The 117,984-nt window shown below is 39.3% G+C and overlaps 2 protein-coding genes and 1 pseudogene across 10 annotated transcripts in view; all 3 read left to right on the plus strand.

Annotated features, from left to right (window-relative positions):
- The window catches only part of LOC109935612 (non-compact myelin associated protein), a 71,535-nt gene extending 51,945 nt beyond the window's left edge, over positions 1–19,590 (plus strand). For both annotated transcript variants that reach the window (XM_048613224.1, XM_048613223.1), the window contains 3 exons: positions 3,510–3,596; positions 13,241–13,325; positions 16,796–19,590. In XM_048613224.1, the coding sequence (XP_048469181.1) occupies positions 3,510–3,596; positions 13,241–13,325; positions 16,796–16,934 (311 nt within the window). In that variant the 3' untranslated portion in view covers positions 16,935–19,590. The remainder of the gene's footprint in view (positions 1–3,509; positions 3,597–13,240; positions 13,326–16,795) is intronic.
- A 10,963-nt stretch (positions 19,591–30,553) lies between these two features.
- Positions 30,554–30,670, plus strand: LOC125486310 (annotated as a pseudogene).
- A 2,129-nt stretch (positions 30,671–32,799) lies between these two features.
- srrm1 (serine/arginine repetitive matrix 1) lies at positions 32,800–86,547 on the plus strand. Of its 8 annotated transcripts, none has more exons than XM_048612929.1 (18): positions 32,800–32,893; positions 48,100–48,189; positions 52,323–52,445; positions 55,235–55,405; positions 56,624–56,736; positions 58,118–58,333; positions 58,983–59,171; positions 59,263–59,394; positions 63,078–63,346; positions 63,691–63,771; positions 66,207–66,293; positions 73,848–73,998; positions 75,456–75,497; positions 78,120–78,218; positions 81,183–81,572; positions 82,151–82,349; positions 83,626–83,823; positions 85,186–86,547. In XM_048612929.1, exons 1-18 carry the CDS (start codon positions 32,873–32,875, stop codon positions 85,285–85,287), a joined length of 2,673 nt encoding a protein of 890 aa, XP_048468886.1. In that variant the 5' UTR covers positions 32,800–32,872; the 3' UTR covers positions 85,288–86,547. The 8 variants fall into 8 exon arrangements, with proteins under 8 accessions (XP_048468886.1, XP_048468887.1, XP_048468890.1 ...); XM_048612930.1 differs by having other exon boundaries at positions 66,210–66,293; XM_048612933.1 differs by having other exon boundaries at positions 63,132–63,346.
- The last annotated feature ends 31,437 nt before the right edge of the window (positions 86,548–117,984 follow it).

Consider the following 117,984-nt stretch of genomic DNA (forward strand, 5'->3'; position numbering starts at 1 on the left):
CTGATGAAGGATCTAGGCCCGAAACGTCAGCCTCTCTGCTCCTATGATGCTGCTTGGCCTGCTGTGTTCATCCAGCCCTGCACCTTGTAGCCTGTATTTTAACTTGTTCTGCTGGTTCTTATACAAAAATTGAGCTATTCCAGTTCCCCAACAATTATTGCCCTGGAGATTTAGTTCCCTAATTTTGTGAATAGCAATTCATGGAACCATTTGATGCATGGTTGCATATTGGGAATTGTACCTCACCGGCTTGAATATTTGTAGCTATATGGGCCTACAGTTCCATGAGCTTGAAGTTCAAGCTTCTAACACAGGCGTCTGGTTGAAAATAGTGACCAAACATGCTGTTACGTAATTAACTTCACTTGTTGGATGTTCAATTTTATGCATCTTTATAATGTTATGTCTCATTCTTGGTAACAGGTGCATTAAGTGGAAAAACAAAGATGAACTAAAGGCCTTGTAAACAATAAAAAAATGATTTAACATTGTCATTATTTTTGGTATCTGCCTCTTGATGTCCATTTTGACTACTGTTATTTGAAACACCCATGTTTGGCAGTTTTTGTTCTGCTTTCAGTTGGCTGATGTGTATGTTACTTATTGGTCCAGTTATCATTTATTGCTGTTTATGTCTGAAATTTTCTATTCCATCAACTTCAACAATTTGCATGTACAAATATCTGGCTCCTCCATAAAGATCCCAAAACCTATTTTGCTATGACAACTTCACTAGAAGTGAACGATATTTCCACCACAGAACTATTTTTTAAAAAAAGAGGGAAGGAGGAAACAGGGAATTATAGATCGCTTAGCCTAATATCTGTTGCAGGAAAAATGCTACAATATGTTTAAGGATATGAGAATAGCAACTTAGAAAAGACCAATGGGATTGGACAAAGTCAGCATGGATTTATGAAAGGAAAATTATGTTTGACAAGCCCACTGAAATTTTTTGAGGATATAACGAATAGAATACATAAGGGAGAATCAGTGAGTGTGGTATATTTGGGCTTTTGAAAAGCTTTTGATGTAGTCTCACGAGGTTATATTGCAAAATGAAAGCACATTGGATTTGGGCTTATACACTGGTATGGAATGAGAATTTGGCTAGCAGATAGGAAACGGAGAGGGAAAATTAATTGGTCTTTTTTTGGAGTGGAATGTTGTGACAAATTGAGTATCATAGGGATCAGTGCTTGGGCCCCAGGTATTCACAATACTTATCAATAATTTAGATTAGGCAATCAAATGTAATATTTCCAAGTTTGCTGATAACAAAGCTAGGTGAGCTTGAGTAGTGAGTTCAAAGTACAGAGCCATCAAAATAATTTTGATAAGTTGAGTGGTTGGGCAAATGCATGGTAGATAGAATATTACATGGATAATTTTAAAGTTATCCACTTTGGTAGAAAAAAATTGCAGAGTATTAATTAAATGATGATAAATTGGGAAATGTTGATGTAGAAAGGAACCTGAGTGCCCTTATACTGCTGTAACTAAAAGAAAACATGCAGGATGGCAAATGATATGTTGGCCAATAATGTGAGAGTGTTTGAGTACTGGAGCAAGAATATATTACTGGAGTTATAGAGGGTCCTGTTGAGCCAACATCTGAAGTGTTATGTACAGTTTCAGCCATCTTACCTAAGATACACTTGCCTTAGAGGGAATTCAGCAAAGTTTCACCAGACTGATCCTTGGAATGGCAGGTTTGTTATATGATGAGATTTACCGTACTAGGCCTGCACTTGTGAAGGATGAGAGGAATGTATAAAATTCTGACAGGGGTGAATAGACTGGATGCAGGGATCGTGTTTTCTCTGGCTAGCAGTCTGGAACACAGACTCATAACGCAGGGTAGACTATTTTAGACTGAACAGGGAGAGATTTCTTCACTCAGAGCATGGTGTACCTGCAGAATTCTCTACTATTGAATGTTGTGGAGGTATAGTCACTCAATTTGTTTACAAAAAAGATTTTTAGAGACTAAAGGTGTTGTGTGACATGAGAAGAGAGCCCGAGTATGGTATTAAGATGCAAAATCTGCCATGATCATGTTGAAAGGTGGAATGGACTCGATGGGCCTGATCCTATTCTCTATGATTCTAATAAAGTTGGGGAGCAATTTCTGAAGAAATTCCCATACATGCACCAGTTGGGGAAAAACTTCTAATGTCACTTTAGGGATTAATTGTTGATGATAAAAGCGTTTACTTTGGAAAGCACTTTATAACCTATTGAAAGAAACTAAAACAATATAATTGCATACCTTTCCATTTGAATACTACTTTTTAAGGTCCATCAAATGTTCGCAAGACCTCTGGCAAATTGAAGTCTGTATGTCTATGATTGGATTTTGATGCTTGCTGTTCACAGGATTATGTGGGTCAAATTGGCTACATTAGTTGGCCCCAGGAATGAATGGAAAGTACACAATGGTCTAAGTACCATAGACAGACATTTTTATGGGTGTCAATGTTCTGATGGCTGTTGCAGAGTCTTTGCATTATTCTGTTCAACAGTGGCATCAACTCCCAACTGGCCAAGTGTTAATTTCCTATGCAAACTGCTGGGGAGCCAATATTTAGGTGTAAAATGTTACTTTAAGAGCAAGATTTTCCAGTAATTGAGTCAGCTAAGTTTGTTTAAGATCTCTGTTTCAGAAATGTTTTTTTTAATTACAACAGATGATGTATTGTGTTTGGTCAGATTACTAGCAATGTAACAGCATGAAACTTCTATGGATAGAGATGACATATTTCACTTGTAGATCAGCATTTCCAAACCATCATTGTCATTAATCCTGCCCCAAATTTGGAACTTGTGCATTGCCTGGATGTGATTGGAGTGTGGAGTTATTGTTATTGTTATGTATATTGGCCTGGATGCCTGTCCCTTGTAATTGGCAAGCAGTATCATCAATGATGTACCATTACAATCAGACAGGAAAAGTACATGCACTACGTTTGTCAAAGTCCTCTTGGACTATTAGGAATTATTTTTGAAGGTACCTTTTAGGATCCTACTGATGGAATGCAGCCATGTGTTTTTTGTACCACAAGATGACAGTGGTGGATAATTCCAGTGCACGTGTGTCTTTGTGATTTATTGTGTGTCATTTGTTTTGCATACAAAGTGATCCAAACCCCAAATTGTTAAACAATTGACTCCTATTTGCACCTTTTGGTTTGAATTTTACAATGGCACTTATATTGCTGTAAACTGTAAGGCTAGAAAATGGAATGAGGCTCCACATTTCCTTGTTGATTCTTTCTGTCTGGACTAAGGATTGTCAGACACAGACTCCAAATGGACCTTTTCAGAGTTAGGAGAAACTGGCCGGCAGAAAGGGAAAGTGGAGGGCAGAGATCAGAACCTTGGGTGCAAACGATTTTGACAAGCCATTTTAATTCTTAAGCCCAATAATATTTGAATCCTGTGAAAAAATATTTGGCACCTAAAACAGGCTCACCACTAATACCTGGTTTTGTTTTTCTTTTTGCCAGTGACGATCAGCATGACGGTCAACACCACAAAAAAAGAAAACATCACATCGATGGCCACAAAATCCCCTGAAGAAATTCTGTACCAGAGTAAGTATGGAACTTACTGCTTGTAACTTCCTTTTCCTATTGTAAATTGGTTTATGTGGAGAAATAGTGTAGGCTGATAATTAATGAGCTTCCAAGTTTAACTCTGCAGAATAATTGGCGAATAAATTGCTTATTTGTACAACAAAGAGGGGAGGAGAGTTTTCCTAATGATTCAGTCACCAGCCTATTGTGAAGCTGAATCAAGCAAACCAAAAGTCTCCACGTTCTATCCTATACTGCATGGTCTTGTCTTAGGCAAAGGGGGCACTAATGTCAAAGAGACAGGAGGAGGCCAATCAGCACCTCTATCCTGCAGTACTATTTAATTCGCTCGTTGCTGACCTGAATCTTAAGTTATTCATCTGCCCTATTCCGCATACCTTAACATCATTACACACATAATCTATCAGTCTCAAATTAGATATTTTCAGTTGGTACCCTGCCTCCAATCACACTTTGTGACGAATCATCCCTGAAAGGTCCTGCTGGATTTTAAGGTTATGTCCCCTTGTTGTAGACTCATCTGTCAAAAGAAATGGTTTATCAATTTTTATTCTCAAGATCTTAAATCATTTTCATTACTATGTTTTATTCATTCGTGGAAATGTGAGCACTGCTGACAGGGCCAGTATTTAATGCCTGTCCCACTTGGCCTGGAGAAGGTGTTGGTGAGCTACTTCTTGAACTGCTGCAGTCCATTTGCTATAAGAAGACGCACAATGTCAGTTGATGCTAGGTGGTCATCTGGTTTTATTCCTTTTGGCTTTTCCAGCGATTGATACAATTGAGTGAAATGGCCTGGCAGGCCAGAGGGCAGTTAAGAGTCAACTGTATTACAGTGGCTCTGGAGTCCCATGTAGACCAAGTGAGGTAGGGATAGCAGTTTTCCTTCCCTACAGGACGTTAGGGAACCAGATGGGTTTTTAATGATAACCAACAATGGTTTCAAGATCATCAGTAGACATTTAATTCCAGATTTCTATTGAATTTAAATCCTACCATCTGCTGTAGTAGGATTCAAACCCAGCTTATTAGTCCAGCAACAATATCTTTAGGCTATCCTCTCCCATATGTCACCTCTTTATTTTCTAAACTGAAGGAAATAGAAGGTAAGTCAATACAATCTATCTTCAAAATGTAATCCTTTTAGCTCGGGTTTAATTATAATATTTTTGTGCTGCAGCCACTTCAAGGCTAATATTTCCTTGTAATGTGCAAATAACTACAAATAACTCCAATACCAATCGGAAAAGGAGAGAAAGGAATGTTTCTTGTTTTTTATAACCAGAAGTGCTATTGCACACAACTGTACGGCTTTCCCACCACCAAATCACCATGACATTTTTTTTCAGCTTTTAACTATCGACTGCCACCATTAAATCACCCGTGTAGCCAACTCAGAAATGTTTCTGCTCATTGCTATTAATAAATTTTCTGCTGAGGTGCATGTTAATTCAGTCAAATACTCTGCCAGCACTAATTTATCTAGACTAACCTGTGAAACTGCTTGCTTGGCCAAGGTGTTGGAGGGCTAATGGTAACTACAGAGCTACAACCCACATGACTTGGCACCTGTACCCCAATATGAGTCAGTACCTATATCCAACCATCTTGCATAGAGTACAAGAGAAACTTTGAACCAGCATGGGGGAGGGTGAGAGAATGTCTAAATAATATCCATAGGAAACAATAGATGCAGTGGAACATGTTTAAGTGCCAATTTGTTCTAACTGCCTCCTTTATGAATAGGGCTTTTTTTAAACTTGAATACACAATTTACCATTCATCAGTAACTGGCTGAATTCCAGGTAATTAAATCGTAGAAAGGAATAAAGTGCACCTTTTTGATTTGAAAATAAATCTTGTCAGTTGGATGGAAGAGAATTGTAAGACGATACGAAGATCAGAGGCAAAACCAGACCTCAATAATTCAACAAAACAAAATGCTTCCTCCCCTTCACCATAAACTAGTTGAAGAGCGCAATAATCAGATTTATTTCTTCGCTTTTTCCTGTGTTCCCTGTCCTTTTCCATCATATTATTTTGATTTATGGTTCTGCTTCACCAAGTGGTCAATATTAGTGAGTGAATTTACATAATGATGCGCTGACATCTTTCATTAGTGCATTCTACCCACACTGCTGCATATTCATGTGATATTCAATCACCCTGTTTCCAGCAAAGCTTACTGGATCAAGAATGTAAACTCTTGGCTAAAATCAGCTAAGTGTCAATTACAGCAAGTTTCATGAAGGTTTCTCTCCATGAGTTCTAGTAGGATTTCTCACTCTATTCTCAGAAACTCATCTGATTATCTCTGCACCATGCTTATATGGTACCTGGCTTGTCCTATCCTCCCTCTCACCAGAGGTGGAAGTACTCATCACTGCCAGGACTTTCAGGGATTCCTAACACCAGTGCTATTTTAAACACTACTTGTGCACCAGATCAAGTGCTTCATGGGAGGGGAACCAAAAGCAGACTTTTCTCAGGATGCATATGTAGCACTGTTTCATTGCACATACGTATGTACGTTTATAAATGTATATGGGAACCAAGCTACAAGCTTCCCTGTACTTATAGAGTCATAGAATAATACAGCATGGAAGCAGGCCCTTCGGCCTAAACTGGACCATGCTGACCATGGTGCCCACTCAGCTAGTTCCAATTGCCTGCATTTGGCCCATATCCCTCCAAACCCTTCCCATCCATGTACCTATCCAAATGTTTTTTTTTAAATGTTGCTATTGTATCTGCCTCAATCACTTTCTCTGGCAGCCCATTCTATATATGCACCACTGTCTGCATGAAGAAGTTGCCCCTCAGATCCTTCTTAAATCTTTCCCCTCTCACCTTAAGCCTATGTCCTCTAGTTTTCAATTCCCCATCCCTGGGAACAAGACTATATGCATTCATCCTATCTTTGCCCCTCATGATTTTAAACACCTCAGTAAGACCACCCCTCATTCTCCTACATTCCAATGAGTAAAGTCCTATCCTGGACAACCTCTGCCTATAACTCAGGCCTACTAATCCTGGCAACATCCTCGTAAATTTTCTTTGCACACTTTCAGTTTAACTGTGTCTTTCCTCTAACAGGGTGACCAAAACTGTACACAATACTCCAAGTGTGGCCTCACCAATAACTTATACAACTGTAACATAACGTCCCAACGCCTATATTCAATGCCTCAACCAAAGAAGGCCAGCATACTAAGTGCCAGCTTCACTACTCTGTCTACCTGTGACGCCGCTTTCAGCAAACTATGTACTTATACTCCCAGGTCCCTCTGTTCCACACACTCACTAGGACCTTACCATTTACTGTATAAGTCCTGCCGTGGTTTGACTTTCCAAAGTGCAACACCTTGCACTTATCTGTATTGAATTGTATTTGCCAATCCTTAGCCCACTTCCCCATCTGATCAAGATCCCTCTGTAATTTTTGATAACTTTCCTCGCTATCAATGATACCTCCTAATTTTGTTTCATCCATAAATTTACTAATTGTGTCTTGTACATTCACATCCAGACAATTTATGTAAATAACAAATATCAAAGGTCCCAGCACCAACCTGTGGCACACCACTAGTCACAGGCCTCCAGTCTGAGAAACAACCTTCAACCATCACCCTCTGCTTCCTACCATCGAGCCAATTTTGAATCCAATTAGCTAGCTCTCCCTGGATCCCATGCGACCTAACCTTCATGACTAGCCTGCCATGCAGGACCTTGTCAAAAGCCTTACAAAAGTCCACATAGACAACATCTACTGCACTACCCTCATCTATCCTTTTGGTTACCTCTTCGAAAAACTAAAAGATTTGTCAGACATGACTTCCCACTCACAAATCCATGCTGACTATCTCTACTCAGACCTTGACTATCCAAATGTTGGTTGATCCTGTCCCTCAGTATCCTCTCCAATAACTTGCCTACCACCAATGTCAGGCTCACTGGTCTGTAGTTCCCTGGCTTGTCCTTGCCACCTTTCTTAAACAATGGAACAACATTAGCCACCCTCCGTCTACCAGAACTTCACCAGTGGCTAAAGATGAAACCAAAATCTCTCCAAGGGCCTCTGCAATTTCTTCCCTAACCTCCCACAATGACTGAAAATGGACTTGATCAGGCCCAGGGGATTATCCACCTTAATGCGCTCTAAGACTACAAACACCTACTCTCTGGCAATATGTATGCAGTCCAAAACATCCCCACTTGTTTCCCTTATTTCCTTAGCATCCATGATTCTGTCCTCAGTAAACACTGAGGAGAAATATTCCTTAAAAATCTCCCCCATTTCCTGAGGCTCCACACACAGACGGCCATGCTGATCTTTAAGGGGACCTATTCTCTCTCTAGCCACCCTTTTGCTCTTATATAGCTATAGAACCTCTTGGGATTATCTTTAACCTTATCTGCCAGATCCATCTCATACCCTTTTTTTGCTCTTCTGATTTCCCTCTTAAGTGTGCTCCTGCACTTTTTGTAGTCATCTAGGGATTTACTTAAACCCGATAGCTAGCTTAAACCCAATGTATGCCTTTTTCCTGACCAGAGCCTCAATATCCCTCAGCCTGCCAGCTTTTCCCTTTACTCTAACACTCACTTACTGACCTTGTTTACTAAGACAAAGTCTAGTATTGCACCCTCCCGAGTAGGGCCCTCTATATATTGATTTAGGAAACTTTCTTGGATACACTTGACAAATTCCACCCCGAATGGGTCTTTTACACTCTGGGCAGCCCATTCAATACAGGGCAAATTAAAATCTCCAATCAATACTACTCTATTAATCCTACAGGTATCTGCATACTCTCTACACATCTGCTCCTCCAGCACCTGCTGCTATTTGGGGGTCTATAATACAGTCCCAACAGAGTGAACATCCCCTCTTGTTTCTAAGTTCTAACCATATGGCCTCATTTTATGATCCCTTAGGAATATCCTCTCTAAGCACTGTAATGTTCTCCCTTATCAAAAAGGCAATGCCCCCTTCTCGCTTACTTGTACTTCTGTCACACCTGTAACTTCTGCTTCCACTTCTGATTGGACAGCAGGGTAACTTAACTTGCCAAACTTCTTCGTGCTTGAACTGGAAGCTGTCGACTATTAACTCTTTCCAAGCCACAATCCACAGTATGAGCAATTACATCATTACATTCTGACTGGCCTCCATTAGGTGAGGCTTATTGCTAGTTGGTTTAAGGGAGACATGATCAATTTCTAATTGACTCTTAAGGGTGACGGGTTCCTCGGTTCTCAGTTATCCAAAGGCTCGTCAGCCTCTCTGCTCCTATGATGCTGCTTGGCCTGCTGTGTTCATCCAGCCCTGCACCTTGTTGTCTCCTCTTCACTGTGGTCTGTTTGTTGTCTCCTTATGACTTTTTCACTAAAAGGACAGTTTGAAATGTTCTACACCCCTCTGTTAGGGATAAGGGAGGAGATGCAGTCAGGTCCCACTGATTGATATACTCGAGCTCATCACATTTCTTATTTAATTCGTGATTCCCAGTAAGTCAGATGCTTGTAACTTTAAGGCAAATTTGAACAGTCAGTCATTTGTTAGCTGTTGTATTTGAATGCTTGGTAAGTGTTAATACAACCCTTGTTTTCTAAAAGGCAAAACATTTAGTATAAAATATTTCTGAAATCTACCAAATTATATAAAAACTAATACAGAGATCACAAAATGCTAAACAAATAGTTATGTGAATATTATTCAATACATAGCCTTGAGTGATGAAAATCTGAACGATCACACAATTAAAAGATTTACAAAGTTAACTACAACACAAAGGTTACATTTAGTCAGAAGATTAAGTTTGCTGATCTAGAATTGTCTCATGTGTATAGCAAATAAAATCAGCACCAGTACAGCTGCACAGCTGTGACTGTGATTTCTTGATAAGGGTTAACAAACTGGGAGGATACTAACTCTGCCTGATTCACCTTTAGAAGTCTGGATACAAGCTACAGATTAACTAAAGAGGGGCCCCTTGGCCTTGCAGCTGTAATTCTAAACCATTAGTCTATTGTCTTCACTCTGCAGTCCCACGCCGTATTTCCTTGTCAAGTGAAGCTAAGCAGAATCACATGTTACAGTACCAATGTCTGAATTGGCTGCTGTTACGCAGAATAATGTATTAGATTATACTTCGGTGATTTATAACTAAGACTGAGTCAATTGTGAATGTTAGTTTCCCTACTAATCCTGGCCTTGATAACTCTGAGGGTCCCCTTGGCCTGACTGAGGGCTACTCCTTGTAAATCTTGAGACATGGCTATTAGGTCGATGCACTTGCAGTGTGTTGCTGCGCATGCTGCTCGTAACTAGCATTGGTGTGAGATTGCAATATGTCCACCCCTTGTTAACCCTTACAACAAGCTGCCTGGATTCAAGTAAGGACTGTGAGTCATTAAGCTCTGGCTGAGGAAACAAAACACAAAAGGGAAAAGCAAGGCTAAAATGCTATGATCATCCAAATAGATGAAAATAGAGTGAAAGCCCAAAGAGTAATTGAAGATCATCGAGATGTACTCTGGTCCAAACTATGAGGTGTGTGCCTGGCCCTGTGTACAAAATGTCCTGGCAGCAGCATTACAGTGTACAGTAAGATGGTTGGACATGTGCCATGATGGTGCAGATTCCACACATGAATTTACCTCCCCCTGCCACCCCACTATACCTTCCATCAGCACTCCAAATCATGGGTGCTGAGGCTAATTTTAGCCTCTCTACTACAACCCCTGTTTAAGGCCATGTAACTCAATGTTGACAGAAGTCTGAATTTTCATTCTGGGGGCAGGAATCCAGGAAGAGGAACTATTTTGGAATGCAACTGCTCCTATGAAGGTAAAGAAAAACACATAGGAATTTTGACCTTGGCATCCCCTGAATTGGCTTGGAACCAGGTTTTGTTATCCAGTTAAGGGTGATAAATGGGATCTCAAAGCTGGAAAACCAATCAGAGATCTTCCAGCTTCAGAGAAGCAGCCAGCTGCAAAAAGTGGGACAATGCTTCAGCATGAAGGTGCCCCCTCAGCCTGTTTTATCTTTAAAAATTAACAAGTACAGAGAGTGCTGATGAAATAATCCTGAATGCAATGTCATTACAGATTGTTCTTCTCGTGTAGAATTTTTATACTTATTAAAATGTTTCTGGAGTCTGTCTGACTCTGTGAAAATCTCGCCCTATGGCTTTGCCAATTTTATCTTGAAAAATGGTTTTTCACCTTTTTGAGACCTATATGGATCTATGTATGAACTCTAACTGCTTCATAAAGTTTTTTGTCTTATTTACGTCTCATTAGCTCTGATCGAGCAACTTACTGGTTAGTTGGTCGAATTTGTTTCGTATTAACAAGTCTCTATTTTTTATAAAATCAAAACAAAGACTAAATATGGAATGTGCTTAATGTGACAGAATGTGATTCAGAGCTTTGCAATAAGGTTTTTACATCCCAGGAGTAAGCTGGCCAATGCACAAGCTCGCTATCAGGCCTGCTTGAAAACTTCTCTTGGCATGTACAGAGGCAATTTACTGCAAATATCTGAAATGAAAACAGAAAATGCCAGAGCTGCTTGGCAGCATCTTAGGAGAAAGGAGCACAGTTAATATTTATGGTTAATAAATGTTACCTCTGTTTCTCTATCCACAGAGAATGATGTGAAGTATTTCCAGCTTTTTGTTTCATGTCTCACCTTGTAACCTGCTGATGTCACAGATAGATATATATATATTGTATATACAATATATAAACACATTAAATTGAAAAGTGAAAATTAAGTTCAGAACTCATTCAAGTCAGAAATGAATGAGCTATGCCCATATGTACCTTTCAGATTAGCAAATAGTAAATTAGCAAAATCATATCATCATTGCAACCTTATTGAAGGAGATTATGCAACTAACTGTGCTTGTGCCTGTGAAACTGCAAGCAAATTTGCCTTTTATCAAAAGTGTTGCAGATACTTGCTATCTTTTTAAGTATATATCCAATTTTGATTTGAAAGTTTCCATTGAAGCCGCTTCCACCACATGCTCATTTTGGATCAGAACAGCATGCTAGAATCCCTACAGTGTGGAAACAGGCCATTTGGCGCATCAAATCCACACCAACTCTCAGAGCATCCTACCCAGACCCACCCTCCTACCTTATCCCTGTAACCCTGCATTTCCCATGGCTAACTCACCTAGCCTGCACACCCCTGGACACTGTGGGCAATTTAGCATGGCCAATCCATCTAACCTGCACATTTTTGGATTGCAGGAGGAAACCAGAGGAAATCCACACGGAAACAGGGAGAATGTGCAAACTCCACACAGACAGTCAAACCAAGGTGGAATCGAACCTAGTCCCTAATGCTGTGAGTCAGCAGTGCTAACCACAGAGCCACCATGCTGTCCAAAATCATCTCCTGTTGCCTCTGGTTCTTTTATCTTTAAATCAAATTCCTTTGGTTACCAACTTACCTATCAGTGGAATACCAAAAAAAGTACAACATCTGTGCCACACGGTTATTATTTATGTGGACTAAAGTCATGTTTTCCTGGTACTCTCAAAGCTTTTGCCACAGATTTGCTTTGTAAATCTGGCTTATTATAAAATGTTTATGGGCTTCCAGGATTCTGAAAATGAAAGGTGAAAATCCTGACAATGGGCTGGATCTAAAGGGGATTGGCAGATTGCTTACATTCCCCAAGGAATATTGGTTGGAAGCCTACACCCTTCCTCCTTTAAAGCCTATGTCACAGCAGAATGTATTGCAAGTTGCTAAACTGGCGACCTTTCACCTGCCCTGTCTTCACTTGGGAGGATCTCCCACTCTGATCACCAGACAGCTCCATCAGTCCTAGCATCACCGGAACTCAGTTGTCTACATTGTCCAAGAAAGATCACGGCTACCTTGAGAAGTTAAGTGCCGGGGTTTTAGCCAGGGGTGTAAGCTAGAGACCTGTGAAGGGTGAAAGGTGGATGGAGGGACCAGGCTCTGGGCAAGCAGTGCAGAAGGATAGGGTGACAGCTTTGGGAGGGATGCCCCTGCAATGTGCACAGGGTACTGCCCTGAATGAGGTGCACCCCACCCTCTTCCTGCCTTTGATCATGTCGGTCACACAAAATGGCCTGCCCAATCCCACCCAAGTGCCCAGATATTATTTCTTGGACAACATATTGTTGACCTTTCAGTTGTACAGATATGTTGATGGCCAATTTCATCATTCACTCATGTAACATGTTATGAGTTGAGTTTGGGAGTAGGTGGTAAGACAGTGGTCTGGGCACCCGATCTGTTTGACTTCCCTTGCTGTGCTGAACTCAGGCCAAGTGAGGGCACATAAAATCCCGACTAGCGCTGACTTATGGTGTGATGAATCAGTACATATAAGGTTATTATAGATAAATATTAGAATCTTCATATTTTTGGCATGAAATCAAAATTAAGTTAATCTTTGCAATTGCTCACAAAACAAAAACTTCCATTGAAAGCAATGTGATGTCTTACCAATTCAATGTACGTAAGGCAAAAAAAACTTCACTGAAGCGACATTAGCTTCCCCTCCCCCCCCCACTTCTGATAAGGAGCGAAGTCAGTGGGAATATGAGCTCCAGATTAACTGAATTCTCTTTTTGTGTTCCAGGCTCTGGTGCAATTGTAGCTGTCATTGTAATTGGAGTAATAATCATACTCACCCTGGTATTGCTCACTTTAAAGCACTATAACAGGTAATGAAGTAATTATGAAAAATTGTTTATATTACACTTTTTAAAATTAATTCATGAAATGTGGGCGTTACAAGCCAGCATTTATTGTACATTCCTAATTGTCCTGGAAATGGTGGTGGTGAACTGTCACCTTGAAAAGCTGCAGTCCTTTGGATGCAGGAACACCACAACGCTGTTAGAGGTGGAGTTCCTGGGTTTTGATCCAGCAACCAGGAAGAAATAGTGACATGTTTGCAAGCTAGAATGATGCATAGTTTGAAGAGGAATAACAGGACCATCTATCTATGAGTGTAAAAATAGTTAGGTCCATTAAATCAACATATATGCAAGAGAGAATCTTTCTAAAGTTGAGGTGTGTGAAGTAGCTATTCCTTCCCTCATCAGTTTAAATGATCATCGGCTTTTTAATGTAATTATGAGAATTTGCACAAGTAGAAAAAAAATACCAATCACAAATAAGAAACCCATAAAACTAATCATTAAGTACATTTGGCCTGGATTTTCTGCCAACCAGATTAATTGCAGATTCCAAAGTTGTTGCCCGAGAAATTGAATTTTCTACTGGGCAATTCCTCTACATCTGGAACCCTTCAAAAGTGTCCATTTAAATCAAAAGATTCAGAGGGTTCAAATGAATTTAAGTAAATAGTTAACCAGGAAAAGTTAGACTTAAATATGTAGTCTAACTCCTGAGTAAATATTCAGTGGAACCCCCTTTTCCTCCTGCTTTTGGACACATTGCCCCCTTCCCCAGCTCTGCACCTGATCCCCTTCCCCACCACTTACCCCAACACTAGAGAAGCTCCCCACTTCTGCTTCTCCACTTGCGAAGCCTTCCACCACTCTGCACCCAGACACTGCTCTGCTAAACCTGATTTCTCGCACCCTCCCCAACCTCCCACAAACACCGTCAAAGTCTGTTCTTTCAAATGCCAGAATAGGGTAGCTGACTGTTGTGAAAAGGGGCATGGTTTACCTGCTTCTGACAGTTCTGTGCTACAAAAAACATGTCAGAGCGGAAGTACTGCTGCACGTTTCTAATGGAGCCCTGATTGGAATCTCCTCTCAGAAGGACAGAGCTCCCTCCTTTCACATAAAATAAGAGATGGCTAGCCCCAATCCTGTTTGATGCTACTCCTCAGAGAATCCAGCCCACTTTTCTGAGGGCAAATTCTGCAAATTGAGCCAATGAAATCCATAAATCCAATTTTTAAAGAAACTGTATTGACCATTTTCATTCTTCTCTCAAGCCAGTGTATACAACACAAAATAATATACAACCAAAAGTACTTTCATTAATACAATGGGTTAGCCATTGTTCTAGGAAATAAATTGAAATCTATTGAGAATGAAGAGATCCAAGTCTTCTTCTTCCACTTGAATAGAAAGATCATACATGAGATAAGCTTGAAGAGTCTTGATTCAACCTCTACTGAGCAGACATAACTAATTCTCACAAGCTTACCTCGAAGTTAGTGGATGGCTGGCATGGGAGATGTGGCAGTCTGGTGCAGTAGTGTTCCACTGCTTTTCTGAAGTTAAGGCTGAAACTTCCCTAATGCAAACATGTTTGATGTTAACGCTCAGTGTCTTAAATGGGAAGAATTTATTCACTAGCGCTGAACCGTGTTTTCTTTTTCCACATAAAAATTACCCAGTTCTTGAAAAACCACGAAGATTATATATAAAAATAATTGTTACAAATGGTTTCCCTGTTTTGGCCCATTATTATCCTTGGATCTAAACCTAGGTTCTGCTTTGCCCCCATTGTGTAAGTTTGACCCAGACATTGGGTTCAGTTGTGTTACAGATTTTGTGTGTGAAAGAATGATTTATATGATAGGAGTGTTCTCGTAACCTACACTGTACTCACTATGGAATTACAGCTCCAAAAGTGTGCACAATAACCAAGTCTCAAGACAAGAAGGCAGTACATAAAATGAGAAACAATGAGATATAAGTGTCAACAAAACAAAAAATTCAAAATAGAATTTATCTGCTATTGCATACATGACATTGGGGATAACATCACCAGTACGGCACTGTGATAGTTACAACTTCAATGAGAACAGCATGTGCATTTTGACAAGAAAGAGTATAATGCTGCTTTTATAATGTGTACATTTCTAAACTGTAGGTCCAGGCCAGTGTAAAACCATTGGATTTTGGGGAAGAAAAATTAGCAAACCACTCGTCTTAAGTGAATATGCCAATTCGTTGTGGGAAATGGAAAAAATTTCTTGAATATAAATAAAAGACTAAAGTTTTTGGGAAGGAGAAACACAGTTTATTGTATTGTAAGCATTTTTGTTAAGTGATAAATGAATTTTATTACAGGTATTTTTTTTTATATTTTGCTATGGTGAGATGGGTAGAGGGACTAGTGGAGGAAGAAAGCACTGGAGGATAAAAGGAGCCCTATAGTAAAGTTATTGGCAGGACTGGGGAGAGTAGTTTAAGAGAGTGGCATGGGCATTGCAGTGATGGGATGGATGAAAAAAAAACAAAGGCAAGGTAACCCCAACACTAGCACTTTGGCTGGAAGGATTGGTGGGATGTGGGCAGGGGATGCAGTTGTCCCATATGAAAGGGATGGGCAGCAAGAGATGGGAAGGATGGCATAGGGATTGCACAAGGAGAAGGGGTGGAAAGCTTGGAAATAATATGGGAGGTGAGTAAGAAATGAAAAAGGCATGGCATACGGGAAAGGTGGATTGGCATGAGATGAGAATTTAAAGAAGCACTGTTGTACTAAATTTCAGAACAAATGATGTGCAGGTTTCATAGTTTGTAGATTTTGTACAATATTTTTAACTTTCTGTCAGTTATGATACTTTATAGGTTATACCGGGTCTGTGGCACCCATTAGAAAAACATGTACTCCAGTTCCTGCACCGCTTGTGTGCAAAAATGAGGGAGAGTTGTTAGCAATTTATTAAGATTAATTGCAGAATATTGCACACATGATCACTTTCCCTTGAAAACCGAGTGTTTTGCAGGCTACATTAGAGTTGAAGAAAGCCATCAATGTGGAGTTGAGTAAAAAACCATTTCAAGTCAGGAACTGTACACCCAGACCAGAGTAAAGCAAGGTGAAGGCATATTCCCGGGTACGGAATAGCTGGTGGGACGGAAGCTGAAGGGAAGAGGATATGAAATTTGCAGAAAGAAAGACAAATTATTTTAAAATGATGCAAAGTCAGGAAAAAATTGGTGAGCAGCAGGAACAAACAACTTTCTTCAAAGTAATGCAAATTAGGAGGAAAATCAAATGGTTGCTTTGTACATAGTGATTCATATTTTGTGATGCTCCATGGTTAACATTGTTTTTGTGAGAATCTAGAAATGTATAAATTGTCTGTAATCATGCCTTTTTTGGTTTACATTCTGATGGACATAAAATAATATGTAGCTTGAATGTAAATATCACACCAGTGTCACCAACACTAACAATTGATGTTATTCTGTAGACAAAGCCGACTGAAAAGAGATCTGGCGCCAAAATCATCAAAGCAACTTTCAAATCCACTTCCACAGACTGGTCTTGACACAAGCAGGCAAACATCACAGGTTTCTAGTTCATTGAATATTCCATTGGAAAGGAAATAAAAGCTGAAGTACCAATGTAATGGGACAGAGAAGGATGCTATTACAGACTGAATCTGGATAATTTGGGTCGCAGAAGTGCGAAATAAAAATGTGTTACTAAAATTACCATCTTTATCCAGTCTCCAAAGGACCCATTATCTCTCAGTTCACAAACTTTCTGGGCTGCACTTTATTTTTTCAGACTGCAGAATTTCAAAGAGAAAGCAGTTACATCAACAATTGTAGATCCCTGAAAAATAGTTGGGATCACAGTTCCTCACGAAATCTCTACATTCGTCGACTCATCTGGAAATAATTGATTTCTTTCTTTCTCTCGTTTAGAGACCATAAGTAAATCAGGGACGTTAAAAGTCCAACACTTGTGTTTTTAACTCTCACAACATCCAACGCTATTTTGAAAAGTACAATGATTTTGCCTTTATTAACTTGCTTGGTAAATCACCTTAAATATTCATCACTTTGATTAAAAAGTTCGAGGTGAATGGAATTATTAACATAGAGAAACTGCTAAAAGAATCGAAGTGTAATAGTGAACACATCACTTCCAAAGTATTTGATGTTTCTAACTTGATTTTCATTTTTAATGGCTTCATCTCTTTACTTATACACTGCAAGTTTTGTTCTAGTATCTGTGTTAACTGAGAAAAATTTGTATGTAACTGTGATCTATGTAATTTGACTATGTGCAATACTTTACATTTATCAGTGTTAAATATATTTTACTGTTTCTCGATCCAGATATGTAGACGTTTTTGAAATATGCTTTTTTTATTGCTTCCCTTATTTTCCTTAGGCAGCAATTTTTGACAAAATTGTAGTTGATTTTGCTACTTGGATTGTTTCAGTAAAATTCTGAAAGACTGCATTCTCTCACAACATCTTGCATGATCTTGGTGTCCTATTTATAAGACACAGTCCTATCTAGTTCTATGTTCTTCCTGCATTTGTGCAACTTTCCATTTAATTAGCCTGTTTACATGGAGATTTTTCAAAAGCTTTCTTAAAATTCTGATGAACAGTGTCAAGGGTAAGCTGACAGCTATTTTATCCGTAATGTCCTCAAAGTAGTGAAGATGTTGGGCAGGATGTTTTAAATCCATGTTGCTTGTTTCTTGTTAAGTTATTGCTTCATGAATACTCTTTCAACATGTTGCTTGGAATAAATTGTATTGTTTTACTACTTATTAATGTTATGTTAATAGACTTGTAGTTACCTAGATCAAATTCACTGTCTTGTCTTTTGAGAGATTGATTTAAAGTGAGACAATGGAGGTTCTTCAAGACCCCCATTTGTATCCGTGCCATTGAAAAAAAATTCTGTAAAACAAAAATGTAAAATGGGGAAATTTGAGGCAAGACCATTTAACTCTGCTGGTTTGACAAGCCTGATTGTTTAATTTAAAAGGCAATGCTATATCCATAAACCATGGAATCACTGATGTTGTTTTGCTTTCAAGTTTCAATTTTCCAATGTCGAGGTTGTGGGTACATTTTACTCCTGAAATTATATAATCACCAATTACTTTGTAATTTCTTTTGCTCACTCTTGTCACAAGTTGTTTCTCAGAGTATGGCCTTGTATTTTGGCAATATGCAACACTGACAGAAGTCACAGCCAAGTGAAATTAATGCAGTTACTACACAATATTGTAGTTGATACTTGAGTTGACTAATCTGTATTAAGTAGGTTTTATTTATTGCTTTGTGTAAATGCATATATTAAAATTAGAGCAATCTGGTATTAATAGACCAATATAGTTGGTTTATGTAGTTTTTCTGATCCCCAATCGCTATAAGAAGATCATTCAATAAGTGGAGAGCCATCAATGAAGATAAGTCATGCAAAAGCAGCAACAACCCAGGGCTTACTTGAGCTGAATACAATACTAGCAAAACCCCATGAGCAAATTCTTGTTTGAGGAAAGAGAATTTCAAAAATACAAGGTGAATCTGTAAATTTTAAATAAATGCCCAACTTGTCCTAAAGTGTTGCAGTGTTTTATAATATCAAGCCTGACCTTCTTATAAACATGAGAATTGTATGTGAAATTATGAAGAGAACGTTCATTGTTTACATGCAAAGTGACACATTGAAGGATCGAGTCACTTTAAGTGAAACCAATTTTTATTATTGCACAACAGATTTTTGCTGAATTTGAAATGTGGATGCCTTCCTGTCATGCAGTTTCCTGTACGCAATAAATGTAAAATCTGCATTCACAGGTTAGTCTTCATACTCATTCCATGTTATTGGCTGTTTTGAGGCTTGGTAACTAAATTGTAATTTCAAAACAAGTCCACAAAATATTGCCTCCATGCATTTGTCTGCATGGTTAAGTGGTAACTTACATTTAAATCGTTGGGTTATATGTTCAAGTCCTGCTCCATAAATGTGAATTCATAATCCAAGCTGATATGTCAGTGCAGCATGGAGAGGTTTACATTGTTGGAGGTGTCTTCTTTCTAACAAGACATTATATTAAGTTCTTGTCTAGATGGAAGATCTCAAAAGACAATGGATGTTCTTCAGATGTTCTGAGCAACAGTAGCTAAACAGCAACATGAAAATGAGTGATATAAAACAAAAATTGCAGATTCTGTAAATTTGAAAGCAGAAATTGCTAGAGAAACTCAGTGGGTCTGGCAGCATCTTTGAAGAGAGAAACCGTTAATGTTTTGAGTCCAATGACCCTTCTTCAGTACTCAAAGTCCTAATGTTCAGTTCTGAAGAAGGGTCACTGGACTCAAAAAGTTAACTCTGTTTTTCTCTTAAAAGATGCTGCCAGACCTGCTGAGTTTCTCCAGCAATTTCTGATTTTGAACCAAAATAAGTGAACTTGGTGTCTTGTAATTATTTGCTCTTTTTGGGTGCAGTATGTGCAAATTAGTTGCCTCATTGGTCTTATCAAAGGTTATTACAGACAATCCATTCAGAAACCATCGCACGTGAATGATTTCAGTTGAGGCGAAAAGATTCATTTCCAGATGGTGGAGCAGGTTGGCTGAAAGCCTGAAAGCTGTGACTGTGGGCCATCCCTGTCAAAAGTGGATCTAATTAACATTTTTCAGCCAGCTGCATGCCCAATAATACTGCCTTAATACAACTCAGTGGCTCCAGAGTGGTGCAATGTCACTGGAGTCTGATCAAACTTGGAGAAAACCAAGTCCTGGGATAGGGGTGGGGGTTGCAGTGATGAAAATAATATTAATTCTGAACATGTGATTCCTTGGGATCCTGGAAAACTACTCACCCCTCTCTCCTCTTAAAAGTAGTTTTAGCACTTACTTTGAAGGGTCTGTGCTACTCTGCCGCTAGGTTTTACTGAGCAACACATCTATAGTAAACTCCTCATCAAATATATCACGTTAAAATACATTTAGGTTCCTAATACATCAGAGGATCTTACTTTGCATGGATGAATGAGACTGGTTACTATTATCATTGGACCAACCTATTCACCTGAGGCCAATATACTGAGTCTGCAGAGAATTCATCCTCAGGATGAGGCTCCTGGGTTTACGGTGGGACACCTGTGCCTGTTCTTGTTGTTAGAAAGCAATGAAACTATCCAAGTAAATCAATTACATTAGATACAAAAAGGACTCAAACTAATGGAAGAAAAACTGAAAGAACTGCGGATGCTGGAAAGCAGAAATTGCTAAAAAAAATCAGCAGCTTTGGCAGCATCAGTGGAGAGAAATCAGAGTTAACATTTTGAGTTGATTTATCCTTCCTCAGATCCAAAACGTTAATTCTGGTTTCTCTCCACAGATGCTGCCATACCTGCTGAGCTTTTTGAGCAATTTCTGTTTTTGTAACTGAAGAAAAACCTGGTTTCCTATGGGTTCAAAGCCAAACAGAATCAGAACTTAACCACATAAGATTTAGTTTGCCTGTTGATGTGGGATTGTGCACCATTGTTTATTATAATTTTTATTGATAAGGATGTGTTTCAAATTAAGTGAAATATGTTTTGATTATAAACTGTCACACTAAATGTTTACTTGTATGTAAATTAAAACAACTTACTGATTATATCTGGGCCTGTCTCATCAATGTGTTTTTAGTTGGTATGCTGAAAGATTGGAGAAGCATTTATAAGGACAATTTCAGGTTACAAAGAGGGGACTGTTATTTCACTCCTGGTTATGGTTTATTGTGCTGAGACATTGGGTACAGGCTTGAACATAGGACATGGACTGCTTAAGGGAGTGTCCAGCACAACTAAATCCAAGGAAAGATCTAAAGTGAACTGAAAATTTGCATGTGATGCCATTCATTGTATTTTGTGCATGCATTATTTCTCTTTTCTACCCTAGTTAAATTGTTGGCTTGATTCATCTGTTAACACTCCCATGCCACTTCTTCCTCCTCCTTCTAGCAGTTCATCCTATTCTGTGTCACCTCTGTTCATTTGCCCTGTCATGCTATAATCTAAGCTGAATACCTCCTACTACATCTACTTCTGGAAACAAGTGGTTTATGCAAAAAGCCTAAAGTCAGGATGAAGTCCTTCGGCACATGCCTCGCCACTCCCTGCAGATTTTGACAACTTTAAATAGAGAAACACCAAACCTGTAGTGATTATAATGAGGTCAGCCAGATGGACCTCATATAATATAAGTTCCCTAATTGGGACTTTTAATCTAGATCGATGAGGGAGCCCTGGCTCACATATAAACGGGAATGTCAGAGATTCTGTTCACTCTGCGAGCTAGCTCTGAGGAAACTGGATCAGTGTCAAGGGCTCTCCATGTGTATATAAAGGGTGACTTGGTGACAGGATACCAGCCCATAGGAGTTATTTCAAAATCCTGATCGAGCAGTGGCAAATTTAGTTGATTAGGAACAACCCTTAAAGTCGTTGATCCCTTCAAATATCTTTGATGGATTCCTGCTGCTGAATCATCATTCAGCTTTGTGATATTAAGAGCTGGAGCACTGAGCTCTAAAATGGCAGTGCTGGTGATAAGTCAAGGCTACGTACTGGACAACATGATAATCTGCTTATTCTGCATCATTCCAGGGGCATTCTAATTTTTTCATCAACATGGAGATTGGTGTGCCAGTTGTTCACCATTGTACCAGAGGAAAAGAGCAGCAAATGCATATGAGCAACACCGCTTGCACATTCTCTTTCAAGCCACATATTATTTTGAATTGGGACTATATCACCATATATAAATGAGTTAGGTGAGAATATAGTAGGCATGGTTAATAAGTTTGCGGATGACACCAAAATTAGTGGTATAGAGGACAGTGAAGAAGGTTGTCTAAGATTACAGAGGTCTTAATCAATTGGATCAATGTGCAGATGCAGTTTAATTTGGAGATATACGACATATTACATTTTGATAAAGCAAACAAAGGCAGGACTTGAACAGTTCATGTAGGGCACTGGGTAGTGTTGTAGAACAGAGAGACCTAGAGGTTCATGTACATAATTCTTTAAAAATTGCACAACAGGTAGATAGGGTGGTTAAGAAAGGGGTTTAGCACACTTGCCTTCATTGCTCAGATCTTTGAGTATCGGAGTTGAGATGTCATATTGAGGTTGCACAGGACATTGGTGAGACCTGTTCTGGAGAACTGTGTGAGTTCTGGTCACCATGTTATAGGAAGGATATCATTAAATTGGAGAGGGTTCAGAAAAGATTTGCCAGGATGCTGCTAGAAATGGAGGGTTTTAGTTATAAAAATAGGCTGGATTGGCTGGGACTTTTTTCACTGGAGCTAAGGAGGCTGAAGTATGACCTTATAGAGGTTTATAAAATCATAAGGGGCAGAGATTAGGTGAATAGCAAAGGTCTTTTCCCTATGGTGGAGGAGTTCAAAATTAGGGGACACTTTTTAAGGTGAGAGGAGAAAGATTTAAAAAGGATGTGAGGGGCAACTTTTTTACACAGAGAGTGGTTAGTGTGTGGAATAAACTGCCAGAGGAAGTGGTGGATGCAGGTACAGGCACAATGGTTAAAATAATTTTGGATAAGTACGTGAACGGGAAAGGTTTGGAGGGATATGGGCCAAAAGCAGGCAAGTGGGACTAGTTTAGTTTGGGAACATGGTCGGTTTGAACTAGTTGGACCAAAGGGTCTGTTTCCATGCTGTATGACTCAATGTCTCTTTCCCTTCAGTGTCACTGGATCAAAACCCTGGAATTCCCTCCCTAAGGGCATTGTGGGTCTATCTACAGTACATGGACCGCAGCAGTTCAAGAAGGCAGCACAATATCACAATATTTTCAAGGACACAAGGGATGGGCAATAAATACTGGCCAGCCAGAGATGCCCAGGTTCCACAAAAGAATAAAAACGTCACACAACTACTACTTAAGGGCAGTTAAGGATGGGCAATAAATACTGGCCTCGCCAATGACACTTGTATCATGTGAACCAATATTTTTTGTTTAAAAAATAGCAAATGGAATTCATATTACTAAAAATACAGGTGCTAAGGTCTGAATTTCTGCTCAAACTCTGCAGAACTTGTTTATAAAATGTCAGGTCAATTATACCAAATGTAGAACTGAACTTCACACTTGGTGCATGTATACTTGTAAAGTTCACCTCAGTGCATTGACTATTCTGGGTTCCACCTAAATGTGATCCAAATTGCAGGGAGACTAATGTATTGCACTTGTTTTAAGCTTAGAGCTTGTCTGAAGTGAACTCAAGTTGCCACAAACATACAAATGTAAGGAACACTGACATCTTTAAAAGTATAGCTCTTTACCAGCTTATAACATGGAATATAACATCTGGCTCAACTCAAATTCAATTGTGCTTAGTATTTAATCTCTCTAATGAGTTGATGTGTGCTAAATACAACTTCCACTACATAAATGATCTATAGTGATGACATGGGAATGGTGCTGGAGGACTGGAAGGCTTTGAAAATGTAACATTCCTATTCAAGAAAGGGTTGAAACCTGGTAACTACAGACTAATCTAATGAATGAATTCCTAATTGGAGAGGTATGAATTAACAAGAATCACCCAGCATGGATTTTTAAAGACAAACCTCATCTATGTAGCTTTATTGAGTTTGTTGATGAAGTAACTAAAGGGCTGATGATGGTTGATTGTTGTCTGTATGAACTAGCAAAAGATATTTGACAAAGTATCATAAAACAGAATTGAGTACTCTTGAGAAAAGTAGACATGCTGTTGAAAATTTTCGTCTTGAATTCGTCAAGCCAGACACAAGAATACGAAATTTTAAAAGGAATAGTCGTTTAAACTGCTGAACAAGGTGCTGATTGGTTGGCAAATATAATCTGACTAGCATGTGGACTTTGGCTGAGGTGACGTCATGGAGTATATACAAGGGACTGTTACCCCTATGTGGGAGAAAATTACTGCAGGATGCACATCAGCTCTGATGAAAAATCATCTAGACTCGAAACGTCAGCTTGCTTCGTCTGCATGGATGCTGCCTGATCCGCTGTGATCTCCTGCATTTTTTGTTTTCAATTGTTACTCTAAGTTTTTGTTGAAATTTATAAAAGGCAAGACAAGGCTGTTTGGTCAAGCTGTGCTTCACTGGCATTTGCTCAAAGCTACATATATTCGTATGCAGGTTCCCGTCCTCTGCAGGCAAGAGGAATTTATCCAGGCATTGTGCCTTGAAACAAAAGCATCATAAGTGGGGAACACTGTCCTTGATGTGGTACCTGTGGTACTTGAGGGAGATTTTTCTGCAAGATTTTGGAAATAAAATTAGGGAGTGCTTCTAAATTGAGTATCTTTCAAAGGGTTGGCATAGACATAGGTGATTAGAGAATATAGTTTTTCTTTTATGAATTGATGATTTGATAGTTCCAACATTGTCAACAATCATGATTTTTTAAATAATTTACTGATTTGGCATCTGAATTAAGAACACAATAAGTAGGAGTGTGGGTAGATCTCATCTGCTCTACCATTCATGCTGCACCCCACTTCCCTCCCCTTTTCCAATAACCTTTGCTCCCTCAGTACCAAAGTTCCAATGATTGCAATCGGAAATATATTCCACAACTGAGCATCCACAGCTCGCTGCAATAAAAATAGCAGAGATTCACAAATATCTGAGTGAAGGAATTTCTCTTCACTTCAGTCACAAATGGCCAACCAACCCCTCACCCTGAGACTGTCACCTCTCATTCTAGTTAAGGCAGAGGTAGATAGGTTCTTGATTGTTAAGGGGATCAAAGGTTATGGGAGGAAGTGGGAGAATGGGGTTTCAAAATTTATCAGCCATGATTGAATGGTGGAGCAGACTCGACGGGCTGAATGGCCTAATTTCTGCTCCTATGTCTTATTGTCTTATAGTTACTCCCACCAGGGGAAACATCATCCTGGCATCAGCTCTCAAACCTTCTGGGAATTATATGCATTTCAATGAGATTACTTTTTCTAAAATCCCAGAGAAGATAGACTCATTCTATTCAAACTCCCCTCACAGGACCACTCCAGTAGTCAATCTGGTGAATCTTTGTTGGATCCCCTCTCCAGTAAGTACTTCCTTCTTTAGGAAAGGAAACAAAAACTATACAGAAACTCAGAAAATGCTGGAGAACCTCAGCAGGTCTGGCAGAATCGGTAGAGACGGAAACAGAATTAATGTTTCCGGTCCAGGATGACTCCTTCAGAACAAAAACTGTACGTACATTAGGTGTAATTCAGGGAGAAGAGGCAAAGAAAAATGATTGTAGTCTTCTTTCTGCCTCTCTGAAGTGCACAAATTAAAACAGCAGTCTTAATATGTTATTAAAAATCTTGAGGGTCAGGAGAGAGCTAGTTGATATATGGTATATAATATGAATGATCTGCTTGATGATATGATCTGTTTACACATTCCTCTTCAATTGCTCAGGGAAACCTCCCATTTTATTGCACATAGCTGACACAACTCAAAGGTATAACAGCTGGGATGCTAGTCAGAAAATCAAATATCATTTGCTATGTCAGTTCTGTAGATCCCCCTGGTGGATCAATTGGGAATCAGCTTTTGCTAGACTTGTACACAAACTAAGGTAAAGGTTTTTACTTTCATTCTCATAAAATGGAGGGCTAGTAATGCTTTAAAATACATAAGTGGTGGGAAAAAAAAACTGGCTTTCTTTAAGCGGCATGGTGCCTCGGTGGTTAGCACTGCTGCCTCACAGTGCCAGGGACCTGGGTTTGATTCCAGCCTTGGGTCACTGTCTGTGTGGAGTTTGTACGTTCTCCCTGTGTCTGTGTGGGTTTCCTCCGGGTGCTCTGGTTTCCTCCCACAAAGATGTGCAGGTTAAGTGGATTGTCCATGCTAAGTTGCCCATAGTGCCCAGGGATGTTTCGGTTAGGTGGGTTAGACATAGGGGAATGGGTCTGGGTGGGGTGCTCTTCAGAGGGGCGGTGTGGACTTGTTGGGCTGAATGACCTGTTTCCACACTGTAGGGATTCTAAGGTTTAGATTCAGTTATTTTAATAGAGAGAGGCGCAGCCTCCACCTTTCAGAGGTCTGAAGGATTTTCACTGCATTATTCACACCCACATGTTATTTAGTTGTGCAGGAACCAATCAGAGAGTTGTCCTCAGGCTAATGACATTTGGCAAGCATAACTAGTCACAATTCCGCAAACCAATCAGCTACCCGTTGCTGGTCAAATCTCACCTTTTAGACATGTCCCAGTGCTGTGCCATCCGTTTACACTTTTGCCCCAGTGCCTCAAAACCAACAGTGTAAATACAATTTAAAATGAGTTTCAGTCACTTCCTTTCTCCATCCTTTGCTGTAAGACAGCCATTTTCCCAATTCAGATCACAATCAAAAATAAAGTCTAGGGGTTGACAAGTACGAAATTGTAATTGCACAGCCTTACTTTTAAACAGGCTGAAGTCTTCAGTTTAGTATTGGAATGGGGAGTTTAATGAGCACAACGGTAGAGAACAAGTATTCATGTTATTAGTTTTTGGCTGTTTTACAGATTAATTACTGCACTGATTCCTTCAAAATAATAATGGAGATGGTGTGGGGAATTGCTATGATTGCATTGAAAGGCTATTTCCACTCCTAGTACCTTCCATAAGTCAGGATTCATAATTGCTTGCAGGACTCTAGATTGAAACCAGCTAATGTTGTTACATTGAATTAAGGTATAAGGGATATGGACAAGAACTGCATGTTATGTTTATATCTGTTTCAGAAGGTATTTTGAATGAGACATTTTATTCAAAAAACCTTGGTGTTTGTTTCAAATTAAAGCAAGGTCAAAATTGTCAAGCATTGCTTAGAACAGTCAAAAGACTAATACAGCATGTTTCCCCTTCTATAAAACTAACATTCTCATATCCAACAAGATGGCCTATAACTTCATTTAATTTGATAGTTGTATTACAGTCTTTTAGAACATCATAATTAACTGACATAATTAGCAGTCTTTTAGAAATCACATGACCATAACAAGTGAACTAAGGATCCACTTGGCATTGTGGGTCAACCTGCAGCATGTGGACTGCAGCAATGGCTTAAGATGATCCATCTGGTTGTTCATGTTCACTAGTTAAGAATTAAGTGATCTGTTCTGCATAGGTTCCACGTTGCAATGACCAGCTCTGCATTGCTTAGCTCTTGTAAAGACTCAGCAGTTCATCAAGATGAAATTTGACAGTCTGCCATTTCACCGTAATTTTGTCACTTAGGCCTGTCTCAACTTCTGGTTTCAATAGATTTTCACAATTGGAAGAGGAATTTGGGTGCAGCGTGATATTAGTCTTTGTGCTGGACTACTTTCCATGCCTCCTCTAAGCACATTGTCCATTCAAAGATTACCTTGTGCAAGTCTGTGCTGGATTTCTCAATCACTTCAGTATTCCTTTGGCGATTTTCACTGCTACCTGGCCTTTCCATTTGAGTGGAATGGTGTAGTGATGTTGTATGGTGTTAAATTTACCAATCCTTTGTGAAGCGCCTGAAGTCTCCCCTTGGAAATTGAGGGCCATTGCCACGCATCACGATATCTGGAATGCTGTAACAGCTAAAGAATGCTTTCAGGTATTCTATAATCTTAATATTAGTTGTTAATTTCAGTCGGTATAAATCCCAGTATAGTAATCAATGGTGACAAGATAATGAGACAAGCTCCTGTGAGAGTGAAGAAGTCTACTACAAGCTTCATCCATGATCAGGCTGGGATGTGATATGACCAGCTTTTGACCTCCAGTGGTGTTACCATCACTGAATCCCCCATTATCAACTTTGTGGGGGTTACAATTAACCAGAAACTCAACTGTGACTTGCCACCTAAACACAATGGCTACAAGAGCAGGTCAGAAGTTAGGAATACTGTCACTTTCTGACTCCCCAAAGCCTGTCCACCATCAACAAGGCACAAGTCAGGAGTGTGATGGAATACTCACCACTTGCCTGGATGAGTGCAGCTCTAACAACACTCAAGAAGTTTGACAACATCCAGGGCAAAGCAGCTGCTTGATTGACACCACTTCAACAAGCATCCACTCCCTCCACCACCCATGTTTAGTAGCAGCAGTGTGTACTATCTACAAGATACACAGCAGATATTCACCAAAGATTGTTAGTCAGCACCTTCCACACCTACTATCATTTTGATCTAGATGAACAAGGGCAGCAGATACATGGGAACACCACCTAATGCTTGTTCCCCTCCAAGCCACTCACCATCCTGACTTGGAAATATATTGGTGTTCATTTAGTGTTGATGGATCAAAGTCCTGTAATCTCCTCCCTAATGGCATTGTGGGTCAATCTGCAGCATGTGGACTACAGCGGTTCAAGAAGTCAGCTCACCACCACATTCTCGAGGGCAAGTAGGAATGGGCAAGAAACCTGGCCAGCCAGCGATGCCCAATTCATGTGAGTGAATTTAAAAAAAGACCATAAAACCATCAGAAATAGGAACAGGAGTAGGCCATTTGGCTCCTTGAGCCTGGTCTGCCATGCAATTGGATCATGCTGATCCAATATGCCTCACATCCAATTTTTGTCCTTTTTCCATGATTCATGATTCCTTTGGTGATCAAGAATCTATCAACCTCAATCTTAAATATACACAGAACTCTGCCATACAGCCCTCTGTAAAGGAATTCCAAAGAATTTTTGCCCACTTTCTTAACCCATCAATATCTCTCTGTAAACTGTTTGTATCCTTCCCGGAATCTGTCTTTCTACCTATTTTTGTGTTGTCTACAAACTTGGCTACAGAACATTCACTTACTTCCTCCAAGTCATTCATATTTATTATAAACAGTTGCAGTCCCAGTACTCATCCTTGTAGAACCCCTCTGCTCATGGGTCACCAACTGGAGAAAGAACCCTTTATCCTCACTCACTGCTTCCTGCCTATGAGTCAATTCTCTGTTCACTCCAGTATACTACCTCCAACGCTATGGGTCTTATGACTTAACCTTTTTGAGGTACCTTGTCAAACACCTTCTGGAAGTCCAAATGCAACACATCTACTGGTTCCCCTCTATCCACTCTGGTTGAGACTTCCTTGGAAAACCATAAGATTTCATCAGACATGATTCCTTTTCATGAAGCCATGCTGACTCTGGTTGATTAGGTTGAGGTTTTCCAAATGTTCTACTACTACTTCCTTAAAAATTGATACCAATTCTTTTCCAACAGTAAGTGTTAGGCCAGTTGGCCATAGTTACCCACATTTTGCCTCCCTCCCTTTTTGAATAGGGGTGTTTCACATTAGCAATATTTCAATACCTTGATAATTGTCCAGAATCCAAGGATGTTTGGAAAATTGCAACCGATGCATCCACTATTTTTGTAGCTACTTCTTTTAGGGTCCTAGGATTGCAAGTCATCAGGTTCAGGGAACCTGTGTGCCTTCAGCCCCACTGTTTGTCTAATACTGCTTATTTAGTGGTGATGATGGTTCTTAATTCCTCCCCTGTATTCTTTAGTATTAATGGAATGGTCAAAGTATCTTCCGCTGTAAAGACTGAATCCTATTTCTTTGTTCCCAAAACCATCTCACCGGATTCATTTTCTACAGGGCCTATGTTTACTTTGACCTCTCTCTTTTTATATAATTAAACAAGTTCTTATAGTCAGTTTTTATATTCCTTGTTAGTTTGCCCTCAAAGTTTATTATTGCAATGCCGCTGCAAGGAAACTGTGAGCTCAGGAACGCAGTCATGAACTGGGCCAGGCTGTGTCTCTGGACTCATTGCTCCCTGTCATAGCGCTCACTCACTGGATGCTCACAGCATTCCTGTTTTGTGTTGGCTTGCCTTTTTGCATTTTGCCCCTTGAGTCAGAGATACCACACTCATTAAGCTTTTGGAATAGATTTGTAGCTCGGGTTGTGAGTGTTGAAGTTGTTGAGGTTGGTTGGCTTGCCGACTGGTTTCTTGTTTCGCAGACGTTTCGTTACCATGCTTGGTAACATCCTTAGTGCAGCCTCCGATGAAGCGTCAGTGTGTTTTCCCGCCTGGTTTTTAAACTCTGTGGTCTGTTGAGATGGATTGCCTCACTTCCGTTTTCTCCTTTGTAGTCATGGGGTCGAGTTCAATGTGTTTATTAATAGCATGCTTCGTGGAGTGCCATGCTTCTAGGAATTCTCGTGCTTGTCTCTGCCTAGCCTGCCCCAGGATCTATGGCTGACGGCCATACTAGTCTGAAAACGCCCAACCTTGTCTGATCTCGGAAGCCAGGCAGACTCAGGCCTGGTTAGTACTTGGATGGAAGACCGCCTGGGAATACCAGGTGCTGTACCAAGATCCTGGGGCAGGTTAGGCAGAGACAAGCACGAGAATTCCTAAAAGTATGGCACTCCACGAAGCATGCTATTAGTAAACACATTGAACTCGACCCCATATACGTTCCACTACGAAGGAAAAACTGGAAGTGAGGCAATCCATCTCAACGGACCCCAGAGTTTAAAAACCAGGTGGGAAAACACACTGACGCTTCATCGGAGGCTGCACTGAGGATGTTACCTAGCATGGTAGCGAAACGTCTGCGAAACAAGAAACCAGCTCGGCGAGCCAACCAACCTCAACAGCCTCAATACCGCACTCATGTTGCTTCAATTTTGCAGGAAGTTTGTCATGGTTGTCAGCAGCCCTCAGTCAAGTGAAAGGTGACAGTCTTCAGTCAGAGGCTACCAAAACAGTAAGTCAAGGGCAACCTCCAACACCTGTCCAAGGACATGGCACAGTCAGCCACCTGGAGCAGTCAAAGTCAGGATCCTTTCCTCATTGGGGGTGAGCAGCTGACTGTTGGCCAGTCCACCACCAGTCTTGAATGTTTCTTTCCCATTGTGGGCTGTTTTCCTCCTGGAATGAGAGAGAGGCAGGTACTAAGGCAGATGAAACTGGGTGGCACACTTACATTTTGTACTTGTGGGGAGATATCCTGGTCGAGTGAGTAGACAGCACAGAGGGCGTGCAGGCATAGAGATGCTGGGGTTTAGTGGGATGATAGCGAGTGAGGGAAGATGTTGCAGGCCTTTGTGGGAGCTGGGTACAATAGCTGGGACTGAGCGAGTGTGAGATTTGGAAAGAAGATGGTTGCACCGACTCTGGCAGGCTGGAGAAGGACATTGACTATACATTCCTGCAGACAGCCGATACTGCTTTAACCGGGTGGCAATATGGACCAGGCTGCTTGGTCTGGGACCATGGTGTCTGGTTTCCCCTTGTCTGTTATGTCAGGGACGAATATCAGGAACTGTGCACACCAGCTCTAGGTGCCTGTCTGGGTGCACAATGGACTTTTAAAGACGGAGCAGGTGCAAGGGATTTCGGTTAATTTCAGGACATCCCACAAGAGGCAGAAACAGCATGTGGTATGATGGGAGTGAAATTGAACACAATTTTTTCACCATGTTGGGGGCTGGAGGGGATGATGGTGGTCAATGAGTTGAGTTTGGTAAGATACCCACTATCTTTGTGATGAAAAGCTCTCTAAGAACACATAAAACTCATATTTAGCCAAACAAATGTAAAATTCAGCTCTATATTTCAAATGATGCTGATTCAAATAACTGCCACAGATTGTGCGTAAAGACACTTTCAGCAGAAGTAGAGATCACATGACATTGTCAACCCACCCTCTACACCAAAGTTACAAATGTATTTCTGCAAAAGGACTTATTTATGAGGATAGCAATGCACCAGCAACATGTGGCCTGTACCGTGACGTTCAAGTCCACCTTAAAGTTAAGGTTTGGGCCTCATTCATCTTCATGTGACAAGCTGATGGCAGCTGCTGTGTCTCCTCAGAATGGTCACCCATTTTGGAAGAAATCTAATGTTGAGTCATTTGCCTCACCAGTTGCAGACCAAAGCCAAGCCTTGGGTAGGAGTGGGTGGAGCGGTAAAGAAATAGATGTTTGGGGACTGGGGAGTGGTTATCCATAAAGTGGAATTAGTTGGTCAGGGTCGGTTAGAGATGTTGGGGCCCGGTGTACCGTTTTGACTGCACGGACACATCTGAAATACGCTTCACAGCACTGGTCAGCTGTAAAACTTTTTAAGTTTCTTGTAGGACGTGTCATTGCAAAGTTTTGAAAAAATATGCACATGCTCCAGGGTGAAATTTGTTATCAAGACTGCTCAAAGAAGTATAAATGCGTGACTCAAGACTGAAATGGATCATATTTTTAAATGGAAATTGTATGAGATTCACGCCACTCAGGCAGCACGTGTTTGAATGTAAGTTATTGTTATCTTGCTGCAGTATTTGTGAATGAGTGCTCAGAGGGAGTAGCGAATCAGCGTCTCAACCGCCGGCTGTTTCCGTCACCCGGGCTGCGAGGCTTCGGCTGTTTCCGTCACCCGGGCAGCGAGCTCTCGGCTATTTCCGTCAAGCGTGTTGAGCGGCCTCGGCTGTAGCCGTGTACCGGAAGCTCCTTGAAGAACGATCGGGTAAACCGGAAGTAGGTGATCCGGCAGCCCCTCCACAGACAGACAAGATGGACGCGGGGTTTTTCCGCGTAAGTAAAGCAGTAGCTGAGTAGAGCTTGTTTGTCGAGCCCGCTTAGAAAGTTCATCCATTGTAGTGGCAGCCGGAACAATTCAAAGGACCGGCGGACTTGCTCTGGTTGTTTTAAATGCATAAAACTCGGGTCTTTTCCCCGAATACACATAACTGCGGATTCGGCCTTAGCAACCGAGCGGGAATGAAAATGGCGGCGGGTGGCAGGCAGGCGTTTGGGGGGGGACTGTGCTGTAAGATTTGTTTTTGTCTCCCCAGCTCATCTGTTCATCTAATTTAATTCATTGCATCTTGAGCATAGCTAGGGAGCAACATGTCTCATTTTAGTTCTGGACGAAACCCGGGCAATTTTATCTTCCTTGAGGTATTGGTTCTAATGCGGCAGGCAGTGGAGCCGAAGCCTAGCAAAGTGCCCAACCGACTCTTAACACACATCTTAATGGCGTGGTTCGAATCTTAATCCGGTTCCTCCCTGTTGTTTTTTGGAGCTCTTCTGGCTTTTGCACCGAATGTTTCAAACGTTATTTTCGTTTCTGAGGCGCACTTGAATGGCTCCACTAGGGCCTGGTTCTCCAGCAGCATGGTTGCAAATAGAGCGAAGTGGTTCAAGGCTGAAAAATGGACCCAAGCTATCTTGCACGCGAGGGGAAATACAGTCACCCTTAAACAATCAAAGTACTCGTTCGTTTTAGAAATTATAGGTATCCAAGAGAATTCATGACTCGATTAATTTCAAAGCAGATATAATCCGAAGTAACACTTTAAATATTTTATTTGGAATTAGAGATAAAATTGCTTTAATGTAGAACAGATTATCGGGTGAGCAAGTTACAAAGTTACAGTTTGTGCTGGATTCTAGATTTGTGCTTTTTTTAAAATTCAAACTAGATCCAGTAGTAAAACGTCTCCAACTCGCTGCAGTATTGTATTAAGTTTCCCTTTATTATGAACTGAGCATTGCATGATAGGAAAATCCAGATTTGCGTGGTACATATTAGACATTTAAGTGTTAATACAAATTGTAAGTAATGAAAATGGAGCAAGTTGCAATTTATTTTTGGAGCTGCTTGAAACTCAAAAACTTGTTCATCCCTTCACTGTGTTGCTTTTATCATGCTATCTGACATTTTGGTCGACTATTTTTGCTTTTTGGTGACACACATAGTAAAAGCTGGTTTCTTCTATGTTGGCCATTTCAGAAAATCTAGTGCTTAGCTTCTCATTAATTTGTTGCAAAATAATCTTTTTTAAAAAATGAAAAATAATCACAGAAGCAAGTTTGGCAGTAGCAGTGGGAATAAATTTATTTCAGATCTATGATCTTCCATCAGAGATAGGAGCGATGTAATAGGTTTTTTATAAGTAAAGGGGGAAGATTGATGAAAGGCTAGATCTGATAGCCTAATCTCTCCCACTTTCTACCCTATTTAATGGGATGTGGGCATTGCTACGAGGCCAACGTTTATTTCCCATCTCTCATTACTCATGAGCTGAGTGAGTTGCTAGGCTGTTTCAGTAGCTAGGAATCAACCACGTTGACCAGGGTCTGGTATGTTAGCCAGACCAGGTAAGGATGTTGGTTTTTAATGGCAATCAATACTTTTATGATTGCCAGTGCTGACGCTAGTTCTGTATTCCAGATTTGAATGCACTTTTGCTGAATACTAACTGATTTTTGGATTACTTTATCCATTAAAATTAGTGACACCACCGTATCTTTTTAAATGACAAAAATGATCTTGCAACAAAACTAATGGGATTGATAATGGAGTAAATAAAAGAACAAAATGTGTCTCAGGGAGATGTGATTGGTAGGATCATGAAATCCAAAAGAGAGCCAAGATAAATAAAAACAAACCTGCAAGGGGAAAGAACAGGACCAGAGGTTATGATCTAAAGTCCCCAATTAAAGCATTAGATGGTGATCCTTGAGCTTGTATTGGAATGCATCAGATGACTGACAGTGGCAAAAATCAATGAGAATAATTTGTAGACTTAAAATGATAAGTGACTGGAAGCTTTGGGCCATGTTTTTGAACTGACTGTAGAAGTTGTGCAGAGGGGCTACTTGATTTACATTTGGTCTCAATATGAAAAATTGACCACATTGTCAGTGGAGTAATGAATTGAAATTTCAAGTAAATTGATATTTCACCTGGAAGCATTGTTTGGGGCTTTTGAAGAATACAATTGAGTTAGAGAAGGGTAGATATTTTATTTTATTGTGCATGAGAGGGTTGTGGAGATGACTGAGTAGTAGGTCTCTAAGTTGCAGAGGACACAATCCTTTTTTATTTATTTATGAGATGTGAGCATCACTGGCTGGCCAGCATTTATTGACCATCCCTAGTTTCCCTTGAAAAGGAAGTGGTCAGCTGTAGCCTTGAACTGCTGCAGTCCATTTGCTGCGTATTGACCCACACTGCTCTTGGGACAGAATTCCAGGAGTTTGACCCAACCACAGATATATTTCCAACTCAGGATGGTGAGTGGCCTGGGGAACCTGTTGATGGTGTTCCTGTGGGTCTGCTGCCCACGTCCTTCTAAATGGAAGAGGTTGTAAGTTTGGGAAGTACTGCCTGAGGATCTTCGGTGAATTTCTGCACTGCATCTTGAATATAGTACATATGGCTGCTAATGAGTGTCAGTGGTGGAGGGAGTGGATGCTTGTGGATGTGGTGCCAATCAAGTGAGCTTCTTGTGTTTTGTCGGAGCTGCGCCCATCAGTCAAGAGGGAAGCATTCCTGACAGGCTTTGGGGTGTCTGGCAAGTAACTCACCTCCTTAGTATTTCTAGCCTCTGACCTCCTCTTGTAGCAACTGTTTATGTGGTAACTTCAGTTGAGTTTCTGGTCACCGGTAACCCCCCAATATGTTGATAGTGAAGGATTCAGTGATGGTAACACCACTGAATGTCAAGGGGTGGTGGTTACATTGTCTCTTATTGGAGATGATCATTGCCTAGCATTTATGTGGTGCAAATGTTAATTGCCACTTGTCAGTTCAAGCCTGGATATTGTCCAGATCTTGTTGTGTTTGAACATGACTGCTTCAGTATCTGAGAATCTTCAAATGGTGCTGAACATTGTGCAGCCATTGAACGTCCCCACTTGTGATATTGGGAAGGTCGTTGATGAAGCAGCTGAAGATGGTTGGGCCCAGGCCACTACCCTAAGGAACTCACGTAGAGATGTCCTGGAGCTGAGATGACTTGCCTCTATCAATCATGACCATCTTTCAATGTGCCAGGTATGACTCCAGCCAGTGGAGAGTTTGCCCCGATACCCATTGATTGCAATTTTCTAGGGCTCCTTGATGCCACACTGGGTTGAATGTGACCTTGATGTCAAGGGCTGTGGTTCTCACCTCTGGAATTCGCTATTTTGTCAATGAATCAAGGCTTTTGAGGTCGGGCTGAGTGGCCCTGGTGGAACCCAAGCTGGGCATCACTGAGCAGTTATTGCTGAGCAGATGCAGCTCGATAGCACCGTTGGTGACGCCTTCCATCACCTTACTGATGATCTGGAGTAGATTGGGGTGGTGCTTGGCCTGGTTGGATTTGTTCTGCTTCTTGTATACAGGACACACCAGGGCAATTTTACATATTGTTGGGTAGATGCCATTGTTGTAACTGTACTGGAAGAACTTGGCTAAGGAACCAGTAAGTTCTGGAGAATACTATTGTCAAAATGTTGTCAGGGCCCATAAGCTTTGCGGCATCCAATGCCTCCAACAGTTTCTTGATATATTGAGGAGTGAATTGAATTGGCTGAAGACTGGTATCTGTAGTGCTGGGGACCACTGGAGGAGGCTGTGATGGATCATCTGTTCAGCACTCTGAAGGTTGCTACCAGTGCTTCAGCCCTTACCTTTTGCACTGTGTTGAGCTCTTCCATGATTGACGACTTTGGAATACTGAAACAAGTGGATGGGAAGAGACATTTGGAGGTGGGACAAATGGATTAAGATGATCTGTTGGAACACAGTCTGGTGCGACAGCAGAAGCCCTTTTGTAATTCTGGGAGGGTAGCGGTTACTGAAGTGAAATGGGTTACATTGAGCACTTTTTCAGCAATTGTGGACAGGAATCTTTGGATAAAGAAAAGGAAAACACATTTGTTGTACTATTATGGAAGGTTACATCAGGTGAGTGGATGTAACTGAGAAACTAGTTGAATTGAATGGTCCTGACAGGAAGTGGAGTGTGATGAAGTGTAGTTTGAGTAGTGAAAAGAGTCAGCAGGCTTGTAGTGAGCACTGGTCTATAGCCAATCCCTAGAAATGGTTTGGGGAAGTTGAAGGCACATATCGACCACGTGAAAGTGGGAAGAAATTTGATGGAATTTTCCAATTCAGTGCAAGAATGGGGAAAAGCATATAAGTAATTTGTGGAAAAAGTGAGGGAGGAAGGCTGCATAGAACTGGAATGAAGAATACTTCACATTTCCCACACAAGGTACACAGAACTAGTGCCTAGTACATACCTGAAGTAACACTGGGCACATTACAACCTTCTAGACTCAACAATGAGAACAACATTTCTTAGATCATTGTCTGTGCTCCCATTTTCTTTTTATTTTTGCTTATTTTCCCCTTTGCTTTTGTGACAACTATTGATGATCCTATTACAGGTATTCAAGTTGTTCTCGCTTCAACCCCCCACCCCCCACGACATCTTTCATTTCTTTGCTTGTCCCATTATCACTGCCTTTAGACTTGCACTATGAGCAACACGCGTCATTTGATCTCTTCTGAAGTCACGTGATCACAAGCCTATTTGTTCTTTGTCCTGCCTTCCCAACCTTTAGTTAAAAGCTATAACATATCTAATTTGGCAGCTCTGTTGGAGGATTACAGACCTGAAACATCAAATCTGTTTTTCTCTCTACCAGATCCTGTAAGACCTGAATGTTTCTAGTATTTTCTATTTTAAATAATCAATCACCAACGTTTGCTTTTGTTTTGAGCAGGAAGAAATGGTTTTTACCAAAACTTGAAACATACTAGCAGCTAAACTTTTCCTCTGATGTCTATTCAGTAATAAAATTACAAGACTTTCCCACTGACCGTCTGAGTTAGCAGCCAATAGTATAATTGCTTCCATCTTAACCAGTGATTTATTACTAAAGCTCTCCTGATATTTAATGCATTTCAAGTTTACTAGCATGCATCTGTAGAACGTGGCAAAGACTAAGGTATTGGCAGTTTATAGATATAAGGATTAATTGGTAGGTCAAAAAAGGCAATATTAGTAAGGTTAATTTTGGGAAAGAAAACCTCTAGTGCAGAGCTGAGTTTTGAGGAGGATTGTACGGTGGAGATGTTTATAAGTGAGAAGTTGTGATGTAATTGAGGTCTTGAAACGACAGGAATTTCACGTTTGAATTTTTGGGAGTCACTGGGTTGTCAGTGTGGAATGAATGGGTACCTGTTTAGGAATAAACTATGAACGCTTTAATATAAAATACTCTGGATACCAAAAATATGAAATAAAAAACAGATCGGTGGAAATACTCAGAAGGTATCAGTGGAGGAAAAAAAGTTAATGTCTAGAATGTTCCAATCCTAGAATTAAGGCTATATAATTAGATGGATTGGTGGCTTATCAGAATTCCATCACCTCCCCCTCTATTAGAATGAAGTTCTGTGCCAGAAGGCTCAAGCTTGATGCCATGACATCACTTGAAGTCCTTAAGTAGTTTAAGATTGCTTACTACCACTATATGCCTATTCCCATTTGGTGCTGCAGGCACGACACAAAAATCTACCAATATAATTGATAAATCAGCGTGGTGCGCAAGGTGGTGTGTTACAATCTTCACAAACCTCTGGTGGAAAGGAGGAGCTGGCCATTGAGAGTCGTACCCTTCCTTTGCTCCTGTCCCTGATGGCCTTCTACATCTTGCAAACCAACAGCACCAATCTGCTTCCTGGGTTGTTCTCGTGTTGTACAGGCAGCAACCATGACTGCCTGTGGCGCTGCTATATATTGGACCTATCAACCTATTGATTTGGGAGTAGGTTGAAGGCTAATCACTCTGGAAAGCACATTAACAAAGAGCATGTGCCTGTTTGGTATTCTTTCAGAATCTAGCAACATGAGTTTAGCCTGGTCGTCTCTTCTGTTTTTGGACATAGTGCTAAAACAGGAGGATACAGTCCAACATTTCAGAATGGAAGAAAAAGGAGCTGTAGTTTTGGATGAATTGATGTTTGTGAAGGGCAGAAGATAGGCTAACCACAAGCATGAAGGATTAAATCGGTCTGGGTGCGAAAATGGCTTGGATGGAAATGGATTATGTCTGAGTGGACAAAAATTGAGTCCAATGTAGGAAAATGTGTGGTTATCTATACCTGAGAATAAGAAATTGAAGTATTTTCTTAATACAGAAAGACAAATATTGAGCAGGCAAAGGTGAGTATGCATTCACGCCACTTTTTCTTAAAAAACATGCGTAGACGCAAAATTGCTAATTTAGTGTTGATCTTTATCTCAAGGATGTTGCAATTTAAAAGTGATTGATTGTCATGTTTCAGTTTAACACAATTGAAACCAGATTCCAACTAGAATGCTGTAACTTTTTGGCATGTTTCAGGAAGGAAATGTTTTTTCTTGGCATGGGATATAGCTATGGTTCAGATTCATGAGAATGATACTGGGGCTTAACTAGTTAATTTATGAGCGCAGGTTTCATGAATGTTGCTTGTATTGCCCTAGCTTGGATGTTAATCTTGTCTGTCCGAGTGTTAGAAGTTCCGCTGCAAAGATTTCAGGATGCGATCTCAGCTGACATTTCATTGCAGTGCTAAGGAATTGCTTTACTGCTGGACATGTCATCTTTTGGATCAAACATTAAACAACTTATTTGTTCCCTCAAGTGGATGTAAATGATCCTGACCACTGTGTCCCTCAGTTTGCATAGCTATAACAAGTAAGAGTTCTACAGGGTTAATATAGAAAAACTCTCCTCATTCTAATGAGGAAGTAGAATCTTAATGGCAGAGTCAAATATACTTTTTCACAGAAAAAAATTAAAATTTTCTAATCTGCAATTAATTAGTATTTTAGTTTTCATTTATATGGAACTAATATGGATCAAGGGTTGCATGGTGGCACAGTGGTTAGCACTGCTACTTCAGTGCCAGGGACCCAGGTTCAATTTCAGCCTTGGGCAACTGTCTGTGGAGTTTGCGTGTTTTCCCAGTATCTGTGTGGATTTCCTCCAGGTGTTCGGGTTTGCTCCCACAGTCCAAAGATGTGCAGGTTAGGTGGAGAGGCTGTGCTTAATTGCCCCGTAGTGTGCAGGCGAGGTGGGTTAACAATGGTAAATATGCGTTGTGGGGATAGACCCTCTTTGGAGGGTCAGTGCAGACTAATGGGCCGAACGGCATCTATCTACTAATGAAAATGAAATTGGTGTACAGATTGGCCGTGACCTAATTGGTGTGGGCTAATGCAACTATGTTTTGTGAATAACATAGTACAGGATATTCCAGAGATAGTAGGAACTGCAGATGCTGGAGAATCCGAGACAACAAGGTGCAGGGCTGGACGAACACAGCAGGCCAAGCAGCATCACAGGAGCAGAGAGGCTGAAGTTTTGGGCCTAGACCCTTCATCAGAAGTTGTGGTCTGGCCAGTGTATTATAAAGCCTTGATATGCCTGTTAAAGATTTGGTTATTTTTAACTGTAATGCAACAGTGCACATTGATTTCGGTGTGTAACACTATAACCAGAATTTATCCAAATTCTCCTGTGCTGTGATTTAGTTTAATTTTATACTTACTCTTGAAGTACATTTTCCTTAATCCTGCTCTGAAGTTATTGAACCGTACTTTGGTAAAAGTCCATGGATGGATGTTGTCTTAAATAAGTCCAGATTATCTTGATATATCTCTGAAATTTTTAAAACGCCATAAACCAAACTACAATTTATCATCGCAAAATTTACTGTGATGTTTCTTTCAGCAAAGGTTGTGGAGTACAGTTGTGAACAGGATTTTTATATTTCTTCCCTCAGTCTCACTTTCTCACCTCCTCCTTCAAGCCTCCGTGCAAACTACTCTTTCAGCTGAAATTAGCATTGATCTGAGATTGCTTTGAGAACTTGCCTGATCTTTTGATGGTTGGTCCTACACCATGCATTGCACTTAGTCTTTCGTTTGTTCATCATCTTCAATACAGTGTAGTCCTGTGTCTTGAACTTTCAGTCAACTTTGAGATATTTACAGACATTAACAGAAATGTACAACTGACTTGTATTTATAACTATGTAGGTAACATTGCCATAGTGCCAGGAGGCTATAGGGGTGCCCTCTCATTAGAGAGACAACTGGTGGTAGTTTAACCTGAGCATCACAGTGCGTCTGGCAAAGATGAGGAAGTGGGCCTTTGTGGTGACCTCAGCCAATATGGGAATTGAGCCTCTGCTGTTGGAGTCACTGTGTTACTAACCACCCGTACAGCTGACTGACACCTGATGAATATATAACTACTTCAATAAATATGCATAGCACATACTAACTAATTTTACGTACAGTATCTATACTTTCACGTTACCCTTGTGGTGACCTGACAATCAGTTGGTCGTTGATGTTAACCTGGAACTGGTGTTCGTTTGAAAAAAACTGAAAATCCACTTAACGTTGATGCATTTTTAAAGAAACCTTCATAATTGCAGTCCTGTCAATTAAAATTCGGAGGGTAGTTTGAGATTTGTTGTTCTGGCTTCTAACTTGAATTCCTTTCTCTTCCACTGATCAGATTACAAGACAGCATTAACTATAAGGTATCCTGTATGATTTATCAGTTGAATGCATATTTTATTTTTAAAGCCCTTCACGTAAGAACTGTTTAGGTCGTGTAATGTGTGAAAAGGTGATACAGTATCTTATGCATAAAAATGCATGGTATTGAGAGATTTGGAAGTGAATTAGCTTTGAGTGCAGATATAGATTATTCCTTTCATTTTTTGTTTGATGCTACATTGTTTAAAAACCATGTTTGGTGAATTCTTAGAGGTACTTTATCGCTTTCATTTATTTTATGCCACTATTCCCATTAGTTGTTGCACATTTTTCCATTTCAAAACATGAGCTTTTAAGCAAGATATGTTCTTCTAAGCTGAGCTCTCTTCAGGTTTTTATTTGATTCTAGTCCTATAATTTGACCATTATCTGTCAATATTTAAATAATAATGTATCCATTGAATTCTTTTTTTTTATTCTGGCAATTTAGTTTTCCACTTAGACTGTTACTAGTTTATCTAGGTTTTGTTTTCTGTCAAGGTTGAATTGTCTATGGGCAAATCATGTCTCTTGGGACATGTTTGCTTAAATTAGAAACCTGTTTGAGAAACTGATCCTCTTGTCAGTCATTTTTTAGCAGAAAAAATATGATCTTAATTTGCATTTGTGACTTAACAGTTCATTATGAAGAGAGTGAATCATGTTTATTTGAAATATTCTTCAGGTGTATACAATTTCGTGAATCGTGTTCTAGGATTCAGAATTGTTTGGCAAACGTGGAAGTTGATAAATCATTAGATTATCAATGCATTAGAAGTTTTGTTTTGGAAGTAGGAGAAAATAGTTCATATCAAGGTGAGTGGAGCACCCTTTTTACACTTGGCTTGAAGTGTGCTTAAACTTGGGTATGGCTCAGACCAGAAGCAGTAGAGCTGTCTTACCTAATTCTAGAATGTAGCAGTGTCAGTATTTCTATTCCCATGTTAGTTATCATTGAATTTTGCTGATTAAGTTTGCTGATTGGGTTCACAACATAAAATTTGATAACACAGACCTGAATATCTGGTCAAGACTGCCCATTCATTAAAGCACCTTAAGAGGTTTTATCCTGTCACCCTGTTGTCAAATATACATTACCGAGATATAATGGCATTTGAAACTGGTCGGAAATATGTTGTGATGTAGAAGTTTAATTTACATTAAATAGGAGCTCTCTTCATTTTTTCATTGTGTTAATTAGCTGAGTTTTGCAGATCTGTCTCAATTTACATATGATTGACAATTTCCAATAATCATTTTGAGTAAATAGTTTGCTTGTTTCTCACATTTATGGTATCAATGAGGGCAAAATAAGCTGTTGCTTTAACCTTCTGAACTAGAACATGTTTAAAAAGTACGCAAAGCGATTTAATTTAAAAAGCTTCCGTGATGGCTTAACAAATTTAGCCACTGAGTAATTGAAGAGTCGATCTCCTCTGGTTTGAACCTGTTTCCTTGATTCATATTTGTGATGTTCTAATTGACCTCAAACCCCAGTTTTAGGACATGCATGTTTATACACCTAGTTCACGATAATCGTGTTATAGAAAATTAGGTTATAGGGAAATCGCTATACCTATACAGCAGAAAGCTCATGTTATCCAAACAGTGTCCATTAGTCATCAATCACATTACAGCCAATTTGTGTCAATGAAACGCACGTTACATTAGAACTAACTGTAGATGTTGCTTTTCTGTCTGAAGCCCCTGTGGATGAATTACCTGCTGGATATGTTATTGAGGCTTGTTTAAATATTAATAATGTATATAGGATAAGGAGTTGAAGGTTTTCTGTAACTTCAGGCGAGAAGAGAAGGTGAGCTCTTGCATTTACAACTCATTGTATGCTGATACTTTGAGGTGAATTCCACAGTGGCAGTTGATAAAGGCCGCTAGAATTAAACAAGATGGAAGTTTTAATCTGTCTTTGATATCTTGGCTGCTGCCATAGTTATAAAGTATGTTGCATTTGGTCTTGATTAAAAATATTTAATGGTTAAGTGGTGTGAACTCCATTTGTTTCAATTATATTACTACTTTATAATTATTAGCATGCACTATCAAGGATATCTTCAATGTGAAGATCGTGGGTTTGAGTTCCCAATTATTGTTTCTTAAATGATAGATGAAGCCTTTCAAAGTTGACAGTTGACCTTTAGTATTGAAATAAACTACTTTGACAACATTTGGAGCTGTGGTGAACTTGATAGCTAGTAGTACTGTTTTGGTTATGGTGGAGGAAGGCTTCATAGCAAAGAAATTGAATTTGTATATTTTATAGCTTTCTGTAAGTGGAAGAACGTGTCTAAAATTGGATTGATATAGAACTGTATTGATGGAGCTCGGTCATATCCATCCAAAGAAGACCTGATGTGACAAAGCTAAATGCCAGGATGAGTTGCCAGATTTTGATGTGTGGCCTGGCAGAGCAAAAAATGCTATCCTGTTCCCAAATATGGGGCTTAAGAACAAGAATTTAGAAATCTTATTATTTAGAAATGCATTAATCCATTTCTGGACATCAGAGTTGAATGTATGACTAACAGGGAGTTCCAAACTTTAGTATACAGGAAAGGAACCCCCACACTGGCCAAATCCTCAATGTCCACAAAGCTGCATTAGGGCACTATTTAAACAGGCCACTACTCACTGCAACACCAGAACTACGCCAGAAATACTAGGAATCATGGTAGCACACAAGCCCACAGCCACTCTACGACAAACACAACACAAGGAATAAAGAACCCATTCCCACAAGATGCAGAACTGATGCAGTTTACAAAATACCGCGCAACGACTGCCACAAGCATTGCATCGGACAGACAGGAAGGAAACTAGCTACCAGAATACACGAACATCAGCTGTGAGCAAAACAACACGACGAACTTTCCTTTAATATCAGTACACTCGGACAATGAAGGCCATCAGTTTAATTGGGACAACATAACTTTAGCCCAAGCCAAATGTAGACAGGCACGGGAATTTTTAGGGGTGTGGTTCTCAATCCATTATGCAATCAACAAACATACAGAATTGGACCCCATATACAAACCCATACAGAACAAAACCGGAAATGATACTACTTACCACAACAGACCGTACAGTATAAATTCCAGCGGAGTAGAACGACTTCGCTTCATCGGAGGCCTCATTGATGTTACCTAGCATGGTGATGAAATGTCTGAACGAAAATGAGCTAGCTTGGTGAGCAAGTCAACAACCTTGCCCACAACCCAAGCTACAAATCTTTGCTAAAACCTTAATGTATCTTTATGTAAGCTACATATTTGAAACGAACTTAGAAAAGGAAAAACTGCCGCATAAAATCATTACTTTTTATTTTTGAAGTTTGTTCAAATGTGGTTTGATATTAGCAATTGGAAATGTGTTCCCTGATTTCCCACTTCAGCTACACTGGCCAATTTTGTTAAGGGCAACATTCAGGCTATCATAATTAACCCTTGTGCCCATGATTTAGCTGGGGTTGGTTCCCATGCCTTATCAACATACCAATAATGAAAAGTTGGTGTGCGCTCACGTTGAATGGGGAGAGGATTGAACATGGTTTATTTCATTCTGTAGTTCATTGATGTGCTGATATTGTCCAGGCTTGGAACTAATGACTGTACACTTGGCTGAGATATCCAGAGCACTTCAGTAACTTATGGAATTGTACTTGAGCATGAATTAATACTTTTAAAGAAAGCAGAAGAAATGTGCTGTTGTGGATTAACTAAAAGAAGCTGCAATAAGTTTATGTATGATATGGATAAGGAGTTGTGATTTAGGCCCATTTCTGCATTGTTACAACCTATTTGGGAAAGTGCACTGATTCTCAAGTTCCACTACTCCTGGGGTTGACCACAGAAGTTAATGATTTCAACAAAGCATGCAAAGTCTATGATTTATTTGTCTATTGGAGTCAAGTTAACAGAAATCAAACTCCTTTCTAATACCTCTGTGCAGTCATATAGACACACACAAGCAAAAACAGTGTCTTTACAGGTGGAAAGGGAAAGAAAAAAACTGGGAAACACGTTTCAATAGCATAAGTCCAGATGGCTTAAGTGATTTTGCTTACCAGGAATTTCTGTTTTTCATTCTCTGGGCTCTTTCATGACGCAGGAGGCAAAGTGCGATTTGTTACTGCAACTACAAAGTTCTTAGCACCTAGTCAAAGGCAGTAGCTTAACAGTAACTGGCGGGAGAAAATAATTGGCTCTCAGGTATTTTTGTTACAGAGAGAGACAGAACATAACCTGCTCTTTCAGTTGTTCAAAGGCTTCTCCCTGTATTTCTTTCACCTGCAACCTTTTCAGCTACCCAGGAACCTGTCTGTTATTGCCATGCTGCTGACCTTTGGCATTCAAGACTGGTCATATTATAGAAGCTAATCAGGTACTTGTTGCTGGTCGAATCTCATTTTGCACTTCCACCCCGTGCCATGCCACTTACAAAATCCTCCCCCACTGCTTGAACAAAGCAGTATAAATATCGCACAGTTTCAGTAATATGTTTAGAAAAGTACAGTAATTTCTTTCACAGTCCTTGCTTTTTATAACTGACCTTTATCCATTTTAGCCTATAATTAATAAAAATACTGCCATCAGAATGATTGAGTCATTTTGCATAAACAGTGAATTACAAAGATTCATTTAACTCTTTACTAACTGAATAGTGAGCAAAAGCTGAACAGGATACAGTTGGATGCTAACAATTTTTTCAGTATATCATATAGCAATCAAAGAGGGGGTGGGGGCAAGCATGGAATGACTACGTAGCTCTTTCAAACAGCAGAGCTGTGCTGTCAATTTTATGATCTGAACAACTTATTCCACCACTTTGTGTGTGATGATTGTAGTTTCTGCTGTATCTTCAATAACTGCAGTTGTCTTGGTTGCCTTATAACAAATGTGTGCTTAATAAAATGTACACTTCCAATTGACATGGTAACAGCTGGATTTCTTAAATCTGAGTTTGAGAGAATCTAATATACTTTTCTAAAACACACGTTTGTGAGATGTGGCTGGTACTGATAATGCCACCGTTTGTTGCCCATTCTTAACTGTCCTTGAACTGTGTAGCTTGCTCAGTCATTTGAGGGCAATTTGAGTCAAAAACTTAACTGTTGATCCAGAGTCACATCTAGGCCAGATCAGGTAAGGATGACTGATACCTGTCTCTAAAGAACATCAGTAAATCAGATGGATGTTTAAGCAATCATGATAATGGCCACAATTACTAATTAGCTTGCAATTCAGAACTTGATTGAATTTAAAATTCAACTAGCTGACATGGTGGGCTTTCAACCCACGTGCCGGTAAAATACCTATTGATTGCAGAGAGTAGTCGACCCATGGGCTAGATGTTATATATACACACAACAGAAAAAGTTATGATTTTATCTTGATGTTCGGAGAACTGTTACAAACTGCCTAGAATTTGACATTCTTTTGTGATACTATCCAAACTAATTAGTTTCCTTACAAAGGCATAAGAGACACAAGAATTATTGTTATAATCCTATAATTTAGTAAAAAGGCAGCTGGCATGACTGCTGGCTTACTAGACTGATATAAATGTGGATGCTACATTGCTTTGTTTGAAGACTGCCATATGAGATGCACGTGAGTATGCTGGTTTGTACCTTGTTGGCATGAGGCATCTCGTGCATCTTCAGTTTTTCTGCATCCTTCAGCCTAGCTTGTCGAACAAGTGAGTTGATAATTGTTATGGCAGCTGAGGCATCTGGAATGTAATTGAGCACTGGGACAAACAATGTCTCCTTAGCCAATGAGATTTGTTCAAGAACAGTTGGGTATGGGCAATAAATGGTTGCTTAACCAGTAACAACCACGACCCACAGATTTAAGAATCAAGAAACAACTCCGTGAAGGAATGCATTACAGTGGGCAAATTAGAATTAGGTTGAGTACAGTAGGTAAAGGGAGGGAAACAAGCTGGGTTAAGAAGGTAGTGAAAACTGAAAAACTGTACAAAATATTAAATTTTTAATTTTAAAAACTTGGCAACAATTGGTTACTTGCAGGAATGAGATGGAAAAATGAATGTTCACTTTCTCAGCCATAACGTTGACAAGCTGTGCACTAATAATCAACATTAGAAGGGTATTTACACATGGAATTACTGGACTTAAATTTCTAAAGTGTTTTATGGACAATTAACTTGGAAAAAGAGCAATGAATCGCCGAGCAAGTTTTGGTGATTGATAACGGCATAATCTGTTGGTTGATTTTGCATTTTAGTAATGGCTGGTCTGGTTAATTTACTGTTTTCCCAGCATGATCTTACCCACCCTTACCACCAGTCTGATACTGAGATAATACATTAAATGATATCAAATTGCTGTTTTTAAATGGATTGAAGTACTCTACTTAATTTGTATTCCTCTTATAGGGAACAAGTGCAGAACAAGACAACCGCTTCAGCAACAAACAGAAGAAACTCCTAAAGCAATTGAAATTTGCAGAATGTCTTGAGAAAAAGGTAATGTATACCAGTGTTACCTTATGACTTTTGTACTTGTCAGTACAGCCACCTAACTTTGTTCTTTCATTGGATGTGCACATTGCAAGGCTGGTGTTTGTTGCCCATTCTTAATTAGCCCTGAACTGAATAGTTTGCTAGGTCATTTAAAAGGCAGCCACTTTGCTGTGTAATTAAGTCATATGTTGGTCAAACTGGGTAAGGATGGCTAATGGGTTATGGTAGTGCAGCGGTAGTATCCCTACCTAATGAGCCATGAGGCCTGGTTTCACGTCCCACCTGTTCCAGAGGTGTGTCGTGACATCGGGGTTCATGTCCACAGTTCCCTGAAAGCTGCCTCCCAGGTGGAGAGAGTCGTATGGTGTGTTAGCTTTCATTAATAGAGGGATTGAGTTTAAGAGCCGTGAAGTTATGCTCCAGCTATACAAAACTCTGGTTCGGCCACATCTGGAGTATTGTGTCCAGTTCTGGTTGCCTCATTATGGGAAAGATGTGGAAGCGTTGGAAAAGGTGCAGAGGAGATTTAGCACGAAGTTGCCTGGAATGGAGGGAAGGTCTTATGAGGAAAGGTTGAGAGAGCTAGGGCTTTTCTCTTTAGAACGACGAAGGGTGAGAGGTGACTTGATAGAGGTGTACAAAATGATCAGAGGTATAGATAGTGGACAGCCAGAGACTTTTTCCTAGGGTGGACGTAGCTATTACAAGGGAGCATAGTTTTAAAGTGAGTGGAGGTAGATATAGGGGAGACGTAAGAGGTAGGTTCTTTACTCCGAGAGTGGTAGGGGCGTGGAATGCATTGCCAGAGAGGGTAGTGGAGCCGGCCTCATTAGGGGCATTTAAATGGCTATTAGATGATAGTATATTAGATGATTTAAACGGCATATGGATGATAGTATAAGGTAGGGGAGGAGGTTAGATAGACCTTAGGTTTACGGTAAAAGTTCGGCACAACATCGTGGGCCAAAGGGCCTGTACTGTTCTGTGTTCTATCTCTGAACAGGTTGGTTAGAAAATAGTGTATTTTTTTTTTGCTAATTCTCTTCACTGGAAAACCTGAGTAAACCAGATGGGTTTTTATCTGTTGAGCACAGGAGTTGGGATGTCATGTTGAGATTGAACAGGACATTTGCGAGGAGTACTGCGTGCAGTTCTGGTCACCCTGTCATAGGAAGGATATTATTAAACTGGAGAGGGTTTAGTAAAGATGTTGCTGGGAATGGAGGATTTGAGTTATTAAAAATAGGCTGGGATATTTTTCCACTGGAGCATAGGAGGTTGAGGGATAACCTTTAGAAGTTTCTAAAATCATGAGGGACATAGATAAGATGACTAGCAAATGTCCTTTTCCTAAGGTGAGGAAGTCCAAAGCTAGGGGCCATATTTTTAAGGTGAGGAGAAAGAGATTTAAAAAGGACATGGGCAGCCTTTTTGTACACTGTGTGGATAATATGCAGAATGAACCATCAGAGGAAGTGGTTCATGCGGGTACAGTTAGAATGTTTTTTGGATAAGTACACAAATAGGAAAGGTTTGGAGGGATATGGACCAAAAGCAGGCAGGTGGGACTAGTTTATTTCGGGAACGTCGTCGACATGAACTAGTTGGACCGAAGAGTCTGTTTCCATGCTGTATGACTCTCTGACAATTGACAGTTTCATGGTTGTCAGTTTTTTTTTACATCTGCCATGGTGAGATTGAAAGTTGTGTCCCTCGACAATTAGCTTTGTGCTCTGGATTACTTGTCCAGTGTTACCAAAATTTCCACTTTGCCACCATCTTTAACACACAGGTGCCTTGCAGAGAGGCATTACAGACTCTAAGCAACATAAGGGGGTAATAGACAGATAACAAACTTGGATGCAGAGCTATTTTTATGAAATGTCTGTGAGAGAGTCTGAGAGGTGTTGCGGGTGGTACAGTTCCAGAGCTTGCAGCTAAGACACCTGAAGGTACAGGTAGCTGGGTTGAGGAATTAAAATTGGGGATGCACAAGAGGCCAGAATTAGAGGAGTGCAAAGTTCTCAAAGGCTGCAGGTCTGCAAGAGTCTACGGAGACTTGGAGAGGTGATCCCATGGAGGCATTTGGGAAAACAAGGTAAGGACTTTTGAATTGCAGTGTTGCAGGACTAGGATTCTGTTGGTTACCATAGGTGTGATGTGTGAACAGGACCTTGAAGTATGTCTGGATGAACGCAAACATATCAGCACTGGGGCAGTTGGTCTAGGGGTAACATGGGCAAATGTGATGTTTTGCAAGTTGGATGAACTGAGGCCAGGCCAGAATCAAGAAATGCTATGACAGTGAATGTAGATGGTGTTTGGATATGGTCAAAAGCTCATTTCAACGTTGAATGTGACACCAAGGTTGTGAGTAGTTTATTACAAAGTATTACCAAGATGAGGGTTAAGTCATTGACTAAGGAACAGGATTTTGAAGCAAAAATGAAAGACGGATATCCTTAATATTTCTCGTATTTAACGAAAAGAAATTTCTGTCCATCTAATACTGGATATCAGACAAGCAATGTGTGAAATAGTGACAGTAAAAGAGTTGAGGTGATTGTGAGCTAGAACTGTTACTACAGCTTGTATATGGAACCTAATAGGAGATAATGGTACACTATCAAAATATTGAACTTGAGCTACTCACTGTTAAATCTGAAAGTTTAGTAACACGTTCAAGTAAAATCAAGCACATTTGCCATTATAGAGGTTGTGTTTAGTCTTGGTACTGACCCATTCACAACCAGTGAGTGGATTCCATATTGTTTAAATATTTTTGGCTCGGATAGAATCCATTAGACATCATATCGTAGAACCATACAACAAAATTGTTTGGTCATCTGTTTCAGGTGGTTTTTTTAAACCCATGTTGATCATGATCAGTCCTTTTCTACCACTATTTAGCAATAGGTCTGTCTTTGGAAAATGAATAAAGTAAGATGTGACACTTTTTTGGAGGAAAGACAACATAGCATTAAAGTCTACTAACTGCCCAAAGTGGTGTTTGTGCAACTGTGGAATATATGGTACCATCAGTTGTTTGCGCAACAGGTACCTGCCAAGTTATACCTAGATCTTTAAATTGTGTGAAAAATCTGAGGGCATTTCTTGTTTTTATTTCGAGCTCTTTAAAGCTAAACTTCTCAGCAGTGTCATTTGTGGCACTTTGGCAGCTAGTTTTAAGGAATCATATAGGGTTGATGTAGAGAAGCTATTATTTCCACTGATTGGGCAGTGTAGACCTTGGGGTTGTGATGTAACATATTAGAGCCAGACCTTTTGGAACATCTTTTGCAAACAGAGGTTAATGTTTTAATTAGAGTTGATGGTTTTTATCAAAGATATTGAGGGTTGGTTTGTGGCCCAAAGATATATGGAGAGGACAAATCAGCCATGATTTTATTGAATGGCTGAATGTTAAGGGACTAAATGGGTTACTTCTGTTCGCGTATGATTTTTTTTTTTAAAGGAAAGCATCAAATATATAAGAAATTTGAGGGGTAAGGGGTCCCTTGGTGAAATGCAAAATGGGTTTAAGAATTGAAATGTTTAGCATAATAAGAGTTTTTTGTAGGATGCCTACATAGTTTGAACTTATTTTGCAAGTTCATCAATCATTCATAAATGATAGCTTTGTGTAGTTCATCAGCTTCTTTAATTGTTCTGTAACTACTTAATTTCAATTGCCAGGTAGAAATTTTAATGTGATAAATCAATTTAGCAAAACCGCATACATTTTAATGAAAAAATTCCAGTAAGGAACACTGTTTATTGTATCTCTGCTTTTCTTGTAAAACACTTCTTTCAGTTTTTGGCTCTTCTGCAATCACCAAGAGGATGTTTTGAGTGCCTTGCTACTGGGTTTCTGGTGTTTCAAAACGAGCTATCAAATGAGCAGGAGAAGTTGGGGATGGCATAACTCCCTGCTAAATCTCTGCGCCAGTGATCCTGTTTTGTACTCAGTGATACGGGTGGAATCAAAAATTAGATGTAATGTGGTGCACATTGGTGCTCCATTTCAAAACATTTCAATACATTTTCAATAGATTAAGGTAAAACATCCCTCTGGGGACTATTAATCTGTAGTTGCAAGTGGTTGCTAATTGTAATTATTTTCAACTGGGTTTCAGGTGGACATGAATAAAGTGAACCTAGAAGTCATCAAGCCGTGGATTACACAGAGAGTGACAGAAATGCTTGGGTTCGAGGATGATGTTGTTATTGAGTTCATCTTCAACCATCTTGAAGAGAAGGTAATGATTGGAAAAATGCAAGAGTATTTAAAAAGTTATTGTGATGTGGTTTTTCACCTGGACTTTTGGTGAAAGAAAGTTATGTAAAGTGTCAGGTTTGCTTGTTTTCTACACAGTTAATGTTGAAGACAGTATAAAACGTGGTTTAAAAAGCTGCAAGGATAGCTTTAAATATGATAGGTTTCTTTAGGGACCATTTAGCACTTTCAGCTATTTTCACAAGGGTACATTGAGAAAGTTCTCCTGACTTACTTTCTTCTGAAAATACTAATTGCGGCTTGATTTGGACTCCAAAATAAAATCTCTGGATGTACAGGGTTTTTTAAAAAGTGCTTGAGTAGCTTCATTTGAGTTCACCACCTTTGTAGTTTTCCTTACCTCAAGGAAACTAGCATGAATGTCAATTATATTCTTGAACAGTCAGCTGAATCTATTTGCATATGCATGGTTGGGTCCTCTTCCTTAAGAGCGCTTAATATACTCTTGTGAAACAGTTGAAAATATTGAATGACCCCCTCAGTTAGCCCTCAGGTAACAAAAAGAAAATCCATCTTGTATGTGTTCTTATTTGTTTTGTTGTATAATAAGCGCCTTTGACAGCATTTTTCTAATGATCGTGTGATTTATGATTTAAAAGGCCTGAACCAAAATGGATGTTATTCCGTCTGAAGTATAGCACCATCACCTTGTTAGGTCACAGCAAAGTGAATTCCAATGTCGCTCTGACCCTCCTCCCTTGATGATGCAGTGTGTGTTTGGAGGTGAGTTGTGTAAAGTGACCAGACGAAAATCCTCATGCCACTCAATGAAGAGCACTCGGACAAACTTTACACTGCTCAGAAGTAAAAAGTGGAAAGCAAAACAGTAGCCAGTCTAGATGAGGAAAAATGTACTATTGCAGATAAAATTGTTTCTGTAATCTAAAAACTGGATATGGCTTTTTAGTGAAGCTTTAGGCTTATTAATGACCAATATGAAAAAAGTACTGTTGTTTTTGAACTCTTAATTAAAATCAAGATGTTGGAACTTTTCTGGAGGGCTAATTGTTTTCTTAAAAAAAAAATACTCAAAACTTCAACTCGCCACTGCAACCCAAGGGATACTGAGACTCCATCTTTCATTTGGGGAAGAATATTTAGACATATATAGGAGGAAAGTCATGTTGATGTGGAGCTACAAATGGTACATATTGAATTTGTGCCACCGTAAGGTTCTATTTTTCATGCGACTGAAATGTATACTTAACATTCAAATGTGTCTGATCTAATTTGTCCACGTAGAAATGTTCAGGCTTTTCTTATTTTACAAATGAATAACATGACAACAGCTATACTGGTAGATAGAATCCTGTATGGAAGCAAGGTGTACATCTTGAAAGAAAGAAAAATTATCCTGTTTACTTCGCTTGAAATGTACCTCTTAATAACTGATCATGGAATGACATTGGTGGTGAATAAGGAAAGGTTTGCAGCCCAACCATGCTGCCCTCCCAGTTGCAGGAGGATGCAAGCAGCTCACAAGCAAGGCAAAATATAGTAGTGTAGATTTCCATGTTAACTCTGTTGCATTGATAGATTCAGTGTGAGTTGCCAGCATGTCTGAGAGTTCTCAGAACTACCAGAAGATTCAAAGTAGTGGTGACTCTTAATGTACTTGTTTACAAATTAAATGATCTTCTGAACATCTTTTTAAACCATAGAATGTATGCTATATATGTTTAGATATTGAACAAAATATCTTGTAAAGATAAAAATAGCTTGGCATCAGCCGTAGAATATTTCTAAAAAATTTTTGAGCAGGGTTTGTCCAAGTTTGAAGAACTGTCTTTTGCAGCCCTGTATTTACCGAATAGTAACAGACTTAGATATGTTGACTGCTATGAACATAGCCAATTCATTTAGCAGTGTTTCAGTATAGCATAAATGCACTTAGCGTAAATCTCATTTATACTTAAAGTAGCATTAGTAGATACGTAGTAGGTCATGAAAATCAGTGGAAGGATCAGCATGTAAATATCTTAGTTCATTGAATTAATACATTGTAACATAGTTTAGGTGCTTGCATGTTACTAAATATTGTAGTTTAATGTAAAAATCAGATTTGGAGAGGTAGCAACAGCTCTGCTTCACTTGGAGCATGAAGGCAAGTTTATTTAAGCAGAAGTTTAATATAAACTGTTCATTTTTCTTTTATGTGGCTGTTTACTCATTATTGCTTGTTCGTCTCTTACAATTTAGATAAATGATATAACATTATACTCAAGGTGATTGAGTTGCAGTAGGGAGTCGGAAGCAACCCAAGGGAACATCTTTCTCTACAGGGGACTTGGAACTTTGGGTTCAGGAGTCGACCAGAAGAAATTGAAGACCTCAGGACTCTGTACTTGCTTTATGGTGTTCTGACACGTTTGTGTGTTTTTTTTACTGGACCTCGTTGCTCTGGCAACCTATGTGCAGTACCCATTCACTAAAACAACAGAAGGCCTATTGGCTATTGTCAGGAAATAGTGAGAGGCAGTCTGGCCTCGTAAGTGGGATTTAAGTGTATTGTTCATATTGAAAGAAATCTTAAGAAGACAAAGATGACACTCAGCCAATTTATATAGGCTGATAGATTAGGGAAATGGTACACAGTATAGATAGAAAAAAATTAATGTAATTTGCTATTATCTAAAGCTTGAAACTGTCAATTTTGCCTTAAGAATATTGAGGTAGATTGAAAGTAGTGAAGTGGACTGCTTTTAGATTTTTCCAAATAACCTTTTTGCCTTCATCTTGTGTCTGTTGCAGAACCCAGATGCAAAGCTGATGCAGATTAATTTGACGGGGTTTTTGAATGGAAAGAATGCAAGAATGTTCATGGGGGAGCTTTGGCCATTGCTCTTGAGTGCACAAGAAAACATCGCAGGAATTCCCTCTGCCTTTCTAGAACAAAAGAAAGAAGAAATCAAGCAGAGACAGGTAATCTGGAGATCTCTTTAGATGATAGAACTAAAGTATTAGGTTGAGATCAAATATGTTAGAGGCATTTTTCTATGACTTGTAAGTTACAGATCTCACAGAAGTTTTGTAATTTGCATATATGGATAAAGGTAGTATTGTTTCTTGCCTGCCTGCTGTCAACTTCACTACTAGTATTTGCTCTGGGAATAATTTAGAATGAGGGATGGTTAGGAGTGGTGCTGTTGAAGTCCTAGTGGATGGAAATTTAAAAGAATTACTGGAATTGACATGAACTTTCACTTTTAATACTGTTGGGCTCCTGTTAAGACCCTCAATCCTAACATGTAGATGGGGATTTTAACTGTGTACCACGTCACAATCATAGCTGAACAATTCCTTATCCTGATGAACTAATTTTGTATTTGTACAATGTTAAACCTTTTTACATGATTTATAAACTATTCATGGATCCTCAAATAAGGACATTTGTTTTAATATTTCTGTTTCTACATTAATCCCATTTTGTACATCCCAATCTTTTTGGTGGCTCAGCGGTCAACACTGCTGCCTCACACTGCCAGGGACCCGGATTCGATTCCACCCTTGGGCGACTGGCTGTTTTGGAGTTTGCACGTTCTCCCCGTGTCTGCATGGGTTTCCTCCAGGTGCTCTGGTTTCCTCCCATAGTCCAAAGATGTGCAGGCTAGGTGGATTGGCCATGCTAAATTGCCCATTGTGTTCAGGGATCTGTAGATTAGGTGGGTTATGAGGGATGGGTGGGATGCTGTGAAGGGCGGTGTGGACTTGTTGGGCTGAAGGGCCTCTTTCCACACTGTAGGGATTCTATGAAAATTTATTATATTTGCTATACAGTGAGTAACAATTGAAGGATGCTGAGTGCCTTTAGAGAACATTAAGTGAATATCCCACCTTTCCCTTTTGTTTGTGTCTCTTTCTCAATTTATATCTGTAAGTATAGATATTGATGGCTGCTGTTTTAACTTTTAGCAGCAGTATAATGTGTTGATACTTAGCTGTTTGTTTTGTACTTGCATGGAGGTTTAATAGTCAGAAAAATGTTTTCCCCGTTCTAAACATTGCTTAGTTTAAAAGTGACTTGCTTCCTTATGAATCCAGGAGTTAGCTGTGTTCATTATTAACAGTGGAGCATTGAAACACCGTATAATGGAATACATATTTCCTTCTATTCGCAACTTTGTGAATTTCTTGTTGCAGATTGAACAGGAAAAGCTGGCTACCATGAAGAAACAAGATGAAGAGAAGGAAAAAAAAGACAAGGAAGACAAAGAAAATAGAGAAAAGAGGGACCGTTCCAGAAGTCCAAAGAGGTGATTAAGAATGAAGTCTGTGTTATAAGGTTATGGTTGTATTCAGTAGTTAGACAGTGTATATAATCTAGTTTTTTGATTTCAGTGTACCAATTTATATCATATGGTAATATAAGTTGCTAACAATATTGCTACTTGCTGAGTCCGTGTTTTTTCATGCATAATGCACGAGCAGTCTAGCATGATGTATCAATTACTGCCTGCCATTATTGCATGTTGTATTCCATGCTAAATAGGTATACTTGGAAGAATAAAATAACCTCTCTAGTGTCCTTTTTAATTTTACTGTCCAAAAGATTTACTGTATCCTGATGCAGTTCAGCTGTGAAATGTGTTCTAGCTAGCATCTATCATGAATATTGTGCTGAACGTACAATATTTTGGGGGTGGGATGTGGGGATGAGATGGAAATTATAATAGTTTAATTGTTTTTTTAAGTTCACCTCATTTTGTCCTTTTGTCTCAAACTAATGTCCAGTTTAGCCAACTCCCGTTTAAACTGCATTTTTTTCGGTTATATAATTTCTTCACTTACATGTTTCTTTGACCCTCTGGCTCCCCTTCTCTCTCCGTTCCTTTTTCTAAGTGTTCATTCAAAATAGCTTCTAGTTTTAAAGGAGTCTAAACCTGAGCTGTTAACTTGTCTTTTTCCCTCCATAGATGCTGCTTAGCATGTTTTTTATTTCCAGTGTGCTCTGTTCCTTTTTCGCGTTTCTAGCGTCTAATATTTTGTTCATAATGTGACTATTTATTTCAATTCTGGGCATGCTGACTGCTCCCTAGCATTTAAAACCACTCATTATTTCAGAGTGTCGTCTGCCAAATATATTGGGTTAGTGGCGGATCTGCTGAATAATGTAGAGACTGATCTCTGCTTGAAGCTTCAGTTCTAAAGCTAATTTTTTTTTAAAAAAGCATGCAATGCTGAAGTGGATGCTGTATTTCTGTTTTTTCTATTTTCTTAAAAGCACTATAAATAAATGCCCAAGGATTTGATATGGGTCTCATTTGCTTGAGGCATTTTAAAAAGGGTCATAGAAATATTGAATTTTCCTAGCCATTTCATGTATTTTAAGTCAAAATTGAAATCCTTTTGGCTTTTCTGTGCATTTCTGATCAGAAAATCAGAATATGTGAGCTAAAACAGTAAATTCCCAATGAGAGAAGCTAAATACCTTTATAACATCTTTGTATTTGTTCGATGGTCTGACAGATTTCAGTGATTTTGAAAGGTTTTTTGAAAAACAGTAATCACATCTTTTCATGAGGATTTCCTTTGGAAGCGTTTTAACAAAATCTCTTTTCTAATTATATAAAACTTTTTGGGTGTTAAATATTGAATTCACTGTTTGAGTTTTAAACAAAAATGAACTTTTTGTAGGCGTAAGTCAAGATCTCCATCACCGAGGAGGCGGTCCCCAGCAAGGAAGGAACGAAAGCATTCTCTCTCCAAGTCTCCTCGTCGTAGGACCAGAAGCCGGAGCAGAAGTGCTTCTCCAGTGTCTAATATTAAGAAACCTGAACAGCTGTCACCTGAGCCAGATCTTTCACTAAAAGAAAGGAAAGAATCTCCTGCTCCAGAGGCAACTTCAACAAGGTGAACTAGTGATTTTATTTAAGTTTCCCAACTTAGTGAGTTTTTAATATCTTGCCTACGTTGAGATTTGTAACGATCACATTAGTTTACAAAATTAAGAAGTCAATTGGAAATGAATCAGGAGATATTGTAGGCTAAGTCTTGGTACTTTGAAAGCTTTAAATTGTTGTAAACCAAGGTTATGTTTGGAGAGAAAATGGTTTTTAGGATGCCTCTTAAAAAGCTGTCGTGAAAAATGTTGAGACAGCTGAAGTATTTGATAAATTTTAATCTTCATTGATTTTTGCATACACTTCCAATCTAGAACACCAGAATTTAGGGAATGAGAGAAGAAAAAAAAACTACATTTGAAGTACGTTGGAGCTATAAATAGTAATCAGCTCCATTTGTTAGCTGTAACAACAGGTTTGAGTTGCAGTTGTAATTACGTAAGCATTTGAAACTTTTAATTAGAACAGTGCTCGTCAAACCTTTGATCGTTGGACACAGTGTAATTTTGGGAGGGAGTATCGAACGCTCATGAGGCTAAATTTAGGATTGGGCATAAGGAGGGGTTTTGTGAACACTCTAGTGCTTATAATGTGGCTTAACTAGATACGTCTGTACATGTAGTGAAGAATCAACATATTGACTTTCTGCTGTTGAATAGTGATATTCTGAAGGAAATCAAACCTGTGATACCAGAGGTGAAGGAAATTTTATTAGAACAGCCGACAAAAAAGGAGAAGGAAAGAAAAGAAAGGAATCGACATCGATCACGGTCGCGGTCAAAATCGAAGTCCAGGTCCCGTTCACGCTCTCATTCACGGGCAAGGAGGCGTCCTCGGTCTCGATCAAGGTAAATTATTTTCCTTTCTCCCTCTTTGTTAATAGACATCATAGCCACATTTTTACATTTTGGATTACATATTACAATTGCAATATTTCAGGTCGTATTCACCTCGAAGATGGCCCAGTCCAAGACGGAGGTCGCCTCCTCCTCGAAGGAGGAGTCCACCAAGGCGTCTGCCGCCACCGCCCCCTCCATCCAGGCATCGAAGGAGTCGGTCACCTATTAGAAGGTATGTTTTAATTTCAGATTTCCTTAAGAACTGTAATAAAAAAAAATACTACTCATTCACAGTAATAACTTGAAACATAGAGCTGGTCTTAAATGTTCAGTATACACTTTAAATTCAGTCTGTTGAGTTTGAAAAATAGAACAAGTAAAGTGAATATTTTGGAAAGCTCTAAGATCTGTGCTTTGTACTATTTTCATTAAATATATTAGCTATCCTACTGAGCAGTTTTCTATAACATTAAAAATTACCACCAGTGTCTCTCTCTCTTAGTTGTCCAATACTGTGTTGCCTGTGCTAAAGAATTCGAGGAATCCAACAATGTTAAGGCAGAAGCCTAAGACTGAGGTTGTGAATATGCAATCTACTTTTTGGAGTATACAACAGACATCAAGTTCTGCAAATCAATTTTACTTCTGAGCAAAATTGCTGTTCTCCATTTCTTTACTCAAATAATTTTCAAAAGACAAGTGATTGGAACAATTATGAAGCAACCTTCTGAAACGAAAACCTTTCCAATTTATGCTTTGTGTGTAAAATAGGGTATCTCTATGATTTTTGCTATCTGGTAATAACTGACATAGCATCAATATGCCAAATATTTGCAATTCACTCACCCAGAGCCTCGTATTAGAAATGGCCATGAAGTCTTGTATTAGAGCAGGACTCCTGCTTTTCAAGGGCCAGAATCTTGACCACCTCAACGATGGCTAGTAGTGTAGGAGGAGCTGGCTGTGTGGAAACTTTCCTGGCCTGGAGTTCGCCCACCTTTAGTTGGTCAAAAAGGCTTCCTTGGGATGGGCTCAGATCATAGTGAGAGATATACAGAACAGAAACAGACCCTTCGGTCCAACTTGTCGTGCTGACCAGGTATCCTAAATAAATCTACTCCCATTTGCTAGCAGTTCGTAAATCTTTCCTATTCACATACCCATCCAGATGCCTTTAAAATATTGTAATTGTACCAGCCTCCACCACTTCCACTGGCAACACATTCCGTACACGCACCACCCTCTGTGTGGGAAAAAAAGTTGCCCTTAGGTCCCTTTTAAATCTTTCTTTTCTTAATACCTTGTAGTTCTGGACTCCCCCACCTTGGGGAGAAAACCGAGCCTTTTTACACTATCCATGCTGCTCATGATTTTATCAACCTCTACAAGGTCACCGCTCAACGTCTAACACACCAAAGAAAATAGCCCGGATCTATTCAGCCTCACCTTAAAGCTCAAACCCTCCAACCCTGGCAGCATTCTCAAATCTTTTCTGAACCTTCATATTTCACAACATCTTTCCTGTAATAGGGAGACCAGAATTGCGCGCAGTATTCCAATAGTGGCCTAACCAATGTTCTGTAAAGCAGTATCATGACCAATTCCTGTGCTCAATTTACTGACCATTAAAGGCAAACATACCAAATGCCACCTTCGCTATCCTATCTACCTGTGACTCCACTTTCAAGGAACTATGAACCTGCACTCCAAGGTCTCTTTGTTCTGCAACAGTCCCCAGGACCTTATCATTAAGTATATACAGTCCTGCCCGGATCTGCCTTTCTAAAATGCAGCACCTCACGTTTATCTAAATTAAACTCCATCTGCTACTTTTCAACCCATTGGCCCATCTGATCAAGAACCCGTTGTACTCTGAGGTAACCTTCTTTGCTGTCCACTACACCTCCAATTTTGGTGCCATCTGCAAACTTAGTAACCATACCTCTTGTGTTCACATCCAATCATTTGTATAAATGACGAAAAGCAATGGACCCCGCACCGATCCTTGTGGCGCACCGCTGGTCACAGGCCTCCAGTCTGAAAGCAACTCTCCACCACCACTCTGTGTCTTCCACCTTTGAGCCAGTTCTGTATCCAAATGGCCAGTTCTCTCTGTATTCCATGTGATCTAACCTTGTTAACCAGTCTACCATGAAGTACCTGGGCGGCCTCCAAGTTTGAAGTAGTGCCGCTAGGTCTAGACTGACCACAAGGAAACATCCTTTCCATGTCCACCTTGTTGAGACCATTCAGGATCTTGTACACTTCAGTTAAGACCCCCCTCACTTTTAAACGTAAACAGTCCTTGGCTGTCCAACTAGTCATCACATGCCAGTGAACTGTTTCTAGGTATCAATCTAGTAAACCTCCTCTGAGCCACCTCCAATGTATTTGCATCCTACCTTGCATAAGGAACACAAAAGTGCGCGCAATATCTGTGATGTGATCTCACCAATAGGCATAATATCCTTTTATGTTTAAATCCTCTTGCAGTAAAGGATACCCTTTTAGATTGCATGCTGTACCTGCATGCTAATATAAAACAAAAATTGCGGATGCTGGAAATTTGAAACAGCAGAAATTGCTGGAGAAACACCGGTCTGGCAGTATCTGTAGGGAGAAAGCAGAGTTTCTATTTTGAGTGTGGTGACTCTTCATAAGAACACACAGTTCTGAACTCAACAGTTAACTCTGCTTTGTCTCCACAGATGCAGCCAGACCTGCCGTGTTTCTCCAGCAGTATCTGGTTTTATGACTTATGCTCCAGAGCACCTAGGAATTGTGCAGTTGTTCTCCATTTTACTAATGCTCTTCCTGCTAAAGTGAAGAATTTCTCATTTTTTCAAGTTACTTATCATCTGTCAGATTTTTGTCCACTCTGTCAACCTGTCTATATCTGTATGCAATCTCCTCCTTATGTCTTCATGGTGTGCCATCTGCAATTTAGCTATCTTGCTTTCTGTCCCCTCATCGAAGTCATTTGTCAATTGCGATAAGTTTAGGCCCAACATAGACCCTTGTGGGACTTGACCAATCATATCCTGCCAATCAAGGAAGGAGTCATTTATGTACTATTTTCTGCCAGCTAAGCAGCCAGTCTTCTATCCATGTTAAATTATTACCTCTTTCAGCCCTCTTTTTGTTTTTCCCCTCCCCCAAAAAATCCCCTGATGCATTGCTGTGACTGTAGTTTGGCCTCCAATTCAAAACCCTGAACTGAAGCTCTTTGAATTTCAAGAGTTAATGCAGACGTGTTTGCACTGGAATGCAGTGGTTTCTGGGAGCTCCCATATGCTGCAGTCTTGATACATCACCTAAACTGCTAGTCTTAAAGTTTTAATCATTTAATATTGTTATTCACTTGTTTATGTCGCCTATGTGTTTTATTAACTTTACCACCAATTAGTAAACTTGCAATGTAAGGATGGAAAAGACCTTAATCACTTACCATGATTCACAAAACCGCTAGATTCTTTATTTCTAATTGGAATTGGTTCTTGCCATACGAGCTCTCATGAATCTAGCTCTTTCTCTGCCTGCGACAGTGTCCTTTTCTCACCTGTTTCTCTTTATGATGCTGACTACTTGTCTTGGGATCTCACCTGGCCTGTTCCTTTTGATGCTAACTGCGGATTGGGCTGTCTTCTCACCTACTTCTCTAGGTGATGCTGATTCCCTGTCTCTGGTTTCTTCCTCGTCCCTTCCATGTGATGCTGGTCACCTGTCTTTGGTGTTCTCTTCTGTCACGCTGTACCATATTGGATAGCTGCCCTGAAAAATGAGGCATTATGTGTGTAAATTATCCTTGTATTGAACCATTCTCAATTTCAATCAAACCAGCAGTGAAGGCGGAGGTTGGCAGTAGTAAAAATTTGAAAACTAGTTATATGGTGTGTTTCAACTTCATTCCCACAGGCGCCGATCTCCTTCAATTTCTTCCTCTGGCAGTAGTTCCTCTTCCTCTTCCAGATCGAGGTCACCTCCAAAGAAAACAAAACGCGTGTCAATCAGTCCGCCCCGGAAACCTCGCCGTTCTTCTCCATCTCCTGCTACTCCACCCAGGAGGCGACATAGGTCACCAGTGTCTGCAACAAGTCCAAGTCATAAAGGACCACGGTTGTCATCTCCTCCACATATGAATCGTTCAAGGAAAGGTTATACTTCTGTATCTCCTGCTAGGCCAGGTAAGTTTTATCCAGATGATCCTTCACTTTGTACGGGTTGAGGTGATCTTAAGTTAGAACATGTTTTTGCAACCCAGATCTAGCTAGCTGTTTTTTCCTCACTGAAGCAGTAGACTGGTTAGTAAGATTTGAAAGTCAGTTCTTTCACCTTTTCCTAAAGTGTGCAACTTGAAATGCAACCTTAAACCAGTTATTTGATTTTATTTTAGGGAGTACCTTCATTCTATTAGAATTTCATCCATACTGTCCTTTTAAAAAAAATAAGCTGCAGGTAAAAGGGTGTTAGAATTTTCAGACATTCGATCTTTGTACTATTTAGACTATTAAAATTACTTCTGTTACAGCACCTAAACGGAAAGGGAGTGTGAAGCATGAATCTGTTTCGCCCCCTCCTAAACCAAGACGATCAGAACCATCAGACTCAGGTTAGTATTATCACATGTTGATGTTTAAAAGTGGATGAGGAGAAATCAAATTGCTATTGGCTGCCTTGTAGCAAGTAGTAATCAAAGAAATATATTAAGTGCTTTACCAGGTAAAAGCAAGGTAACGTAAAGTCCCTCCCCCCCCCCCCCCATTGTTTTTTTTGTTTGTTTAGTAATTTCTTTTTGTAATTTTTGTTCCAATGTCACCTCTTTAATGTTATCTCTTGGAGAGGTTAACAATGTTTGTTTTTATTTTTGTTCAGAATATTATTTTCATTCTACAATTTTATTTTTTCCCTCTTGAGTTAAATCAGATGGTTTGTAAACTTGGTGCCCTGCTTGATGCTGATCTGGACTCCTGATTCATATATTTCCATTGTGAAGACACAATCTGCTGTTTCTGCCATTTCATCAGATCTGCTGAAACCTTCATTTACATTGTTATCAGCTCCAGATTCTCTAGTCAACTATTCATTGGGCGACACAGTGGCTAGCATTGCTGCCTCAGCGCCGGGGACCTGGTTCGATTCCACCCTCGGGCGACTGCCTGCATGGAGTTTGCACGTTCTCCCTTTGTCTGCATGGTTTCCTCCCATAGTCCAAAGATGTGCAGGCTAGGTGGATTGGCCATGCTAAGTTGCCTGTAGTGTTGAGGGATGTGGGGGTTCGGTGGGTTATAGGTGGATGGGTCTGGGTGGGGTGCTCGGAGGGTCAGTGTGGACTTGTTGGGCCGAAGGGCCTGTTTCCGCACTGTAGGGATTCTCTGATTCTATGATTCTGGTGCTAGACTAACTAATTGCCTAATCTCTGCCCTGTGCAAATGTCAGTTCATTCCAAAAATTTGTTGCCAGCTTTCTCGATTTACCCTTAATTCTATTATCATATAGACATTTTAAATTAAAGGGACTATCTTTTTTGGAATTCCCTTAATTACATGTGCCTCGCAATCTCTAATCTCTAGTCCCACACTTGTCCCCAACCTCCTGTTCTGTGTAGCCTATGTGCCCAAGCATCCAACTTGCTCATCAATGATAACCATACCTTCAGCTGTTTGTATGGTGGAATTTCCCAACATTTCCTTACTCAGCCTTTTTTAAGGCTGTCAATAAAACTACTTTGATCAAGCTATCGGTAACACTTGCAGGTGGCTCTTTCTTTGGCTTGGCAGTCTTTAAATCTTGTACCTTATGGTTATTTCCTTTGATAAGATGTTTAAGAATTCATTTTGATGCAGTGGTGCCAGCAAAATTCCATTTATTGCCTCAAGTAAATATTTTGCTGGGCTGTATTGAACCATTGCTGTCACGATGCTGTTGGGAAAGGTGTTACTAAGATTTTAACATGTGATAATGAAGGCACCGTGACCAGAGGATGCTCATGTTGGAGCTGTCAACATTATAGGGTACCGATCCGGTAGACTGATTGACCTGAGGATAGTATTGCTCTCCTTTAGTGCTATAGAGAGTCACCTGTTCAATCAAGATCCTGCTCTTTCACAGGACAGACTGGGTATGTCCTTAAATGCTGTGGGGTAGAGGTTAGACTGTTGTTGTATATAGTCCTTACCTGACACTTGAGTGACATGATTGTTATGTAACATCAAAGTGTGCTGTATATGTGTATGGACTATTTCCATTTCTGAGGATTTGCAACTGGACTCATGTAGCAGTCATTAGCGAAGAGCCTTATAACAGATATGGTCATTAATGAAGGAGCAGTTGATGCTTTAGCCTAGAATGCTGCCTAGTGGAGCTGCTACACTAATGCCATAGCTTTCCACAGTTTGCCACCATCTTCCTTTGTGTCAGATATGACTCTATACTTTAGAGTCTTTAGCCCATGAAGCCCATTGATAACTGCTTTGCTGGGATGCCTGGGACCACACCCTGGCAAATGTTGCCTTTGATATCCAAGGCAGTCAGTCTCTGATACCTTCATGTTTGGACAAAGACTGTAATGAGGTCTGACAGTGGGCAGCTCTGGAAGAACCTAAACTCTGGGAGCAAGTAATGAGAAAATGTCACTTGATGGCAATGACTCCTTCCATCAAATTGATGTTTAGGAGTACACTGATGAACTAGTAATTGACCGTTGTGAGTTGCCCTGATTCTGTGACCAGGACATGACAAGAACATTACCAGAACATCCATATCATAACATCTTGGATAAGGCCACAGCTAGTCCTGAAGTATATGGCTTCCTGGTCATTCCCACCAGTGCTAGCTCTCTAATTCTAGGTTTGTTTTGTTACTTGTTATTAAAATGCAATGATGTGGTCCTTTGGGCTAAAGAGCATCTAATGTTTTTTTCCCTCATGATCATTTCTGATTTTTCCCAGTTGCAGCACGTACTGCAAAATTGAAAGCACTTGTGATAAATTAAAGTCATAAGAATGCAGGTTATGAAGCAGTTATTAGATTCCTTTATTGTTGCAGAAGATGATAAAGGAGGTAAAACTGCAGGAGTGGAATCAGTGCAACAGAGACGCCAGTACCGCAAACAGAACCAGCAGACCTCTTCAGGTGAGATTCTTGACCAATATTTTATATAATGTTGCATTTATGGTTTTTAAAAATTACACTTGACCTTTTGGCATTGAATGTTTGAAGATTCAAATGAATTTATATGATTAAAGATATAACTTGGTACAGGAATGGTAGTAGCGAAGAGTTAGTATTTGCACTTGCTATTAACATTTTTCACTCCTTTATACAGAATTATTGTGGAATTCAAGTCTACAAGAATATTTGCAGGATTTATTTAAAATTCCTATTGAATGGATATTTGAAGATTACCTGCTAATTTCCATTGTCCACTCATGGTTCCCTTCATTATAAGAAATAATTGAATTTTCAGTGCAAATCTTCTTGAATAATTGATGCATTGGTACTCCAAAGTATTATCCACTGTCATCGTAGAAATCTGGAACTGTGATAACTGGACTACTTAGCTTTGCTCAAGTCTGGAGATTTCACATCAGAAGTTCAAATTAGCCTTGAAAATGAACGAGTAAAGAACTGAAGCAAATTATTATATTTGGAGCAGGGATTTTAGCTACTGAAAAGGACCATGAATAGATAATTGTAGAATTCTTCTCTCTGCTTCTGTAATTGTTACATTGTTTTGTAGTTTCAATCACAACCTTACTTTATGGGAACTTACAAGTTTTTATTTCAAGTGGACAGTTTGCATGAGAGTTGCTAGGATATTTTCGGTGCATCCAGTACTGCCAGTTCAGATACTTTGCCAGCCAAATACTGGTTTATTTTTAAAAAAACAAGGAACTTGGCTCTTAATTGGATATTAAACCAAGTCGTAGCACTGGATCAGGTTCTTAGAATTTTCAACAAAAACTGTACAGAGCAGCAGTTAAGTTAGTTGCAGTGAAATGGCTGGATGCAGTAACTGTGTAATTGGCTTCCTTTTAGTTCTTGTGTTCGTTATGTTGCTCGTTACAGTTTTTATCCTTAATTCGTGACAATGGAAAAAATACCTGGGGGAAGGAAAGGTGGTGTCGATATTTCCCAAGAAAATGTGACACCGTTCATTCTGAACACTGAATTGTGATTGCCAGAAACCATTTACAAATGCTGGCTAATTTTTTTCATTATTGGAAAGTTGAGACAGAGATACGAGATTAGGTTTGGAACTAAAACTGCTTACAATATGATGGATTTAAATTATCAGGACTATTTGGTTCGTGATTGATATGTTTCAGAGTATAATTAGTGATGCTGGGAATCAGTTATATCTATGGAGAACTGGGGGAAAGCTTAATTTAAAACTGCTAAAAATGTGATAGAATACAATTCAAAAAGCCTACGTTAATTGTAATTCAGAGAATAGGTCATGTTTATCAAAAGGCTGAACTATGTTGATTTAAATGGTTAGAGTAGACGGTAAGGCTTTTAAGCAGCAAGTGGAGCAACTTAAACCAAGGAAGACCTTTTTTAATCTATTCATTTAAGGAGTGTGAGCTTCACTGGCTGGACCATCATTTAATTGCCTATTCAAATTGCCCTGGAGAAGGTGGTGGTGGTGAGCTGCCTTCTTGAACTATTGCAGATCTTGGAGGTTAGGAACACCTACGGTGCTGTTAAGTAGGGAGATCCAGGATTGTGATCCAGTAACAATGAAGGAATGATGATTATAGTTCCAAGTGGGGGTGGTGACATCATGAAGGGGAACTTGCAGGTGATGGTGTTCCCATGCATCTGCTGCACTTGTCCTTTTTTTTTATGGTGGTCACAATTTTGAAAGGTGATGTCGACGGAGCCTTGGTGACTTGTTGCAGTGTCTTGTTGATGGAACTCATTGCTGCCATTGTGTCATCGGTGAATATTGAGAATGGTAGATGTGATGTCAATCAAGTGACTGTACTAGATGCTGTCAAGCATTTTGAGTGTTGCAGCTGCACCCATCCAGGCGAGTGGAATATATTCAGTCACATTCCTGACTTGTGCTTGCTAGTTTGTGGGTAGGTATTGGGGTGACGGGGTTAGTTACTGCAGAATTCTTTATTCTTTTTTGGTCATAATTTGTATAAGGGTTATCCACTTTATCTTCTGGTCAATGGTAAGCCCCAGGATCTTGAAAGAAAGGGATTCAGCAATAATGCGTTTGAATGTCCAGGGGCAATAGTTAGATTCTCTTGTTGGCGATGGTCATTGCCAGCAAAATTTGGATATGGCCTGCTTCAGTATCTGAAGATTTGGAGACGATGCTGAATGTCAGACAGTTATCAGTGAATATCCCCACGTCTGACCATCTGATGGAAATAAGGTAATTATAGCTACTGACTGTGTTTGTGCCTAGGATAGAACCCTGAGGAATTCCTGCGGTAGTGATGTGGAACTGAGATGATTGACTTGCACCTACCAGAACCATCTTCCTTTGTGCTTTCGAGCCAGTGGACAGTTTCCACACGATTTTCCATTTCCTCTAGTTTTGTTCGTTCTCCTTGATGTTGTATACTGTGCAGTGCTGCATTGATGTCAAAGGTAGTCACTTTTGCCTCACCTCTGGAATTTTGTTCCTTTTGTCCATGTTTGGACTAAGGCTATAAATGAGATAGGAGACAAGTGGCTCTGGTCTAAACCAGACTGAGCCTCAGTGAGCAGGTTGCAGATGCCCCTCCATAGCACTGTTGATGAATCTTTCCGTTGTATTATTGATAGAGTAGATTGGGTGGTAATTGGCTGGGTTAAGTATGTCCATGGGCAGGAGATACCTGGGTAGTTTTCCACACTGTTGGGTAGTGATAAATACTGAAACAGCTTAGCTAGGAGTGTGACTTGGCTTGGAGCATAGGTCTTGTATATTTTTGCCAGAATATTGTCAAGGGCCTTTTGGTCTTCTAAGTATCCACTTCCGCTATTTGGATTCACTCCATGTGAAATCAAGAATTGATTGATGGCTGGCAACTTTGATGCTGTAGACTTTGTGAGGCCAAGATTGACCTTGCACATGGCACTTCTGGCTGAAGTTGGATGTAAATACTTCAACCTTAGTTTCTGTATTGATGTGCTCGGCTCATCCATCACTAAGCATGTGCATGTTAGTGGAACCACCATCTCCTGTTAGTTCATTTGGCTGCCACTTGTGGCTGGATGCAGCAGAACTGCAGAGCTCAGATCTAATCTGTGAGTAGGGTGATCATTTATCCTGTTTGGCATGCAATGAGATGCAACAAAAATTAATAACTTTCTCATATGCTTTGCTTTATTTTAATTCTTGGGAAGTAAAAAGTAAACCTGTGTACAATATATATGCTTATAAACCTTAGCATTAACTTAAGCATACTTTGTTTAATTTGTTTTATAGATAAGATTTCACACTTTTGTTATTCTCAAATTTATGGCATACTTGTTAATTCTCTTAGTGTTTAGATTTCTCATTAAATATTAACGATCCCTAACAGGATCATAACAAAAAACCATATTCAGCTGTGTAGGTGGCTAAAACACAGAAATAAGTGGTCTAAAATTTGGGTGCATACCAATGTAAGTTTCAAACTTCAGAATTAAAATACATTGTTATATTGCTAGGTAGTTTCTAAAGGGATTGCTGTTTGAATATCAAACATTGTTGCTGTTAAAATGGAGTATTTAAGAGCATCTTGCATTGATAAGGCACGTTTCCCACCCTTGGACATTGAACATGGTTTTACAACCAATGAAACTTTTTCTTAGTTTCTATTGCTAAGGTAGGAAAAGTGGCAGTCAGTTTTCACACAGCAATCTCAGGTGTGATAATGACCAAATAATCTGTCTTGCTGAAATGTTAATTTGAGGGCTGAGTATTGTCCGGAACGCCAGGAATAACTCCTTGACCGTTGAAGAGGTGATATCAAATTTTTAACATTCGCTGGGTGGCTGTTCTTCAGCTTAACATCTCACCTGAGTAATGGCATCTCCAACAGTGTAGAGTGTAGCAGTCTTTCAGTACTGCATTGGAGTGTCAGTTTTTGATTTTTGTATTCCACGTATTTTGTATTCTGAACCAGAACTTGAACATACAACCTTCTGACTCACTATGTTCAGATGTTGTTTTTTGTCTAATAAATATTGTGAATAGGAAAAAAGGCCTTCTGAAGGTATTTTCTAGAACACATGATAACTGTTACTTTATAGTAGATAAGTTAACAAATAATTATGATAACTAGACATTTTAAGCATTGTGGAATTATGAAAGGCAAATCATGTTTGACATCCCTGTCAGTGTTTTTGACTGTGCTCCGAGCAGAATGGATAAAAGGGAATCTGTTGATATGTTGTATTTGGATTTTTAGAAGGCTTTTGATTAACTCCCACATAAATTTCAAACAGAATTTGTTCACCACGGAGAATATGTTGACAAGATTGAGGGTTGATTTAATGGAAAGAAAATAGAAAGCAAGAATAAACACATTCTCAGATTGGCATTCTGTGACTGGCATGATATCTTGGCTATCGGTGTTTGGTCCCCAGCTGTTCACAGTCCTGTATCAGTGATTTTCATGTGGAGACCAGATGTAATAGTTCCAGATTTGTGCATGACATAAAATTAGATGGAAACATGCATTATGAGGATAATGCAAAGAGGCTGCATGGGAATTTGGTTAAGCTGATTTAATTGGGCAAGAATACAGTCGATGGAATATAATGCAGATCAGTGATAGATTAACCACTTTGGGAGGAATGGAGGTGAAGAGTATGGAGAAGTTGGGAAATGTGATGTTCAAACGGGCCTAGGTGTCCTTGTATGTAAGTCATTAAAAGCTAACGTGCACATGCATTAGGAAGCAACACAGAACATTTGTTTTCATTGCAAAAGGATTTTGGGTACTGGGGCAAAAGGATGTTTTGTTTCAATTATTTAGAATCTTAGTCAGACTGCAGCTGAAGCTTTTTATGCAGTTTTACTCCATGCCTAGAGGTTCACTGGATCAAATCTTAGGATGATGGGATGTCGTGTGAGATTAAGTTTAGGAGACTGCGCCTATGTTCAGTCAAGTTTAGAAGAATGAGAGAAGAACTTCCAAGCATACAAAATTCTTAAAGACAGGGTAGATGCAGGAAGGATGTTTCCCCTGGATGGGGTATCCAGAGCCAATGGACACAGTCTGAGAATAAGGGCAAGCCATTTAACCCTGAGATGAAGAGCAATTTCTTTGCTCAGGTTGGTATATCTTGGAATTCTCCACCCCAAGGAGAATGGGAAGAGCTTACCATTGAGGTAGATGATCAGCCATGATGAAATTGAATGGCAGAGCAGGCTTGAAAGGGCTGATTAGCCTTCTCCTATTCTTATGTTTCATTTCGTATGTATTTTAAAGTGGTTTAAATATGTGCTGCACTCAATTTCTGCAGATGAGCTCCACATTGAGCCAGCTTCTAGTGAAGACCTTTATTAAAAAAGGCAGCTTTAAGGATACAGAAATACTTTAAAAGAAATCCTTACTGGTGAAACCTGAATTATATAGTCATAGATATATACAGCATGGAAGTAGACCTTTTGGTCCAACTCGTCCATGCCGACCAGATATCCAAAATAAATCCATTCCCATTTGCCAGCATTTTGCTCGTAACCCAGTAAACCCCTCCTATTCATATACCTATCCAGATGCCTTTTAAATGTTGTAATTGTACCAGCTTTCACCACTTCCTCCGGCAGCTCATTCCATACACACCACCCTGTGTGTGAAAAGGTTGCCCTTTGGGTCCCTTTTAAATCTTTGCCCTCTCACCTTAAACTTGTGTCTTCTAGTTTTGGACTCCCCAACCCCAGGGAAAAGACCTTTGTCTGTTTACACTATCCATGCCCCTCATGATTTTATAAACTTCTATAAGGTCACCCCTCAGCCTCTGATGCTCCAGGGAAAATAACCCCAGCCTATTCAGCATCTCCCTGTAGCTTAACCCCTCCAACCCTGGCAACATCCTTTGTAAACCTTTTCTGAACCCTTTGAAGTTTCACACCATCCTTCCTATAGTAGGGAGACTAGAATTGCGCACATTATTCCATAGTTGCCTAACCAATAGCCTGTACATCCTTTAACATGACCTCCCAACTCCAGTACACAATGCACTGACCAATAAAGGCAAGCATATTAAACACCACCTTCACTATCCTATCTGTCAGTAACTTCATTTTCAAGGAACTATGAACCTGCATTCCAAGGTCTGTGTTCTGCAACACTGCCCAGGACCTTACCATTAAGTGTGTGAGTCCTATCCTGCTTTGCCTTTCCAAAATGCAGCATCTCACATTTATTTAAATTAAACTCCATCTGCCACTCCTCAGCCCATTGGCCCATCTGATCAAGATCCCATTGTACTCTGAGGTAAGAGTGGATTTTTTAATAATAGTTTTATTGAGACCTGTCTCTTGATTAAACTTTAAAAATATTACACATAGATACTAAGTTAGCCTGGATTGGTCTTTATCTTTTAGAGCGGTAAAGCTGTGCTATTTTCTGGGTCTGTAGATTGTTAAGGTGCAAAGATGACCTTTAGTAGAGTGATGTGCTCTTCCTGTCAGATGTGGGAGATTAGGGAGAGTTTCCATGTTACTGATGATTATTGTTGATTTATTTTTACTTGTGTAAGTATCTAAATATGATACATTGCATCAATTTTGTTTGAGCGAATAGGCTGGGCTATTTTTGCTGGAGTGTTGGCGATTGAGGTGGTGACCTTATTGAAGTTTGTAAAATCATGAGGGGCAGGGATAGAGTGAATAGCCAAGGTCTTTTCCCCAGGGCAGGGAAGTCCAAAAGCAGAGGTCCTAGATTTAAGGTGAGAAGGGAAAGATTTAAAAGGGACTTAGAGACATTTTCTCATGCAGAGGACGGTGCATGTATGGAATGAGCTGCCAGAGGAAGTGGTGGTACAATTACAATATTTACAAGGCATCTGGATGTGTACTTGAATCGGAAGGGTTTAGAGGGATGTGGGCCAAATGCTGGCAAATGGGACTAGATTAATTTAGGGTGTCTGGTCGGCATGGAAGGGTCTGTTTCCTCACTGTATATTTCTGTGACTCTACTGTTTGGGCTATCGTGATGAAGGCTAATGATACATTATTGTTTGGATACTTGGGTTCTGAAGTGGGGAAAAACATATCGAGCTTTGAGTTTGATTTGTATTTCTGATGTTGTCAGTTAAGAGTATTTCGTTTTAATTTTCAGTTCTGTTGATGATGTCTGAAATTTTGCTTACATGAATCTAAATGAATCTTTGAAAATTCTTGAGATGATCAGATCAGTGCCTTAGCTACAACAAAAAAGAATCAAGAAATTGGCTGTTGCTTTGCAACAGGATGTCCTTTGACATAGAGAAAGAGGCAGAAACAGGTTTCCCTTTAAAGAAAACCTCCAAAAGGTTGTTTCTGTCAGGGAGTTTGCAGGTTTCTTTCAGAGCAAAAGGCCTCTATTACCAGTAGTGCAGTTTGGCTTTGCTTCTTTTTGTTCCATTTCTTAAGAATGCTAATATGATTTCTATTTACTCTGCAGTTTTGTTTTAACCTGTTGTTATGAATGATATGTGCTTTATTGCAAATTAATTTTGTCATTTAATAAAATATCACTAATACAGAGTCAGGATCTTCATCTTCATCTGAAGATGAAGCCCCAAAACGGTCAAGTGCAAAGAATGGTGAAGTTCGAAGAAGGCGCCAGCGTTCATTGTCGCGGAGTATATCTCCACCTCCTGCAATGCGAAAACGACACAAGGATTTTTCACCGAGGTAAAATGCAAAAGTTTCTGTTATTGGGATGATTTTTTTGTTGTATTACCTTTTGAGTTCAGCAGTATGGAAGACATTTAGTTATGTTTTAGAGTTTGTATTTTGAAGTGTCCTGTATCACCATGCATTTTTTGGATAATATGTTCTTAATATTTGGCTTGGTGTAATCACTTCTCGTTCAAATTTTGCTGTGCCTCCCTTCCAAATTACATGAACATATTCCCATTACTGCAATCTAATGTTTGAATTTTGAATGTGACTTCAGAGTGCATCCTCTGTTGCTGTGAGACTGCATTTTATTTCGAAGTAAAAGCCCAGTGTTGGGGATGTGGTAAGATTTTTTATGCAATGCAGGTTGAAGAATAATTCTGTTTTTGCTCCTTTTGGTCCTAAGTGCATCCAAACTACCACTGTAAATTGTGAAATAAGATTTCTTTTTTCTTGAGATTTGTGTAGGAGAATGCATACAAGGACCATATTAGTAAATGATTAAAATCTCATTGTTAAAATCACTTATTGTTAAAATCTGAATTAAACAATTCTGAGCTGAATTTCTTGCATTATTGTAGGTATTTCTCTTGTTTTAGTGATTTTCTTTTTCACGTTATGAGAACACATTCAAAACCAGGTTACACAAAGGGAATCAATAACCTTGAACAATTCTTTTTTGTTTCCAAACCCAATTAAAAAATTTCTTCCTACTTGCAAAGCAAAATTGCACATTTGAACTTCCAAGTTACCCTGCTGAAGGTGCACAGAGCACTTCATTTATAAGAGCTCTTTTGCTTTATTAAAGAGGTCTTGACTCATCTGGTGCCTCATTGAGTAGTTTGGAATTTGCACTTCCCTTTATGCTGTTTAAATAAAATGTTGAACTTTCTACATTAGGGCAGATGAAATAAATGAGAAGTTTTTGAAAGTAGCACTTTCTTAAAATTCAAAAGTGGTAGTAAATAAAAATTTCATAAGTGAAGATCCTCTTTATTTCATACCCAACTTTTCTAATTTATTCTTGCAGAAGATTCCAGTACTTGTGTAAAATCAAAGTGCACAGTAAATAAGAACAGTATTTTTAAACTGACTGCAACTCTAATGAGTGTTGTAGGGTGGATTGGGAGTTGCTACTTTTAGCTGAACCGGTAGATGCAGCGCCAGTCAGAAGCTGGGTATCTGGCCTGGTGAAGATAAGTCACCCTTGTTCCACATCAGATTACACTTATCATTTCTTGCAGATTGGGCTTTAAAGACCACTGTCAACTGCTCTCCCTGGCCAGTTTTCAGTGTGAGAGACGTAGAAAGAAGTTTGGAAGGTTATATGTTTTTTTAAAAAGTATAGTAATTAATGAACTAAATTAATCAGAGAGGTACTGTCTGTATGAATTATTGGTTTAAGATACTCCGTTAGAGGTTGATCTGTGAAAAAAACACAGCTTGGTTTTGTTTTCTCTTGCTATCAGGATGCCGCTCGGAAAGAGGTGGCACTTCCCAGTGGCGAAAAGGTTGGTTTGAAAATGAGTTGCTGTCTGATCACTGAAACCTTTAGCCTGTTTAAGGTTCCTTTAATTAGCAACCCCAGCCCAACTACTAATTAGTCGAATTATTGCCCAGCATATCAGGCAATGCAGTCCAGTTTCACTGGAATGCTACAGTAATTATGCATCAAATTTTCAAATGAACAGGAAATTTTATAGCACTCAATTCTTGGGATGTATGCTTGAAATTGATTTTTTGAAATTGATGACATTTTGCAAATGGGAACTTTAAACTGAACTGCAAAGAACTAATTCAATGTGGATTATCTGCTTTTGATGAATTAAACCTGCAAATACTTGGGGAAATACAAATACAGTGGAACCCACTTATACCAAATTTGCCAAGATTAATATCGAGGATTACAAAAATAATCAAAAACAAAATTAAAATCCAAGGATAAAGTAAAGAATTCTAGAAATATATTTCAAGTATAAAAACAAGAGAATTTGGAAATCAGGATTACTTGCATGTAGATCTAATTATAGAGCCAATCTTTTTGTATCAAAATATTTTCTAATTTACTGGTCCAGGACCTCAACACTGAAATTTCTAATTCCAGTTTTTTGAGTGAGTTTTATAGATATCAGTATTTATAAGTAGATACCATCCTTATGTCTACCTAAAATACTGTCAACTAGTTTTCAGTAACCCTTTTCTTTAATCAACTTCGGCCACATACATCCCAACCAAGTTTATTGATTCATGATAAATGTACCAACTGATTCCTTCAAATATGTAAACGGAACTAAAGAGTATCTATAACCAGTGGAATTCCTGATTTTTGAATGTAGAGCAGTATATATTTCTAGGAAAGTGTAGATTAGCGTACATAGAGTAAATGCAACCAGAGTGCTTTCATTTTGAATGTAAAGTTGTTTGGGACAAAGGAAAGGCACTCTGCAGAAATGTGGTTTGGTCTTTGAATTGGATACAAGAAGAATAAGTGGTTTTCACTGTATGTTGAATACCATAGTAGCAACAGCCCGTTTTATTTGGTGTAAAAGACCCACAACCAAATGAGTAAAATAGCAGTGTCACCAGTGATATTTTGTGGTGACTGCTGAATTTTATCATAAGTTTTAAAAACCTATGAGCATTTAGATTTAATGGCTGGCTGAAAAATTACATTTTATTTGGAATCTTTAAAGCTAAAATTCTTTTAATTTCTGTGAAATTTGTAGTCTGGTCACTTCTTTGAATATTGAAACACTCTTACTTTAAAATTGCACTGAAATAACCTGAATTTTTGAATGTTGATTTAGAGAAAGTTTTGTTATCATTATTTAACTTTCTCTAAATGATAGAAGTTTCTAATTGTTATATTATTTCTACAATTGCATTCCAAGGGATTTACATAATTTTATTCATTGCATCTAAGCTGTGTATTTTTGAAAGAACATGTTCTGTTCCATATTTCTCTATTCCTGAAGGCTTTGATATTTGGGCTGGTAGCGATTTGTCGACTTCTAGTGCAGGACTCTGACCCTAGATAGTATGGTGGTAGGACATCAGTCTCCAGATAGTCTTGACCTGATTCACAATCGGGTGCCATATTCATTGAATATTTTTAAGGCAGAGGCAGATTCTTGTTAGGCAAGAGAAACAAAGGTTATCTGGGGTGAAACACTTAAGTTTAATGGCTGGCTAAAAAATTATGTTTTAATCTGTTGCTTTAAAATTAAAATTCAATCCAAGGATATTTTTGAAATGTCTGTGAAATTTGTAATGTGTTCACTTCTTCAAATGTTGAAACCATGGTGTACTTAAAAATCGTCCTGAAGTAAATGGGAATGTGGAATTTGTAACATAGATATGATGTAATTGAAAAGCAGAGCAGGCTTGATACACCAGGTGGCTTGCTTCTCTGAATTCATGTGTTCTTAAGTGATTAGGTAGCAATTATCAATAAATGGCTGACTTTAAAATCAACACTCATCTGCCAAACTGGTTGAAATTAGTAAACTTAGATCAGACTAGGGATTGCAGTTGGGTGCAGAGTGTATGAGTAAATCATAAATTTAGCTATTTTTATAGTATTTAGAGGGGCATTGCTAAGGATAGTATTGAAAGAAGTTGAGTGGGAGAATGCTTCTATGTTGCATAAGTTCCATCATTGCCCGACCCGCCTGAATGGCTTGATTGTGTGCAATACATTTCTCCTAAGGGGGCTGCAGATGCATCTAATTCTGAAGATTACGTGTATTGAGAATACCTTTTCGATTCTGTCAAAACGGTTGGTTTTTGTTACTCATGTTAAATGGTGATAGTTTTTAAAATACCTATGTTTCAAAAGAAAATTTCCCCTGTAATCCAACTAGGGTTGTGCAGAAAATAAATTTTGAATACTGTGCAGCAAATAAATTTTGAATACTGTGCAGCAGAAACCTGATTAATTTTCAGAGGCATTCCATACCAGAATGTACTTCAAGAGTAGTTTATATCAGTGCAATGCTTTTTTGCTTTGGCTAAAATTCACTTTTAACTTTTGAAGCTGGGAATTAATGGGATCGGTGGGCGATCTACGGTGAAATGTTTTTGTGCTGACTCTTTAAATGTATGTTCACATGTTAATAATGTGTGGCAAACAGGAGAAGGAGAAGCCCATCACCGCCTCCAAGGCGCCGCCGAACTCCATCTCCTCCCCCTCCTCCTCGAAGGCGCAGGTCACCATCTCCATTGAGGCGCAGGTTAGTAAATGGTTTGCCTTCCAATTATCAAGTGATTTCCTATTCGAGGAAGTTAGTAACGTTGTAACTTCTAGCATGGTGCTTGTGAATTTGAAGTTGATGGTGGAATTTAGCTTTTTAAACACCCAAGTTTATGGGTTCCTTAAAATCATGGGGCTGCTGATTTTCATTCTAACTATAGTTCCAAAATAAATTGGTAAGTTTCAAGTGACATGCAGAATTAGATTTGGGTAATTTAAGTGTGCATGTTAGGTAATATGGCAAAATTATGACATGGAACTGAAACAGGATTATTTTAAGTTTCAACATAAATGCTCCCAAAATTGTTTTAACTTGATGCAAGAACATTTTTATCTATAACTTCGACTGTTTCCCTTCAGGGTAACTGCTTGCAGTTGAGCTATGTTGTAGTTCATTACAGCAAAGTAGAAATCAAAGCATTTTTATAATTTAGCAGTTTTTACAGCATTAAAATAGGCCCATTGGCCTATCATGTACTCGCCAATCAGCGAGCATTTATCTATTCTAATCCCATTAACCAGCACTTGCCTTGTATGTTATGGCATTTCAAGTGTTCATCTAAATACTACTTAAATGTCTCCAGGGTACCTGCCTCTACCATTCTTTTAGGCAGTGACTTTTGGATACCCACCACCACTGGGTGAAAAAAGATTTTCCTCTATATCTCCTGTTCCTTAACTTAAAACTGTACCCTTTGGTAATTGACCCCTCTACTCAGAAGTAAGTTTTCCCCCTATCTACCTGTTATAACTTTGCACACCTCGGTCAGGCCCCTGTCAGCCTTCTCTGCTCCAAGAAAAACAACTCCACTCCACTGTATCTAGATACTTAGCTGAATTACTCAAGATCAGGCAACATTGTGGTGAGTTTCTTGTGCACCTTCTCTTAGTGTAATCACATCCTATAGTGTGGTGACTAGAACTGCACTCAGCTCTAACTGTAGCCTAATTAACGTTATATACAGCTCCAGCATAGAATTTTGAATGTAGCTGCCTTGCCTGTAAAAATTCTATACTAGTTGAGTTTGATTTATTGTCATGCATACCAAAGTGCAATGAAAAGCCTTGTCCACGAACGGTACATAGATTGTAGTAAGCAAGGGTTTACAGATCAAAAAAACTTAGTGGCATACAGGTTACATTGTATGTTATGTCGCATTGTTGGATGAGATCAACGTTAGCAAGGTCAGTGTTATTTGGGGCTAGAGAGTCTATTCATCAGTCTAATAATGGCTGGGAAGAAGCTGTTCCTGAACCTGCTGGTTTGTGTGTTCAGGCTTCTATATCTTCTGCCTGATGGAAGAGGTTGTTGAATATCATTACCAGGGTACGATGGGTCTTGATGTTGGCAGTCTTCCTGTGGCAGTGATCCATGTAAATGGAATCCATGGATGGGCAGTTGGCTTCTTTGATGGTTTGGGCTGTGCACACCACCTTCCGTAGTTTCTTACAGTCCTGGGCAGAGTCGTTGTCATACCAGGCTGTAATGCACCTGGGCAGTACACTTTCAATTGTGCATCTGTAGCCGTTGTTGAGGGGTGCTTATCGACATGCCACATTGCCTGAGGAAGAAGAGACATTCTTGTGCCTTCCCTTCTTGACTGTCGCATCTACGTGGGAGGTCCAGGACAGGTTGTCAGTTATCGTCACTCTGGGGAACTTGACACTCTGCACTGTCTGAACCTCAGTTCCGTTGATGTAGATTGGGGCATGTTCTCCTCCTTTCCTTCTGAGTCAGTGATCACTTCTTTAGTTTTGCTGACATTGAGAGAGAGATTGTTCTCATTGCACCACAACACCAAGCCCTCTATCTCCCTTCTGTAAGTTGACCTATTGTTGTTAGCCATCCATCCTACTACGACGGTGTCGTCAGCGAACTTCTAGATGGCAACACAGTTGTGGGTGTTTTTACTGTAGTTGGTGTTGTAAATTTGGCACTGAGTTTCCAATCTAAAGCCAATGAAGGGCTGGTTTCTTCAGTCTACAGAATGAATATGTATTCATTTAACATCCCATTAGCATAGGCCTTCGTAAAGCCTGGGTTTCCTGTAGAATGGTGACAGTTGGGTTTGTCTATTACATTAACTGAAACAGACTATTCTGCTTAGGTTCTTTTCTCGCCCTCTCCAATCCAGGAGTGCTTTACTGTATTCAGTGCATACTGTTATTAGCTCCTGATGTATGATAGCCTGGGAAGTGAAACTTAATTATCTTAAGATGGTTCTAATGTTTTTAATGTTTTGCATTCAGGCAATTGATAACATTTTTTGATATTTGTGTTTTGATTCCAGGTATAAACTACTGTAAACATTTGGTGCATGTATATAATTTTTTTAGTCATGCCTTATTCCAGCTGAAACGCTTTCACTCCCCATGTCAAGTTTTTGTTTTTGTTTTTGTTTTTCTTTTCTTCCCATTCCAAGGGCAGTGACATGTAGTCACCAGCAGCTCACCACTGCCTAGGCCACATCATAATTCTTTGTGTGTTCTGATTATATCGGGCAATTTTTAGCTTTGAAAGGAATCCCAACTAAGTAACAGCCCATTCACTACAGAAGTATGTATGAGTTATTGGTGTGAAGGTCAGTACTCTGAGAGAAATTCCACTGCTTTATCCAACATAACCGGAGACCACTAATGGCCCTGCTGACTGGGGACAAAAACTGGCAGGTTTCTAGTTCATGTGGAGCTCCTTAATTGTGCTTCCAACTCTGAAATTGTCAATGCAGTCATTACTGATGTATTATTTATAGCCCAACTTGAGATGTTATTTCTTGTCGGCAGTGGAATCTTGTTCTGTGTTTTATTGACAGGAGCAAAAGTTAATTGTTTTACCAGAATAAAAAAAGATTAATTAGAGCAATATTAATTTGGATTTGTTACGACTTGGATAATTTTGCACATAATTACTAATTTGACTTCTGTCATTGCTTTTGTCTTTTAGATCTCCATCTCCACCGCCGCGTAGGCGTTCAGCCTCACCTCGGCGTTATTCCCCTCCAATTCAGAGGAGATATACTCCATCACCACCACCTAGAAGGAGGGGATCCCCATCACCAGCTCCAAAGCGCCGTAGTTCCCCTTCTCCCTCAGCCAGGCGTAGGAGAGGATCACCACCGAGTCGTTCCAACAGAGATGTTCGCTCTCCTCCTCCACACAAACGCCATTCACCATCCCCACGACCAAGGGTGATGCGTGGATCTATTAGTCCACCACCAGCACGAAGAGTGTCAGTATCACCGCCTCCACCGCAACGACGTCATATGTCACCATCCCCTAGTAATAGGCCAATTCGGCGAGTTTCACGGACCCCGGAACCCAAGAAACCTAAAAAGTAAGGGTATTAAATAAAACACTAATGCTCAGTCGCTGATTACTGTTCAAAAGTATTCTCACAACGTTGTGCTACCTGTCTATTACTGGTTGTCGACTCAAGTTTCTAAACCAATGCTTTACCTCAGACTGCATGAGTTTCCTTAATTGATTTTCAAGCTCTTTGCGGTGACCAAAACACACACGTGCAATATTTTCTATCTTGGGTTTTCATTCCAACTTGTAACTAAAATAGTATAGAAGAATTTAGTTTACTTCTTAATTACATGTTTTGTCAGCGTTCATTCAGATTTACCTAGTCGTAATTTCAGCATCTTCTCTTCTAGTAGGTAATTCCTTAAACTGTTTGAATAATTGACTTATTTCTGTGTCTAATCTACTATTATTAATAATTGTTGCAGCTATAACATGCAGGTTCTTATTTCAAGCATGTGATGCTTTGGACTTCAGCTATAAACTTGTCTTCTAAGCTCTTGATAGCTTCAATCCAATTGATGTAGGAAATTACTTTTGTATATCCTAGTATTGATTCCTAAGGATCTTTCATTTTGAATACACTAATTTGTAAACTTTTCTTAGGATCACACCAAGTCCACTAGCTGTAAGAAGAGCTTCTTCTTCCAGATCCATATCAAGATCACCAGAACCTCTTCCCAAGAAGAGGCCAATTGCTTCAGTCTCCAGGTCACAATCTGTCAGCAGGTCACCAACTCCTGCTCCCACTCTACCACAAAACAAAAAGACAAAGAGTGCTTCGATTAGTCCATCTCCTGTGAAGGTAATTGATGATACTACACTGCTAATATCCCTCCATCTGACATTGTTTTCCAATTTAGCTTAATATATTCTCCAAAAATCAAGATCAGCAGAGTGAATAAACCCCCACAACAAAATCTATTCTACCCAGTGTTAAGGGCCCTTTGTAGCTGCTTATGGCAACCCTTGCTGTAACTTATGTTTTTGCACAACTTCCGTCATGAGGGGCAATGGAAAGGGTGAATGACCAGGATCGTTTTTCCAGGATAGGGGAGTCCAGAACTAGAGGGCATAGGTTTAAGGTAAGAGGGGAAAGATATAAAAAGGACCTAAGGGGTAACTTTCTTATGCAGGGGGCGATGTATGTATAGAATGAGCTGCCAGAGGAAGTGTTGGAGGCTAGTATAGTTATAACATTTACAAGGCTCTGGATGGGCACATGAGAGCAGTATTGTTTAGAGGGATATGGAACAAATGCTGGGAAATGGGACTAGATTAATTTGAGTGTTTTGGATGTGGATGATTTTTGGACCAAAGGGTCATTATCTGTGTTGTGCAACTCTGTGACTGTGCAGAAACGTACTGATGTGAAAACTGATTCTCACTAATTTTGATTTTATTATATTAAGTGATGAGGCATTTCTATAGCTAGTGCTTTGTTTAGTATTGTAAAACTGAGTTGTGGAAGGTATGTGGCACTCCCATTAAAATTGGATGGATTAATTCAGGTAATTTAGACTGCAAACAAGTTCACAGATAATTGTAGTTTTGGAAATTGCATTAAACAAAATAAGTGATTCATGCATTGAAATAATTGAAGTTTATTTTTAAACATAGCAGATGCTACATGAGTTAGTGGGGTAACTGCTCGTTTTTGAAGTTATACTATGTGAATTTTTCCACCTGAAGATGATGATCCCTCCCTTGTTGATATTTTTACTAAATCATCTTTAGTTTCTTCTTGGCCGTCTTATCTGTGGCTGTCGAGTCAGCTGCCAGGATTTCACCAGTACTGTCTTTGTGGGGCACTGTTGAATTGCCTTGCCACTCTGATTTTGGATTTTATACACCTTTCCTTCAACCATTGCAGGGTACCAAGATAACAGAAGTGTTAGTATTTGGTAACGTCTCCTTCAGAAACTGCTTGGAGTATTTGTACAATGCTTAATGATAAAGTACATCATTTTGTAACACTTTTGCCAGATATCTAAAATAAGCTTACCAAGTGTAGTGAGTCCACTTTAAAATGATGTCTTGCTTTTAAACATTGTGAAGTAATATTACTTTGTATCCTCAAGATCTCTGATCAGGAAACTGGAGGAAAGAAGAAGAAAAAGAAGAAAGATAAGAAACATAAGAAGGACAAAAAGCACAAGAAACACAAGAAGCATAAGAAAGAAAAGGCTGCAGCGTCAACAGCAGTTGTAGAACAAACAATGGGGTCATTTGAAGCTCCAGCAAAGTCACCCCAGCCAGAACCTTCAGAACCTGTAAAGGTGAGATAGTTAAAATTGGAGACTAGTAGAAATAAAGTTGATGTTTCCAGTAATTAGCTTGGAATGTACGATTTACAAGTTTGAAGCACGCACCTTAGAAATGTATGCAGTTGCTCATTTTTAGCTATATTGCTCAACTGAGCACTATTTCTCAGCGCTATTAGCTAAATGGAGAATAACTTCAGAGTGCTTTGGTGAAGAAGGATCTGGGTGTTCTTGTACATTAATCGAAAACTAGTGTGCAGGTAATAAGGAAAGCAAATGGAATTTTGGCATTTATTGCTACAGGAATAGGGTATAAAAGTGGAGAAGTTTTGCTCCAGCTGGAATATTGTGTACCATTTTGATCCCCTTCCTTCAGAAGTGTCATTGTATTGGAGGCTGTTTAAAGGAGGTTTGCTGTTGAGCAGAAAGGTTCAGACAGCCTATGCTGTCTGAAGTTTAGAAGAATTAGAGAAGAGCTAATTGAGGTATAGAAGATGCCAAAGGAGATTGACAAAGTAGACGAAGAATGAATGTTTCCTTATGGGGCAATCTAGAAAAATAGTTTGCGGTTTTAGGTTAAGGGATAGCAGATTTTAAAACTGAGATGAGAAATTACTGCTTTAAAGAGTTTTGAAACTGTGGAATTCACTACCTCAGCGTTCAGTGGATGCTGAGTGATTGAAGTGATAAATTTTTAATTAGTAACGTGTTGACAGGTTATGGAGACTGGGCAGGAATGTGAAAATGTGATCAGCCATGAATGGCAGAACAGGCTGGAGGGACTGAATTACCTGTTTTTAGTTTTTATGTTCCTGTCATGGCACTAAGGAAAACAGTACAAATTAAGCCTCATCCTCAAAATGCACTTCATCAGGTAGCAAGAGAAGCAGTGATTTGAGGTCTTTGTGGTACAGGTTGGTGCTGGTTATAGTTGTAACTTACCTTTTTGAAAATGCACATGGGAGGGGCCACTTGAGTGATCTGCATTCTACATTGTATATTGTTGCATGTCTGCACGTGCATGCACTTTAAATCATTGCGCGTACTGCTTGTATGTTATGAAGTTCAAATAATTTGGGAGCCCAATGTATTTTGAAGTGCATCTCTTTGAGGCTGTGAGTACTTGCATTAAAAATTGTGCTTTATAGAACTTAGTTTATAACAAAGCATGTTGTATACCTTTCAAATTTTCTAAGAAAAAAAAAATCTGAGCCGTGTAACGTGCTGCTCAAATAAATTTTGGCTTCTCCTGTCCAGAAGTTGGAAGTATTAAATATTAATTTTCTTCAATTAAATCATTGAGCCCTGGTGCAGAAGTTTTTTGTTAAAAATGCCATTCAGCTTAGTTCTGAGTTTCATCTGATCAATTTGTCATAGGAATCGGAAAGTGAAGAAGAAAATTTAGATGACCTGGAAAAGCATCTCCGAGAGAAGGCTCTACGATCAATGCGGAAGGCTCAAGTTTCACCACCATCATGAAGGAGAGTGCAGAATATATCTAACTTACGGAGCTGATTGGATTAGGCACAAGGGCTTTGTACATTTTAAAATTGACTGCTAGAATAATGCCAGTATATTGAAATGGCTGTCATGCCACTCATGAACACTGACACTGCCTCTTACTTATACCGGAAATAATTTTTCATAGTCAAATTGAAATGTTTTATTACAAATTTAGACAAAATTCCTACATGGCTTTCATTTTCACAACTACATCTCATTTTAAATGCAATAATACTTGAAAAGCCGTTGATCTCGATGGTTTGATGGTTGGTTTTAATCCTGGAGCTGTATTTTGCTTATCCTCATCGACCATGATTGGCTGAGATTCATTCTTTCCTATCTGACCTTAAACAGCTCTGTCCCATGGAGCTGTTTCATTTCTTCCATCAGCTCAACCAACTTACATGCATGGTTGCTGCCAGCTGATCATGGAACAGAGTGATGGAAATCTTGGGGAAGCCTCTGACTCAGAATTTCCTGACTCCTTTTGAATGGTCTGCTTGATAGTGAGAAATCCTTTGTGGGGGAACTGGTTTTGATAAAAACAGATCTGTATGGAATAAGTTGTGAATTTGGAGTGAACCAGTTTTCAAATTCAGCCATAAAGTATGCTGGATTTGCACTGAATTGACTGAATTTATGCTGTTTGTGATGAAACATTTAATGTGTTGGTACCTTTTTCTTTCCGTTTGCTGTTTTTGTCTTGGCTGCCATTAATGGTATTATGTGACATCATTTATGTAACTGTACAAATCCTTTGTGTTTAATCCACTGATACAATCTGTAGTGTAGTTTCTGCAGAGTTTGAGTTTTATTTGAGCCGTTTGATTGTCCACAACATTCTTTATAAAGAGCTTCAGGTGAAAATGCGCTGTATCTAGAACACTGGAAGTCTCTTTTTTTTAAAAGAAATGAAAATTGTTATAGGAAGAGGATGGTACTACCAGGATCTGAAGGATTTTAAGATTCCCTGGTTGACAGTAGCTATGGGTTGTATTTTCCTTTGTGTAACAGGCTGGTTTCACCCAAACTGTTAATGTCTTCTACTGTTACGGTTGTTCTGGGAGTAAAAACAAAACATGTTTAGATGCTGTTCTTTTGTGGGAGCTTAACAAAATCTGTAATGAATATTTTGAATTTGTCATCTTTTGACTTAAAAGGGTTTTTTTATAAACGTTGAATTATAAAGCTGTAAAAAGCTGAAGTAATAAATGGAAATTAAATTTCTAAATTGAACTTTCTTCTCTTTGGTGGGCTTTTTTCCCTAACAGGAAGTAGTCCCAGATTTTATTAATGGGGCATCTGCCCTCATCTTTAATAAATTGTACTTGTATTGTTTTGGTCAAAATTGGTTACAGCAAAGAAAATGGAAGCAGATTATAAGCATTGATCTTTATTTAAATGTGAATGTAAATTTTTGTTTAGAAGTTTGGGAAATAAGTTAGTTCGTACCTTTTTCAACTTAAGAACAAAATGGAGCAGAAATTTGAAATGCAATTGATAAGGAACTAAAGTCAATTAATACTAACACTGGCATTGTTTTGCTACTACTTAAAGTGCATTAAAGGATGTTGGATGTAGGTGTCAGATGCAGTACAGAAGCAAGTTAAACCAGAGTACCAGAAGCAGTAGCGTTTTGCTACAGAAGGGAGTATAACCATATTAAATAAATAAAAATACTTAAATATCATTGTATATTCAGGTTGATTTTTCAGAAATTTAAAGTGCCTAACATTCTTATCATATTGCAAATTTCTAAAATAGTTGATTATTGTTTGGGAATGACAAGTGTGTGATGTATGGCACAAGGGCTTAAATCCATGTTCCCCCTTGAGGGGTATTTTGTTGTGTAGATCTAGAGCTTTTATTTCAAATTCATGAGCCCAGAACTCCTGTTTCCTTTGACCAGTAAGGTGATTGGGTTCAGTTGCCAAATTTTGTTGAGGTCACATTAAAGTATATTAAAAGAAATTATTTATTTGCTTGCCTGAAGTAACTGAGGAAGCCCTTTTTGAGATAGATGTTTGGCAACATTAGAAACACTATATAACTTAATGTTATAAACCAAAGGTGCTACTTTTATTAAAGAGGATAGATAATCCAGCAATTTAAATAAATGCCTTTACTTGCACTTCATTTTTCCTCATGCAAATAGCATGGGAATATTGTGGGACTTCTTCCTTTTAGCAGTTTGTTTTTACAGTAATTGTGTGGTCATTCCAAGTTGATGATTCTAAGTTCTAGTTCTTAAGTTACAGTTAATTATTCTTTAGTTAGTGACAGCACTTCCACAGAAGGAAAATATTCAAATTGGCCATGATCAGTTATTTGTAGCTCTTCATGTTCAATTATTTTATACCCTGGTTCCTTTTTTAAATTAGTTTTAAATTTTGATTCTTATTTTGCAGCCTAGGCGTTGTATTCCGACTTCTATAGCCTCCTCGGCAGTGCCTGATGAGCAACTGCCAGATTTCAGTTTATATTTTGCAAAGCTCCTGTCTAGCTAATTCACAAAGCTGACGCATTAAGTGGTTCTTTTCCTCACTGCATAACCTGCAATACATCGCTAATTCCAAAATTTGCAAGACAGGTGGTTATGACTCTTGAAGATTAGCCAGTCAACTTCAGTCTATTTCGTTGTCAAATGGAAATTACAAGTTGTTTTTAGTCATGTAAAATACAGTCTCCAGATAAAAAAAGAAACTTGAGTATTTTACATTTTTCACATTTTCAGGCTGTCAAAATGCTTCACAACTCCAAATACATCTGATATCTCATTGTTTTAAAGTTAGTTCGTAGACTTGGGTCTTGCAGCAGTAAAGTAAATAACAATGCTGAAGCAGGATTGATAAATGGAGAAACATTTGACAGGACCTCTTGCTATTCTTCAGGATTAGGTATATTCATTTGAGCAGGTAGACAGGATTTGCTGGTTTGATGTAGCGATTAGACAACACTTTTGACATGCAGCTATCCTCCAGTACTACAATGAAGCATCCGTCTAGATAACATACTTAGGTTCTTGTAGTGCAACCTGAACCCATCACAGAGTACCGGTGCAAAGAATCATTGTAAGAATTGGATGATAACCAGTTCTCTAGAAGACAACAGGAACCCCAAAACCACTTTCTTATTACTCCGAAGCTTGCATCATACCAGTTCTCAAAGAGATACATTGGCTATATAGTACCGGAAGTTTTTGCATTTGGGAGACCATTTCCAGATGGAGTACTTACTTTGCTGGGCGTATCTGGTGTGACTGAGCTTCTGGTCACTTAAACTTTAATTCTGCATTCCACTTCTATCCTGACCTCTTAAAACTTAACACAGGTTTAAGGAACAGAAACATATCTATCAGAGACTTCACAGTTTTTCCAGTTGTACACTGAAGTTTGACAACTTTAGCTATCACCTGTCACTCCAGTTTCTCTCCAGCATGTGTTGATTATGAAGGATAGTTGCATCAGAACCACTTAAAATTGCAGTAGTGTAGGCTGGTATACCCTACTGATGTATTGCTAGTGGGATAGTCATACCCATAGAGTCGATCTGCCTTCATTAAAAATCTGGGAGTCTGCTTGCCAGCCTTTCAATCCTTCCCTCCCACTGCTACTTTTCTGTAAGTACTTGCACCTCTACACCAGTGTTCTTGCTCAGCTGTTTGGGTGTGTGGTTGCATAGTAGCCTGAGAAATACTAAATGGGATTTGTCTGGGATAAGTAAAACATGAGCAGGGCCATGCATTTAAAAAGAGATTGCACGAAGCAAGTAAATTTTCAAACAAATATTGTTATGGACCCATCATCTGTTGCTCATCCTATTAACATCCTCTTTGCGTTATTGTAGCCTCCTTTGAGCAAGTCTAACATGTAGTGCCCAGTCCTCTGACACCACCTTCAAAAAGATTAGAAGATTGTAGCCAGAAATTGTGTATTTCCACCCCAACTTGCCACAAGATTAGGAAGCATCTCTTCTGGTCTGTTGATATTTTAAGTGCTGCTTGCCTTTTAAAGTATATTCTCTATTTTGTGAGGTACCCACCGTCTCCACCATCTCCTTTTACTGTGACATTGGAATCATCCTTTAGACAGGTGAATACTACTCCATGGTTCTCTCTGATTCTACAAGGTTAACGGTTACTTTTGGCCCTATTAATTTGTTCAAAGGAGACCAGAGGTTGTTTTTTTGTGTTAGCCACTAATGTATTCTCATGCTGTCCCTGTAGCCTTCATTTTATTTTTTAAGCTGCCCGTTGTATGTTGTATACAGCTTGTTTTCTCCACTGTTATGCACATAAGCTTCCTTTTTTATTTTAGTCTCTCCCATGGAGATGCAGCTTTGAAAGACCTTTCTATTCCTATTCAAAATTGTTCAGTTTTTGCTTTCTGCTCAGTTGTTTAATTCCAGTCCACAGAAGTTAACTTAAGTATTTTTGCAACTAACTATAACTAAATTTAACTTTTCTATAACTAAAAACCTAATGATGTAATCGTTGTTCTTCAAGTGCTCCACTGAAACCTGCATCGTTTGAATTCTGAGAACTAGATCCATTGCTGCTTCCTTGTTGGACTGGAAGTACGTTGATTAAGAAAGGGTTCTCGTTTTTATTTCTGAAACTCCACCTCCACTCTTATTATTGCTGTTTAATTTTGGGATGATTTACATCCCCTTTTATCATGAATTACCCTGGTGTTCTCAACTCTCGGTTAAGTAAAAATGGTGGTGGAAGGTTGAGAAGTTCAGTACAATTATTTAGTGAACTTTGGGCTACCACATTTCTCACTTGGCATGTAGAATTAGAATTATTTTCAAAGTTCCCCACAGTACGGTCTGTTCAATTGTTTACTTAAGCCATTGCCGTCTTTGTTGCTTTGCCACTGACCTTGACTAATGCTGACACCAGAGTGAACTTGGTCCAGAAATTTGCTGGAACATAATGGGGGAGCACAACCAGAAAATTCAGCACTGCAATGTAGCCCTTTTCTACTGTATTGCAGGATACCGTTCTTCATGGTCCTACAGCAGTCGCACAAAGATTACGGACAGGTAGCTAAAGAATACTGTGAAAGCAGTCTCTGATAACTAAATCTGCTCCAACTGAATGCTCCCAGTGTTCTCGCATTGTGAGAGGTGTGAAAAGTCATGAGTCACTGTCCTTCCCCATTCACAAAGACTCAAAAGTTCACCTCAGAAACATTTAAGATCATTCCAGCACTTCTAGGAAACAGCAGCAAATACTCAGGCAGCTGGTGTCCATTTACACTATTCATAAATTGTGGGATGCATGCAGCATATAGGACCAGTACCTCGTCCCTGGTTCCAGTCTTGCAAAGATGATAAACATTGCTCAAGCATATCATTGCAGAGGACAGTGCTGTGACTATTTGTTTTGATAAGTGGAAGATGAGTGACAACCCAAAGTAGAATTTGGCCATTCAAGAAATCCAGTTTCTCACTAAGATTTGATATAGGAAGCACCTTCTCCACTTGTGATCTCAGAAGATTATCAGCCAACTTGGGTGTCAGTAGCATTCCCTGTCGTGTAGGAGTAGCAGGTGCTGGAACCTGTATTCAAAATGTCAATGGTTCTTTCCTGTGATTGGTACTCAACTAATGAGTACATGTAGTCTGATACTATTCCATGTTTTACAGGAATGCGCACACTGCTCCAGACTACCCAGCCTGCTCAATTGGAATCTTTAAGACAGACTCGTAGAGGACAGGATATCATTGCACACGTTCAAAACATATATCAGTGAAGCTCCTGTGTCTGCTTTGTGTTGATATGGAGGTGTTGGTGTTGGACTGGCGTGGACCAGGTCAAAAGTCACGCAACACCAGATTATAGTCCAACAGGTTTATTTGAAATCACAAGCTTTTGGAGTGCTGCCCCTTTGCCAGACTTTACCTGATAAAGGGGCAGTGCTGCGAAAGCTTGGTGTCATGTGACTTTTGACCTTGGCTTTACATTGACTGCAGAATCGCAGGTTAAAAAGTGAATGTAGGTGATAAATTTGATTAATTTTGTTTGAAGTGTGCCTTTTTATGTCAGTTGTCACTGAGGAAACTTGAGTGGCCTGAGACTACGGTTCTCAAGCAGTGGAAGAAATGTTATGTGGCTACATATGCAAGCTTTATTTAAATGTCCCTACTGACCCTCTTTTGCTCAATGACAAGCTCATAAGAGGTAGGAGTGAAGTAGACCATTTGGCCTTTCAAGTCTGCCATCATTCAATGAGATCGAGAATGACCTGATAATCCTCAATTCCACTTTCCTGCCTTGTCCCTAGAACTCTTGATCCCCTTACTGATTTAAAAATCTGGCATGTTAGTCTCAAATGTACTAAATGACCCAACCTCGACAGTCCTGTGAGGTAAAGAAGTCAGTAGATTTACTAGTCTGAGAGAAGAAATTCTTGCTCATCTTTGGTTTAAAGAGTGACCTGTGACTGTGAGATTATGTCCTTTGGGTCGTCAGTCTCCCGCAAAGGGAAACAATTGCTACATCTTCTCTAAAGCCCCTAAGAATTTTGTTTTCAGATGCTTTCTCATTATGAACTCCAATGAGTTCAAGCCCAAATGTCTCAACCTCATAATCTCCATACCTGGAATCGACCAGTAAGCTGCCTGTGGAGTCCCTCCATGCCAGTATATTTTATATTAGATTAGAGGCCCAAAACCCTTTGTATTTAAGGTGTGGTCTGACCAGTGCCTCATGTAATTTTGTCAAGACTTCTGTATTTTATAGTTCCGTTCCCTTGGAAATAAAAGCAAACAGTCCATTAGCCTTCTCTATTATCTGCTACAATGGGGGGAAAAAAAACTGCAGATGCCGACGATCTGAAAGAAAAGCAGAAATTGCTGGAAAAACTCAGCAGGTTTGGTAGCATCTATGCAGAGAAAGTCGTTAACATTTGAAGTCCAGTGACCCTTCTTTAGAACTGATAGTAGCTAAGTCAAGGTGGCATTTCTGCTGATGACAGGTTTAGGGAGTTGGTAGTTGGGAGAAGGAATGAGTAGATAGGTGGAGCTGGAGACCAGAGAGAAGGTTGGGCAGATAAAGGGAGGGTTGATTATGGGCCAGGGAAGAAGATAAGCTAATAATAGGGAACATAAGTAGATAAAAATGTGTTGGCTGAAAGTACTACACATTCTGCTGGAGAAACTCAGTAGGTCTGGCAGCATCTGTGGATAGAGAAATTAATGTTTCAAATCCAGTTGACCCTCCTTAAGTTCAGAATTGCACATATTGTTCCGTGTAAAACTGGACAAGTGCTCTGTATAGTTCTTAAATGAAGGAGCATCATTTTGGACTGAGGTGAATACCATTTGAGTGAAAATGGCAATAAATGGTTAGAATGTTTTTACCCCAGATGGCTATGGAAGCTCAGTCATTGAGTATATTTAAGACAGCGATAGATTTTCAGATACTAATGATATTAAGTGATAGAGAGTGTGGGGAAATGGCATTGAGATAAAAGGTTGGCCATGATCTGGAATTGTGGACCAGGCTTGATGGGCTGAATCGCCTCCCCCTGCTCCAATGTTTCTGTGTTTCAGTTTTTCTGATTTGCTAAGTTGTGGATGAAATATCAATGTGTAATTTGCTTCATTCTACAGTAAATTCTGTTTCACGATGATGCGTTGTTGGTAGTGGTGATAGGATTTCTTTTATTGCATGAACATTTGCTGCTATTTAAATCAATTTTATTTCAGTCATCAATTTACTGATCTATCAGAAAATAATTCAGGCAGTTTGTGCTAAAATTTGATTAATGAATCATTGTTTGAAGTTCTGAAATGGTAGTAGATGCCAATAATTTGGTTCCATAATTTGAAATTACTACTTACCTGCTGATCTAGCCAATTTTGTGATTTCAGTGCCCCACTGTGTTGCCTGATCAGGAAATTTGTGTTCAATTGCAAGTTATGCAATGGCATCAAACAAAAGGGCATGTGTTGGTAATCCAAGACTGCCTCTAAAGTTATTGAGTCCTTCCTGCTTCAACAAAAAGGTGGGAGTAGTTTGTGTAAAGAAATCACTTAACCATTCCCCCCCCCCCCTCAATATTTATTAGCTCAATTCAATCATGTTAAACTGGTTTTAGAAATTGCTCCATATATTCCCAACAGACATGCATTCAAAATTATGAACCATTCCTAAATTGAGGCAAGTTACCACAGACCTGTTCACAGCTCAGAAGCTACTACATCTGCTACTATGTTGGTGAGAGGAACACTGCATTAAATGTCCAGACCCTGTAAGGGAAATGGCTAGTCTCTGTTGTGCCTCTCCTAGTAGCCCTAAAATTAGAAGCTCAAGGTTATTCCAATCTTAATATCGCCACTCTATCTTGCAGTCATTGCTGACCACTAACTTACAGATACTTTCTAATCAGTCTGTTCAGTGATGTTAGTACACAGATCTGGAGCAGGCGGGAGCAAGTATGCTTCACTATTGGTGCAATATTGGACGCTGGAGCTCTGCATTACATATTTTAGCTAGCATTATTCCCCTTGTCTGATATGATCCATTTAAGTCTGTCCTTAATGATGACTTTGAGTGAATTTTTGCAATTAACTAAGACATACACACCAAACTTCATATTCATGCTGCAAAAGTTCAAAACCAGTTACATTTATCTACTCCATTAGAGGGCAGTACAGCACTAGATAAGATCATTGTTGTGCCAAGCGCTTACGGATGCAGAGATAGTAGGAACTGCAGATGCTGGAGAATCTGAAATAACAAGGTGTAGAGCTGAATGAACACAGCAGGCCAAGCAACAGGTGAGCCTCGAATCTTTGCTGTTGCCATTTTTTGGTTCTTTTCAAATTAACTTCCCTTGTAATGTCCTCACAACTGATGTAGAGAGCAACAAACTGGATGTTTCATTTGCCCCAACACTCAGGTTGCCATGCAAGGCCAAATACTAGCTCAGTAAAGCTCTGATTATACTTGGAGCTTTTAATGTGCAAGTGTTTGAAAGTTCCTCATCAGAGGAGAACTGGATCTTATGGAGAAGTGGACTGAGGATATGTTTTAAGTGCCTGGTTTTGAAAGAGCTCTTAAGGTAAAAGGATTTTTTTAAAGGGGAAAGTTCGTAACAGTCTGAAAAGCTGGTGATTAATGTGATTGCACAAAATACATTGTCTGTCGTGACATTGAGATGTCATGATGTATGCTCAAAGTCTTCCATCATGGGATAGTATACCTTATGCTGGTAACTGTATTTGTGAAATTAGGTTATACTAACCACTCATATTGGCTGTGTTATTTTTCATAGTGAAAGGTTTTGAGTATAGAAGTAGGGATGTCTTCCTGCAATTGTACAGGGCCTTGGTGAGAACACACCAGGAGTATTGCATACGGTTTTGGTCTCCTTATCTGAGGAAGTATGATCTGTCTATGGACAAAGATTTACCAGTTGATTCCTGGGATGACATGACTGATGTATGAAGAGAGATTGGATTGGTAAGGACTATATTCATTGGAGTTTAGATGAATGATAAGGGACCTCGTAGAAACCTATAAAATTCTCATAGGACAAAACAGGGTAAATGTAGGCAGGATGTTCCCAATGACTGGGGAGTATAGAACCAAGGATTGCAGTCTAAATGACATAGGATAGGCCATTTAGGACTGCGATGAGCAATTTCTTCATCCAGAGAATGGTAAGTTTGTGGAATTGTCTGCCACAGAAAGCAGTTGAGGCTAAAACAGTAAATGTTTTCAAACGGGAGGTAGATATAGTTCTTAAAGCCAAAGGGATTGGGGTGAAAGCATGAACAGGGTACTGAGTTGGATGATCAGCCGTGATCATATTGAATGAGGGTGCATTCTTGAAGGGCTGAATGGCCCACTGTTCCTATTTACGATATTTCAATGACAAGTCACATTATAACAGACAGCAGAGCAGCTTCACCTTTTTTGTGTAGTGTTGGAAACACTTTAAATCTATTCTGCATAGCCATGCACATGCACCTTTAAAGGTGCTAACTTGTGTGTGGCCTGTTTGCGAACTTTCAGATTGAGCAGCCATGAAGTTTAAGCCTACAGCTAATGCAAAAGGGAGACTTGGCCTTTTGACTTTTCGTGCCAGCTTACTAGACCAATCTAGTCAGTCCCGTTCCCCTGGTCTAACTCGTGGCCCTGCAACTTTATTTCTGTCGAGCTATATAATTTTATTTGAAATTGTTAATCTTTCCTGTTTCCACTGCCCCTTTTCAGCAGCAAGTTCTACGTCATTGCCTTTCACTGTATGGAACGTTCGTCCTCACTCTCCCTCTGTATCTCTTACCTAAAAAGTTAAATGTCCTGTTGTCGGTGACCCATCAGTTAATGAGAACAGTTTTTTTTTATAATCTACCTTACCAAAGCCTGTCAGAGGGAATATTGCATCAGGGCATCTCTGTTAATAGGGAGAATAACCTCACCCGTATAGGTGCAGTGGATATTGAATGGACTTCACTCAGGCTAGTCAGATGGTCACATAATTTTCTTAACCTAATTGCATCAACAACTAAAGTATACTTTAGTCATTGCTTTGAAAAGTCACGTTCATAATGAGAGAAAACCATTTTTCCAAATGAATTATTTAAAGCTAAATACGTGTTATGTTGAATGTAGTGAACAGAATGTTAATTCTTCCAACCATTTAGGATAAAAGTTCAAGGGCAAAAGGAGGTCACTTGGCCCACACTGCTGGTGTTGTCTCCGTTGTGAGAGCATGAAAGATAAACTTTCACTGTTTTCTTCTCCCCATTGTTCAATATTTTCCACTGCTTGAGATATTTGCATCTTTTGAAGAAAAAAAAATGTCCTTTACTTGAACTGCTTTGTGTGGTAAAGCATTCCATGCTCCAACAACACTGTGCAAAAAGACTGCTCTCCTCACTCACTCAACAATGGTTTTAAATGAATGACCTCTCGTCATTGATTCCCCAACCAGAGGAAATACGCTTTCCTGACATACCCTTTATAAGTTTAAAAAAACCTCTGATCATCTCTTAAACCTTGATGTAAATGCTTAATTGCAGGAACTGTAAGTACTGTATCCATAATTTATATCCACAATTTTGCTCTCAATGGTATTCATGAAATCATGCATGTTATTTCCAGAGTTTGAGTTCTGAATTTATTGAAAGCTAGTAATCTGCTGTTGCTTGCTAAAAATTAATGGCTAGATATTCTATATGAAAAAAATATATTCAATGATTGATCAAACAAACAGCAACTAGATAAGTGTATGCCAAATAGTTGTTAGAGATTCAGACTAGTTATTTTGCAGCCTAATGGTTAGAAAGAATGCTAGTTAAGCTGGATAAATTGGATCACTTGGAGAAGGACAAAGAGCATATGCTGTATTAAGTTCACAGTAGTGCAAATATTTTGTGATTTTTAAGATACTAGGTGTGTAAGAAGTAAGGACCCATAAATGCTTATGGATTTAGTTGGTATAGCATTGACCGTCCAGCTCTGGAAAAACAGAAAGACAATTCTCAGCAGTCAAGGATGAAGACAAGGTAGAGATCAAGGTTACAATGATTGCACTCCCAGCATTGAGCTCACTGCGTTTCTGGGCTGACAGCAGGGGGTCTCCTAGCACCGGTGTAGCCGCCTTTGTATGCAAGGTATTTTTTTAATTCATTCAAGAGATATGAGCTTTGCTGGTTGGAACAACAACTGTTGCCCATCCCTGATTGCACTTCAGAAGGTGTTAGTGAGCTGCCTTCTTGAATTGCTGCAGTCCATTTGGCACTGTCATTTGGGAGGGAGTTCCAGGATTTTGACCTAGTGACGCTGAAGGACAGTGATTTAGTTCCAAGTCAGGATAGTGAATGGCTTGGAGAGAAACCTGCAAATGGTTGTGTACCCCTTTTTCTTCAAGATAGTGGCTCAGGGTTTGAAAGATGCTGTCTAAGGAGCTTCGGTGAATTTCTGCAATGCATCTCGTAGATGGTACATTAAAGCCAACAGCATGGATTCAATTCCTGTATCATCTAAAGGTCCCACCTTCTCAAACCCAGACTTGCCCCTCACCTGAGGCATTGTGACCCTCGGATTAAACTCACCATAAATTATTTCTAATGAGAGAGCAGCCCTATGGTCCCCTGGAACTATGCTGGCTGTGCTTTTACATTACACACTTCTATTGTACATCAGTGGTGGAGTTTGTGAATATTTGCGTTTGTGGTACCAATAAGTAGTTTGCTTTATTCTGAATGATGGTTAGCTTCTTGAGTGTTGTTAGAGCTGCACTCATCCAGGCAAGTGGAGATTATTTCATCCCAATCCTAATTTGTGCTTTGTACATGGTGGACAAGTTTTTAACAGTCAGGAGGTGAGTTACTCCCTGCAGGATTCATGATCTCTGACCTGCAGTTATAACCACAGTATTTATATAGCTAATCCAGAAGTATTGTAATGCATTTGAAAGTCAAGTGATAGTTAAATTCCATCATTGGAGATGGTCTTAACCCATCAATTGTATGACTGATGTTCGTTGCCACTTGTCAACTCAAGCCTGGATATTGACTAGGTCTTGTTGCATTTCGACATTGACTGCTTCAGTATCAGAGGAGTCAGAATGGTGATTTACATTGTGTAATCATTAGGGAACCAACCCCACTTCTGACCTTATGAAGGAAGGAAGTCATAGTTGAAGCAGCAAAGGATGGTAAGGCCTGGGATACTACCCTAAGAAACTCTTAGAGCTGAGATAACTTAGCTCCAACAACCACGGGTGACCAAGGAAGCAGGACTTGAGTGTGTTGGGATGTTGGCAGAACCCTCATTCACCTTACCCATTTACACAGCCCTGTGTTAGCTTTCATGTTGGATAAATGGTGTTGGGTGCAGCAGTTGCACTTTCTAGCCTCCGAGTGCCAAGATTCTATTGGTGTGCTTGTTGCTCACTAACCATTATCAGCACACTGGCGTATTTGCATGCATGTGTTCTAAACCTGTCATTGTATTCCTTTGTAGTCCTTCTTAGTCTGCTGCTATCTTGCACAGTACTACTACTTTCCCTAGTGCAATCCAACACTTCTTTATGTACCTTATTCCTCTTTTCTGCTTCTATATGCTGCTGCCCTTTACCTGCCAATTTTGCTTGAATCCTCATTTAACCACATTAGTAAGCCTCCTGAGAAAGGACATTGTTTTTAATTGTGTTGAGGTATAACTTGTCCTTTTGAATAGGTGACTTTCTCCCTATATAGTAGGGCCTAGTATCTCAAGAATCTGAAGCTCTCCCTTCTGCATATACATTGTTATGCATTAATCCTCCTATCTTCCTGTTTCTACTTTTCTGTGGCATATGCTGATTTCCCAAGAAATGTTGGGTGCAACATCTGAGAAGAATCAGAGGGGCACAAGTCTCCACACTCCTTTTAATCCAACCCCATTAGCATTTGTTTTTCTCTTGTACGTATATCCAGTTTCCTCTTAAATGCATCTGATATTCACTTCCACTATTCCTTGCAGTGGCAAGCATCACATTTTAATCTCTCTGGGTAAAGAAGTTCAAAATTCTCTATTGGCTTTAGTGATGGCTATCTTATTTATTGCTCCTAGTCCTGGTGTCGCATACAAGACAGAAAAATTTCTACATCTATCCTACTAAACTACTTTATAATCTTGAAGACCTCTATTGGATTGCTCCCCAGCCTTCTCTTTCCTAAAGAACTTGCTCTAACCTGTTCAACCAACTCTCTAATAGGTATAAGCTGTCAGTTTTGATGGGAGTCTAATAAATCTCATTGTACTTTCTACCATGTATCAAAACTCTTTTTATAAAACTGATGCCAGAGCTATTCACAAAACTAAAAATCACTACATCAGGTCATTATTTTTGTAAGAATGATCGATTAACATTCCAATATTTGTACCCTCTTCAGTAATTAGTATCAACTGCTCAGCAATATATCCATTTATTGCCTGCACAAACTATTAAGCTGCTGCAATCACAGATCAATCAAGGGGTCAAAGCAATAAAGTGAGATTCTTAGAAAGGGGTCAGTTCATTCCATTCAATTGCAAGGACCCTTTGGGGCTGTTTGTATTGCACGTTTGTTTGACAGATTTATTTGTGTGAACAAATGGTATTATGAATCCCTTGAATCCTTATCCATTTAAATGCAGTTAGGATATATCTTTTAAAATTCCCTTTGTTCTGACATGAAAAAGGACTAATAAGGGGCACACATATGGTGCAATGGTTGTGTCCATACTCCTGGACTGGGAAGCCTGGGTTCAAGACCAACCTGCTCCAGAGGTCATAGAGTCAGAGATATACAGCAGAGAAACAGGCCGTTTGGTCCAACTCGTCCATGCCGATCAGATATCCTATATAAATCTAGGCCCATTTGCCAGCATTTGGCCCATGTCCCTCTAAACCCTTCCTAATCATATACCCATCCAGCTGCCTTTTAAATGTTCTAATTGTACTAGCCTCCACCACTTCCTCTAGCAGCTCATTCTATACACGCACCACCCTCTGCATGAAAATGTTGCCCCTTAGGTCCTTTTTAAATCTTTCCCCTCTCACCTTAAACTTACGTTCTCTAGTTTTGGACTCCCCTACCCTTGGGAAAAGACTTTGTCTATTTACCCTACCTATGCCCTTCATGATTTTATAAACCTCTATAAGGTTACCCTCAGCCTCCGATGCTCCAAGGAAAATAACCTCAGCCTATTCAGCCTCTCCCTATTGTTCAAACCCTCCAACCCTGGCAACATCCTTTGTAAATCTTTTCTGAACCCTTTCAAGTTTCACAACATCCTTCCTACAGTAGTGAGACCAGAATTGCACGCATTATTCCATAGTGGCCCAACCAATATCCCGTACATCCTTTAACTCCTATACACAATGTACTGACCAAAAAAGGCATGCATACTAAACACCACCTTCACTATCCTATCTACCTGTAACTCCACTTTCAAGGAACTATGAACCTGCACTCCAAGGTCTCTTAGTTCTGCAACACTCCCCAGGACTTATACAATTAATGGTAAAGTCCTGCCCAGGTCTGCCTTTCCAAAATGCAGCACCTCACGTTTATCTAGATTAAACTCTATCTGCCACTCCTCAGCCCACTGGCCCATCTGATCAAGATCCTGTTGTAATCTGAGGTAACCTTAGCTGTCCACTACACCTCCGGTTTTGGTGTCGTCTGCAAAATTGCGAACTATGCCTCCTATATTCACATCCAAATCATTTATATAAATGACGAAAAGTAGTGTACACAGCACTGATCCTTGTAGCACACCACTGGTCACAGGCCTCTAATCTGAAAAGCAGCCCTCCATCACCATTCTGTATCTTATACCTTTGTGCCAGTTCTGCATCAAAATGGCCAGTTCTCCCTGTATTCCGTGTGATTTAACCTTGTTAACCAGTCTACCATGACAAAACCTTGTCAAAAGCCTTACTGAAGTCCATAAAGATCACATCCACTGCTCTGTCTTCAAAAATCCTCTTTGTTACTTGTTTAAAAAACTCAATCAAGTTAATGAGAGAGAATTTCCCAAGCGTGAAGCCACGTTGACTATCCCTAATCAGTCCTTGCATTTCCAAATACATGTAAATCCTGTACCTTGAGGGTAGTGAGCTATCTGTCCCTGGAACAGAGAACTGAACTGAAAGACTTGTTGCAGTGCTATGAGGACTTATGTAGAAGTAGAATGGGGTGTACTAATGCCATTGTACATGAGGTTGATGTAGGGAATGCGAAATCAACACCCCGTCAAGTATAATCTTCTCAAAGCAATGAGGGTTCAGAAGCAATGCTCTAAGAAGACATCATAGAGACGAGTCAAAGCGAGTGGAGTTCGCCGATCGTGTTGGTTCCAAAACCTGATGGTATTTATTGAATCAGTGTAGATTATCAGAAGGTCAACTCTGTGACCAAATCTGACTCGTACTCGGTTCTAAGGAGGATTGTGCGGAAAAGGCAGGACAAGCCACTTACGTCACACAGTTGGACTTACTTCATGGTTACTGGCAAGTACCTTTTTTGGAGAGAGCAAAAGAAGTTTCTGCTTTTGTAACCCCAAATGGGCTATACCAATTTAAAGTAATGCTGTTTGGAATAAAAAATGCACCAGCCATGTTTCAAAAGTTTATGAACAGAGTTATTGCACAATTGACTAATAGTGCCGTCAATATGGATGACTTAGTGATCTTTAGCCATTCGGTGAGAGATCACATGGAGCATTTGAGGAGCTCTTTGAGAGACTATGGAAGGCAAAGTTGATCATAAACTTGGCAAAAACGGAATTCGCGAAGGTGGAAGTGACATTCTTAGGGCACAACATCGGACATGGAAGGATGACACCGAGGAACGTGAAGACGTAGGTCATCGACGAATTTCCAAGATCATCCTCGAAGAAGGAAGTGCTATGATATTTAGGATTGAGTGGATTCTACAGAAAATTTGTATCAAACTCTAGTAGCCTAGTGACATTGTTGACAGAATTGTTAAAAAAAACCACTAAATTTCAGTGGACAGAACAATGCCAGGAGGCATTCGAGAATGTAAAAGCAGTGTTAACCACTACACCAGTTTTAGCCACATCAAATTTTTTGAAACCCTTCAAAGTCACCATCGACCCAAGTAAATGCAGGTGTAGGAACTGTGTTATTACAGGGGGATAACTGTGGAATTGAAAGGCCAATCGGTTATTTTTCAAAAACACGCAATATCCACCAGAAAAAACATTCAACCTTTGAAAACGAATTATTGAGTTTGGTACTGGCCTTACATCATTTTAATATTCACTTTGCAAACAATGCATCAATGATGGTTGTGTATACCGATCACAATCCTTTGACATTTTTGGAAAGATTTAAGGACAAGAACACTAGATTATTTCATTGGAATTTCATGTTACTAGCAATTAATTCACAGATTGTACATGTTGCGGGTCATGAAAATATTATCGCAAATGATTTATCACAAGTTTAAAAGAAAAATACTTATATAAGACAGAAACAGTAGAGTTCAATGTTATATATAAATAGAATAGTATAAAATGTGTAACTCTAGCTTAATGAGCTATGGATCTCGTAATACAACGGAGTTATGGTTTAAAAAAAAGAAATGAAGCCATCTTTTCATAATGATGGTTTATTTATTTCTTAAGGGAGAAATGTTGCGAAGTTGGGTCAAGCACTTGTGGATTGGGAGGCAGGAAGTTAGAGTTTGGTGTTTGTAAAATGCTAGGGGAGAAAACATTCTATGGTCCCTTTAAAAGATCATGTGCTTTTGCTGTGCTGACAGATTTAAAATGAACGTCTGTGAGCAACAGCATGAAAGTTTGCAAGTACACAGACAGCGCCCAAAATGAAACATTTGTATCAAAAGGCCATACAGTTAGCAGGCCAAGCAGCAGTTTTTATCAAGATAAGAAGCTTTTGAATTTAGCCAATCAATTTGAACCAGGTACTTTGGTACCAAAAACCAATTATATTTAAATCTGATGTGTTTTGACAACATAGGACCAATCCTACTGTAAAAAATATTGATATGTCATCAAGGGTATAAAAAAAGGGTGCAGTTGAACAAAACGCCAGAGCTAACTGCCATCCACCAGAGCTAACAGCCCTCAGCTCTTGAGTGAGAATTGCTGGCTCTCACAGCCTCCTCTATGTCTTAGAGAAAGCACCATCTAAGTAACAAAGCTAGCCACGGCACAACTAGTTAATATTCCTGACAGAAGAATCGACGGAGAAGGCACAGAACATTCCAGAAGACAGGTAACCTGGCTGTAATTTTGAGAGACTAAATGTTTTTTTCATGTAAGTGGGACTTATATTTATTGGAACAGCATACCATTAGAATCTTGCTTTATTCAGGAATAGTTAGCAGTTAGAAGGATTCATTCAGTTTGTTAATAGTTTAGTTAATTTATTCACTGTTAGAATTACGTAAATAAATTGTTACTTGTTGATTTTAAAGTGAGTGTCAAGGATTTATTTTATTTGACCACTAGAAGTTGCTAAAAGTCAAGCCACACCACTTTTCACACTCTTTTTACAGATTATAGGGTGAGGAACTCCTCTTTGTGTTTCGGTTTTAGTTCTCAGGGGGGTCAACTTTTGCTTTATAACAATGCCTTACTGAAGTCCAAATCGATCACGTCCACCACTCTGCCCTCATCAATCCTCTTTGTTACTTCTTCAAAAAACTCAATCAAGTTATTGAGACACAATTTCCCACACACAAAGCGATATTGACTATCCCTAATCAGTCGTTGCCTTTCTAAATATATGTAAATCCTGTCCTTTAGGATTCCCTCCAACATCATACCCACCACCAATGTCAGGCTCACTGGCCTGTAGTTCCCTGGCTTTTCCTTACCACCTTTCTTAAATAGTGGCATCATGTTAGCCAACCTCTAGTCTTCTGTAACCTCGCCTGTGGCTATCAATGATACAAATATCTCAACAAGGGGCCCAGCAATCACTTCTCTGATTCCCACAGAGTTCTAGGCTACACCTGATCAGGATTTATCCACCTTTGAGCTCTAAGATGTTCAGCACCACCACCTGTGTAATATGGACATTTTTCAAGATGTCGCTATTTATTTCCCCACATTCTATATCTTCCATATCCTACTCAATAGTAAACGCTGATGCAAAATACTCATTTAGAGTCTTCCCCATTTCCTGAGGTTCTATACATAGGTGGCTTTGCTGATCTGTAAGGGGCCCTATTCTCTCCCTAGTTACCCTTTTGTCTTTGATAACACAGCGTGGAGCTGGAGAAACACAGCAGGCCAGGCAGCATCAGAGGAGCAGGAAAGTTGATGTTTCAGGTCGGGACCCTTCTTCAGAAATAAGGGTCTTGTCTTTTGTCTTTAATGTTTTTGTAGAATCCCTTTGGATTCTCCTTAACCCTGTTTGCCAAAGCTATCTGATGTCCCATTTTTGCCTCTTAAGTATACTGCTACTGCCTTTATACTCTTGTAGGGAATCACTCGATTTCTGCTGTCCATACCTGACATATGCTTCCTTCTTATTCTTGACCAATACCTCAATTTCTCTAGTCATCCAGCATTCCCTACACCTACCAGCCTTGCCCTTCACCCTAATAGGAACATATTGTCTCTGGACTCTCATTATCTCATTTTTGAAGGCTTCCCATTTTCCAGTCGTTCCCTCACCTGCGAATATCCACACCCAATCAATTTTCGAAAGTGCTTGCCTAATAGTGTCAAAGTTGGCCTTCCTCCAAGTTAGAACTTTAACATTTAGATGCAGTCTATCCTTTTCCATCACTATTTTAAAACTAATCGAATTATGGTCACTGGCCCCAAAGTGCTCCGCTACTGACACCTCAGTCACCTGCCCTGCCTGATTTACCAAGAGTAGTTCAAGTTCTGCCCCTTCTCTATTTGGTACATGCACATACTGAGTCAGAAAACTTTCTTGTACACACTTAAAATTCCTCTCCATCCAACCCCTTAACACTATGGGAGTCCCAGTTTATGTTTGGAAAGTTAAAATCCCCTACCATAACCACCCTATTAATCTTACAGGTAACCGAGATCTCCTGACAAAATTATTCCTCAATTTCCTGCTGATATTGGAGTGTGGAATCTATGGTACAATCCCAATAATCATCCCTTTCTTATTTCTCAGTTCCACCCAAATAACCTCCCTGGACGTATTCCCGGGAATATCCCCTCGCGTGTAATAACCTCTCTGAACAGGTTGATTAGAAAAATAGGTTAATAAAAAAAAAGATTTAAACTTAACAAATTACTTGTTGCAACTCAGTTTGAGAGAATAGTGTGAATTTGTGATGGAGCGTTTTTGTATTAAAAAGTAATCACTGTGGTCCCGTAGACATTCGAGTGTTGAGAGCTAGAGGACAGGAGTCGAATAAATCTGCCAGTTTATAGTTTGAGCTATGGTCTGATGTAGTACCAGTTCTACTGTCAAATGATCATACGACCACACAATCTATTACATTCAGTTGTGGCTCTGCTGGGAGGAAAACCCTGGAAATTAAGGCTAATACCCTACAAGGTGTATTAAAGTATAAATGTCCTACTCAATCACCAAAATATTGTTTTTCTTTATTAATGTTACCTAGAACAAAAGAGGTTTTCACCAGGATTCTTGAATAAACTCAAAAATGACACATTTTTAAAGACAAAATGCACTTTTCCAATAAGTGTCATTTGTCAAATAAGCTACTATGGAGAGTTAAACTTTCTCCCCTGTATTGCTTGCACGTACTCATTACTTGGACAAGACAAGATGATGCAGCTCTGCAGAGACATTATGGGTGGCAGAAAATAGGCAATAAAGGAAGAACACTTCTGGAGTTCAAGGTTTCAAGTGCAAGGAAAGAAAAGGTTTACTTCTCCCAGTTTTTTTGATTTCCTGTTGACATGATCTGATTCTGATGCTGTTGCTTGCAGAGTGATGGAAGATTTTCAGACCAGTTTTCAGATTCAGCTGGGAAACAGTACTTAATTGAGAGAGCTCATTTCCTTACAAACCACTTCAGCAACTGCTATCTTCCTTATTTTCAGCTTTTCAGGAGAATTACAATTTTCTATTTCTAGCTTGGAGGCCCTTTTCGAACTCTCAAATCTGGAAAGCAGAAACCTAAAGTCCAGAGCCTGTGGCTCTCCAAAACGTCAATGGTTTTGTAAACAGCAGACAATCCCCATTTCTTTTGATTTTTGATTTCCAGGAAGTTACATGCTGTTCGCAACCCAGGAATTGTCCAAATCCTCCATTTTCCAATTATTATAATTCACAAGAAATTCCAGCAATTTCAATAAGTTATATAGCAATGGTATAGAATCTCTATATCTTGCTTCAACTATCAAGACATTGGCTAAAAAAAGACACATGGAGTTTTTCCAATTGCCATAAGGACCACTTTTAATAAACCACGTGTCTGAAATGCTTTTTAATCATGGCGAAGTGATGTATCAGTGACTCTTTAGTAGATTTGTAGACTGACTTTGACAGCATGCAGTTTCATTTTATCTTCCTGACCCCCTGTAAAGTGATGCTAGCTTTCATAATATTGTCATTATACTATTGTTAGAGTTCTTTCCAGGTAAGTGAAGCATTGAATAGTCAAGACTAGTTTTGATTTATATATTGGTATGTCATTTCAATATCTATATTTGAGAGAGGTTTTTGCATTTAAAATGATTGTACATGTTTTCAGCACTATATTAGCTACCACAACATGACAAAGCAACTATTTGAGTATCATACCTAGTTGATTGGAGTGTTCATGTAATAAAATTTGACAGTTGCAATTTATTAATTCAAGTATCATTGGCACTCAAATTATGCTATTTTCACATGATAAAAGCCAATGCTGATTTTCTATAGTCATGTACTGTCTTAGTTCTATCAATTGCCCAACAAAGTTGTTTTTCACAGTCGTTTGCCACCACAGATTTTATGTTCAAAAGTGAGTTTTACACCATCATTTTCCTAACAAAATCAGGTATAAGTTATACTTTGCAGCTTAACATTCAGCAAATTGTACATACCAGTTCTATAGAATACCTGATTGATTGCCACCAAAATGCATTTGTTAGATGAACACTCAGGTTTTTTTTTAAATGGAAGATATTCTTTTATTTAGCATTTTTACAAGCCAGATATTTTGAAGATGTTCCTAGAAATTAATATTAATCTTTTCTTTACCCTCTAATCCACCAATGAAGGTATTTAATACTTTCTTATTTATTCTTTCAAGGGATGTGAGCATCTTCAGCAAGACCGGCATTTGTTGTCCATCCTTTGCTGTTGAACTGAGTGACTTGCCAATTCAGAGGGTAGTTAACAGTCAACTACATTGCTGCAGGTCTGAGTCTCAAGTAGGCCAGGCTGGGGAAGGATGGAAGATTTCCTTCTCTAAATGACATTAGTAAACAAGATGGGTTTCTATGACAATCAAAGATAGTTTCATGGTCACCATTACTAAGACTAGATTTCAATTCCAGATTTTAACCCATGTCCCAGAGCATTAGCGTGAACCTTTGAATTGGTAGTCAAACCATCTCTCCTACTGACACTTAACTGGTGATAATGTAAGAAGCTTGATTTTGGTGGTTGTAATTGACATTCCTTTCATGCCTGTTGGAAGGTGTGATTTAATGAAGTAACGAGTACAGTGCAAAACTGTCTGCTCCAGATAGTGACAGAAAATTCAAATAGGGTCATTTAAATTTTGTTACCATCAAACTTGAAATGCTATTGTTGGAATAGTACCTTGCATGAAGCATATTGTCTTGAGTATGATAAACAATTACTTTCACTGATTTAGTGCTTTTAACTTAGAAAAGCATGCTGCAATACTTACCAGAAAGATAACCAGACAAAAATGGATAGCAAGCTGAGAAGCGAATACTAAGAATGGTAGCCAAAAACTTAATTGAAGAAGGGTACATAAAGGCAAAAAACGTGAAGCTCAGTTGTGCTCTGTTGATTCATGCTGTTGCGTGTGAATGCTATGTGAACTAACCAGCCAATTTTGATGGTCTGTAGATTTAAACTATTTACTGCAAATTCCCTGTTATGAAACCTCATTGGAAATCAAATTGTTATCTCCATTTAATGTAGTTCATAGTCAGAATCCTCATCTTACTCTCTATTCCTTCAATGGATTAGAATAGAAAAAAAAACTTCCTTTAAGGAAAGACCATGTCTGACCAAAGATCATCAAAGGAAAGAAAATCTATAATAATGCAGGAAGACGTTGGAAGAAGAACAATTTACTCTAAAGCCTTTAATCACACAATTTCCTCTGCCTTTTTCAAAGAATAGACATATATTCTCTCATACACTATCTGCAAAAGTTGTGTTCATTTGTAAGTAAACCTATCTTAAAGTACAAAAAAAGACAAATACAGAACAAAAAAACCCAGCTCTGAGCACAACAGATGATCATATTTTAGAAATAAGAAACAGAAAATAATTAAAATAGTATTCCACATTCAGATAATTTTATCAATAATTAATAAGTTGATATTTAACTCCAAATACTGTAAATACATGATTAATCATTACATAGCATTTCATTTACAGCCATCTAGCCTTTTCTATTATGTAGACCTCCATTTCTCATGCATAATCTCAATTGAATCCTTTTATACTTTTTTCATCTTCTCATTGCTGGTTATGCTATCCATTGTTCATCTGCTCCTTAAGCTAAATACAAATAAAGCAACAATTGATATATATTCCATCCAGCACTAGATGCCAGCTGCCCATCATATTTGTTTGGAATGGTTGAGAGACTATTCACCAAATTACAGCATTTATTCTTTGAAACGTAGGAGCTACAAGCAGGAGTAGGCTATTTGACCCTTTGAGCCTGCTCCACTGTTCCATATGATCATGGCTGATCCTCTATCTCAATGCCAGATTCCTATTTCTCCCTTAACCCCTTAGTGCCTTTAAAATTCATAGAATTATCAATCTCTTTCTTGAATATATTCAGTGACTTGTCCTTCACAGCCTCTGTGGTAAAGAACTCCATAGGTTCATTACCCTTTGAGTGAAGAAATTTATCCTCATCTCACTACTCCATACACTGAGACTGTGTCCTCTGGTTCTAGCCTCCTTAACTGGGAAAAACACCCTCTCTGCATCTAATCCAGTTCTGTTAGAGTAATATATCAATCAGTCAGATCCCCTCTCATCCTTCTAAACTCTAGAACCAATCTTTCCTATAGGACACTCCTACCATCTCTGTTATCAGTCTAATGAACCTCTCGTTCTATGGCAAGCATATCCTTTCCTAGGTAGGAAGACTAAATGTGCTTGTGGTTTCACCAATACCCTGTATATCTGTATTAAGTCATCACTGCTTCTGAACTCAAATTTTCTTGCAATGAAGACAATAATACCATTTCCCTTCCAAATTACTTGCTGCATCTGTCTGTCTGTTTCATTGATGAGTGTACAAGGATGCATTTCCCAATGAATCACCATTTAAATAATGCTCTTCCTTTCTGTTTTTCACACCAAAGTGTATAAATTCAGATATAGCGACATTGCATCTACCATGTGTTTGCCCACTCACTGAACTTGTCTAAATCACCTTGAAGCCTCCTTGCAACCTTCTCAAAACTCCTCAGTCCCACCAGGTTTTGTGTTAGTGGCAAACTTGGAAATGTTGTGTTTGCTTTCTCACCCAGTTATTTGTACTTAGTGACTATCTGGGGCCCAAGCTCTGATCCTTGTGGCACAAGCTCTGATCCTTGTGGCACCTCACTAGTTACTGCATGCCACTTGGAAAAAGAAGTAACACAATGTGGAGCTGGAGGAACATAGCAGGCCAGGCAGCATCAGAGGAGCAGGAAAGTTGACATTTTGGGTCGGGACCCTTCTTCAGAAATGGAACCCACTTGGAAAAAGACCCATTTATTCCACTCTTGTTTCCTGTTTGTCAACCACTTCTCAATCCATGCTAATATATTAACCTTATCGCTGTCCTTCAACTTTGCCCCATAAACTCTTATGAGTGACCTTCTAAAAATTCAAATACACCATACACACTGTTGTCCCTTAGCTATTCTACTAATTATATGCTCAAAAAACTCCAGAAATTGTTAAGCATGATTTCCCTTTAACAAACCCATGCTAGCTTTTTCCAGTCCCATTTTTTCAAATGTTCCAAATGTTATCATGTCTTTTATAATAGACTCTAGCATCTTCCCCACTACAGATGTTAAGCTAACTGGTCTGTAATTCTGTTTTCTCTACACCTTTTTTAAGTAGGGGGATTACATTTGTCACCCTTCATCTGTTGGAACTGCTCCAGAACCTATAGCATTTTGAAAGATGTGATGTGGAGGTGTCGGTGTTGGACTGGGGTGGACAAAGTCAGAAGTCACACAACACGAGGTTATCGTCCAACAGGTTTATTTGAAATACATGCTTTCGAAGCGCTGCTCCTTCATCAAGTGAAGTCTTCTGATTTTGGAAGATGACCACCAGTGTACCCAATAATTCCAGGGCTATTTCCTTAATCTACATCTCAGAGTACTAATCAGACCCTATTAATTTCCTCAGCACCGTTTTCTTACTAATACTGATTTCCTTCAATTTCACCCTCTCCCTAGACCTTTGGTTCCCTACCATTTCTGGGAATTGTTTGTGCCCTCTTTTGTGAAGACAGAACCAAAGTATGTGTTCAACTCTCCTACTATTTCTTCGTTTTATAATTTCTGTGGCTTTCTGACTGTAAAGGACCTATCTTTGTCTTCAGTAATCTTCATGTATTTATAGAAGTTTTTATGGTCAGTTTTTACATTACCCTCAATTTTACTCACAAACTTTATTTTTCTCCTCTTGATCAAACTTTTTGTCTTCTTTTGTTAAATTCTAAAACACTCCCCAACCCAAGGCTTGCTGCTTTTGCTGGCAATTATATATGACTTCTCTTTGGATCTAGTATTATCTTATTTTGTAAGCCATGGTTAAGACATTTCCTCTTTTAATTTTGTGCCCAAAAATCTGTATTTAGAATAGTTATTATCCAAAACCAGTTAGAGAGGGCTGGATCTTTGCTACAGAAGTGAACAGGTCAAATTGAGAAATTGAGATAACAAGGTGCAGAGCTGGATGAACACAACAGGCCAAGCAGCATCAGAAGAGCAGGAAGGCTAACGTTTCGGGCCTAGACCCTTCTTCAGAAAAATTCTCCAGCATCTGCATTTCCTGCTATCTCTGAAACAAATTGAGAAATTTCCTGAGTTAGCAGACCCACTAACTCTCGAAGCAGATCCTAGGAGATGATGGGGGCAGGTGAATTCCAAGGCAGGCTTGTTAGAAGGCCTGCCTTGGTTCTCTGTGATTGTCCTAGCTGTTTCAGAAGCTGTTAGGCCATCCAGCCTTCACACCTTTCACCCACATGCGTAGCTCCTTCAAGCCAACTCATGCTGTGCATTCTGCAGCTGCTGGCTTCTTAAAGCTACCTTTAATACACAAGTCAGGAATTTATTATATATGGAATTTACATTGAGTCTGAGGTAAAAGTTTCTGTAATTACAATGTCTTGAATCCCTCTTCTGAGAGTGAAGTACATGACTGATCATAAGGTATTTCACATCGATACATTCTGAAAGGTATCAATGTCGTAGAATTCAAAGACCATTCTGATTGATGCTTTGAATATTGCTCTGCTGAACACTGCAATGATATTTTCTTAAAGGGCTTATGAAGTAACATGATTTTGACTGCAAGCCTGACATTTCTGTACTTTAGATTTTGTGATCTTTTACAGCCTTTCAAGTCATTGATGAACAATTTTCTTTTGGATTTTGACAGGAAAGTCAGAAGTAAATGAAGATCAACTCACATTTATCTTTTAATGGGAACTGGGCAAAGCTGGCTGGGCCTGCATTTGTTGTCCACCCCTGATTACCTTTGAGAAGGTTAGTGGTGAGTTGCCTTCTTGAAACAGCTAGATTCATATGGTGTAGAATAGCACATAGTAAGAGAGATCTTAGCGATTGTGGGGGAACAGTGATATAGTTCCAAAACAGGGCGACATATATCTTGGAGGGGAACTTGAGAGGAACAATTTATTGACCTAGGCACGTTTATGAATTATTAGAAATAATTAGAATTGATGTTATTTTGCACGGCTCAAAATTTGGAAAATGGGACTGATGCGCCCTGTCCCCAAGCTAGCGAGCACACCATATGTCCTGCAGCATTATTAAGGCAGTTGTCTGGCTGCAGATATGAGGGCATAATTGTACGGCAGCTTTGAAAAGGCTTAAGGGTGCTGAAAATAACTCAGCCCACTTCGGTATTTGGGATTACCAGCAGGGGAAACGCTGCAGCTAAAGCAAAGTTTAACATTTTTAGAGCTTACAGTTTTTAGTCAATTGTTCTGCAACTCCATTGTTCATGTTAGCTTTTAAACAAGATTGCCCAAGGAGGAAGATTCTATAGCTGCAGTAAAAATACAGTGTGTAATTCATCATTGTGCCAGGGAACATAACGGTAGCACCTCGTATTCAGAATGCAGCTGCCACGGAAATGAATGTGAAGGAGAAATGTATCCTGTTATGAAAGGAACGTGCTGAACACCATGATATGCAGATTGCAAGTGACTGAGGCCATTCACTTTGGTTGAGCTGTCAATACAATGCATAAAAATATCTAGAAATCCCACTAATTAGGACAGGAAATGGATAGTGTTGTGGCTGAGAGTCAGGGAGTATATGTGAATCTTTGCATAAAAAAATTGTGAGCCCATTGCAATAATCTACTGTATCTTAACACACAATGTTCTACCCTCATTCCAACTACATGATGTAAGGTTGCAGAATCTCTTGTCCAAATAGGATAAATAAGTAAAATAGATATGTTTCTGATAAAAAGCTGGACAAAGAGGTATGGCGAGCAGGAAGGAGATTGAAGTTGAGACCAGAATAAGATTAACCGTGATCATGTTAAATGGTGGAGCGGGCTCAAGGGGATGAGTTGCCTACTTCCTAATTCCTTTCTTTCAGGAATTACTTTCATCGTCCAAAACGGCCTATTGTTCCTCTTCAGACTAGTTCGACTCCTTGCTTTTTTACATAATTATCCATATACTTTGTTGTACATATCACGTGTGTATAGTTTTAAATATCTTCCCTGGATTGTGTTGTAAGTCATTCACCGATTAGCAGCAGGCATTTGGAACATTAACTACAGAATGCTGTAGATTTTTCCAATGATCACTCCACAGCCTTCATTCTATCATTTCGCCTTTTAAATGGAGCCTCCAGGTTGTCATAAATCAATGTAAGAATGAGTATTCAACATCGGCTAGGAGCCAGCATTTTCATCCTTGTCCTTACAAAATGATGATGAAATAATCAATATTCTGAGGATGAAGAGATCATGTAAGTTGCTGGGGAATCTACTATTCATCTGCTTACTTTTGTTTCTGTGACCACATGCTAGCAAAGCATTATTACAATAGCAATCCCCTTGTTTCATGAAAGGGGCGCTAGACATGAATGCACTGAAGCCCCAGTGCTGCAGGAAATGCAAAGTCTAAGTATGATATCTCAATGTGGGTGTATTTACATCTGGCACTTCTGTGGTTTAGTTTATTGGAGTGTAATATCTGAATGCCAGCTCCCTGCTCTGTATTGTGAAAAAAGAATTGAATTTAAGGCTTGAATTTAAAGTTCTCACTTTTTGGATAAGGAAGCTAGTTTTGCAGAGTTGGTGTTGTATTGAATTACTGAAGAAGTACTGTGCAGTGCAAAGTACTGGCACTTGGATGAGATAAGGCCAATATAAATTTTCTAAATAATAACACTGCATAAGATGTCAATGCCCTTCTATAAAAGATTATCATATTAATTTAGAAATGCCTAATATTTAGCATTGAATTTAGATTGAATTGCAGACAAACTAAATGAAGTCAACTACAAATACAGAAAATCAGTCAAGAAGTTGGCAGAAAGATTTAAGAGTTTAATTAGCTTTATTTTTTTCATTTATTGTGACTCAGCTATCCTGTAAATAATGTAATATTTTCAGTGTTATCTCATTCCATAAATAAAACAAATGGAACAATGGTAAATTCCTTGCCAAATAAGTTGGTGTGAAACCCTGTGATGTCAAATATCAGAGAAAAAGACTTATGTTCTATATTGGAGTAGTTTGCTTGCACAGATTACAGGGCTGTTGAAGCAAAAGCATTTTTTTTTATCTTGTCAAAAGCAAAATTTTATTTTAGACATGAATTTGTGGATAGAACCCACTTCAAAAAAATCAAAGATGTATGGTGGTCAACTTGCCACACATAAGGGAAATCATTCTTGAGCAAAAACCTCAGTTGAGATACTTCTTCCACAAAGCTGAGAATATATGGCGAGAGGAAGTTGGAAACTCTGAGGCAATGTCACAGATCCTCTTTATTCTGTGGGGCCAGCATCTGTTTAACATCCTTGTTTTTACTTGGGTCGAGCTGGATTCTATGGATTTGAAGAAATGTACCTGGCCGATATTGAGTTGGCAGCTCCTTGTGCTGTTAAATACTAATCCATATTGTCACACTGCTTTCACCAACAGGTGAACGTTGTGGTCATGTTCTGCCTTCGTCTTGCCATTAAACACAATATCAAAACTATACAAATACAACCAGGTACATTTTCAATAATTCCATCCATGTGTTGCTGGAATAGATAAAATTGTAACCACTACAAACAGTACCATCCAAATGACATCCAGACCAGCAGGAAATTCTTACATTCTCCTGCTAAAGGGATAGTCTGGTCACCTTTCTTTGCTTCAATTTAGAAAAAAAATGTGCTGTAAAAATTAGGATTTAATTCTTCCAGCATTAGTATTTTAGGTGGACACCTTTTAAGTTGAAAAGTTAACATGCCTTGAATATGGGATCTCTTACAATGCCATCTTCCTTTAAGGTACAGGTGCTGGAAGCTACATAAATCTGTGCAGTGATCCAAATCCAAATTACACCATTTCATCCCATCTCATTTATTTTCACTCCAACTTTCTCATGAATGTATATGTTGTGCTTCCTTAGAGGCACAAAACTGACATTGCATCATACTTGAGATGCAATATTGCATCACGCTTAAAATTGCCAATTACATCAAAGCAGTCTGGGTATAGATTTTCGAGATTGTTGACTCATTTGCTTGTATGCGTGTGGTTTGTTCTACCACAGCAAGTTTGTTTGAATCTCAGGAGTTATGACTCTACTAAGCACTGCTATGTTTACCAAGTTGCAGCGTTTGGGAAACTGACATTAATTTGCATTTTGGCCATGAAATTTGACTGTGTCAATACGTAGAATTGGTGATCTATCATAGACTGTAAGACAGTGTCTCATAGGCTATACCATGGAGTGCCACATGCTAAACTACGTGTCTTTCAAGATGAATTGTAATAATATGTTGCACTAGCTCCAGCATTGATTTTCTGAAGAAAGGTCCAGACCCGAAACGTTAGCTTTCTTGCTCCTCTGATGCTGCCTGGCCTGCTGTGTTCATCCAGCTCCACACCTTGTTATTCCAGTTGTCACCATGCCTTTTAAGACGTGATATTAATGTCTGTGAAAGCTTCTTTTCACCTTGAGCTGTTGACCTGATGTGTAAGGTTAACAGTGGAAATCTTGGTTGTCGTCTGAAACTTGCCTTTTACTTAGTTGCATCTGAACCTCATGGATATGTTTATATTTGTGCCCCTTCTTAAAACTTTCCTTACTGCCAATGTTGTGGTGTTGTACCACGTTGTAGGTCACCTGTGTTTTATTCTAGATACTACACTGGATTGGCTTTTGAAACTAGATTTTCTGTACTTGTGTATCCAATGTTCTTTCGTGCTGCATGCTTTACAGATATCCAGAAAAGCTGGACAGCTTTTGCATAGATTTGACAATCCGGATCTGTTGCAGATTTTGTTGGTTTAGTGCACTTTGCAGAGTGTAGCAATAGTGTTGGCTGCATCTAAAGAGTTTACTTGTTGTTGGCCTGCCATTATGCCCATCCTTAATTAGTGCATCAGTGGTAAAGAAATCTAATTGAAGATTCATATTTGATCCACATTTGGGAACTTAATTGAAGATCAACTAGACAACAGTTACTGCGAGTACAGATCTTTAGATCAGCATTGACAGGCCTGAAGACAAAAGCTAATCTATTACTGATTAAAATCTAAATTGTTTCAGGTTAGAAAACCTGTCTCTCTTTAAATAAAACTTGAACACATGCAATTCTGATTATTTCTAAGTGGCATTCAAATGATCCTGATAGCATAGTTATTAAAGATGCATAAAAATGGCTTTCTACAGTAAGAAACGTTACCTGTGTCCATAGGCTGGTCGATTTTGCATTTTCTTGCTACAAATCTTTGCAAAAATAAAGGGATACCAACATGTTTCAGTTGTGCTGAAGGACTTGTTTCCGTGCTGTTTGCCTCTATGTTAACTCCTTATTGGATGTGACACAATTTAGAGGCAGAAGAGGCTGTTTCTGCAGATCTGCATTGCTTAAAGGAACATTTTTAAAGGGCCCAAAGCATAGTTAGGCAGCAGCAACAAGACAAATAAAGGGAAACAGAGCAATACAGAACAAAATTCAGCCTGTGGCATCAACACAAAGTCTTTCAAAAGGTAATGCAGTGAATATCACTTCCTTAAGTTTTCTCCGTATCCCTGCAATTTTTCTCCTTCAATTTTCTTTTGAAAACTAATGTTGAATCTGTTTCTATCCCTCGCAATGCATTCCAAATTCAAACTGCATACTGCATTAAAAAAGGTTTTTCTCTTTTTATATATGGTTCTTTTGCCAATCACCTTACACATATAGCCTCAGGTTTTACATTTCTTTCCTAACAGTTTCTCTTGATAACCTATCTAAAACCTTTTATGGATTTAAATGCTTCTATAAAATCTTCCCTTGGCCATTTCCACTCTAAAGAGAATAACCCCAGCTCCTTCAGTCTGTCTATATGAATGAAATTCCTCATGCCTGGAATGATTTTTGTAAATCTCTTGTGCAACCCCTCCACAACCTTCATGTTTTTCCAGAGGTATACTTCCCAAAATATCAGCAGCACTCCTGCTGGGACTAAACTAATGTTTACATAAATACACATAGCTTCCCGGGCTTTATGGGCACTAATGGAGACAGACTGTACTGGGACATGTTGGCACCAGCTAGTTTGCGTGTTTCCCGGCCAGTTCTGTTGAGGCAGGCTTGGGGTCAGAAAGGTTCCACAATGCAGATAACTGGTTAGGGTCATTAGAAGCCAAATTAATCCCTGTTAAAGTTCACTTCCAGCTAACAGTAGGGGCATTGTAGATGCCTCGAGGAGGTACCCAGTGGTGGGTCAGAAGGCCAGCACTTCCATACAGGCTAAAACGTCCTTTCTGCCTGCCCCTGTACAGATACAGTCACAGGCCACCAGTAGAAGGGCACTCCCTGCCACAGTGATGGTCTGGATACCTGTCTTTTCCTTAAAGTTTTAAAATGTTGGTGATGGTCACCATGCCGTTTTGGAGCACCCTTCCAGTGACTTTTATTCGTCACACTTTGATGCTGCTCAAAGACCTCCAATGATCCTCCAGGTTTCAGTGAGCCCTTCCCCAGCCAGTCTTACTTGGATATCCCTGTCTCCATATCAGTTAAGAGGGTACATTCATCAAAATCCCAATGAGTGACTGATGCCCCTGGGGCAGGGTTTCAGTGGTAGAGAGGGTGGGACAGGGTGCATTTTTGTGAATGAGAAACCCAACTTCTGTTTCTTGTTCCCATAGACAAAATCCAGTCCTATGCCTCTATTTATTAGTTGACTTGTTAACATCTCCTGTTACCTTCAAAGATGCACAAATGCACCAGATCGCTCATGTGCCGCTTTAAAATTATTACCATTTGTCTTGTCTTGTCTCTTCTCTTTCAGCCTCCCGACATGTGAACTGAACATGATGTGGAGTAGAATATAGACAAAGGGGTTTTGTATGAATTAGAGTTTGCACAGGGTGAAATAGGAGAATGAAGAATTTGCTAAAAGAAAAACAAACAAGTTGGAAGAAGTGATCAGACAATTAACTAGAGATAGTAGGAACTGCAGATGCTGGAGAATCCGAGACAACAAGGTGCAGGGCTGGATGAACACAGCAGGCCAAGCAGCA

This window comes from Rhincodon typus, chromosome 27, assembly GCF_021869965.1.
Source record: "Rhincodon typus isolate 14 chromosome 27, sRhiTyp1.1, whole genome shotgun sequence".
NCBI classification, from domain to species: Eukaryota; Metazoa; Chordata; class Chondrichthyes; order Orectolobiformes; family Rhincodontidae; genus Rhincodon; species Rhincodon typus.

Bases quoted from the DNA above. Each gene is read 5' to 3' on its own strand.
- srrm1 (XM_048612929.1), top strand. From the start codon at position 32,873: ATGGACGCGGGGTTTTTCCGC. The intron at 59,172-59,262 runs GTAAATTATTTT...GCAATATTTCAG, and splicing joins CGTCCTCGGTCTCGATCAAG to GTCGTATTCACCTCGAAGAT. The intron at 83,824-85,185 runs GTGAGATAGTTA...AATTTGTCATAG, and splicing joins AACCTTCAGAACCTGTAAAG to GAATCGGAAAGTGAAGAAGA.